Raw genomic sequence first — 138,415 nt, forward strand, 5'->3', positions numbered from 1 at the left:
GGCCTGCACACCAAGCCGGCGGAGGCGAGGGCGTTAGGCAGATCAGGCTGTGGACAAGCGGACCATCTGCCTTATGTTCCCTATAGGGCAGAATACCCGAACGGTTTCCTGGTCCCAGGCCTCTTCCGAGCCCCCTGCCCACCCGGGACGAACATCCGCTCACAGGTGTGCTGCCATCCATCCTTCCCGCTGCCTAGGCCACTGCGCACGGAAGCGGCAGGCAGGGAACTGAAAGCAGAGCGGACTCAGCCTCGGGTTCAGTAATCACCCCAGGGACCCCGCCCCCCACCTGGCCCTCCCGTAAGCCCAAGTGGCTATGGAAGGGGCTGCGGAGAACGGGATTGATTGGCTGGGAGAATTTCTGGCAGCCTCGGGCAGCGGCCGGTGATTCTCCCTTCCTCGCTGGCGTTCACGGTCACGGCCGGAGGTTGAACCAGCGTAATTTACGAGCCGGGAGGAGAATCCACCCTTAAAGGGGCTACCCGCCACTGAGGCCCCGCTCAGCCCCGGTTTCCCAGGCTGGTGACAATGAAGGAGGGGAGCGCTGCAGCCCCCCCCACCCCCTTCTCTCTTTTCCCCACCCCCACTTCACCCACTCCCCAGCGTAGCCCTTTGCCTCTGGCCCGGCAGTCTCCACCTCCCGACCTTCAGTCCCAAACACAAGGACCAGGGCAGAGTGTTGGGGCACATCCCCAGAAAGGGCTGGAGGCCAAAAAGTGGCTTCTTGGTGCAGGAAGACCTTTTATCCATAAGCTCTTTAAGGTCCAGTCCTAGCCCAGTAGATCCTAGGCTGGCTTTTCAGTGAAGGAGCCAGCAGTGGAGCCTGCCTCCACCTACTCCCTCTTCACCCCACTAGACCAGAGTCCCCCTGGGGTCCCATCTGTTGTCTTGCCCATGCCTGGAGCAAGAGGGGTGAAAAGTAGACTTGATGGGAGTTAAGTTCAGTCTACACAGTGTGAGGACTGCTAGCTTAGAGGTCTTTCCCCTGGGAAGATTGCTGGCAACCCACAGAGCTTCCCACTATCCCCCCAGCATACAGCTTCAAGTCCCTGTGCAGGATCATGCAAAGGCTCAGGCAAAAACATACACACACCTGAGTCCAGCACGCCCCTGGGCATACCCTGGTCTCGATCCTGCACTTGCAGGCAGGAAGCTTCATAGCCCAAGACAGCCCTGAAGAGTGGAGGTACAATCACACATCCCCACCGCCATTGGCACCTGGCACACTTCCCCACCCACATACATTTGCCCCACCCACGTACAAGTTCTCCCTAATCACCACCACTCCAGCTGCCCACACTCTCCCCTGTGGGCTGGCCCTGGGTATGAAGCAACCCCCTTGCCTGGTCATCCATTGTACCGCTTCATGTAACCTCCCCCCCATGACCCCGTGGATGCTGGGGTGTTGGATTTGAGCTCCACCACCCCAGTCCAACTCCCACAGCCTAATAAAGATGAGAGATGAGAGCACTCCAAAGGGGTGGGGGGGGACAAAGATATGCAATACCCTTTTTCTGTCGCTTTAAGCTTGACTTTTGTGAGCTTCGCTGTCAAACTGTGTCCTGTCGAACTGTGTCTGTCACTAGTACCTAGTGTAGTCCCTGTGGGTAGTCACCCTTCCCAGTTCTCTGTAGTGTGCCCTCCTATTCAGATGTCCGTCTGTAGTACGTTTTCCCTTGATATAGTCCTTGTACAGAGTTGTTTCATTGTATTAATATTAATAATAATAATTAAAACATGAATGTATGATGATGTGATTTTTTTAAGAACATTTTTTAAAATGAGCCTCCACACGTGGTCTCCTCTGCCCAGAGAGAATGAGATACCCAGCTTCCTGGCATCTCTCCCACTTTATTTTCTCCAGTCCGGGTGAATCATAAAAATAATAAATGTGTAATAATAAAGGAAGAGTGGCAACAGGGGCAACAGAAATATATGGGCAACCAAGGTCTGTTGATGAGCTGCCATCCTCCATTCCCAAGCAATGACTAGCAGAAAGAAAATTGGGGGGTGGTAGATTGGGGGATGAGAGGAAGTTCCAAGGAGTCTGGAGCTGTAAAAATAATGTAGACAGCCAGGAGGAGACCAGCTTCAGGGCCAGATAAAGGAGGTCTTTGAGGTGAAGCCTGGGTAGAGATGTGAACGGGTTGGAGCTGGGACTCAGAGCCATGAAAGTCCCCTTGGGGGGGCTGGGGTGGGGGGTTTGGCAGGTTCTCAGACCTAATCCATGGTCCTAATCCTGAGCTTCACTCTGAGAGAACATTTTGTGCGCTGCAAAACAACTGGGAAGGGGACTAAAGACCCGCTGGAGCTGGTTAATTAGGCTCCACCTCTGAAAGCCAGCTACCCCTGCCAGGCCACAGCCAGGGAGAGGTCCAGGTCCAGACCAGTTACCACGTCCTCCATGAGCTCTTGAGCCCCCAGGCACCTCCACCCCTCCACTGGCCTCTTCCTTCCCAGCTGGAAGCCCTCCCTGTGTCCCCACCCTCTGTTCCCTGTTTTCCTTTCTTGCTGCCTGGCTCCAGTCACCAAGTCTCCTCCAAATTCCTCCTCACCCTCAGGCCTGATCAGGAATACCAGGGGCCCCTGTGAGCCCAGCCTCTGAGCGACGCCTCCTGCCCTGAAACCTTTCTTTCTCTCTCCCTCTCCTTTCTTACCCCTGCAACTACAGCAACTAGCGAATTTAGACCAAATCTCATTCTCCCTTCATCCCTAACCCCAAACTGCCCTGTGCAACTGGGGTGGACAGAAAGGAGATCGGAAGCCTTGGAGGTACTCCTACAAAGCCCCACAGAGTGCAGGAGAGGCAGGGTCCAGGACAGCTTCAGGCAGCCATGAACTGGGGGAGGGGCTGGACCACTGCGGCCAGGTCTGAATAAAGGGGCGGTGGGGGGTGGGGGGTGGTCACAGCCCCAATGAATCCAGGCAAGAGGCTACCTGTTTCTTGAGGTGTGGCTACACAGGAAGCGGGAAGAATCAACAGTGGAGGCATTTCTGGCTAAAAAGAAGGGAGAATTTTTTTGGGGGGGAGCACAAATAGCTGGCCCTTTATTCCGGGAGACACTCTTGGCCTGAGGGAAGGCACCTTGTTGGATTGTGTCTATGCAGGCCCTTAGACTCTGACTGGAGAAGCTGTTAGAGAAGGAAAGACACTATATTCTCCTCCCTCTGGCTGAAAAACAAGTCCTTGGGTCTCATGGCCAAAGAAGAGGTCATGGTTGGAGCTGTTGCCCAAACATTCCAGGTGAGGCTGGATCTGGGAGAGGATTACATCTCTTCTGCAACGTTTTGTTTTATTTAAGCCCCCAAACTACAATTTATTCCACTAACTATATGACAAAGCACCCCCTGTGTCTCTAACTAGGTCTTGAAGAGCTAGGAAAAGGGGGGGATTGTCTAGATGATTTAGGTAGAAAATAATTCTGCGGTCGTGTGTGTAAGCTTGTATCATCCAAATGAGTTGTGTATTTGGCCCTGATTATTCACACAGTTGTTCTACTCGGCTGACTTGCCTAGAAGCAGCTAGGTTATTTAAAGCCACCATCTAGCTGGCGGGAGATAGGCCCGGCAGCCCGGGTTCTGAAGATGCTAGTGAAGCCGGAAACCTGGCCGGATAGATGGCTCAGACCCCAAGCGAAGCAGAGACACCCGGCCTCCGATCCAGGAACAAAACAAACCCTGCGGACCTTGGGTTCCGGCCAGACCTGAGCCCCCACTCACCCTCCCCGCTATGTCCAGGAAAGCAGGAGCCGCTTTTAGACCCCTGCAAAGCGGGAAACGCACCTCGGAGCCCCCAGCCCTGTCTGCGCTGCGGACACACGGGGGTGCCGGTGTGATTTAGCGCAGAGTTGGTCTGCAGGCCGGGTAAGCGGAGCCTTAGGCCGTAGCAGCCGCCCTTCTGTGTCTGCCTCTGTGGAGACCGCCTTGCAGGTTTTCCGCGAGCAGCGTGGGCCCCCGGCCGCAGCCCGGGCCGCTTGCGCTCCCCTCACCGCTGCGGCCCCGCGCTGCGCTAGCGGCGGCTGCTCCAGGGGAGGCCCCGAGACAAAGGCGCATCTGTGGCCGATGGATGACGTGAGCGCCTGGGTCGCCCCCCACCACACTCTGGAGCCCACAAAGTTCGAGCCGATGCAGAGAGTTCTAGGACCAGGGCCCGATTCCCTGCCAATCCCGGCTCGGGCCCGAGGAGATGAAAGCCGGCACCCTCACAGCCCTGGCAGAACCGTGTGGCTCCCTGCCCAACTGCGCCGGCCGCACTGGTTGCCGCTTGCGGGCCTCCGGGCCCGGCGAAGAAAGGGATGACCCCTGCTGGCGGGAGCAGTGGAGGCGGCCACCGCGAGACTCGGACCCGCCCAGCCGCTCTTCCCTGCGCAGCCCTGCCGGGTGCCGCAGCATAAGTTAGTGGGAGCCCTCGAAGAGCGGCTGGCGACTGAGGCACTGACCCGGCTGCGGGAACCTGGTTTTTCTCCGAAGTGCCCTCCCTCGGCCCGGCACGACGCGTCCTCTCTCCGGCGGCCCGCCCACCCGCTTCTCACCGCCGCTGCTCTGCCCCGAAGGTTCCTAAGGCCTGCGCTGCCGGATGGAGCCCGGGGCAGGAGCCGAAGACCTGGACTTCGAGGAGACCAAACAGGCGGACCTTTATCTAGTCTGACCCAGCCCGTTGCCGGTTGGTGATTTCTTCTCTGAGCCAGCCGGAGACAGCTTCCCGGGGTCTCAGAGACCAGCCTTCTCCTGTCAGTTTCCCTGATCGGGAATGGAGAACTTCCTTTAGGGACAGGTCCGCGCCGGTGGCACCCACCGGCAGTGCTAGCTTGGAAAGCTCCCTATGAAAGGTGCATAGTCCACGTAAGGAGAGGAAAAGATGTTCACTAAAATACACACTGAGTACTAGCCACCATAACAAGTATAACGAGTATAGTATATTGAAAAACACTCTAAATGGCACTGTTACCTATATGTCATGTAAATTCTGTGTGTGGGAAATACTTTTCTCTAAAAATATACATACAGAGGCACTTTTTAAGACTTCATGGGAAAGCAATCTACTGGGAAAAGATTACATAGAGCATGTGTATCTACCAGGTGCAAAAACTCATTTACCTGTACAAACAGTATACTTGCATGTATCACACACAAAGTATATACTTAGCTACTTAGCTAAAAACATGTGTTTAGCTACATTTGCTTATACACTCCATAGGGCATGTAAAGTCAGTGTGTGAAAAATGCATTCAGATATTAATATCTCCACATAAAATATTGCATGGAAAACACATCCTATCGTATGTACACAAAACGCCTATCTACCCAATGTACAGAAAATAGATTCTGTAAATTACGTCTACATACATGGTGTACATGTACCAAACACATAAATACATTGAAAGTACGTTCTTTGGGTTAACAGATCATTATATTTACAATACACATTTCTCAGGCGATCATAAAAACTGTAGCAGGAGAAAGCTCAGGCACTGGCCATGACAATCTCCATCAGCTGCGCCTCTTTCTCGTCCTTCTGTATATCTGTTTGTCTATTATTCCCATCTTTTAAAGCCCCCTTCTATGTCTACACATATGTTATTTATATAATCAGAGTCTCCTTTCTCTGCTTCCCCACTGTATCTCCTGTCTGAAGTCGGGGTCTATATTTAGATCAGTAAGCTACATCATGCCTGTATGGACACATTCTTCTAAATCTAATATAAATATATTATAGAGCTATTCTGCAGGCCATTTAGGAATGGGGTGGGGGAGGCAGCGGCCTGGCCAGGCGTTGTAAGAGGCAGATTGAATCCTGATTTTGTGATGAGTGCTCAGGAGCTCCTGGAGGCCCCACTAGCTAAGGTTTGTTTAAAATTTTTTTAATTTATTTTTCAGTTCTGAGTCTAGGGAACAGCATGAAGCAAAGACTGGACCTTGGCTTTTATGTCCCTCTTAAACCGGAGAGAAACCCCTATTTCCTCCAAAGACAGCCAGGGCAGCCAAGTATCCTGGCCTACTCACCTCCTGCTCCCATCCTTATCGGCCAGGTCTACACAAGCAGCAGGGAAAGGTGATTCAATAACCCAAGTTTTCCTCTTACAAGACCCACTCCCAATGCTTTCTGAAAGGCAATAATAACCTAAAGCATTTTGGGGTGCTGAATTAACTCTTTTGATCTCCTAAAAATTAGTCTCATTTGGGTCTTTCCTTAGCAGCTGAAAATCAGGACTCCCAGATTCATGCCTGTGGAAAAATACCTTCAAGGACTGTGCAGTCACAAAGAGCAGAGATACTGTTTATGAGTTGACGGGTTCCGTGTAGACACGGCCATATTTTACTGTCGAAAAAAGGAATCAATTAATTAACACCTTGCGATTCCCTGCCCCCACCCCCCCACCCCCGCCGGCCGGCGGCTGCTCAGCTGAGCCCAAGCGGCTGAGATAGATGTGCGTGGCCAGTTGGCTGGTCTTGTTAACAAGCCTCATCATAAAGATGGAGATGATAAGGAGCGCGAGGAAGCCCTGGCTGCCGAGAGGGGGGGCTCCGAGGACCCAGCCCAGCAGTCTGCGGGGCAGCGGCTGACCGACCAGAGCTGGGTGCTGGCCCTGGCACCCGCTCCTGTTTGTATTTATCCAGAGTTCTTTCCTTTTGCGGCGTTCATGCTGTGACCAAGGACCAAGTAATTGCCTCTCTCTCCCCCTTCCCTGAATTTTTCTTTTTTTTTTTTATGAGCCCCAGAACAAGATTAAAAAAAAAAATAAAAGTATATAAACCTCTGGCCGTGAGTGCCCGCGTTGCCCAAAGCCCGGTTTGTTCCGTGCCCCTCTCCCTGTATTTCTCTGCGGTTCCCTTTCATCTCCATCTGGCGCTCTCTTCCCTCCTTTGGCTTGCTCTGGGGCTTGGTGGCTGCTTTTTCTACCAGGTTGGCGCTGGCTCTGGCCCCAGCGAGCTTGTTTAAAAAAAGAGGGAGAAGAAAAATAAAGCAATAAATATCACCTGGTTATCTTGCTGCCGAGTGAACACCCCAGATAAGGCTGATCCATTGAAAATAAAATTAAAAAAAAACCTTGGGTGTAATTGCTGGTTTGGGTTGTAGAACTTAATTTTGTTTATTCTCACCAATGTTCATACTTAATGGAGAGATATTGATATTAAAGGGCAGGGGGAAATTTTTACTTTATAGTCATCTATTAAAAGCAGGAGATGATCTGGGTCTCCTTTAAAGGGACCTAAAAGGTGGAGGGGGGGTAAGAGGACAAGAAAGGGAGGGGGGAAGGGAGAAATATGACTGAAGGGGAACAAAGATCTTTGCCTGAAGAAACAATGTAACACTAGACAGAACTATAAAGTCTGGGAATGTAAGAACGCAGGATTCTCTCAGCTTCCCCCATTTGGAATCCTGTCCCCCGCACTTCCTGCTGAAATCCTGACCCTGATTACACAGCGGTATTCAAGGAAGAATTCATGCAATTATCCGGATAATTGTAGGGGGAGAGAGAGAAAGTATTTTCCTTTTATTGTCTGACCCTCTCTGGTGGCTGTGCAGAGGAGGAGGGCCAGAGGTATATAAGTTATAGAGGAAAAGGAGGTGGCAGGGTCTCCCAGTATTACCCTAGTTCCCCACAAAATAGCCCTAGGCAAAAGCTAACAGATTCTGGAACAGACGCAAGAAGGCACAAGAGATTTTGAAGGCCTTACAGTGCTCCAGTTTCATTTTCCAATATAATTACTTTGCTTTACTTTGTCTGCATAGACCTGCCTCTTCTAGTATTGTAATCATCACTAGTAAGTGGATAATAGATAATTACAGGGGTGTTGATAGTATTATTTTATAGCCACACAAGATATGATTAGAGTTAATGTTGGTGGCTCTGTCTGAGCCTGACAGGAAGCAAGAGGCCATGGAGTGCAAGATAGAGAGGCCCTGGTAGTTTTTTTCTTATTTTTACGTGTGTAAATCTCTAGAAATCCCTAATTTTGTAAATTTCCTCCTCAGCTGTCTTATGGAAAATCTCTAGGATTTTAGGGGCTAAGAGCTTAGAGAAATTCAAATAACAGTTCTGAATTTGAATATCCCCTTCAGTCTCTGGATCTGTGGGGCCTGCTCTCCCTCTACCCCTATCTATAGATGGCTTCACCCACAGCCCAAGGCCATCAGGCTCACTGGGACTTGGCAGGTGAGACCAACAAGGGGAAGATAGGATTTTATCAAAACCAAGTTCATTGTCAACTCCAAGTGGGCACTGGGCCCAGAGAAAAGCCTCCTTTGACCCCAAATTGGTTTTCTTTCATACAGCCGCCTCCCCAGGGACACCTGGGTGGAGGCAGAAGCCAGGCTGGGGTTGTGAAGATCAGTTGGGGAGGAGGTTTAAAAATATTTTTGTTGTTTTTTGAGATCCAAGAAACCAGAAGGCTCAGAGAGAAAGAAAGGCAGAGACAGAGAGATTGAGATAGAGGCAGTGCCAGAGAGCCAGGAGTTTGAAAAAATGGAAGTTTGAAGCCATGAAACTGGCAGGCAAGAGTATAAAGAATGAGTGAAAGGAAAAAGGCAGGAAGAAAAAAAGGCAGCAAAAAAAAAAAAAAAGAAAAAGAAAAGGGTCAAAAATGGAAGAAAAATAAGGATAAAAAGAGAGAAATAGATAAAAAAAAAAAAAAAGAAAGAAAGAAAGAAAAGAAAAAGACTGTGTGAGAAAGAGAGATGGAGGGTAGGAGGCAGAAACGAGGGTCCGCGGTTGGTTTCGCTCAGCTCGGCTGTCTGCAGCAGTCTGGGTGGGCGGGTGGCGCCATGACAAAGTGAAGGTCAAGTTAGCATCGTACCTTATAAGGAAAGCGTCGGTCCTCCATTTCAGCCTTTCTCTCTGCCAGGACGTGGCCGTAGCATTTCTGGACTTGTAAACACCGGTCTCTTTGGGGCCTTAAAAAAATAAAGACCCCCCCTTCCTTCTTTATTGGGGGTGAGCTCGGCCGGTTGGAGAGGCGGCAGACAGGGAAGTCAGCTAATGAAGACTCCGGGAAACTTTTCTCTCCTTTTCTCTCTGTCTAGCTCTGCTCCCCGCCAGCCGGTCCCCTCCCCGTCTCTCCCCGCCCCCCCGCCACCCTCCACTTTTCTCTCCGTATCTCTCGGTCTTCTCTATCTCCTCACTGCCCATAACTCTGGGCTCGGTCTCCCCCATCTCTCCCACTGCAGACTTCTAAATCGGTTCCACTCCACCGCCAAGCGGGGCAGGACGTAAGAATTCGAGAGAAAATTAAACGTCATAAAGAAAAGTTCATTTACAACTTACGTGTCTGAATATTACCTTTCCGTCCGAAAACAAGGCCGGTACACTCGGTAAGGAGGAGGAGACGAGAGGGAGCAGGGCCGGGAAGGCTGGGGCGGTCAAAGCCTTGGATTTATTTATTTCTCAGATCCAGAAGCTGAAATAAAGGGGAAGAAGCAGGGAAGCGAAAAAGAAGAGGGTCATATCTGCAACTAGCAAAGGCGGCTGCAGCCGGTGGGCCCGGGAGCACAACGCGCCCGCGCGAGAATCCCTTACTTCTGCGGCAGCGAAGTGCGTGTTCTGCGCGGGCTCAGCCCAGGCCTGGAGTGCGGAGGAACAAGGATATTAGATATTTGTTGGACTGAGGGAGGGGGGCAGGAATGGAGCGAGGCAGGGAGAGACCGAGGATGAGGTGGCGCCGCAGCTGGTCGGCGAGACAGAAAGTGAGCTCCGCGGTGGCGGCAGCAGCGGCCCTGGCGACAGGCAACGGGCAGTCGCCCGGAGAAAGGAGCCGGAACTGGGATCCATTCCCTCTCCAGGATAGCTCTGGGTGAGAGAAAGGCTGGTGTGGGGTATCTGCGGAGGACTCACCTCCTTTCTCCCGGACCTCACAGCTTGTTTTAGCCTCCTCTGAGCCGGGGGAGCCCTGTTTCGGCCTCGCCATCGCTTTTGTCATTGGAATTCTAACGATAAGGTAAGGAAGAGATGCTCAGAGAGCGATGATTGAGGCGCTGGGTTAAATCTGATGACCCACAAGTCCCTGATTGTTGTCCCCTGCAGCCTCTACAACTGGAACGCTGCCCTCTGGGATCAGCCCCCTCCCACTTTCCTACCTGTGTGAGGGCACCTAAGGGCTACTAGGGACCTGAAGTGGGGCCTGCTTCAAGTGTGGGAGCAGCCAGGAGCAGAGGGGGTGGTCGGTTGAGCTCCCAGGCCTCAATGGCTGGCTCCCCTCCCACCCCGAGTTCTGATAATGAAAAGCAAAAGGGGAGGATTTCATTATTTCTCTTGGTGTTAAAGGATTCTGGCTTTCCAAACAGCTTCTGACCCCAAGATGTAAGGCGATAAGCATCCCTCCTGCAGATATTTAATCTGGGCAAAGTGCCACTTAAATCCCACTCCTTAGGCTCAGGAGGTGAGAGGGTGGCCTGGGTGAGGAAATTTGCTGCCAGGTAGCCCCCTCCCCAAAGGACAGGGCAGGCCCTCTTTGACAGTACCTAGAGTTCCATGGAATGTGTTTTAAAGGTTGAAATGGACTGGGGAGACCCTTTCTGATGCCCCCTCCACCCTGGAAAGGGGAGCTCCAGGAAGCGAAGGGGTTTCTGAGTTGGGGAGCTTCCACCTAGTGTGGGAAAGACAGGATAGCCAGTCTTCACCCTGCAAAAATGTGCTTCATGCCTGTGACAGAAAATTAGCAACCAGTTGGGAAATTTAGGGATTTGCAGGGGGTGGAACAGGGCCAGATACCATGCGGAAGGCAAAGGTTGAAGTGTGATCCAGAGTGGAAGGGGGAATCTGAGGGGGTAAGGCTGGGAAGATACCATCCAAACCCATGTTCTCAGAGAAGCGAAACACACAATGGGCCCCAATATTGAAAAACACCAGAAGATCTGCTTCTTCGAAGGGACATAAACAGGCCAAGCGGATGCAGGTTAATAAAACCTGCAAAAACCCAGACAGGAACACTTAAAATGTCCCAGAAACAAAGCGCACCGTGACAAATTCTCACCCAACACATAAGTACACGCACCAGAATGTTCCCAGACACACAGGACTTCCCCACCTTAGCCCTCCATCCTTGGTCACTTAGGTGTACCTGCCTACCGCCAAAAGCACACACAAATTAGTGCACTTTCCCAAACCTACCCACAGAAATGCCTGGGGAACAAGGGGCAGGCGCCCTGCTGCACAATTCCTCACAGAGCCAGGCCCATGTCTCCTGAGCCTCACTAATGCACGATCCATACCCGGAGATAAAAGTCTAGACAATAGACGGCTGTTTATGGCAACGAGGCTCTCCAAGTTTGGGGCCAGGCGATAAATCTCTGGCGAATCTTCCTGTAACTCAACTTCTGGCTGTTGAGAACCGCCGAGACCGCAGAGAGGAAAGCAGCAAAATGGGGGAGACAGCTTCCCGACTTGGGCCAGCGCAGGCTGCCACATTTGCCCCACTCAAGCCAAACGGTGGGTTCACACTGTGGAAGATTTTGAATCAAGCTTCAGAACACAGGCGAGTCAGGGCTCCTGGCTACCAGCCCCGGCTTCCCGGCTCCTCCGGAAATCAGTGTGAAATGTGCAGGCTGATGGCAGCGCTTGGAGGCTGGGACAGGCCCACAAACCTTTCTTGCAAGAGGCAAAGGGTCTTTTTTGTTGATGACCGGATTCTTCTTGCTATGTGTCACCTGAATTTTTTCACCCCACACCTCCCTCCTCTCTCTCTCTTTCCCTCTCCTTTTGGATTGATAGGCTGTCCCCTTTTGCATTTTCAACCCAGGTGTCTGATTACAAGTAAAGAGTCACTGAAGTTGATCTCATAAAAATGCCGCGAGCTCACTTTGATCAGCGCGGACTGGGTCCGAGCCTATGTTGGCGCTAAAACTGGGGAATGGCGGCTCAGGGCCAACCCAGCCCCTGCTGGGCGCCCGCAGTGAGGCCGGAGATTCAGGTGGCCCAGTGTTGCAAGTCTGCCCAGAAAAGGCATTTTCTGTACTGCTACAACCAGGTTTAGGAACCAAGGCCTAGTAGTCTCAGCTTCATTTCCAGACTGTTTTAAAGACATTTCCTTCGTTTTAGAGCATTTGGTGAGGGGGGCAGTGAAACTGGCTCATAAAATGGAGTTTTTATGGGGAGAAATGGGGTCGCTTAGTTAGCATCCTGGGACAATCCCTCTGAGGAAGAAGCTGGGTGGGGCCTTGGGGCTGGAGGAGCTGCCCTTATTTCACCATCCTCCTTGGAGCAGGTCCACCGGCTTAGGTGGTCTGACTTGGGAGACCTTGGGCTTGGAGCAATGGCCAGAGCTGAGGAGAAGTGGGGACTGTGAACCGGCAGTTCCCACCTCCTTCCAGTTCTCTGGCTGGGGTTGAGGGGTGTCCTGGGTACAGGATAAACTGTTGGCCTGAAAATTCCAGAGCACACTAAAAGGATTATTAAATGCATGGATAATGCTCCAAGAGAGAAAAATGTACACAAAAAGTACAAGCTGATTTCTTTTTCCACCAGCCCAGCCTTGGTACTGCTGAGGGTGTCCTTGCATGGGACTCTCTCAGCTTATCTTTTCATTGATTCCATGCAGGGTTGAACGCACGCACAGTCTTAGCCTGCCAGGCTCTAACGACGGGCCCCTTTTTCCTCCCAGCTCATGGTCTGTGGGGTGAGCCCCTTTCCCTATCACAATTTGTTCTCTAGAACCCAGAACAGGGGAAGGAGGTAGACAAGTGACAATACCCAGAGGCTGTGCTGGAAGCTTTCCAGGTCAGATTTGGGAGACTACCTGTTTCTGAAGCCGCCCCTGGTGTGGGAGGGAAAGGCTCTGAGTCCATGGCCTTGGCTAGACTAGCACAGCAACAACCCAGACCACAATCGCCTGCAAGAGCCAGTGGAGTGGGCAGGATGACCCTGCTGCTGCGGATTTCAGGTAAAGGCAAGATCCCAGGCGGGTAGGAGGGCCTGAGGTGCCCACAAAGTGAGAGAGAGAGAGAGACAAAAAAAAAAAAAAAAAAAGCCTCCACTCTAAGAATGAGGTCTGCCTGGGCTGTTGGGTAGGAATTTTGGGGACCCAGATGGATGCCATGTCAAGGAAGGCACTGCTGCCTCAGCCCAGAAACATCTGTGAGAGGCTGCAGCCTGGGGCAGACAGCTCAGCCAATGGCTTCGGGGTGGTCTGGACCCAGGGCTGGGCAGGGAGGTCGGTACCACACACCATGGGCATTTTTGCCAATCATCACCTCACTGACCTTAACAGCCAGGGCCTTCTCTCCCTGACCCTAGCAGCAACTGCCGGTTGCTAAGATTTTTTAAGCTGCTGAAAAATTAAGTTAGACTCAAACTAGAAAAAAAATCTTAAACTTCGTGCCTTATTTTAAGGGGAAAAGTAGTGCTTCCTAGAAGCCTCTGTTGGGAGACCCCAGAGTTTCCTGGACATCAAATCCTTTGACATTCTTTCTTGCCTCCCTTTTTTGTTTCAAGGAAATAGGGCCTCCAGCAGCTCCTTGCAGCCACTGGGCTCACTTTTATGGTGGCCTAGGAATAAACTTTCGTGGTCAAATTCAAGTGCTCAGGCCCACAGCTGTCTCCTCACAGGAAGCCCCCCCCCATCATCAGCCCTGGTGGTGCTGAATTCGCCTTGGGGACTTGGGCTCCACTTTGCCTGGAGACCAGGATGGGGGAGGAAGCAGAGCCTTGGGGGAAAAGCGAGGGAAATCAGGAGCTAAGCCTCTGGACCCTCACCCACACCTCTGCAAGAGATGGGGGTACCTCTACCTCTTGCTTCCCTCTTGCCAGTTCCTATCACTGCTTGGGGAGCATTTTGCCTCCAATAAACTCGAATTTAATGAGGTCAGCTCGAACCCCATAAAAGCCACATCCATAGTTCCCCACCATTATAATTAAAACGCTGGCCCCAGCTCGCCCTATAAAATGGGCTAGACGAAAGAGGAAACGCCACAGTTTTTCTTCTTGAGGCCTGCTCCTCCTGACTGAGAAGTCCCGCACTTTAGCACCCCCCATCCCAGTCTAGCTCATCTTTGCCCTCAGTTCAGGTATGGCCAGGATCAAAGATAGGCTTGGAAAGCAGTGCCCAGCTCTGAGCAGGCAGAGGGGTGCTGGAGGTCTATCTCTGGGTATTTCAGAGCCACTCTGAGGTGTCCACCCCAAGGATGGAACCAATGTCTCAAGCGGACTCCACCCAACTTATTGTTCTAAAGGCAGAGCAAGTTTGGAAGGCAGAAATGTTAAGGAGAAGTGGGGGGGGGGTTATTTGGAGACAAGTTACCATTTTTTTGTGTCCTCATCTGGTTTTGGGGCCTCAGCACCCCCTCCCGCTTCAGTAAGGAAAATTAAACCCAAATAACTTTTTAAAAAGTGGAAACCAATTTTAACCAAGTTAGGGGTACAGAGAGTGTTGGGGCTATTTCTGAATTTCCCTGAGAGCACAGTGGGCTGAATTCTTGGGAGCTTCAGTCCCTCCCCTCCCCAAACAAATCCTGCCCTGATGGCGCCTCGAGAGAGCTAGTTGTTCTGGCCCCTTACACCCACTCTAGAACCTTTCAATAAAGTAATTTGCCTTCTGTCCAGCTGTGTCCTGTGGTGCCTAGAGGTATGAGAGGGGAGAGGGAGGGCAGAACCATCTGCCCCTTGGGCTATAGCCATCCAGGAGGTGGGCAGACATGGAGAAGGGCAGGGCAGGGCAGGTCTGAGAAACAAGAGGGAGGCACCAAAGCATGGCTGCAGCTCCAGGAAGCCAGGCTGGGGGCTTCCACTAGGGAGTGGCCCCTGCCATGCCCTGCCCTGCCCTGCCCTACCCTGCCCGCCCAGAATCCACAGGTCCCTTCCATTGCGTTGCTAGTCTGTCCTGGAGACCCAGCCTGGCCCCACCACCCACCACATAGCCCCCAAATCATACAACAGTAGGAGTCCCAGGCCCCCCATTATACCCTTCTCCGGCCAGACACAGGGCTGCTTTTCAGCCTCCTGGCTTCGGTTGAGCCCTCATCCCACAGAGCTGCGACAGAAAAGATACATGGCTCTCATTCTCAAACCCTTTTCTTTGGGATTTGGGATTTAAAAATCCACAGTGGATGTAGCTTTCTGCGCATTGATTGACAATAAAGGCAGGCATGAAATATTCACCCAGGGCCACTCTCTCATACTAAATATTTAACACAACATTAGAGAAGGTTTTTCCCAGACTTCGCCAGGCACCGGCTGGGCGGCTGGCGCACTGCTCACCACTCGTTTATGACTAATTCGGAGTCCCTAGTCGGCGGCAGAGTAGCAAGCCAGCAAAGTTGGGACAGTGGCTTCTAGCTGCGCTGGCTCACCTTTGGGAAACTTCAGATACTCTTCCCAGGGAGTCTCTACAAAGGTGAAGGGGATCTTTACACCCAGCCCCTGCCGGGAGAACTGAATTCTTCAAACTCTTGCAAACAGGCACTGACCCTCTGCTGGTTGAAGGGGTAAGAAAGAGTCCCCCAGACTTGGCGGGTGGGTGGGGGTATTCACTTCTGGAGTGGAATCAGGCAGAGGGAAACAAGTCCTAGGCCCACACCAGATCACTGAGAGGAGGCAAGGTCCCCCCATGTGTGAGAGCCCACCTCCTTCTCCCAACCCCGAAAAAAAAAAAAAAAAGAGCAGCAGCTAGGAAAAAATACAATTACCCCCTCCCAGCCGCCGCCCCCGCCCACCCCCCCGCCCACCCCACCCCAACCCTCTCTCTCCTCCTTTGCTCGCTCTGTGGAATGGAGAGAAGGGGAGTGACGAGAGGAAAACGAATACAAATCTGCAATTGATTTTCATAATGTTTCTGCGGTGTTTGCAAACCAATCGCCTGAACGTCCCCGATCTTACCTAAGAGAGAACCCCTCCTACGTCTGCGAAGTGCTGCGAACTGATATATGACAATATCTACTTTGGATCACGTGCTTGGGGAAAGAGACTAAGACGGATAACGCGTCATCTCGCCTTCCCAAATTTTCCCCCCTCGCTAGATCGGGTCCAAAACCTCCATCCGGAGCCGGGAGGAGAGGAGAACGATGTTTAACTCGGTTAACCTGGGCAACTTCTGCTCGCCGTCGCGCAAGGAGAGGGGAGCCGATTTCGGCGAGCGGGGGAGCTGCACCTCCAACCTCTATCTGCCCAGTTGCACTTACTACGTGCCCGAGTTCTCCACGGTCTCCTCTTTTCTGCCCCAGGCCCCTTCTCGTCAAATCTCCTATCCCTACTCGGCCCAAGTGCCCCCGGTCCGGGAGGTCTCCTACGGCCTGGAGCCACCCGGCAAGTGGCACCACCGAAACAGCTACCCCTCCTGCTATGCGGCGGCTGACGAGCTCATGCACCGGGAATGCCTGCCGCCTTCCACTGTCACAGAGATCCTCATGAAAAACGAAGGTTCCTACGGCGGCCACCACCACCCCAGCGCCCCGCACGCGACCCCAGCCGGCTTCTACTCCTCAGTCAACAAGAACAGCGTCCTGCCTCAAGCCTTTGACCGCTTCTTCGACAACGCCTACTGCGGCGGCGGCGACCCGCCAGCGGAGCCCCCCTGCCCGGGCAAGGGCGAGGCCAAAGGGGAGCCCGAAGCGCCCCCGGCCTCGGGACTGGCGTCTCGGGCTGAAGCAGGTGCGGAAGCCGAGGAGGAGAACACGAATCCCAGCTCGTCCGGTTCAGCCCACTCGGCCGCCAAGGAGCCGGCTAAGGGAGCCGCCCCCAGTAGGTAGCAGCGGCCGGGGACCAGGCGGGCAGAGAGGGAGGGAGAGTGAGAGTAGGGGGGAGGAGAGGGGAGCGGGTACTGCCTCATGTTTTGGGTCAGTCCGATTTTATGTGGACTTTTATAAGCATTCAAAGGATTTTATTATAACCTACAAAGCCCTCTTTCCCAACGACTCGACTTTTTACGATGGAGAAGGGGTGGGTTGGGAGGGAGAATGACTATTTGGAAAAGCCGGGTGAACCCCCCTTCGCGTTATCTCCCTCGGTCTGTGAAATTTTTTAAAGCGTCACCATCGCGAGTGATATTAACTTTGATCGTGAACTTAGAGGAGCATTTAAGGAAGGCTGCGGAGCCGGACTGCCGGGGTGGGAGGGAGGGGAGGGGTGGAGGGGGAGAAAGGGGAGGGCGAGGGAAAGACACCGGGAGAAACCCGGAGAGGGGGAGAGGAGGGGGACAGAGGCAATGGAGCAGAACCTGGGACTGGAGAGGCAAGCCAGGGCCGCTCGGCTCCTTTTCAAAACTATTTTTGAAAATGTTCAAACTATGCTTCCGCGGGTCCTCGAAAAGAAATCGGAGCAGCCGGTGGTCGGCGGCAGCAGGGGCACGGGATGAGGAGACTCAGGACTCTTCTCCGCTCCAGCCCCGGGTCTCAGCTTTTCTCCCAGGTCCCTGACCTCAGCGCGGGCCCAGCCCGGCAGCGTGGAAGGAGCGGCCAAGCGCGCGACCCGGGGAGCCAGGGCCCCAGAAGCGCCTTCTGGTGTCTTTGGTGTCTGCTCGGTTGCTTCCTCCTCGCCTCCCCACTATTCTCTCCCGATCTCCCTTCTTTGAGCCTGTCCTCTGCGGTTCCCCCACATTTCTAAGGGAAGAGAAGGGTGGGTGTTCAGAGCCACTAGGAGGGCCGTGCGGGAAGAGGCAGAGGGCCCAGGCGGCGCAGGCAGGGGGTCCACTGGGACGCACGTGGTCCTGGCTGGCTTTCCTTCTTCCTCAGATCCCAACTCGCCTGGAGGAGGGGGAGCGGGTCCCACAGTAGCACGGGATTGGGATGAGTAAGACCTGGCAGGGTGGTCGCAGCTTCCCCAGGCACTGTGGGCGGGTGCGAGGAGAGCCGGCCGGCCTGGCGGGAGGGCTGCCTGGTGGTGGGGCTGGGAGAAGCGCCGCTGAGCGCTCAGCGGGCTAAGGTCTCCCGGGTCTCACGTGTCTCTCTCCCCCTCTCCTCGCACTTGCCCCCTCCCCCCTCCAGACGCCCCCCGCACCCGCAAGAAGCGCTGCCCTTACTCGAAATTTCAGATCCGGGAACTGGAGCGAGAGTTTTTCTTCAACGTATATATCAACAAAGAGAAGCGGCTGCAGCTGTCCCGGATGCTGAATCTGACGGACCGACAAGTGAAAATTTGGTTTCAGAATAGAAGGATGAAAGAAAAAAAACTGAGCAGAGACCGGCTGCAGTATTTCTCGGGAAATCCTCTACTGTAACCCGCAGATCTGGCCCTTTTGGGGGAGGGGGAAAGGGGAAAATTATTTTATTTTATTTTTATTTTTAACCCGCCTGGTTTCCGCGGGTGGAAAACTGGACAGTGGCCAGGGCTGGCCCCCACTCCCGTTGCCGGCACTTCCTTCTAGAACTTCCTTCACCTTCGGTCTAACTCTCGCTGTGGGACAGGGACCAGGCTGGAAAGGGGTGAAGGGAAGCGTCTGACCCACGGCGAGTGGACAAGCTGGCGCTGAGGCCAAGACTCTTTATTTAAAAGGAAATACACCTCGCGACCATGTCTTGCTGCTCGGATTGGGGGGTGGGGGGAAGGGCGAGAGTAGTGGGCTCCTGAGGTGAACAATCCCTGAACTAAAGACCTTCCCTTGCCCAAGTGAAAAGATCTGCTAAGACTCCGTGTCTGTGAGGGGAGATCTCTTGAGCTCCCCGCCCCTACCCAACCTGCCCCACTGCTAGGGGCAGGTAATGTGATCCTGCCTTGCTGTGAAATTTCTGTACCTTCAACTTGGTGTTAGGTGTGCAAAGTCCGTGTCCTACCTCCGTCTGAGCCCAGGCCCCACCGGAGCCTAATTGTTCTCCCAGTAATGTGCGGAGTCCTCCTTTGAAATTTCTTAAGTGGTGCATTGAGGTTTCCTAACCTTTTTCCAAGCTGTGCCACTCTGTGGATTTATAGCTGTAGTCTATGCAGTTGTTACCTTTTTTTTTTTTTTTTTAAGAAAAAAAAAAAGATTGGGGTGGAGGAGGCAGTAGAGAGATGAGATTGGGCCCCTCTCCCGTGCTGGGGCCTGACTTTTTGTAAATACATTTCACAAGCTGTTCTTTCTACCCAGAGGGACTGGGGGGAGAAGGATGCGCCTGGAAAGTGATTCAAATCAGCCATCTTTCTTCATGTGTGTGAGTGTGTGTGTGCATGTGCAATCTCCACCCTGCTTCCATCCCAGAAGTATTGTTGTGATTTTTTTTTTGGTGGCAAATAAAGATATTTCTGTTCGATATTATTATTTTATTTGACCCTTTCGTTAGCCCCTCTCCTCTTAAAACCCTCCGTACTCTTGTACTCCAGGGGAGGAGGCAGCAGCAGGCAGGCAGGAACCTGAGGACAGGAGTGTGGAGGTGATGTAGGCCCCAGTTGCGGGCCTGCACCACCTCCCTGTTGGCAGGGGCAAAAGCCTGGCAGTAGTTTCCTCCTGCTCCTAAGCTGAGGACATTCCACAGCTACTCTTAAAGCTCTCCTTTCTCACATGCAGCTTGAGCTGTGTCCAAACGCCCAGCAAGGCTTTCCGTTTAAGTACACGTTTGTTGTGGAATTCATTGTAACCATCATCAAATTTAAATTTATAGGAATTTTCTTGGCTCCACCACCCTCCCACCAGATGTCTCCGTCTGTCACTGTTAAATGTGTAGGGTTGAGGGTAAGGCTTTCTTTTTTCTTTTTTTTTTTTTCTCCCTCTATGCGAAGACTGTACTGGAATTTTTATATACAGTTTTGAGAGAAGGAGGAGAGAGGAGGAGAAGCCAGCCTCCTCCTCCTTTTCCTCTCTGGGGCCCCTGGGTGTGGGAAGGTGGGCCCAGGCCCCTTCCCCTCAGGCACAAATGGCCAGGCTCCTCCAGACACAACAAGACATCTTAGGCTGGGGCCACCCTGATGTTTATACATTGGTCTCCCAGAGTAGAAAGCCACAGAGACTTGTTTTATAGGGGTTGGCATAGGGAGAGACGGAGGAAAGAAGGTGACCCTCCTGGGGGCAGTCACCACACCCATCTGTATTTGCTGCGTGTTTCTTCCATGTAAAGATGATCATGGCCCTTTTAGTGCTTTCAGTGAGGGGACTTGGTGGCCTGCATTCCCAGATTTATTATTCAGGGGCTCAGATTAGGGATCAATTCTCTCATCTTTGCCCTCTCTTTGGAATCGTTGTTGTGTCATTCACAGAAAATATTTTTGCTGATATAATTCTGTTGGATGAAAGAGAAGAAAAGCACCACAACTATCACATCTAGATTCGGTCACTGTTTTTAATGGCAGAGATTCTACTGTTGTATCTGAACCCCTAATTTGTAAATATGGGTCCTGAGACAAGATACTCAAACCAGAGTGTGTATGCAGCCCCACAGTTCCCCTATATACCCAAAACAAATATTTTATTGTAGTCAACGTGCCTAGGAGTGCATGTGTGAAGGAATATTATTTGTACACTTTTGCCTGTAATATGGAGTAAATCTGAACACACGCACATCTAGGCCCTGTATCCTGCGGTGTGTGTAACCACCTATAGTATTTATTGCAGGAATGCAACTGAGGATCCTGTGTGTGTGTGTGAGAGAGAGAGAGAGAGAGACTTCTCTGTGTATATTTATCCATATTGGGCAACATTGGCCTGCCAGCCAGGTTTCCTGTAAAATAGGATGGAGATAGCTCTATAGAATGAACTGCTTTATAAAGCAAAGTATTCATTTCTAAATGGATCTTAAATTTGGAGAAAAATACTTAAAACCTGCAGCTACCACTTTCCTTGCAATGCACAGCCCCAGAAGATTCCCAGCTCCAGAAGCGGTTTTTGAAGGATAGGGGATCATCATGAAAGAAAAACAAAGGCTTCTGTGACTCGGGCCTGGGAACTCACTAGTCCTCGGTGACCCTCTAAAAAGGAGGAAAAAAAAGGGATCTCTTCTCCCCCAAACAAACCCACCTTTGGGCCCCCAGAATGTCCAACCCCCCTTGCCATCAGGGGCGCTCTGAGCTCAGCCTCTTGGGGTAATCCCCTCCAGCCGTGGTGCTGCCCTGGAACAAAAGATCTTCGTCTAGACGCCGCCATAAAGCACCCCCCGCGCCTCTAAACCCAGTTTCATTTTGCCCTTAACGACCTAGTCTGGCCTGTGTTAGAAAACGCTTCCGCCCTAAATAGTAAACAAACCTGCAGTGGACGGTCCTGGCTCCCCCAGCACACCCCAGACCTCCCCACCTCATCACCCCATTGCCCACATTTTCCCTCTTCTCTTCCAGGCTTTCTCAGCTCCCAGCTCCCCAGCCCCCTTGCCCTCACTCCCCCCAGTAAATAAACGGAGGCCGAGTTCAAAGTTTCCCGGAGCTAAGGAGGAATGTTGGTTGTAAAAATCCAAGTTTATAGTGCACGTGGGAGTTTACAAGGGTATTAAGTGGTGTGGGCTGAGAGAGAGCATTCTGGACCCCTCCCCCTCCTTCTATGGGCTTTTGGGTGCAAGGAGAATCTAGGAGACTTGAAAAGAGAAGTGGGTTGGAGGCAGCTTTGAGTTTGGGGTCCCTTTGTCACTCAGACCCTTAGGTTGCTGGGGCAGGACCACAAGGACCCCTTGTAAGAAGGGTTATGACCCCCAGCAAGCATCTCTGAAAGCCCACAAGTTGGTTCTAGGTATACTAGATGGAGGGGTTGGTGATCCCCATGTTTGGGCGAAGTGAGAAAGGTGCAGACCAAGCGTTGGAAAGTAAGCAGAGTTGTGGACACCTGAAGCCAATCCTCAACCAGAGGGAAAGAACCTACTTTGGGCTAATTTCTCGAGTGGACTGAGGGCAGAGAGGGCTTTTCACACCAGGGCAAAGGAGAACTTTGAACTTCAAGGGAGTCAAGGGCACCACCCCTTCCCTCTCCCCGCCCCTCTCAGGAATCTGTAGGACAATCCATTTCTGGGCCAATATTCCCTGAAGGGGCAACCCCTGGAATTTCCTGGTGCCCTAGGGATGGGGTTGTTTGTTGCAGTCTCTCTACTCAGAGTCCGGCCAGAACTGTGTACACGCGACTACACTCTTTATTATTCGTATAAACCTTTGGAAGAGGCAACACCCCAGGAAGTTTTTATAACTTTGTTTGGCATAAAAGTTTTACAAGCTTTCCCTCCCCCCCCCCCTTTTTTTTTAACTTAAAGTTTTGGTCTTGCCTTGCAATGAAATATCAGGATCTTTGGGAGGGAGAGGAAAGAGGGGCTCTGGAGTCTTGGCAGTGGGGGGGGGGAGGGTTGGGGGCTGCTTCTGTTTGCCTAAGGCAAAACAAGATTTGAAGGCTGGGGTCAACCTTCAATCTGGCATTGGAGGCTGCAGGCCTCCAAGAGAGTTCTGTAGACTCTGCTCTAGAGATGCACCCTCCTCACAACCCCCCAAAGTTTGGACAAATACAGATATTGTCTTCTGGGGTTGCCTAACAATGAGATGGAACCTATATTAGCAGGACTAGACCTCTCTCTCTGTCACACACAAACACACACACACCCCTATACACACATCTCCACCTGCTGCACAAAGTGGAGACCAGTAACCTTGACTCAAACCACCGCTTTGGGAGGATCTCTGTACACACAGCCCTGTATTCCCACAGACTGCAAAGTAACAATGGGTTTGAAGACAGAAACAATTCAAAATGCCAGAAACTCCTGCCTAGAAGTTGTAGGATGGAAGATGGAGGACCTGCAGGGCTGCGTGGTCTGGAAGTGTGGAGAACAAAGGTGCCCTTGTGGGGACATGGCCCTTGGGCTGCCAAGCCCACAGTGACCCTTGGACCTGCCCCCACCTGAGACTGAAAGAACCCCACTCCCTCATTTCCCCTGATCCAGACTCAGGGGCACCAACTGGACTCAAATTGAGGCCATTTTAGTGCTAAGCTCTGGCGGCAGGACAGACTGGAAGATTTCCCTAATGGCAGCCCTGGCAGACAAGGCTCCTTTGGGGTGATGAAAATGAATTACCTGACCCCAGGAACGATTTGGGCAGTTATCTGTGTCAGTGGGGAAGTGCCCCAGAGCCCGCTTTTCCTTCCTTGTAATGGCGATTGCTGAGGCCAGGCGGCTGGCTGGCGGCAGGCAGCCCTACACTTCGCCTTGTGAGGGGCCGACCTAAGGCTGAAGGCGGGAGAAGGTCAACTCCAAGCCTCAGCAGTGGGGTAGAGGAGGGATGTGACGGAGCCTGGTGCTTTCCGCCTCACCCAACCCAGCACAACAAAGAAAACTAAGAAAGCCCAAGGAAGAAAGTTAAATGGAGGGGAAGAAATGAGGAAGCAAGAAAAGAGCAAAGATTAAATTGTCTGTTAAAAAAAAAAAAGAAGAAATATGGAAATCAAGAGGACAACGATTTAAGAAAGCAAAGGATTGGGGGAAATGGAGGAAAAAAAGAACCGCAGAAAAAAAGAAGAGAGGAAGGGAAGAAAATTAGAAAAAGAAAGAAGCAAAGAGAAAGGATGAGAAACATATAAGACAGAAAGGAGAAGGAAAGCAGGGCAGCACTGTGCTGAGGCTTCTGTACAGGGCTCTGGATCTTGGAAAAGGAATTTAACCGGTGAGGGAGGAGCAGGGTTTTCCTCCCGAGCAAGTCGGCCCAACCGCAGCCCCGACTTCGCCTGGAAACCAGACTTACTGGGTCAACTTGGAAGCAAACCATTAGAATGGGGAGCAGGAGCTTTCCCCCCAACACTTCCTCCTATGCATTTCCTCCTCCCAAAGCTTCTCTCCGAAGTGTTTGCTGTCTGGTTTCAATTCAGAAGACAAAAGTTAAATAACTGGCCGGCTTCGGCAGGACCAGGAAGCAAGCAGTCTGACTGAAGCGGTTTCTCAGCCTTCGGAGACGGTGATCGCTGGGAGCATTTTGGGTAAAGTGAATATTTGTGGCTGGGTACACACAATTAAGTGCAAATTAGACACGCATATAGACGCACAGCTCCAGAGTATCTGGGCACAAATGTGTACTAGGTCCAGATGTGAGAGCGGACTCCGCTGGCCGGGCTGCCCGGCGGCTTCGAATTCCGGAGTAGACCAGAGGCCACTCCAACCGTCTCGGCCTCTCTGCTTCCTCTTGTACCTGTTTTAAAATATACCGCCCCCCGCCCCGCGGTTCTCTGAACATTCTGCGTTTTGCCTGGGATTTCCCTGCTTCCAACTTAGTCGAGAGAAGCAAATCTTGCCTTTAAGTTTTGGGAAGAGAATGCTTCATCTGGGCCTCCAAAATGAGAGGAAAAAGAAGACAACGGCAATATCCACCACTGATTTTATTTTGTTTTCCATTTTGCTTGAAGAGAATTCAATACACACACTTTATTATTGTTTTATTTTATTATTTTACCTCAAAGGGAGAGACACTCTTCATTTTTCACTTCATGTTTGGAATTTCCCAGATGACTTCCTTAACCTCACAGAGAAGCTGTTAATTTTTGATGGAGAAATCAAGGTGCTTCTGGGGTATTTTGTGAGCTGGAAAAGAGCGGAGATTCCATTCTATTCTTTCCTTCAGTTTTCACACGGAGCCCTTAGCGCCCCAACCCTCGGCATGCCCCCTGCAAACAGCCGGATCCTCCTGGATCATGCAAGAAACGCCTGCATCTCCAGAACCTGTGCCTACTCCTCTCCCTTGCTCACAGCCCCACAGGCGGGAGGAGGCCCAGGCTCATTCTGCAGCCCCTCCTGGGTCTGGGTGCCGGGAGGATGGGCCCCAGGCTTTAGGGCTCAGGATGGGTGGGATTTGTGAAGACGTAGGTGCAGCCTGAGCTCTGCTCTAGCCTGCAGCCCCTGGATTTTCGCATCCCCCAACTAAGGCAAGAGGCGGAGAGCCCTGACCCAGGCAAGAGTCAGGGAGCCCTGAGCCAGGCGAGAGGTGCAGGGTCTCTCCACATCCAGGGGAAGTTGGGGAAATGGCTTAACAGGTCCAGAAGGGGGTGGTTCTACAATGCAGAGACTTCCCTTGGGCCCTAATCCAGGCACCCGGGTGGCTCAGACAGGAAGGTCTTGGCCGGTTAGGGCAGGGCCAGTGGGCGCCTGGCAGCACGGAGTGGCTGTGGCGGCCCTAGTGCCTTTGAACGCCAGGCCCAGACAATAGGATGGAAAGGGCCTTTGCCTGTGGCCTCGGGAAAGGCCGAGCCCAAATAGGGCAGGGCTGGGACCCAGGCCTGGATGCATTTTTTGGGACCCACACAAATGCTCCCCTCGCTGATCCTTACCCTCACTTCTTCCTTCTTTTTACCTCCACTGAGGCAGAATCCCAAAGTCTGCAAAATCCCAAGAAGTTATTCAAGTCTGTTGCCCTTCAGGCTCTTGTTTAACAGTGCCCGGTTTGCGTTTATCCTGCGTAATTAGAAGCAAACATTTGTCCCACCGGGGGTCCCACTTAGGCTGATGAATTTGATTTCTTTTTTCATTAATGGGCAATGTTTATCATACTTTTAATTATTTCAACTTTAAACACTATTCGTTCTTGTGAGGAAGTGGGAGTTGAGGCGGGAGGTTCCTTCTCCCGAGGTATTATTTCCGTTAATAATAGCACGAATTCTGAAGAGACACTATCCTCTCCTTCTTCCACGGCTAAAGTGAGGGGTAGACTTGAGCAGGAATTGGACTGGGAGGGGGAGACAGGACCTGAGGCTGAGTTACTCCGCTGCTCCCCTGCTGGTTCCCCAGGTTAAGCTTCTGGCTTCTTGTTTTTGAGGGTAACTTGGAATTTGTCTCCGTTGCCCTTCAGCCACCGCCTTCCCCACCCTCTCCCAGGCTGGGCTCAGACTGGTCCCCTGTGCCTATGGCAGACCTCTCCTCACCCCGGCCGAATCCCAGCCTGGCCTCTGCTGAGGCTCCGGTAGCGCTGCCTCAGCCTCAGCTACCAACATTCAGAGGAAAAATAAAATAAACAAGAAAAAGCCGAGGTGGCCAAGAGGCACCTGGGTGTGGGGGAAAGGGTCCACTAGACCCCCACACTGGGGGGGGGGGCAAGGACAGGGAACTGGGAGGTGGAATTCCGGGGACAGGCATGCCAGGCAGAAAAATAAAGAAGTGAAAGGGGGGGAGGGAACCCCCCCAAAGCCATATAATTCTCAATTGCTCTGGTCTTTAATTTCATCACCCCATAAATGAGAAAATATCCGTTCCCATACTAAATTTTTATCCCTGGCTGATAAATATGACTGGGAATTTTCGTTGGGTCCTCATAAAAGTGAACAGTTTCGATCAAACTGGTGGGGAAAGACTTATGCAGATAATACAAACAGAGTGGCCATAAAGTCTGGGCGGCTTCCCTTGGGGTGGGCTGTGGGACAAATGGCTCCCTGACTTGGCTGCTGGCCGAGCTGTCCCAAGTCTCCTCTGGGGCCTAAACAGCCTAACCTTGCCCCGACCAACCCCCGAGCTGAGTCCACCGCCGCCCCTAAAAATGAAATCACAAAACCATTTCAAATCTCCCCTGGCCGGCCCAGCCCGGTCACACACTCCACATTTCCTTCCAGTTTTCCCGGGGTTCAGGGGCCCCTGCACCTTCCCTCTCGCCCCCCGGATGGGGGAATTCGATGGATTCCTTCCTGTAGCCCCCTCCCTGCAGCCGCTGGCTTGGGCCTTTCTAACTGCGGTCCAGTCTCCACTCTCCTCCACGCCAGGGCGCCGGGAGCTCCAGTCCTTTCCCCGCCAGGCGCCAGCCCTTCGGAAAGTCAAATCCGGAGGCTCCGTTCAGAGAAAAATGCTGGGAGACCGGAAAGACAAGTTATTCCCCGGATTCCGTTTCCTGAGGAAGGGGTGGAGAGTTTAGTTCGCTTTAGGAGAAAGGCGATGGAAAAGCGGAAGGAACTATTTGAAACACAAGTTTCCCCTACTTCTCGCTTCCCTCTATTAAAAAACAACAAAAATAGACTGGGATCCCTTATCTTCTTTCAAAAATTTCTCTGGCCCATTCCCGCTATTTAGGACACTTCTCTGGGTCAGATTTTGTCCAGTGTGATGTTCTGGTTTCCCATGTGATACGTGACTCTCCCAAGGCAGCAGAGGTTCCGCAGGTTCCCTCTTTCTCTCCGGAAATATTCGCTGTTTTAGTGGGGGCAAGGTCAAGCCGAAAGCGAGTGCCGCCAGGGTCTGGAGCAAAGTAGCCGAACCGGCCCCAAGGCCAAAGCCTTCCCTCCCCTGAGCTGGTGGTGACCCAGGAGCTGCCCACTCCCCCAGGTCCGGGCCGCAGCTCTGGGTCGGGGAGCGGGCGCATCTGGTCGCCCGCTTCCTCGTCCCCTCGGCCCCTACATCCACTCGCGACCTCCTTTCCCGAGCAGCCCTGAAGTGACCCGTGACTCCCTCCCTGGCTCACCCCAGACACTGAAGCCCCAGCCAACTCCCGCAGAGAACCTACAACTCAACCAACCTCCGAGACCCGCGGTCCTCCGAGCGCCCAGCCCCCAGGGCTAAGCCCGAGGGACGAAGAGGCAGGGAAGCAGAAACTTTAGTCTTGTTTGGGGTTCTTCAACTTTTTCTCCCTTTCTCTGCCCTCCAGAGTATCCCCCAAAACCTCAACCCTACTCCCACCCCAAGGGAAGAAGCAAGGGGATTAGAGGAGAGGAAAAGAGGTGGTGAGGAAAGGGAAAGTACCTGGATCGTGCCTTGACCTTTTAATTTGAATTTGACTGTTTTGAGCCCCGAGTTGCCTCGCTCTCCCGCACTCCGGCATTTCCCCCCTCTCCGCCCCCCTCTCCCCAGGAGTTACAGGCTGGTTCCCGGGTAAACAAACCCCACTCGCCCCAGAACCCTCTCTCGGTCCCCCTCCACCCCCTCCCGCCCCTTCCGCCCCGGGGGCGCTTTCTTTGTTCGCAGGGAAGGGCTCCGGCGCCCCTACCCCGAGGCGGCTGCTAGGTGGCGCTGTTACTCCACGCTCCGCGCTCCGCCTGCCGACAACTTGACCCCGCTGACGTCACGGCTGTCTGAATCATCAAGGCCATTTTCAAATCCCATTGGTCTAGCCGTCACATGGTGAGGCCCGAATGCGCGGATAATTATGGAGCTGATATTTCCCCCCTCCCCTTCTTTTCCCTCCCGCCCCTCCAACCACCCCCCCTCCCGGATGGGGAAAAAAAAAGATGTCAGCTCCTCCGCTGTAGTATTGCTCCTTAAAAACCCCTCTCTCTGAAAATGACATGCCCTCGCAATGTAACTCCGAACTCGTACGCGGAGCCCTTGGCTGCGCCCGGCGGAGGAGAGCGCTATAGCCGGAGCGCAGGCATGTATATGCAATCTGGGAGTGACTTCAACTGCGGGGTGATGAGGGGCTGCGGGCTCGCGCCCTCGCTCTCCAAGAGGGATGAGGGCGGCAGCCCAAACCTCGCCCTCAACAACTACCCGTCCTACCTCTCGCAGCTGGACTCCTGGGGCGACCCCAAAGCCGCCTACCGCCTGGAACAACCTGTTGGCAGGCCGCTGTCCTCTTGCTCCTACCCACCTAGTGTCAAGGAGGAGAATGTCTGCTGCATGTACAGCGCAGAGAAGCGGGTGAAAAGTGCCCCCGAGGCAGCTCTCTACTCCCATCCCCTGCCGGAGTCCTGCCTCGGGGAGCACGAGGTGCCGGTGCCCAGCTACTACCGCGCCAGCCCGAGCTACTCCGCACTGGACAAGCCGCCGCACTGTGCTGGGGCCAACGACTTCGAAGCCCCTTTCGAGCAGCGGGCCAGTCTCAACCCACGCGCCGAACATCTGGAGTCGCCCCAGCTCGGGGGCAAAGTGAGTTTCCCTGAGACCCCTAAGTCCGACAGTCAGACCCCCAGCCCCAATGAGATTAAGACGGAGCAGAGCCTGGCGGGCCCCAAAGGCAGCCCCTCGGAGAGCGAGAAAGAGCGGGCCAAGACCGCCGGCTCCAGCCCAGACACCTCGGATAACGAAGCGAAAGGTAAGGCCGCCTGGGCCGCGGGCCCGGCTGGGACGTTAGGGTACTTGGTGTTCGTGTCTGGGCCGGGAGTGAGGTGGGGGCAAGGGTCGGGCCCAGGGGGCCCGGGACGGTCTCAGAAATGAGACCCGGGCTTGCGACTCTTGTCTGCTAAGCGCCCGGTAAGCGGCGACGTGGAGGTGCTGGGCCGGCTGCGGCCGTGGACGCTGAGGCGGGGTGATGCGCACCACGGACAGCCTGCGGGTGCCTTGTGCTGCCCAGGGCCTGTGACTACTCCCGGGTGCGTGAGGGCTTTGGTTTGCAAGCTCTAGGCTGGTGTCCTAGGGGACTGATTTCCCCCCACCCCCGCCTGCTCAGATCAGAGGCTTGCAAAAAGCTTAAAATGGCGATCTTGGGCCAGAGGCTAGGAAATGATTGGGAGAAGGCGGATTTCGCTTTATTGCGTTTGCCCAGTTGAAAATTGTTTCCTGCGAAACCGCGATTTGTTGTTTGTGGGTCTGATTTGTGCGTGCGGTTTGGGCTCCTGCGGTTTTTGGTTTGGCCCTGGCCTCTGGCAGTGGGGCTGGGGCCAGAAGAGGTGTAGGTGAAGGGGTGCCCCGCCACTTCCCTCCTGCCCCCAGACGCCCCGCTCGTGGATGATGTTGGAACAGGGCATTTGGAATGTTGTAGGTTGTTTTATCTCCCCTTCAAATTTTTTTCTTTTCCTTTTCCCTAGTTAAATTAAAAAAAAAAAATTCTCCTTTGGTTTCCAAAAAGCAGCTTACAAATGAGCGGTTGCAAAATCTCTCTGTGTGTGGCAAGCGGTTTTATCCTGAAAGGGAGAGTGGCTTTGGTTGGATTTCACTGTGATTTTTGGTTGAAGAGAGAAAGCCTAGCCAGAGTACAAGCTCAGGGTTCAAGATTCATTTCTGCTGCAGGAACTGGGAGCCTCCAGAACCTTTCTCTGGCATCTGGAGAAAGGATGTGGAAGAAACAGGGGCAGGGGAAAGAGGCTGAGGGAAACGACTTTCCCTGAAAAGTTGAAGCAAAAGGCATCTGAAAAGGCCCAACGGGGAAGAATAAACCTGCTCCCCAAGAAACTAGCTACTGGCTGCCGTGTATATAAGAGTAGCTCTTTTGGGTGAAATATTGAGAGCGGAGCAGGCTGGGGGTGGCCTGGATCTTGTGCTTTGTATATGGATGGGCACACACACATGCCTGGCAGCCAGCTGTGCCACACTCACACACACCTGTCTCGCATTCTCTGCGCACACTCACGCATACCCGCGCGCACACGCTCATACACACACGCACTCTTTTGGCGGGCAAGGGCAGAACCTCACCTGCTTGGGTCTACTATGCAAAGGTGGCCTTGCAAAATCAGCCCATAGAGACCCTGGCCTGAAGATGAACATGGGTATGTGTGTCAGGGTTAGGGGGCATGTATGCATTGTGAAGATTTAATTTTACACCTGCTCCCCAGACCCTCAGCTTGGTTGGGGTTCAGGTTTCGGGGAAGGAAAAGCTGTGTTTTAGCTCCACCAAAAGCAAAGTCAAGGTTAACAAACCTACCTCCTAACTCTCGCTGCCCCCATTCCGGTAGGCTCCCCTTTCCCACCTGCCCTCCCCATCACAGCTGAATCCTCCCCCCACCCCCACCTAAATCTCCCTCTGCAGGCATTTTGCCTGTGCCCTTCTTGCTCCTCACATTGGTGTCTTCACCAGGCCAGAGGCAAAAGGGCTTTCAGCCAAATTTCCCCATTTGTAAATTCTCCTTTCTCCTCAAGCCCCAATAAGAAGATAAACAGGACAAAGCTAGATGTGGAGAGCCCTTAAACAATTCAAAAGGAAGCTGCAGGTGCAGACATACAGGGAAGAATTAAGAAAATTCAAATTTTTTAGACTGCAGGCTCAAGTTTGCATTTTTCTGGTGTTTCCTGCCTCATCTGGAGTCCCCACACCATCCCCAATCAAGATACGATCCAGGTACTGGGCAGCTTCTTTGGGCATAGGGAGGAGATCAGAGCCCAGGGCAATCAGCAGAGCCCTTTCCTGGGTGCCCCTCTCAGGTCTCTGGACTCTGGGTTTTTCCCTAGAAAAGATATGCAGAGTCCTTTTACTGTTTGAGGAGCAGGACTGGCTCATTTCAGCAAGAACATGTGCCAGGAAGAGAAGCTGTCAATAAGATAATGAGAAATACACACAGTATTCTAATATCTCCTTGTATAAATGGACACTTGTATATATCTCTCTGTGTGTATATGTATGCAGGTGTGTGTGTGTGTATCTCTACAGGCATCTGCATCTGCATACAGGTTTACATAACCATATACACACAGACTGGGCAGGAGATTTCCAGGAGACTGCATTTCCTCAGGTTATCTGTCCCCCTTGACCTGAGCTCCCATGGCAAGGGCAGTTGTCTGAAGACCCTCAGCATGCCCAGAGCTGTTGTCCCTGACCTCTGCTACCCATACAAGCTCCCCTGTCCCAGCTACACATACCTGTGGAAAGGGCCAGAAGAGGAAGAGCTGGCAATGGGGAAATCAGATGGGATCAAGGGATGGGGACTTGGTGCAGGGGTAGCTGCAATGGCCTCTGGCCACAGAGTCTGGGGAGAAATCCCTCCACTGAATTTAAAAAGGTCTAAGTTCTCTGGGAATTGCTCTGGACAGTGGGTGGACTCTGTACTAGGGTCTTTCCTTCTGGTTGGATTTTTCCAGAGCTAGAGTGGAGCAGAGAGGAGGAAGGGCCTGGTGAGGTTTAGGGCACCCACCAGGGTCAGCGAGCTAGGGGAAAGCAAGAGTACTCAGCTCTCCTAGGTCAAGGTGGACTTGGGTAATTTAAATTTAATAAATGCTTTAGAGGAAAGAAACTCCTCCTTTTCGGCCCTGTCAGCCTAGCCTCCAAAGACATTCTAAGAGCCTTGCGCCAGAGAGGACCCCACCAGCCAGGCCTGTGGGGCAAGAGCATCTCCCCTGTGCTCCCTCCACTGCCCCCACAGCAGGCTGGCAAAGGCTGCAGAGCACTGAGAGGGTTTGCATCTTCAAGAGATACTTATGTAAATAATGTTATTTTTAACAGAGGAGATAAAGGCAGAAAACACCACAGGAAATTGGCTGACAGCAAAGAGCGGAAGGAAGAAGAGGTGCCCCTATACTAAACACCAGACGCTGGAATTGGAGAAAGAATTTCTGTTCAATATGTATTTGACGCGAGAGCGCCGCCTGGAGATTAGCAAGACCATTAACCTTACAGACAGACAAGTCAAAATCTGGTTTCAAAATCGCAGAATGAAACTCAAGAAAATGAACCGAGAGAATCGGATCCGGGAACTGACCTCCAATTTTAATTTCACCTGAGCTCTGGGTCTCCCCTCCCCCTCTCTTCTCCCCCTCCTTCCTTTCCCCGCCTCTCCTCCCTTTGTGCCTGGTGGTATATATATATTTTTTCCTCCCTGAGTATAAATGCAACATGCCTGCAAAAAGGCAAAGACCTCAGACTTTCCTTCCAAGGGACCTATGGTTTGTGCTGCGAGAAGATGCTTCCACCTAAAGCATGAGAAATGGGGCGCCAGGGGGTGAGGGGTGTGGTGTGTGTCTGCATAGAAGGGGTGGGAGTGTGGCTGGTGTGTGTGTCAAGCCCTCACTCACCCACACACTCACACACAGCATCCTGTTATCCATGCAAAGTTGAGGTGGAAACCACTGGGTTGTAGGGGGAAAAAGAGGGAAAAAAATCAACCAGAGAGGGTCTGTAATCTCACAGAGCACAGTCAGAATTGCTCCTTCCTTGCTGCATTTCCTCCTTAGAATAATAGACATTTTGGAAAGTTCGGCTAGTGTTTGTGTGTTTGTCGTAGCGCCCAGCGCCTCCACCGAAACCCTCTCAGTGTCTTTATCTCCCAGTCGCTCTGAGAATCTGCTTGAAGTCTCGTATTTGTACTGCTTTTCTCCCACCCCTTCCAACACCCCCGAATCCCCCATCCACTGACATCTCAGAAATTCCATCCAGAGGAACAACAACAACAAAAAAAAAATTAAAAAAAAAAATAACAGCAAAGCAAAGACCCCCCCCCCCCATATCACCCCTTCCCTGCCTGGGAGTTGTGTTATTTAAAGATATTCTGTATGTTGTACCTTTTGCATGTGGCTTCCTTAATGGAGAAAAAAAATCCTAATAAATTTTCAGAATCCTAATCCTCAAATGGGTGGTTTTTGTTTTTAGTGTTTTTAGCGACACCCCCACCCCCAAAGAGGCTGAGTGTGTGCATGTGTGTGTTTTGTATTTGACTCATCTCCTAGAGCCTTTCTAGAATGTCTCTTGGCGGGTTTAATGTAAGTGAGAGACCATAACGTTGATTTAAATATTATCCAGGTGACCACAATAAGTCAAGGTCATAAAACAGTAATGTCAGGACGGTCTTGGTGCGCGCGAGAGGTGGATTTTATGATCTGCAAATATAATGTGGTGCTGCAGTAAAAGATGCATTTAAAGGTGACTGGAGGAGGGAAAGAGGCAGAGAGCAAACTGCAATCTTGAGGAGCAGACGGATCTGATTGCCCAGGGTGCTGGGCTAGGCGTACCCCACTGCTGCTTGGGGGGGACCCCAAGAACCCCCCACCCATCCAAGGAGAGGAATAAACTTAACCGCCGGAGGGGGACAAGGAGCTCAGCCACCCTCCTCGACAGCAGCAGCAGAAGCGCCAGCAGAGGCAGGAGGCGGAGGCAGCGACAAGGTAAGAGAAGCGGTTTCTTTTTCTTCTCTTGGCGGCAGAGTAGGGACTGGCGGCATCCCCAGGTGCCCAGCGCACAGGGGGCAGAGCAGAGAGGAAGGTGTTTCTGAGGCACTGGGCTTGCTGAAAGCCCAGGCTCACCTGGCGGCCACAGGAGACAGAGGGCAGTGGCAGCGAGCTCCCTCTCCTCCCAGCCCCGGCCCGTTGCAGTAGGGTTTGCCGACGGTTAAAGGGGTGAATTGGTGATTTTTGGCTTCTTTCTCCTCTCAGGCACTTAGGGTCGCCTTGAGGTCGACACAGGGGTCTAGGTGTTGCTCTGTCTGGTTGTCTGCTGGGGGAAAAGGGGTGCGGGTGCCTGTGAGAGCTTTGGGGTTTGAAGCTTAGGTTTTCCTGCTTTTTGCTGATTTGGGTGTGAGCCTTGTGTAGACTTCCCATCCCCACGCTCCTTGGCTACAGGGCTTTGCCAGGCAAGTGGCCTGATTGGAAGTGGCTCTGGAGCACAGGCGCCTCCGTTCAGCCACTCGTAGATGCCAGAAGCAGGAGCTGAGCTGGGGGAGGCAAGGAGCTGGGAGAGGGAGCCTGGAAGGAGAAACAGATGAACAACACCCAGCTAGAGGGTGGAAGGAAGGTCCAGCTTCTCCCAGGGCCAGGGCCAGAGGCAGGGGACTATCTCCACTGTGGTTCTAGGAACGGGATGGGGATTTGTTGGCTAGCAGTCCCATTTCACCAGATTGTCCCTGAGCAATTTTCTTAGAACAGAACCTGATGAGGCAGTCAGACCCCCCTACCCACCTAGCCACCCAGAGTCTACTCTTTAGTCCTTAGGGAGGTTGTGGGGGCGGAAAGGGGGACGGGGCTGAATTTCTTCCTTCCCCAACCCCCTTCCCTTCTCCGGATAGATGCAAAGCCGAGTCTCCCGCCCTGCTTGCTCAGCTGATCTGTGGCTTAGGTAGTTTCATGTTGTTGGGATTAAGTTTTGAACTCGGCAACAAGAAACTGCCTGAGTTACATCAGTCGGTTTTCGTCGAGGGCCCCAATCCACCAGACCTGCTCCCTTTCTCTCCAGCGGGGCTGCCCCACAGCCCCCTCCCACATAGGGCAAAGCGGGTGTACACTAAGGAAGGCCAGCTATGAGTGGAGCTTTGGGACAAGTCTGAGGAACCGGCTTTACACTGTTCCCTCCTCAGCCTGTCCCAACCCCTGTGACTGAGGGAGAGTTTTTCCTTGCAGCTATTGTCTCCTGGGCCCAGCTGATGGAGACAAAGAAGGTGCAACCAATTCCTAGGAAATTCAGGAGTTTGAGTTAGAGATGGCCTGACGGACCAGCTCAGTTGAGCAGCAGGGTGGGGTGGGATCATCAGGAGAGAGAGGGGCACAGAAAGAAAAGGGAGTCTCTGGAGGGGTTAGTTTTTCTCATCTGCCATCTCCAAGAAAGAATCTGTCTCCAGTCAGCTGGGACTGGAGCTTCCCCTTCAAAAAGCGGGGTGCCTGAAGTCTCAAGAGTTGGGGAGCTCTGAGTGCACACAGCCACCTTCCATTCCCCTTCTATAATTCTGTCTCCAGGGGAAAGGGTATCTTCAGGATGTTGGGAGGTTAGAGGAAAGCCATCAAGTCCAAGTAGACCCCCCCCCGCCCCCGCCAAACAGACATACCCTACTGGGAAACATCAGGGCAAGAACCTGGCTCTGGTCTCTGTCTAGCTGGTTGTGGCCCCGTAGGCCTTGGTCTGTGTGTCTGTGGGTCTATGACTACCAGGCGGCTGCCTGCCTTTGCTCTGTGTGGGAATGTCTGGGTGAATGGAGGCGGCTGGCGCCCACCATTACCAAGTTGTTGGAAAGATTGGTTGATGCCAGGGGGAGGAGGGGAGGATAATGGGGTGGGGGTGATCTGACCAATGTGAAAACTTTGCAAAGCTTCCTCCCCTCCTTTTCACCTCTGGTTTCTCAGTTCTGGCCCTGGTTACTAGGGGGGAGGCCCTCAAAAGAGGTTTCTCTGCCTGCCAAAAAAAAAGTGGGGGAGTCAGAGAGAATGGGGAGATACACCCCTGTTCTGAGAGAGACTGGGAAAGAGAAAGCCAAAAGATGGAGGAAAGGTTCTTAGTTCTCTTATTTTGGAATTATGATTATTAAAACAGTATAAACTTTCAAACAGGGCAACAAAATCATGTCCCAGTATCAAAATATATACAGTGAGTTCTATATTCTTGCAGTGCTCTGCTGGGAGATAGATGTGACCTTGTACTAGTATAGGTCTCTGTTTTTATATCTCTGTCTCCTCCAGGCTCTCTCAAACCCGGTGTATGTGTTTACACACATACTACTTATTTCTCTGTCTCATACAAAGGGACCTCTTTCGACCCTAAGGAAGTAGGAGGAGAAAAATAGGAATCAAACCTTTTTTCTCCCCAGTTGAATTTGTCAGTTGTCTTTCTCTCTGTCCCCCAACCCCTTCTGGGGGGGAAAAAAAATCTCTGCTTCCCTTTCCATGGCTTCTGGGAAAACAGGGAGGCTTCCAGAGAGGCAGGCCAGCTGGTTTGAGGCAGGCAAGGGAGCTCCCAAATCAGGGGAGCCCCTAGCAGCCTCTGTATCTTCAGACTGCCCAGGTTCGGAGCCAGCTGGGGTGAAGGGAGTCCCAGGCAGGGGCGGAGCGCTCAGGAGTGCCTGGCTTGAAACAGTGTCCCCGATGGGCCGAAATTCGCCAATGAACGACTTCTGAGTTTTGGGTCCCTCTGCCCCCATTTCCACTTTAGAGCCAGTGGGCTATGGAGGGGGGGGAGGCAGCAGAGTCTGAGGCTGGGGTGTCCCCCTCCCCAAATTCCAGGGAATAGGGCAAGGTCTTATAGGGCCAAGGTGAGGGCCAGTCGGATGGCCAGAGTTCACTCCTGGGCCTTGGGGCTGTGGATCATGGCTAAGGCAATGGTGATTATTTATTCGCTTCGCTGCAAGGGAGTCTTCCGAAGGAACAGCGTGAAGAGGAGAGAAAAAATTATCTCTCTCGTCTGAGGATATTAAGATGGATTTTATTTCTTAAAGGACCCTCCCCGCCGAGAGCGCATAAGCGTAAACTTAATATATGCTCCGCAGCCCAACTCCAGAAATCGCAATAAAAGTTAAAACCTCCCCTACTGGTTTTTTTTAATTATGATATGGGAAAGAGGAGCAGGATTTATAGAGCTGAACTCTCGGCGTGTGAGTGTTTCAGACTTGCGGGAGAAGTAGAAAAAGGCAAGAGCTCGCCAAGGAGAATCTTGTTCTCTGAGATATCTCTCTGGCTGCGGGAACTCCTGCTCTGCCCAGGCCGATCCGCTGTGGCTTCCCTGGGACCTCAGCTCCCCAGCATCCTCTGCTCCGGCCCATGGCCTTGCTTCGGTTCGGAGACACAGCCCTTCTTGAGAACAGGTGAAGGGCGGCGGCTGCCTGGGACCGGGAGCTGCGGGTGGGAACGCCAGGGCACGGGGCTTTGTGTGTGTCCTGTGCAGGGGAGGAGGTTTGAAGTCCAGGCAGGGCAGCAGCCCGACTGTGGCCCGGCGGGCGGCTTGGCTAGGAGGGGCATCCCGGCAGGGCGCGAGAGCACGGACAAGGTGGATTGTATGTGGACTTTGGCCGCAGACGGAGCGGAGAGGGCTCTCGGGCGGAGGCCCGCGGCAAGGCGGGCAACCGGATGTTGAGTCTGTTGGAAGGACCTTGAGGTTTGTTTGGTGTTTTGGCTGCCGGGGGGCGGCGGCCAAGAGTGTGGAGCACTCAGTGCGCCGGGCCGGCCGGTCAGCGTGGGCGAGGCTGCAGGCCCCGCACACCTCTGCTTCTGGAGACGGTGGCCAGGACGTTGGAATTGAGATCGATCAATGGTCACAGCGTGAAAAATAAATGCAGCCAAGGATCTTTCTTTTTTTCTTTTCCACGTAAGAGGTCCTTTCTTTTTTCTCTCTTTCGGAGATACCTGGATTTGGTCCAGAGCAGGTTGCCCGCGGGAGGGCCCTGAGAGCGGCGGCGCGCGAGGGAGGGAGAGAGGGAGGGAGGGCGAGAAAGAGGGAGGGAGGGAAGGAGGGCGGGCGGCGGTGGCTGCGGTGGCCGAGGCTTCCCTCCCCCGGCGGGAGGCGGCAGCCCAGCATCTGTGGCCGTGGGGAGCCAAGAAGCAGGTAACGAAGGCGCTTCCCGAGGCAGGATTGGACCAAGCCAGAGGAACCGAGTCTTCCGGGTCTCAGTCAGAGGCCCTGGAGGGACTGAAGGTAGGGAGATCGGCTCCCTCCGGGCCTGGCCGACGGGCCTCGGGGAATGTTGAACCTGTATTTGATTTTAGGCTCACACTCATGTTGTGAGTCCGTCTGTCTCGGTAGATGCGGTTTGCCTGTCAGTCTGCCTGTCTGTCTGTCTGAGAGATCCCAAACCCTGGGCTCTCATTCAAAACGCTGAAAAAAATTGAGAAAATTCGTCGGAATGTGTACTTTCATTCATTGGATTCTCTGCAACTCAGCGGTGCGGTTGCTGAGCCCCTAAGGTGGAAGGGAGCTTTCCTCCCGCTTTCTGGGTGCGGGGTCCTCTGGCCCCCTCCGCCACGGGCAGTGCTTCTGGCTCCCGATTCTCGGGTCGCCCTGAGGTTTGAGTCCAGACAGCTCCCGGTCAGGCAGGCAGGCGGGTGAGAGACTAGCGGATCTGGCTCCTTGATTGTACTTCGGCCTAGTATTGTCTCTCCTTTCGCCACCTCCGCTTTCTCTGTCTAGGCTCCAAAGTCACTGCAAATTTCCTTGCGACACGCACGTTACACAAAAGATCAGGTAACAACCGCTCAGGGCCATGGAGGCACTGAGCAGAGAGCACCCTTAGCACTGGGGCTACTCGCCCTCCAGTCACTCCCTGCGCTGGGAAACTAGAACCAGTTGGGGGAGCCGGAAATAGCCCCTTTTGCTGCGGGGCAGCGGGGCGGGGGCGCCGGCGGGCGGGAAGGCAAGCCCTGCAGGCCGTGGCGTTGAGAGGGCCACGTTCACAGTCCCTGAGGGTTTCACTCCTGCTGGGCTCGAGAGCCTAACTCCTGGTGTGAAGGGATCCCAGATACCCACCTGGGGTGGGGCAGGACGCGGGTCTCCTCGCGGCAGGCCAGGAGAACTCAGTTTCTTCTTCCAGCGCAGGCCTGAGCTAGGAGGAGTTGTGTGTGGGTGTGTTTTTTCCCAACAAAGAGGGATCAGGAGAGAGAAGGGGGGAAAGTAGAGGGGAACCGGGGAGGGGGCGGGGAGGGGAAGAGGGCAGCGGAGAGGAGGTGAAATGAGCCCATTTCAGGGGGAGAAGGAAAATGAAAGCAAACGGAGCACGGCCTCCTCCGCACAGGGCGGGTGCTGACGAGCTGGAGAGAGGGCTCCCTGCCTGCGGCGGCTGGGGATGGCCCGCTGGGGGCCCCGGGAAAAGCCTGTTTTAAATTTAATCCGAACTTGACAGTGCGGATTGAACCGGAGGGAATTTAAATCACTAAAAGGGAGGCGAGGGGCAGGAGGAGGAACGACTCTAGCCTGTCTTACTGTCTGTCCTTCCCGCGATGCTGGCTCTGGCTTGAGGTGATGGAGTAAGGATGCCCCACCCCCTTAGGGGACTCTCTTGTGCCCAGTGAGACATCTTTTGGGGTGGGAAGGGAGCTCTTAAAACCAGAGTGAATGCAGAGCTCCAAGCTAAAGCTGGGGTTTCCCCCCTCCCCAACAGGGACTCCCAGCGGCCTCCAGTCCCTCCGGGTTTGCCTCAGCGGTGCTGAGGAAATTGAAGAGAGTAGTGGTGGTAAGAGGGAGCTGTGGAATCTGGCAGGAAATTTAGAGGGAGTAACTGAATCCAGGAAGATGAGCCCCTCTTTCCGGGTGCCCCCCACATCCTTTGTGCCTACACACCCACAAGCCTGGATTTGGGGGGACCGTGGAGGCCTGTTTAAGATCTCTGACCTGCCACCCCCACCTCCAAATGAGGAGAATGGGAACTACAACCTACATGCAATTGTGGAAGCTTCAGGCCTGGTGGGCAGGGGACTCCCAGGCTCTTCCACCCCCCTCCCCAAGGCTGCCTCTCTTGACAAGGCATAGGCGGAATGGGGCATTGGCAGGAGGAGGGTGTGGGCGAGGCCTGCTTCCTGATCCACAGCTGTGCCTGCGCCTGAGTGGGGAGGGTCCGAGTTCAGGCTCTGAAAGGAAGGCGACAATCTCCCCTCGGTTTCACGGAGGATTTGAAGGCAGCAGGGAGCGCAGGCCGGGGATCAGGCTGCCTCACTGCTGCCGCCTCCACCGGGTGGGCAGGCAGGGTGTGCAGGCAGCTTAAGAGTTGAAAAGCAGGCGGTGGCCAAAGGGGGTAGGAGAGAAAAGGGCGTCTGTTTAGGAAGACTATGTCTATTTGAGGGGCTTCTCCAAATAGCCGAACCCCATAGAAGAGGGTGACTAGGGGCGTCTTCCCCCCAGGAAAGCTGAGGCTCGGGGCAGAGGGGCCCTGCCTCCTGGAGAAGACGCTAAAGAGGAGCGGAACGTGAAACCTTCTTCAGCTCCTTGACTAGAATGCGGCTCAGCCCCCAGCCGCCTAAGCGACTGCCTGCCCAGAAATGGGGTTCTATATCCCGGAGGCCTAGTGTGCCCACCCAAGCAGGTCGTCGGGAGGGGCAGGAGAGGAGGCCTCTTCCTCCTTTGTGTCCGGACAGAAGTGGCCGCCGCGCCCGGAGCCGGTCCAGCGGCAAAGGCCCGGCAAGCGGACTGCACAATGCCATGGCTGCTCCGCCAGCTCGCGCCCTGCCCGGTCCTGCCTGCCTCTTGCCTGCTAACGCCGCCTTTCCCCAGCCTCTCTCTCTGCATGCCTTCCCTTCCCCGCTCGCTCTTTTCTCTTGCCTTTCTTCTTTCCCTTAATTCGTCTGTCTCTCTTTCTTTCCTAACCCCTCCGTTTCCTTGTTTCCTTCCTCCCTTCCTCTCTGCGGGCCTGGCGCCGCGTTTCAGTTGGTCTGTCTCCGGCTCAGTCTTTCCCAGCCTCTGTCCCCTGACGTCCTCTTGGTCGCAGTCTGGCCCCGGGCCCCGCCAAAGACTAAATGTCCCTGCTCATTGCTTCCAGCAGCCGCCCAAGAGCCGGGCAGGGTCCCCAGCTGCCGAGGGCTGGGGGAGGTGCTGTGGGTCCTGGAGATTTGGAGAAAGCCTCGGCAGGGGGACAGGAACCTCCAGTCTTTTCCTTGAACTAGTGAGGGTTATTTTTTGATTGACAGCTAACCCTACCCCATCAAGGCCAAAGAGATACTCTGTATCTTGCTGCAATTTGGATTTCCTAGTCCTGTCAAGCCTGGTGCGGGGGGGGGGGGGGGGGGGGGGGAGACAGTCAAGCTGAGGACTACCAGGCTGAGGCCCCAGGTTGCCTCTCCCCAGCCAGGTGCTTCCCTCATCCTCCCCATGCCTGGAAATCCCAGCCCGGATAGACCGAAAAGGAAAGAACCAAGAGGGGGAGGAGCAGAGAGTGGGGTGGGGGCCTGGTGGGCTGGGGTTGATGCTGCAGGCTACAGCTCTACCAACCCCCCCAAATCCCCCCCCCAACACACACAGGTACTCTGGGACACCTATCTCTACCCCAGGAGACACAGGTCGACAGAGAAGCAGGAGACTACCAGCCCCCGCCCCCACCCCTGGTGTTTGGTCCCCTCCTGGGGACAAGAGAGGAAAAGAAGGGCAGGCGCCTGGGGTCTGGGAAGCCTCCTCCTTCCCTGCCGCCTCAGAGCCTGTGTCTCTGCCTCAGCTCCAGCCCATTTCCCTGAGCACAGACTGGGTCTCCTCCCCTCTGACCCTGAAATTGCACCCCTCCTTCAAACTTGCTCTGCTCTGCCTAGGGTGCACTGTGTCTCTGGGGATCAATTCTCCATCTCACCTGTCCCTCTCCTCCAGCCAACCTCCCTGCCCCCTCTCCTGCTCCACACTGAGAGTTTCCTGCATATCTAAAGCCTCCTTTTCCTCAGCCATCCCTGGACAACCTGATGAAAAGCAGGAGGCTAGGCAATGAACCCCAATTCAAGGAGGAGGGTAGCAACCAACTTACTGGGGGTAGGACTCCAAGTTGCTTGCTCTTCCCCTTTTAATCATACTGCCCCCTCCGGAATTCCTGCATCCGACCCCAAAGAAATTGCTTTCTACCAGCCTTCCATTGCCTTTTTCTCCGTTCCAAAAACAGCCTACAATTTTATTTAATGAAAGACACATTTATGAACAATCAAATGATCCTCATAAAATTTTTATTGAAGGACGTAAAAACAAGCTACTTGCCCACGACCGAGGTCTCCCTTTCGCCTTCCCCGCGCTCACCCTGGCTCTCTGCAGACAGAGCCTGGGAGCTGACTTCTTTTTTGGGGAGGGGAGGGTGTCTCAGCGATGGAGTTGGGGGCAAAAGAGGGTAAGCAGGAAGACTGGATGGCGATGCCCCACTTAAGTTGTGTAAGTCTCTCCTCTACTTCTTCAAGCTGGCAAAGAAAGATTAGACAATAAATTTAAAATAAAGGTTCTTGCACATCTGTGCCAAGGCGAAGAGAGGACTTCTGAGGCTGATGATAAAGGTGTTTGGGGTCCCAAACCCCCACCCCTCCTACCGCGGACCACTTTCCCCAAGCTTCCCCTACCCCAGATTTGGGGGGCTGAGTTGGCCAGTGGCAGAAGGACGCTCCCCTTTCTCTCCTTCCCTCCCTCCACCCCAGCTTCCCCAGTCCCCTCCCACACTCCCTCCCTCCCTCGCTGCTGCTGCTCCTGGAAGAAATACATACATACACACTATTTAAAAACGCATTTAAAAAAGCCACGTTAGGAATTGACAATCGCTGATCTGGGCTCGCGCAGAGACTGCGGGAGCGTCGGGCCCGACAGAGACAGATTACGTCAAGAAATAGTTCCTCCACCTACCTCGGCCGGCCTCCCCGCCCCTGTGGGGCTCCCGCGTCTGCTCGGCCCTGGGGGTCCGGGGACCGTGGCTTCGGGGACTGGCATTTTCACCCCATTAGAAAATCCTCATGGGGGGGCGGGGAGGCCATCTACTTGTGGGTGGGCATGGGCAAGGGGTTTTCTGATGCTATAGGAGCCTTCCCGAGGGGGTGGCCGGCGCCTTGGGCCCAGAGTTCCGGACCCCAGGAAAACGCAGGTCGCGGGGATCAGCAGAGAGAAGGGGGTGGGAGAAGGAAAAAAAAAAAAAAGCAAGGAAAAAAAAAAGCCCCTGCGCATTGATCCGCGCCGTATTTTTGGGTAAATACGATCACGTGGGGGCCGGGGAGCCAATGAGCTGCGGGGAAAAGGCTGGAAAAATAATTACCTGCCTTGATTGTTCTGTGAGCAGATAAAAAGTACATATACAGTTCATACAATAATCTTATGTATGTAAAACCCTGTTACGATGTCGGCGACGGGGCCCATCAGTAACTATTACGTGGACTCGCTCATCTCTCACGACAATGAAGACCTCCTAGCGTCCAGGTTTCCGGCCACGGGGGCTCACCCCGCTGCCGCCAGACCCAGCGGTTTGGTGCCGGACTGTAGCGATTTTCCGTCCTGTAGCTTCGCGCCCAAGCCGGCAGTGTTCAGCACGTCGTGGGCGCCCGTGCCCTCGCAGTCGTCCGTGGTATACCACCCGTACGGCCCCCAGCCCCACCTCGGCGCCGACACGCGCTACATGCGGACTTGGCTCGAGCCGCTGTCCGGCGCCGTCTCCTTCCCCAGCTTCCCGGCCGGGGGCCGTCACTACGCCCTCAAGCCCGACGCCTACCCCGGACGCCGCGCCGACTGCGGCCCGGGCGATGGCCGCAGCTACCCGGACTACATGTACGGCTCGCCCGGGGAGCTGCGCGACCGCGCCCCGCAGACACTGCCCTCGCCCGAGGCGGACGCCCTCGCCGGCAGCAAGCACAAAGAGGAGAAGGCCGACCTGGACCCCAGTAAGTTGGGAGCAATTTTCCTTTACAACCGGCGCGGGAGGGGAGGGGAGGACGGGCGGGGGGAGCTGGATTACAGCCCCTCGGAGCCGCTCAGGGAGCGCGGGAGAGGGGCGAGGGCGAGGGGACGAGAGGACTCAATAAAAGAGAATTACCTTGAGGAGCTTTCAGGGACAGGAAGGTCTGAGAAGGGGGCCCAGGGAGCCAGGTTGGGAGAGGGCCGAGGGGGGCTCCTTTCCCAGGAACTGACTTTGATGAGAGACCTCTGCCCCCCAACCCCTACCCCAAGCTTTTTGGCTCAGTGACCACTTTCGAAGAAATGCAGACAGGGCCAGGGAGTAGGGCAGAGGCGAGGTTCATTTTATAGTTTGAGATGGGACGGGGGGGAGAGGTGGAGAGGACACTGGGGACAGAGAGGATATACCCTAGGGAGAAAAATCACTCCAACCTCCCAGCCAGCCTGGGGGTCCTCACCACCCCACTAGAGACTCATAAAACAGGAGGTCCATGGACTTTTCCTGCCCCAGGAGCACTGGGGTGAGGGGTCTGGGGGATTTTGCAGTCTGGGAACTTGAAGAGATGAGGACTTCCAGAGTTGGGGGAGAGCAGTGGGATCCCGAGTCTCCTTAAACTTGAGAACCTCTTCTGACGATCTGCAGAAGGGATGGTTGAGAATAGGGGTTAGGGATGAGGAGCAGGGAGGCACCTCCCCAGATTAGAGAATTCTGCGCACACACACACACACACACACACACACACACACACACTCCAGTCAGGGAGACAGGGGCCTTCTGAATATTGCAAAAGAAGGGCTGGGGGAGGTGGAGGGCATGTGGGAGCTGCAGGGCTAGAACAGCGGAAAGAAGGGGAAAGAACAGGGGAGGGATGCAGCCCCCTGGGTGTGAGGAAGTGTCTGGGGGTGTCCCAGGAGGAGGCTGCAGGAAATCTTCCCTCCAGCCCCATAAGGGGCCAGGGCCTAATTATATCCCTCTGAAGGCTTCCCTCCCTGCCCTCAGCTACTCCCATAAACCTGAAATTGGAGGCTTGGCTCCTGAGGAGCCTGTCCTGGGGCTGATAGAAGAGGGACACTGGAAGCCACGCAGGGAAGCTAAGATATAGGGGAGCTTGTCCCCAAAGCCAGCAGCTCTCTGGGGAGGGGAGCAAGGCTTTGCTTGTCCCAGCGTCACCCTGAGAATTCGCCTCAGCAGGGTAGAGCTCTGAGCAGAAACAAGCACTGCAGAGGGTGACGATGGGCTTGGGGACTCTCAGGGTCAGGAAACAGAACTGCTGAAATTTCAGGACTTGGTCGTGGGCTGGGAAGATGGGAGGGGGCAGAGGAGGAGGGAGGTGGGGAGGAGAGAGACCTCGCTATAAAAATAAAAAACAAGAGAGAGAAGCGTTTATGGGCCTATGAAACGGTTGGGAATTTGGACTTTTTATGAGGATATTCTCGAATTACTACTCTTGAAGCTGAGGACCAGATCGTAGGGGCTTTGATAGCTTCAGATTTCCTACAGTTTTAGGTGCTGGAAACTGAAAAGGGGGGGGGAGATAGGGAGGGGGCAGAACGCAAAAGGAGGAAGGGAGAAAATTCCTAAACCAAAACGTGTCCAAATTCAGGTTCAATTATTGGGTTTGGGGAGCCTGGCTAAGCCTGGGGGAAGGGTGACAGGGATCCTGGGCTGCACGGGGGCTCCACTGACCCCTGCCTGTGTTTGGCCCTCCAGGCAACCCCGTGGCCAACTGGATCCACGCCCGCTCCACGAGGAAGAAGCGCTGCCCCTACACCAAGTACCAGACGCTGGAACTGGAGAAAGAGTTTCTCTTCAATATGTATTTAACCAGGGACCGTCGGTACGAGGTGGCCCGGGTTCTCAACCTCACCGAGCGGCAGGTCAAAATCTGGTTTCAGAACCGGAGGATGAAGATGAAAAAGATGAATAAGGAGAAAACCGACAAGGAGCAATCCTAAACCCTGCCCGGGCCTGCTGCCTCGGCACAGCCAAGGGAAAAACAAAACCCCCCAAAAAATACCCCAACCCAAGCGGGAGAGAGCACGAAAAAGAAAAGGAAAGAGCAAGATAGAGAAAAGCTAATCAGCTTAAAAAAAAAAAAAAAGGAAAACTCTTGCGATTTGGGAGGGTTCAGTATTGAGAAATTGGTGTTTTAGAGTTAGTTCTACCCAGCGAGGAGGAGGCAGGGAGAGAAACCACATTCTCTTCCCCCAGCGCAACTGAAATAAATGACACACACAAATGTGTTTTTTTTTTCTCCTTTTTTCAGAGAAGCCAGTACTTGAATCGCTATATTTCTTTTTTTTTTTTTTTTCTTTCCTGTATCGTATTTGGTCCGGGTCATCCTTCTCCAGGCCTGGGGCGCTCTGTGTGCAGACTTTGTACAAAAAAAAAAAAAGACACACACATACACAACAATGGTTGCCAGCCCAGGAGCTAAGGGGCGAGGGCAGGGGACCGCGCCCGCCGCGGGCTGGGTCAGGCGGCGCAGGCCAGTGCCTCGAGCATGTACATAGCAGTGTTTGCTCTCATCCTCAGCGTCGGTCCCCAGCATCGGTTCTGTAACGTGCTTCTGTTTGTTATGGTATAACAGCTCTGTGTTAATATATCGAAGTCACTTAAAAAACCAGAAACCCAACTGCATCCAGTTCTCGTTATTTCTCCTCCCTGTGGCTTCCAGGCTGCTGTTGTGGAGGAAGCAAGTGCTGAGATCCTCTGGGGGCGGCTGGAGCCAGAGAAGGGGCTCCTTCTACCTCGGAAGGGCAAGTGCCTGACACTTCTCTCCAAGCAGGGCAGGGGGCTTGGCGGGGTGGGGTGGAGTCTGTGGAGGCCCGGGCCCAGCTTGTGCCTGCCCCGGCTGGCTGCCTGCGAGCTTCCTGGTGGCTAGATGGAGCCAAGGGGGGGGGGGGCATGGCAAGAATGGTTTTCCCTGAGTGTAATTAATTGTAATAATTTATGAGTACACGAGATCGGAGGGAAGAGATAGGTGAAGATGAAAGTTGGGTGCTGGGTGAGGGCCCAGGCTGGATTCTTGCCTGGCTGCATTGAAGGATGGCTAGGAAAGAAGGCTGGGGTGGGGGTGCGGTGAGGAGAAAGGCCTGGCAGGCCACAGGGAGCAGGACAGGAGCTGGGGAACTGCTGTGAGAGAAAAAGAAAGGAAAATGCAGTGAGAAAGAGAGGCCACTCTCGAGATAGACAGAAGGAAGGCAAGGAAGGAAGGAAGTAATGGAGAAAGATGGCAAAGTCAATACAATAAGAATTAGATTCAGTTTCTACTTCTCAGTGCATTCTCGGCTCCGCTCTCTGCATGTCCTACTTCTTTTTCTCTCAATCTCTCTCCTTTGGTATTATGTTGAATGTTGGTCTGGGGGTGACCAGGGTCTTGCTGAGCCAACTGCAGCATTTCTAGGGGAATGGTACAGCCAGGACCCAAGGAAGCATGGTCAGGGATTAACCAGGGTTGAGGTGCTCCCTGGTGGCTGCGGGACCCCAGGCGTGAGGGTGTGGGGAGATGTGTGTAACTGTCCGGTGGGGATGATCGGCGGCACTGCACCCCAGAGCACCTTCCCCAGAGCCGGCAGTTTTCATCTGCTAATAAGAAGCAGACATAAACTGCAGCGTATGCCTAGGCCGGTGCCCCCTTTCTCGGAAATCCCCCAATCTGGAAACTATTAAACTCAAACTGCTTGAAATATAGCCCTTTAATATCTCAGGCTGCCCATTCTGGCAAGGGTGCAGGGTGTCGCTCTGAATACTTGGGGAATACCACCGTAAAAGAAAATAATTGGGGGGCCCCAGTCCATTTGCAGCTTCCCCCACAGAATCAGTTTACAGGATGGGTGAGGCACTTGTGGGGACCAGGCCCTTCCCTGTCCTTTGAACCTCCTAACTCCTCCTTCCATTAAACGGTCCAATTCTGGGGCTGGAGGAAGGTGAGAATGGGCAAAAATATTGTTTTGGTAATATTTTGAGGGGGCAATCAGACGTCGCAAAGAACGTACTTCGCAGATGAGAGGCACTCACTGGCCTTCCCGGCTTAGTCGTCCTCTTCCCCAGTTGCAGAAGCGATTGTTTTCTTGGACCTTTTGAGAAGTGTGTTGCCTGTAGCCTTCTGTCTTTTCTGTGTCCTCACTCTTCCTCTTGGCCATTTTCCTGTTCTGGGACCCTGGCCTCAGTTGTGCACCCGGCGGAGGCCAAGGCAAACTACTCCCTGCGTCCGGGTCAGCGGGACCCGGGGCTTCTCTCCCGCCAGAGCTCGGCCTTGTTTCCAGGCTTCCACCCGGCCCTGCTCCAGGCCCTGTCGCCTCTGTCCTTCAGCGCGGCCTGCTTCCTCCAGCCCGCCGGAGCTGGCCTTTCTACCGGCAGGAAGGAGGGACGCAGGGCTCGGAGGGCCCTGGCCAGAGTATGGATCCCAGAACAGCCCGCCCAGCCCACTATTCAATCCCAACTCAGCCTTCAGCCTGCAGGTCGCGATTGGATTCAATTTTTATTCATTATCATTTATGAATTAAAATACCATCACTACCACCACAACAATACACATATGGGGAAAGAAATGAAAGCTGGGAACGAGAGGGGCTAGCAAACACCCTCCTCCCCTAATCTTCCCCTCCCACCTCTCCTCTGCTCCTTTGTCAGAATCACAAAACCCTAAAGATTGTTCCACTTGGGAAGGCAGCGGATAGGTACATTTCCGCAGCTCCGAAATGCCATTTTTATGGTGCTGTTTGTCTCCCTGCGCTAGATTCTGAATGGGGCCGAACAAAACAGCAGCGCGGAGCTGGCTAGACGTCTGGGCTTAATTGTTTTATGGTTTAAATAAGGTGGACACTCTTTCCTTTGAAATCGGATTATAGGAATGTTTTGTCTATGGCCCACGGAGAACAGGACCTCTCTGGCTGGGAGGGAGAGGTGGGAGAGCGCGCGCGAGAGAGGGATGGGCTACAAACCAGGGAGCAAACAGCCGGTAGAAGTCAGAGTCCCACCCCAAAGTCCGGCAGGCGGCGGCGGAATAGGCGATGCGGGGCCAGCGTCAGGGTAAGAGGAGCGAGGAGCTTAGAGCGCGTGCCGTGGGCCTGAGGTCGTGGACGCTCCGGAGAGTGCATTTGTTTGCGCGGAGGTGTACGAAGTCAGAAATGCACCGGAATGGGGGCGGGGGGGCAGATCGCGGGTAGGTCCTTTGCGCAGTGTCTTAACGCGGCAAGGAAGGGTAACAAAAAAGAAAGCAGAGTGGAACCTTTGACAAGGCTTATTTGGAAAACTTAGAAAACAAAAGAACAGAGGTCTCGGGGAACCTCCTTCCGGGGAATCCCTCTCTCCGCACCCATTTGGAGGCTTCTTCCTCCCACTTCCCACCTTTGGGCCAGGCCTCAGACCTGCTCTGTTGGCTTTTTTGAAGACGGGTTGCATTGGAGCAAGTAGACGCGAGGTGGCGCTGTTGCTCAATGTTAGAGGCGCCGGTGTCCCCGGCCGGCCCGGCAGCACTGACGTTTGAGGCCCGGCCCGGAGAGATGGCAGAAGGATCAGCGCCCCGGCCCGGCCCGGCCCCACTGACTCTGAGCAAATCAATCCTCTCACCTGCGAGGTGTAAATAAATCGAGAGTGGCGGCAGGAGATGGGCCTTCGCTCGCTCTGGCAGAGGGCTCTGGAGAGGCAGGAGGACGGGCTTCGAAAATAATCGCTTTGCGGAGGAGATAAACGCGAAGCAGCCAGCGCGTAATTAACACAAAAAGGCAGAATGACCCGGACAAACGAACATAAATCCGTGGTACCTAGGAGGGCAGTGCGTGCCTCGGGACGAGGGGCAGAGTTGGCCCCGGCGGGGATGGCTGCTTGTGGTTCCTTTACTTCCAGGCTGGGGGGAGCGAAATAAATCAGATAAGTCTAAAAGGAAAAAAAATTAAAATTCAAGTGAGAGAAGGAGAAGACGTGGCACCCCACCCCCAAGAGGGAAAACCAAGTCCAGCCACGGGTTGAGGGACTGGTGGTCTCTCTGGGCGAGTAGTGGTGGCGGCATACTCGGGACAGTTGCATTCCAAGACACAAAGGCCCGGAAGAATAGCTCTGTGGCAGGGTTTTCGCTGGACCGTAAAATGTTGAGCTATTCCCCCCATCCTCTAAAAGATAAGGTGCAAGCTGGGAGCGGATCCGGTCCGCTGGGTCTCCTCTTTCCAGGCGGGGAAGGGAAAGTATTTATGACAGTCCCCCGGTGGGCCAGATGCTGGGAGCCCAGAGTCCACCCTGTTCAGCGGCGCACATGTAGGTAGGCCTGGAACCAAGGCAGGAGTGTGCTCTTGCAGTAGACAAGATCCCCTGTTGTGCGCCCCTCCCGCTGTCCTGAATCCTGGGAAGGCATGAGCCTTGGCATAACCCTTCTCTGACCCTCCCCTCGTTGGGCTCTAGGGCTGGGGTTCTGGGTATCACAGAGTTTGGACAGTCCCTAACTCCATGGGGCTGATTTCCCCTAAATGCAAGGGATACTGGAAGGGTCTCTTGCTGGGGTACTAGGGCATCTCCTTCGGGAATTTGGCTGAGAGGAGCTGTTTCTCCAGGAATTTAGATAATAGGGTGACTCTAGGGGCCTCGCTCTTTCTACACCATCCCACTCTGCACTGCCACACATTCCCCCACCTCCAGAGCTGGTTTTCTAACCACCTCCTTCCACATCCAACCTTGAAACCCCAGGATGTGGAAAGGAGAACAATTAGCAAATTTCTTCGTGGTGCAAAGACCTAAAAATGACTCTGTTCTGTTGGGCATTATGTACCTGTGTGTGAATGCAGCCTGTGTGTGCACGTATGTGTGTACAGTGTCCGCGAGGTAGCGGGTGCTTCCAGGATGCATGCCGGTTTACTGTGAGCGTGCATTTGAAGAGTCTTGGGGTGAGAAGGTAGCACATACAGTGCGTGTGTATCTGGAGTGTACCCGTGCTGCAGTGTGTGTAACCACCTAGCACACTGAGGAGGGGGAGGACCGGAAAAGTCATTCTTATTCTTCTTGTTCATTCGTATGCATACAGCACACACATACATGGCTCTCTTGCTGTCTCCTTTTTTCTCTCTGCTTATGTTCAGCCCACATAACTGTACATACATATGGCCCAGGAAGGATGCTGATGGACTAAGGTTCTTTCATCCACTAGCATTAACTTGAATTTGTCCAGTCCTGGGGCTGGGGGCAATTCCCCAGAGAGAATGTGGGTAAATATTTAAAGAATATCTGTTGGTAGTTCTCATCCACATCTTGGCCTGGGCAGCCTGCCTGGGGAAGAGCGGGTGCAAGGAGGCCAGGGAGCCCCTCCAGGCCAAGTTGGCATTTCCTATGGGATGAGGGTATGTGGGGACAAGTAAGAGGTCTGTTCCACTCCCCTTCAGCCCAGATACAAGGAAGACACACCCTGAACCAGCTCAGCCAGAAGCCCAGGGACCCACATGCTGCTCCCCTCCTTTCTAGAGCCCACAAGCAACTTTGCTGTGAGAGCCCCCTGCCAAGCTTGTGACTATCTGCTGAGCCTCCTGCCCTAGGCAGGTGCTAGCATCTGAAGTAGCAGTGCAGCCCTGACTGGGGATATAGACAGCTCCCCACCCTCTGGGCTTTTTCTCTACCCATATCAGACAGGCAAGAGAGGAAAGATGTGGCAGCTTCCCATGCCTGAGAAGGGACAGGAGATGTGAAGAGTTTGATGCCTGAAGTATGTGGAGGAAATGGTGTGTTTGTTCCTCCCCAAAGTCCTCTGACTTAAGGACCCCCTTGGGAGTCCATCTTTTGGGTTAGAGGACTTGCTCTCACTTGCTGGCATCCAGCCCCCTCAGGAGCCTTATACCTGTTGAGGTAACCTGAGTTGACCTGCTGGCTCAGGTACCTCTCTCTCTCTCTCTCTTCCAGAGAGGAAGGAAAAGAGAAGGGGGGTGCGGGGAAGATCCTTCAAATGTGAATGCGCACCTTGGAAAAGCCGCCCCAGCCATTAGCTAGGGCTGGCTCGCCACCCCTCCACACACACCACCCCCATCTCTGCCCCCTCCTCCCTCCCGGTCCCCCTCAGCCCCGAACCCCTCAACCCCCCGTCATCTCTCTCTCTCTCTCCCCTCTCCCTCTCTCTCTCTCTCTCTCCCTCTCTCTCTCTCTCTCTCTCGCCTGTCTTCATGTCGTGGATTGATGAACGCGAATCGCGTGTAAGCGCCGCCACCGCCGGGAGTCTGAGGAATTCGCCTGGGCTGTTAAAGGAAAGAGCTAAGTGAGAGAGCGCGAGCTCTACCTACCGACAGTGAAGAGAGCCGCCGCCGCCGCCGCCGCCGTCGCCCGCTCGCCGCCCGCCGCCGCCGCCCGCGCCCCAGCCCCGGGAGCCGGGCCGAGCCCACCGAGCTCAGCACCGAGGCGCCCCCCACCCGCCCAGCCCCAGCCCACCAGCCCAGCCCAGTCCAGGGGAGCCAGCCGGCCTGGGGTTCGGTCCCGGGGGGAGGGGAGTTTCGGGGTACCGGGCGGGGGAGCCGTGAGCCAGAGGGGAGGGGGCCGCGGGTTTTCATGTGCCCAGCATGAGCTCCTACTTCGTCAACCCCCTGTTCTCCAAATACAAAGGCGGCGAGTCCCTGGAACCGGCCTATTACGACTGCCGGTTCCCTCAGAGCGTGGGCAGGAGCCATGCGCTGGTGTACGGGCCCGGCGGCTCGGCGCCCGGCTTCCAGCACGCCTCGCACCACGTCCAAGACTTCTTCCACCACGGCACCTCGGGCATCTCCAACTCGGGCTACCAGCAGAACCCGTGCTCGCTGAGCTGCCACGGAGACGCCTCCAAATTCTATGGCTACGAGGCGCTCCCCAGACAGTCCCTTTATGGGGCTCAGCAAGAGGCGAGCGTGGTGCAATATCCCGACTGTAAATCCTCCGCCAACACTAACAGTAGCGAAGGACAAGGCCACTTAAATCAAAACTCGTCTCCCAGCCTCATGTTTCCATGGATGAGACCCCACGGTGAGAAGCCTTTTCTCTTTCCCCCTTGGTCTCCCGCGCTCCGGGATCTTCCCCCCCTCCCTCCACTCCTTTTTGTCTGCCTTCGGTTTCCCTCCTGGCTTTGGGGTCTCTCCCGCCTCCCCCCACTCCCGTGCCTCGGTGGGTTTCTGCAGGTTGGGGATGGAGTGCCGGGCTCCTGGGACATTTGGGGGACTGGGGTGAAGGTAGGGAAAAGGTGGTGTCTGGGGGCAAAGGGTTAAAAACCGTTTTCTCTATCTCTCTCTCTCTCCCTTTCCCCATCTCTAAAGTCAAAGTCGGGAGGTGGCTGGCAAGGGGCCCCAGTACCCTGAGGTTATCAACCTTCGGAGAAAATCAGTTCCCCACAAGGCAGAGAGCCTGAGTCCAGGGCAGTGGCCAGGCTGTCTTGGGGTGAAGAGAGACCCCTGTTTCCCTCCCCTAGCTGAGTTAGAGAGTGACAAGACCCCAAGGACAGCCTCTCTAGCTCTCTGGGGTACCCACTGCCCCCTCTCAGAGACTAGCCTGAGGGCCACTACCCCGACTTTGCTCTACTTCCCCCAGCTGGAGAGAAGACATGGAACAGGAGAGGAAGAAAAGAGAGTGCTTGGAAGGAGAGAGGCCATACAGATTAGAGGGCTCTGAGGTTCAGAGGACCCTGGCAAGGCTTCCTCCAATCAAGGGGTTGTAGGGTCTCCCTGAGACCCTCGAAGGGGGCTCAGGTCATGAGCCCTTCCAAGGGCAGCCCTTCATGGCCCAATTTTGAAGTAAAAGGGAAACGAGAAAGTGACAAGTTCCAGCAGGGATGGCCCGTGATTTATTTGCTGGTCTCCAGTTAGCAATCAGGCGAGCAGTGATACATTCCAGGAGATCAATTATTTTTCTTATTGGAAAAGCATTAGGCAGAGAGAGGTGAGAAGGGGGCAGTCAGCAGTGCCCCCTCTTCTTTATCCTCAGCCTCAGCCTTTTTTTCTTTCTTTTGGAAGCAGACTCTGTTCCCAGCCCTTCTCTCCAAATGCCACCCTGCACTTGTAAACAAAGCTGCAAGGGCCAGTTTCCTGGGACTGCAGGCCTGGAGGATTCTTTGGGTTCCTCTGGTCTCTGCTAGCCCCCCAGTTTCCAGACAGACCCCAGCCTCTGCCTCCACCCTCATTGCACCTCCCCAGGTGAAGTCAAACCAAAACCGTCCCCCAAACTTTCCTGCACTTGCCTGCTTTTGGCCCTTGTCTTTTCCACAGAAGGGAGGGAAACTGGGGGGCTCAGAGGGAGAACTTTAGAGGAAGAAGTGTGGTAGGGGAGAACCAAGCCCGCCACCCAAGCGTAACCAGACTGGGGTTCTGTTCTGTCCAGCTCCCGGGCGGCGCAGCGGACGGCAAACTTACAGCCGGTATCAGACCTTGGAACTAGAAAAGGAGTTTCTCTTTAATCCTTATTTGACACGGAAGCGCCGGATTGAGGTCTCTCACGCCCTGGGACTGACTGAGAGACAAGTGAAGATCTGGTTTCAGAATCGAAGGATGAAGTGGAAAAAGGAGAACAACAAGGATAAACTTCCCGGAGCCCGAGATGAGGAGAAAGCAGAGGAAGAAGGGAATGAGGAAGAGGAGAAAGAAGAGGAGGAAAAGGAAGAAAACAAGGACTAAGCAAAAAAAAGAGAGATTCCCCCCCCCCCCTTTTAGCAACTCCCTTGAAGTTTGGTTTTATGGTAGCAGATAAATTGAGAAGTTTACGACTGTCATTTGCTTTTATAGAGAATAGAATGACACTCACAACTCTAACTACCTGTCAGATACTTGCAGCTCTGGTTTTATTACCTTTGGACTTCCCCCTGCTCTTTATTTGTCTGGGGGCTGGCGGGGGGAGACAGAGACACAGCAAAAAGGAAAAGTTTGGACTCTGTCTCAGTCCTTGCCCCCAACACACACTTGCCCCTACCCCCACCCTTGCTCGTCCTTTCTGGATTTTAAGGTCTGAGATCTGGCCTTCTCTCCCCCTCTCTCATCCCCTTCTTGCCACACTCCCACCTCCCTCTTTCTCTGGTATTTGTTTTAGAGGGGAACCCCCTCAAAATGCGGAAGAGCACTCGTGGCTTTGTATCTATGCTGAGCCCGAGTATCCATGCTAGGAGTAGCTTATTAAATTTACTTTTTTGAAAAGGAAAGAAAAAGAAAGAAGAAAGGAAATACTACAGAGAAATTAAATGATAGCAAGAAATACACCCACCTCCACGGGGCTCCCCACTTAGAATGACCTCTTTGGCTTTTTCTAGGAACCTGGTGGAAACCTGAAGATGTGGGTCTCCCCTTCCCCCTTTCTAAGGGGGTAGATAAGAGCCCGCCTGCAGTCGCCTATCAAAATCTACCTAGCCATCCCTTGGTCACTGGGGCCCAAGCCTTCCTCTTTTTCGCTGTCTGATTTCTGTTCTGTTGGGCCCGGCTTCCTCTGAGCTGCATTAGTGCTAGTGCTCAGAAATCGCCATAATCATGAAAATAGTAATGGTAATAATAATAATGATAATAAATCTTTAACGTACTACCTAAAGGGAACCTGCAATAATCTTGAAAAGAAAAAAAAATGAGAGAGAAAAAAAATCCTGATACAGGAGGAAAAAAAAAAAGAGAAAAAATAAAAATTAAAAAAAAAGAAAGAAACCTGCAACGTATTTTATCAGTACCTATAGAAAAAATCCTGCTTTGAAAGTATTCGTAATGCAGTTTTGTTGTCGTTTGTTGCTGCTTATTTCACTAAGAAAAACCCAACAACTGAGACTGCCTAGCCCGCCGATCCTGTGCGATTTTATTGTGCTTCTAACCCCAGTAGAGTAGAACTAAATTGCACTGAATGTATAGTTAACTCTGTCTTGAATTCTCTGTTTATGCAATGTGCTCGAAAGAAAAAAAACGTTAAAAATATATCTATAATAATAATTTCTGGTCATTTGTCTCTATGTCCAGCTATGAATGTAGATTTTGTGTCCCAACAGCTCTGTTCCTGGTCCAAGTACTTTGTATTGTATATGTGAGTCATAATAAAAAAAAAAAAGAGAGTGAGAAAAAATATTTGAAGCTGAAATGACTTGCCTTCTCTCCATCACCCACCTGTCTCTACCCCTTGCCCTTGCTCTGTATCCCCCTTTTCCAATCTGGAAAAGGCCCCCTCCACTGGTCTGACATTGAGGTGGGGGGAACTCACATGGAGAGGGGCTTGAGGGTTGGGATGGCAGGTTGGACTGGGAGGGCAGGTGAAAAGGAGGGGGAGGGGGAGGAAGAGGAGGAAAAGGAGATTTCCTCCAGTGCTGGGGAGAGGAGGGGTATTTCAATATATTCTTGGGGGAACCTCAGCTCCAAACAAACTGGGTTTCCCAATGGCAGGACCCCAATGAGAAGACACACATTTACTCCCCTCCTCCTCAACCTTGGGCTGGGCCCAGACAAAGAATCTGCCCCATGCCCTCCCAAAAGCTAGGCCTTTTTCTTCCAGGGGCTGAGGGTGAGGCCTTTATGATCTCCAAGGCCCCCATGGTCAGCCCCTTGGCACGCAGCACCTAGCACTAGAACAGTGAGCAGTGTGGGGGGAAGTGTGAGGCTTGAGGCAGCTGCCCCAACTGAAGGGTTTGGCGGGAAGATGCCTAAAGGTGGGGTGGGAGATCTTAAGGGTGGGAATGAGGAGACCTTATGACTGGGGGAGAAGAGAGAATGGGAAAGTGAATGAGTTGGTGAACTAGCTAGCCTGGGTTCACATCCTGAAACTTGACTGGCATGGAGCCATCACTGTCACCTAGCCAGAATGTCCACTCCGGCCCCTATTCCTGCTGTTTCAAGCCTGCTCCTGGCTTTGCCTTGGCAATTGAGTAGCCTGCCCTGCCCCCATAGTTCTGGCCATTGGCCTGGGGGGGGGATGGGCCTGCTGAGTGGACAATCCCCCAACCACAGCAGAGTAGGGGGAGTCTCCATTCGACTCCTCATTCCCCAAAATAAATGGTTGAAGGCTCAGGAACCCAGGGGCAAAGAGGTCTCTCACTTCTCTCTGGAGAGTCCCAGACAGAGAACTCTGTTTATGCCAGTAAGATTCTGGTCAAATAATCCCAAATTCCAGAGATACAAGTCGTGTGACTCAGCCAAGGGTAAGAAGAGCGTAGGCGATCTTCTGGTCTTAAAAACCAGACTCCCAAAGACTGAAATATTTTTGAGGCCAGATTTTTTTCTTTCCCTCTTTCTCTCCCCTGGTCGGTGATTTTCCCAGACCAAGGCCCAGACGGACTCTTGTTTTGTGTAATTTCACCCGGGACCGGTTGCAGGCTCCCACGCATAAGTGGTCCTGAGCACGATTGGGTCAGGCGCCGTTGATAGGGGGACTCCTGCCATCCCCGGGAGGCTGCGGATTGGAAGCACAGTCTGCGGGCAGCCAGGGACAGCTTTGAGCAGGAGCTCCCGGGCAATCTTTCCGAACCTGGGGTCCCTGTTGCGAGCGCGTCACCAGTCAGGTAACCCCCCACCCCCCGCCCCACCGCTTGCTATGGGAGACACCCGCTTGCTGTGGGAGACACCAGCTATCCGCCGGAGAGGCCCGGATAGAGAGCATTTTGCTCTGGTCCCAGGCCTTTCCACGGGCGTCGCCTCCAGACTCCGGGGGCCCGCTGAGGGTTGTTTCATTTTTAAAATGTGGAATTATGATTGCTGTTAATAAAAATCTCTGCTCTAGTAGCCTAGAGGAGTGAACCCTGCATTAAGTGGCTCCAATGGGCCTCGCCGCTTTTTTCTCACACCGACTGTCCCATTCATCCCTGCCCCTGCTTAGCAGTGCCCGTGGCCCCAAGCTCGGCGCGTCAGAAGGCGGGGTGCGTCTGGTGCCCGGCATCGCTCCAGATGCGGGCATCAGGGGGGCCAGGCCAAGCCAGCCCCAGCCGCCCCCTCTTGAAGCACCCGCTCCCCCGCCCCTCCTGCTCACCGCCCCTCTTTTCTCGTTTGGAAAGAAAAGGAGGTAAAAAAACGGTTTTATGAGGGAACGTAATTGCGAGCGGGGATGCGCTCTCTTTAGAAACGCGTCCTTCCAAATGCTCCCGCCGTCCTATTACCGGAATGGGACCATTCGGCTGCAGCAGATAGGACTTTCTCCCATTCTTTACTTTTTTATTAGCCAATCGAAGTGGCTTCCGAAAGCTATTTGTGATTTGTGAAAAATAGTATCTTTCAAAATGCTGAGTTGAACCATCTCGACCATTTCGCCTAGAATTTATTATTCTAATCTCACCAGTAGAGACGGGATAATGCAGCTATTAAGTTGGGGGGTAAATTCGTTTCTCTGGGTTGTTGTTTTTTTTTTTTAATCCTTGGCATTTTCACTCCCTCCCTGCTCCTTCACTGCAGAGGCCACGGGAGGCGCAGGCCTGCGAGGATCTGTGGGGCCCAGTGAGATAGCATCCTGAAGGGTTCCTAGGAGGGACTTTTGGGTGGGAGAGTGGGTTGGCCTCCCCAGCCTCACCTTCCCTAAATGAGGTGCCCCCAGTGACTGCCCATGGGCTGGGGAAAGGTACTGCGGCCCCATTTAGAGCTGTGCCAATTAGGTTGTGCCACAGACTAGAAGTAAAATTTCCGGTGAGCTGCCCTCAGAGCTGTCCCATTCTCCCGGCTGCCCATTGTGAAAAGCCGGGCCAGCGCTTCCTCCTCGTAATTTTTAACTACCTGTTATAAAATTTATGGGTGGGTTTGTAAAAGGAACGAGGTCCCTGCATCCGGCGGCTGAGGGAACAGCTTCGATAACTCTGGAGGAAGTTTGGCGAGGGGGTGAGGGACTGACCCCCTGTTGGTTGGGGTGGGAGCACCTAGCCATGGAAGTCCAGTACCCAGATGATGGGGAACCAAGGGGAGAGCGGCTGGCCATCAAATCTCCAGCTGGTGGGCTGAGTGGCCAGGCTTGACCCCTTAGCAAAGAGTCCCTATGAGGAATTTATTCTGGGCTCCCTAACTTTGGACCCATCGCCAAAATTACGGGTCTGGAGGAGCAGGGTGCTGGGAACTTTAGCATGGAAGGTGCAGTTCAAGGCAGGAAAAGGTTCTTTTTTCAGGGCCTGGGAGAGGCTGGTCCCAGCTCTTTCTTTCTGAAAAAGGCAGGCGGTTGTGGGCAACCTGGTAACACTGAAAAGGTTTCAAACTACCTGTGAACCCCAAAGGAAAAGGAAATGGGGACCAAGGTCTTAGGCCTTTATTTTTAATTCTAAAGTGATTGGGAATAAGCTGCCAACCAAACTTAGGAAATGAGGAGACCTAACACTAGGGATGGTCTTGGGGGAAAATTCCATGCTGTCTGAGAAAAGGACCTGGGTATGAGGGGTGTCTTGGGGGCACTGGAGGCTGTCCCCAATTCTCACCCCTCCGCTGCCTCTGCAGGACTACCCAGGGTCACTCCAGCCTTCTCTGCTCTTCAGACTACGGTCAGGTCAGGCTTGGTTGAGAGGTTGCAAGTGGCCTGAACCTACCCTTACTGTCTGGGGTGGGGTGGGGGTCTCAGGGGCACCCTGGTCCTAAGGGTGTTGCTCTCTTCCTAGCAAAAAGATAGGCGTAGAGAGGGCATTCCTTCTTCACCCCGGCAGCTATCACACTGCCCCAATGCCATAAACCTTTGCAAAGCTTAGGTTACCCCAGATCCAACCTAAATCCCCTATTTATTAACGAAAATATTTCAAATTCAGCACAACGAGGGGTAGCAGCCCACCCCCAGAGGCAGAATTCTTCCTTTCCTCCTCCCGCGCCCCTCCCCGCGCCCTTTGCGCCCTCGTTTGGAGCAGCACCGCCCGTGGGGAGTGGGCTGTGCGTGGGGGGGGGGGGTGGGGGCCGGGGATGCTCCCTCTCGGAGAGAATTGGGTAAACATGGCGACCGCGGCGCCCATTTGCACACGCTACACAAATGCATCGCATTCCCGGTTGTTTGCAGAAAATTTACAGCTGAGTAATAAAAGTTTACGATCGACTCACAAGTTGGATTGGCCACAAGAAGTCATGTGGATTCCATCCATGAACGTGAACTTTTTATTGTGGTTTGTCCGTTCGGAGCGCTCCGCAGAACAGTCCTCCCTGTAAGAGCCTAACCATTGCCAGGGAAACCTGCGCTGGGCGCTCCTTTCATTACCAGTATTTTTTTTTAATTAATCGGATTAATAATTATTTTCTTCCCCCATTTAATTTTTTTCCACTCAGGTGGAGTTGCCAGAAGCTGGGGGCACCTGGGGAGGGTCGGGGTGGAGGGAGAGGCAGGAGTTGAGGGCATCTCTCTCCCTTCCCGACCCTCTAGCCCCCCAAGGGGCAGGAGGAACGCGGGAGCAGGAGCTGAGACAGGGAGCTGCAATGCCTCCGCCCCTCCCCTCTCCCAGGCTCTCCCTCCTGCTCCCTTTTTTCAACTCTTCCTAATTTTATTTGGTTTTTTGATGATTGGGACTATTCTTGTTTATTTTTAAATTTATATAAAGTGTATGTGTGTGTGGAGCTGAGACAGGCTCGGCAGCGGCACAGAATGAGGGAAGACGAGGAGAAAGAGAGAGTGGGAGAGAGAGAGGCAGAGAGAGGGAGAGGGAAAATGACAGCAGCGCCGGGTAAGTGTTTCCTTATTGGCTCAAATATGTAACTAATGGTGCGTAGCTTGGGTGGCGGTTTCAAGATAAGGACAGCAGCGGCTTGTCTTGGTTAGGGAGGAGAGGGGGCTGGAGAGAGGGTGGGCGCGTGGGCAATTGCGGGGGGGGAGGGGAGAGGGAAAAGAAATGCGGTTAAACTGGAATACCGGGCGGGGGGAATGCGTTGTCCTGGTGTCACTGTGCGCCGAAGTTAGGGGTCGGAGACAGGACGATTGCGCCTCTGGGGCGCAAGGCCTGAGTCTAGGGCGCCGGCCCTCTGCCTGATGCCCACGGTGTCCTTCGTACCTGTTTATTATAGATCTGCGACCTCTTGGCTAATGGGATTGGGTCGGAGAGGGCCCAGCAGCTTAAACTCCAGGGCAGGAGAGAGAACCTGTAGTCTGTGTCCATTGCTCCTTGAGCAAATTCAGCCCCCCAATGCGCAAACAAACTTTCCAATGCCCCCTCCCAGCCCTGCAGCCCCCTCCCTCCCCGAGAGCGCGACTATGAGAGCTCACACATGCGCAGTGTGGGCTCAGGGCCGGGCCGACTAGCAGGAAGCGAGCGCAGCTAGGCGGGCGGCAGGGCCTGTTAATTGGCAATTAGGGGGGAGGCTGGTGGCTGGTGCGCGTCAGCGGAGAGGAGAGCGTCTGCCCAACCCCTGCGCCCGCCCCTACCCCGGCGGATGGAAAGGGGGGAGGTGCCCTGCACTGCGGGTTGAGGAGTGGGGGTGGGGGATGCGGTACTCAAAAGCGGTCTTGTGCTTGGAGAAAAGGGACATATCGGCTTCCCACCCCCGACCCGGCGCCCCCCATCTCTAACCGCGGCCACCCCGCCCAGATGGCCACCGGACTGCCTCACCCGCCTCGCCGGGCTGCTCTGGGCTAGGGCCTGCCCTGTCTGGCGCGGAGGTGGGAGTTGGGGAGGCCCCAAGCTGGGCGGGGACAGGCCCAGGCCTCGATGGTGGGGCCTCCTGGGTGTGTGGTGGCCGTGAGGATTCAAGGGGCGCCTGGCTCAAGGAGTAGGGGCACCAGAATTGGGCGGTTTGGAAGGTCCTGGGCGCTCAGGATCCTCTTAATAATTGGTGCTAATGGCGTGTTGTATAGCCTTAACCTGACACATATGGTTTCATAACACAGTGCCTTAATTTCTTCCAAATGTACGTGGCCCTGAATGTGTTGCGGTTTGATATATGACCCCGCCCTGCTCCCGGCCTGGGTTCGAGGCGGTCCCTGTATGTGTGAGCTTCTGTTTATAAAGGACGATGCACAAGCAAACGCTTACACACCCAGGCAGGCATACCCCGGAGCTGGGGAGGCGGGGGCGGGCGCATATCCCAAGGAGGTCGGAGACTCTGGGGGTCGGACTCACCTCAATCCAATCCAACCCCCCCCCCCCACCATCCTTTCCCAGAGGAGCGACTGGGGCTTCTGCACCAAGCCCTAATGGGGGAGGAGATCACTTCTTGGTTTCCTGTTTAAACCTCGACCTGTCGCCTAGAAGGGGGCTGGGGGCAGAAAACCCATTTTTATCAAATTCTTAAAAACACAGTTCGACTTCATTCAAATCAAACCCCTTGGGCCCAAGCTGACGGTGAATCTTCCCTCCCTTCCCCCCACAATCCTCTTCCCTTCCCCTCTTGCCCCCCCAAAATTCCCCTTTTGCAGCCGACATAAAGGCCTCTGAGGTATTCTCCCGGGGGAAAAAATGGCATTTTCGCTCCCCCTTCCCACCCCCACCCCCAATAGGACTTGTGTGTCGGCAGAGGCGTCTGCCGAGGGGCTAATTTCGCTTTCCTTGTTTACGATCGAGAAAAGAGCTTGGCTCTCCCCAAATGGGCCCAGTACGCCGTCTGCTCCGGCTGCCGCGAGCTCTCTCGCCGTTCCTGCGCGGCCCAGGGGCTGATGCTGGAGGAGCCAGGCCGCGGCCGGCCAGGACCCCGAGTCTGTGGGACCTAAGAAGGGCGAGGGGAGTACGGTGGGACAGTGGATGGGCCCCGAGAGGCCCGAAAATGGGAGCGTTTCTCCTGGAGTAATGTGGGAACCGCTGACCGGTGAGGCCTCTATTTCTCTCTTTTGCCTGTATTTTGTCCGCCCCCACCCCCGCGGATGGCCACGCTGAAGGAGGGGGGGAACAAATCTCCTTTGTTCGCCCCGGTTGGAAAACAGTTTCCGGAGGAGAGGGCCACTCAGGCTAGTGGGGATTCACCTGGGATATTAGAGAGCCCCCCTCCCTTTGGAGGGGCGGGCCTGGGCGAGGCTGGGGTATTTCTTCGTGTGCAGGGATCAAACTGAATGTGCTGACGGCGAGATTTCGGGGTGCTAGGGTTCGAGGTTAACGGGTTAACAGCATCCTATCGAGGCGTCATAAAATATTTTTCATTGATTGATTCTCTGTCCTTTCCTGGCTAAGGTCTGCAGGCCCCCACCTTACCCTGCACCCTCACCCCTAGATTCAATAATGATTGGTCCTGGTTTTCCAGGTTTCCAGTCTGGCAAAAGGATACACTGGGCCCAAAGACCAGCCCTCTGCTTTCCCTTACTTTCGCTTTTCTTTAGAACCCAAGAGGAGCTGCCAGTGGCAACCCCCAGCCTCCTCCCAGGCCCCCTCCCCTATAGACATAGTCCTTAGTGCAGAAAAGGCTGCTGTGGTTACCTAATAATAGCCAGGGTGGCTGAAAATAGAATCTGGCTCAAAGACTCTGCACAAGTGGGGCTGTGGCTGGGCAGGAACATCCAGTTTGCTGGTCAGGGCCTGGCAAAGCTTCTGGAGCCCAGAGCCCCAGTATCCCCCTGTGAGCCCTCTCTTTGGGCACCTCACGCCTGCCTGGGGCCTGCTTCTTAGGGGCTTTGTCAGCCCTGCTATCGCTATATTTCATGTGCTGGTGGTTCCTAACTAAGAAGTGTGCAGAACAAACCCTTTCGCTCCCTGGTCTGACAGTTGTGATCCCCACAGAGAACGCCACCGTGTTTGGAGAAGGCGAACTTGTTAGGTTGGCTGTTGTGTTCAGAAACCATGCTCTGTAGCTTTTTATATTTTTTATATACAGGCTCAAATGTAGACTCGAACTTACGAACGAACCTATGCAGACTCATATTTCCTCTGGCGGTTAATTGTATATTACCATGCCTATATTCATTCAAACACCGTTTTATGTGTGTGCAAAATTTTGTTTAGCCCTTGATAGATGGGAGTGGGCTTCTGGTGGCCCTGGGCCCACCAAGGAGGCCCTTCTGTGGCTTTGCTGGAAATATGTGTGTGTGCTGGGATCGAACGATGCGGGTTCCATAACCAACGGATGCCACAAAGGCTTTCTCGGACCTTATTGCCTTTGCTGTCCAAGCAGCTGGGTGGGGGAAATATTAAGTCCCTTCTGCTTTCTCTTCACACCTCCGCACAAACTCGCCATCTCAGAAACGGTTTTTACCAGGGAAACAGTAGTGTTGAATGGGAATTCTGCGGGAAACTAACTCATGGGAGCGGTGGACCAGCGAGCAGCTCGGAGCAGTCAGGCTGGTCCCTGGTGCTGGAAGCCTCACTGGGACGGTGAAGGGGACTACAGTGGTTCTTAAGATGGCCTCTGGGCAGCGGTTTGGGGAGAATGCTGACCAGGGGGCCTTAGGAAGGCTGTTGGAGAAGGTGAGCCAGAAGAAGTAGGAGTGCATCCCTGTCCCTGCTCTCTCTGGCTGCTCGCTGGGCCCCAGATTTGCCAACATTGGTGGGGCAGGTTAGAGACTGGCTAAGGTTCCCTAGATGCCCAGATCTGGCTACTGATGGGACTGCATTTTAATCCTCTCCACTACCTGAGCCAGGGCCAGGCAGGGTGGAGAAGGCTGGCCATAACAGTGTCTGAGACTAAGCTAGGCCTGGCCGCTGCAGGCCTGGAGAGCTATGTAGGGACGAAGGTCGGGAATGAACCGGCCTCCTTTTCCAACCTTTCTCCCTTCCGGAGTTAAGAAAAGACAAAGCAGAGGGGAAATATAAATGTCAGTGGAAACCCCCATAAAAGAAAGTAAGGACAGGAGCGGGGCTGGAGGGGTTTTCCGCAGCTCCCGGGGAGATCACGTTCCTCCTGGGACTGCTTGTTCAGGCACGCAGCCGCGCCGAGGCGCGCAGCTTCCTTCCACCTTCCCTCTCCCGGCAGCCCGGCACCGGGAGCAGCCTCGGCTTTCGGGCCTCCGCCAACCGGGAAGTTGGGGCAACGTTACCCCAGAACAGTGCCCCTCACCCTAGCCCACGTCCTCTGCCACGCGCCCCAGCCGTCCCTGTTTATTGTGTCTGTGAATTGTTTACTTGTTTTGTCTGCTGCCACCCTGCGTCAGAAACCCGCCAAACCAGCAAACTCGCCAGGGAGAACAAAGTAAGGCTCGATCCCGAATTCCCTGTCCTTTCAGGGCACCCCCTTCCCGCCTTTGCCCCTCCCTCATTTTCCCTTTCCGAGGGGAGGAAGCAGAAATTGTCCTAAAATAGGGCAGCTGTTTATAGGGTCAGGGGAATCATGGGGACACCATAAACCTCCGGGGCGGGTAGTGGAAAGACTTGAAGCAGCCCTCCCCTTCCCCTGGCTTTTCTTCCTTCCCTCACAGTCATTGAGAAAGTTGAGCCCCCCTCGCCCCACTCCCCAACTCCTTTCTGCAGTTTCCCTGATTCACAGGTTGTTGCATTTTAAATCAGGATAATGTTGGCGGAATCATAAACCTAGATAAAGCATGTCCCTCTCCCCCCCACACACACTTCCCTTTCTTCAGCTCCCCAAAATAGCAGTGAATTTAAGCAAATCCTAGGACATTAAATTGCCCCTTCGCTAAAGATCCTATAAATCTCCAACCCTACCAGGTGTAGAGTCAGAGAGGCCACTGTTCACCTTTAATTTTGTTTCTGGCTATCAAATCTAAAAGGGTATCATCGAAGTAAGTAATATTCTGGTTTCCGAAATGAATTCCCCCTCCCCATCTCTCTCCCTCTTTTTCCCAGAACAGATTAAATGGTTCTTTCATATCTGCAAACAATAAAGGATAAAATTATTTATAGGGAAATGAAGAGGATGTTTCATTGTTGGCTTATTGTCCCAGAGCATAATAACATTTTATTTTCAAGCGGTAGAAGTTAGACCAGGGGAAGAAGGGGGGTGAGGAGGAAAACAAAAGTGAGGAAGTGCAGGGCACCCGCACACGAAACTCCTGCTGTATGTAACTTCTGTGACACAATTTCCTCATGACAACGCACTATGACATCACAAAGGCCTGCTGCCTTCGGAGAATTTTACAGTTCTCAAAAACCTCCAAAATGGGCTCAGGCAATTCTTGGTGTAGAAGGGTCTAACAGAAGTCAGGAAGGCTGGCGATCCTTTGGCCCAGTGCAGAGTAGCTCACCCCCATTGCCCCTCCTTTCTCATCTAACACTGTCTTGAGGCCCCATTCGGGGGGCCAAGAAAATACTCTGGATTTTTCTTTTTCCCCCTTGGCCAAGTAGGGCTACTTACTTGCCTTGACCCCCTGAAATGTCCCTCCACATTCCCAGTGGGGATGAAAAGCTGTATCCTTAGGTTCTCCATGCACTCCTTCTTCATCTGATATTCAGCTGCTCCAGATAGAGGTGGAAAACTTGGGGGCCAGGCCCCAAAAAACTAGAAATGATTTCTTCCAGATGGAGCCGGAAGGGGGCTCAGTGCTGAGTGCAACGAGACAGAGATGCCTGGGACCTATTTTACTTTTTAACCTTAAGCCAGAGAAGTGAATTGAGAAGCCAAACAAATGCCAGTGTGGAGTTTGTGTCTGCTGATGGTAGCAGCAGTAAGTGGAGTGGCTGTAAGGGAAGGTCAGGCAGAAATCAGGAAAGAGGGAGGGAGGAGAGAAAATATGACATAAATTAGCAGAGCCGCTCCATATATATTTCTTCTCTGCTTAATTGCAAATAAAGCAAAAGCAGCTCAGGGAGTCTCTGGACCTCTTCTTAGCTCAAAAAAGAAGTTGCCAGTGCAGGCCTCCGAGGTGTTTGGTGTAGTTCTCAGCAGCTTGACATGCCCCATCCGGCCTCTTCTCCTTCCCCCTCTGTGCTGACCCCCAACTCCATTCAGGTGGCCAGCCTGGGCCCTGTTCCCAGAATATTAGCACCCAGGATGGGATCCATTTCCAGGCTGGGTGTGTCAAATTTCACTTTTCTCCAAGTGTCTCCTTGTCTGAACTTTGAAAGGAGAAGGAGCGTTTTTTTTGGAATGTAGTGCGTATATGGAGGGTGGGGGTGTGCTCAGATAACTTCCTCCACCATATTTATGAGAAACTGGGGTCCCCTTGGGTGAGCTATGTTTTAGTGTCCCCAGGCAGACTCAGTTCCCTGCATTCAGATTCTCTGGTGGACTGGGAGATCCTTTGCAATCTTTTTACTCCCTGTTCCACAGAGATCAAAGGAACTAGTATACAAAACACAGAGAATTTGGAGTTGGATTTTTGTTTTTAATTTTTAAATGAAAAAATATATATCTGATCATAATCCAGCAGGGCCAACTGGGCAGTCACCCTAGAACAGCAAAGCCTTAATCAAATAGTGTGATTGTGAGGCGAGCTGAACAATTATTGAAACTCAGCTTTCTTTGCAAGAGGGATTCCAGCCCTCACCCAATGGCACAAAAGGGGTTGGTGTGGCAGCTCCTCTCCAGCTCTCCAAAGCAAGAATGGGGTGGGGGGGGAGAGGCAGCTGCAGTGGCTTCCAGGCAGCCAAATGCCCAGGCCCGGTGCTGGGTCCTGCTGCTCCAGTGTTTGGGTCCCTGGGCAGATTCGGGAGGCACCAGCTATAGTCAGCAGCTCCTAATGGCGGCTAGGAGGGGAGTGCATTTGTGTCAAGGGTGGGTGAGTTGCAAACATCCATGCAGATTTAGGGAGACAGAAGAGACCACCAGAACAGAAACTGGGGACGACCTCTGGAAAAGATGGTCCCCAAATAAAAATGCCAGATCTCATCCCCCTCTCTTTGGATACCTCTCTGGTAAGAAATGAATACATGACTCAGAATGCTGTGGGAAGCAAAGGCAGGCAAGGTGAGGCCTGCCCAGGAATCTCTTTAGGGTTGGAGTTCAGTCCCACCCACCCTCTACCAGTGCAGCCATAGGCATCCCCAGCCTTTCCCTGGCCTGGCAAACCTGGAATAGGGGCACTTGACTCCCCGCCTGGGGGAACCCCCAATTGCTCAGCCTCCAATGCAGCTCTTAGCCTTTGGGACTCCAGGCCAGTGACTACCCCCCACTCGGGGGCCAAGGTGCCTGTAGTAAGTTCCATTGCTATAATTAGCGCTCATGGAAAGCATGTGTTTTGGATTCGGTGGGTGGGGGCGGAAGCGGCAAGCGGCAAACTTGGCAACTTTTCCCCTTTATTCCTTTTTGTGGGGGGGTGCTTTGAACTCTGTTTTCGAATCCACTAATTACAACTCTGATCGGAAAACCCGCTCTTGCCTGCAAAGTCCCTCGGAATGCCTGAGTCCCGAGGCCGGCGGAGGGGGCAGAGCAGCCGAGACCTGCGGGCCTGATGGGGGGTGTTCGCTGATTTCGCCAGGCTTGTTTTATAGAAACAAAGACCAAGTTCTTCCCCCCTCCCAGGACTTGTGCATATTTACCGAGTTCAACTGCAGTTTTAATAAAACATCTGTTCTTGCTTCTGCTGATGAGTTTCCATAATTGTTTTCAGACAAATTTAACAGGCAAATATAAGTATGTTTAGAAAAATCCAAGTCCCAGGCTTTCGCCTTACAGACAGGCATTCTTTCATCAAAAAATAATATTAATGTGAAATGGGGAAAGGAAAATATAATCCAAAGGAGAGAAGCTCGGGGATTATCTGGCCAGTTCTCCCCGCCTTGGAGCGAATCTTCCCAGCAAATTTCAGCTGCATAAGGCACAGATCTAACTGAAAGGGGGAGGCTTCTTTCCCCGGGAATGGAAGATGATGGGGAGAGTGGGTTGGAAATTAATTTTGCTGAACATCTTTACTAGTGGGGGACTTTATTTGTATTTCTGCTTCCCCTTCTCTCTCCTACCAGCATTTCTGCCTTTTTTCCCCAGCAGCTGGTTTCTGTTCATTATAAATCGGCGAGACCTTTCAGTCTCTGCCCTCTGTTTAGGGACGTAATAAAACACTTAACTTTCCGGGGCTGAGACTTACATTCTGCTCTTCAGGTCGCCCACCCTCGCGCCCACAGCCTTTAGGCCCCAAAAGAGACTCTCCCTAACTTTGGGGCCCCTGCCCCCTTCAGGCTTGGTTGAGGAGGGGCTGGAGGAAACCCAGGCTTCTTTGCTGGGCACTGTAACACACCCTCCCCAGAAGGGGACCACTTTCCCAGGTCTGAGAATTCCCTCTTTCCTCTCCTCGTGCATGAAAGACATTTTAAAATACAGAGAAAATCAACACTCATTGAAAATGAAACCTCATTAAGACATCCTATCTTCCATCATTCAATTTGTTGTACATTGCAACAATTTAATATCTTGAAGGAAATATCACTGACATGATTTACCCCTCTAGCAATCTCTCTCTGAAATGGGGTGGGGGGTTACTCTCTCTTCCGGCCACTTCTACTTGTTATACTTCTACCCTCCAGCTTCAGAAAGGCTGGGGACTCTGAAAGCAGCTGCTTGCATCCAGGGGTGCACTGGCTTGTCCCCCAGATCAGCCCCCAGGGTCCTCCCTTCCTTGTTGTCTCTCTCCCTCCCTACCTCTTGCCTCTGGGGGAGCCTGGAGCCCCAGCCAGCTGTTGGAAACCTCTGCCCAGGCATGCCATGAATTCAAGGACAGCTGGATTCTAGAGTGAAAAGCAACTCATACTGGTGTGTGTGTGTGTGTGTGTGTGTGTGTGTGTGTGTGTGTACCTGCCATGTCACCCCAAAATGAGATAACTCATCTCCAAATTTCTTCATTTAAGAATGCTCCGGTACTCTTTCACCTTTATCTCCATGGGGAGAAGAAAGCCTGGTTCAAGGAGGGAACTTTTATCATTATAGGGATCTTTCCCCTACCCTTCTAAATACCAACAAATGTCCCTCCTTCCTGAAGGACTAGGGCTGTATTTTAAAAAGCCAATGCAAATTTTCTGGCAGAAAGACTCTTCAACCTCATAACGAGGTTCATGTATTAACTAACATGTTGTCTTCTTCAGCTCCTGCACACTGTCTGCTTTTGGGTTCAAAACTTTATTTTTCCCCCCTAGCGACACTCCAGGGAAACCTTAACGTTACAGAAGATGAATAAACGAGTTTTTTCCCAGCGTAGTCCCGTTTATGGCTTTATTGCTACCCATTGATTACTCCGCTTTGTTACACAGAAGGAAAAGATCATAAAATCCGGCGACATCCGGGTTCTTGTAATAGCCAGTCCCCCAAAAAATGGCAAGGGGAAAATATGATCTTTCACTGCTCCCTGCGCACCCCCACCACCCCTTCTTTGTCAACTGAAAACATTTCCAGCTTATGTCCCGAAATCAAATTAAGTTTGGATTAATCAGGAGAAAAACCCCATCTGCACACCTTTCGCTGTTTCAGTTCGCCCACTGCCGCTCCCTCAGAAGCCTTGGACTCAGCTGCCTTTTGCTGGCCTTGTCTTCCTTTTCCTCAGGTGGAAATAAAATGAGGGTAGGGACTGCTAAGAGGCCTGGTCCCACCGAGGGCGGTTGGCACTTGGGCGAGATCTCCCCAGGAGCCCTTTGCTGTCGTTTCCAAGCTCCAGAGCTCAGGTCGAGGGTGGCTCCCTTGGCAGGGCAGTGAGACCGGAGGGGTCAGGGGGCTTCCAACGTGAGCGGGGCCTTGAGCCTGCAAGACCTAACTGTCCATCAGAGCCCCACCAACCTTCTCTTTCTGGCAGGATTCTATGTGAATTACCCTACCAGCCCTCGCTGGCTCCAAATCATAAATTCTCACCAACATAAACAGGAGCTGATGTGTCTAGAAAGCCTCTCAGAGTTTTCTTCCTTCCTTCCTTTCTCTCTCTCCCACCTTTTACTTCTTCCTCTCCCTTTTCTATTGTATTTTATGCATTTTACCTTTTAGGCAAAATTGCTGCAAGGGTTTCTCCCAAAGGGGTCTGGAGGAGGAGGCAGAGGAGGGCTAGGAGTCAGAGGCAAGCAGATGCCTGGCCCCTTTGCCCACAGCTCTACCACTGTACCTCTGAAGTCTCGCCTTCACCTCTTTAAACCTATTTGCACCTCTCAGACGCCTATACACCCAAGGCTCTCAGCCACACTCTCTTACCTCTGGGCACCCTGCTTTATTTAATTTCTTTCCACTTGGATTTTTTTAATTATTAGGAAAAAATATTGCTTTAGTGATGGGGACTCATTCCATGAGTGTCATTCCTGTAGAATTCCTGGGGATCCCCTAAGCTGAGGGAGGTTCTCCCATGGGGAAATCAGGATGTAATTTTAGAAGGGGGCAGATATAAAGGATAAAATCAGATCGAAATCACAGGGATTTCTCTGGCCCTGTCCACAACACAGCAAAGTTAGCAGTGGCTGAGAGATTTCCTGGGAGTGCGGCTCTCCTTCCCTGAGCCCCAAGGCCCTACGCTGGGACATTTACCCCCCCTTCACCCCCAAATCAGTTCCCGTACATATATATTTTTTAAAGAAATTCAAGTCTTACTTTCAAAGCACACACTTAGTCTCAACTAGGGAATCAACAGAAGCAGAAGCGATTTTTTTCCCCCTTCTTGACATCTGGTTCGCGATTGGCTGGAAGGGGGTCAGCTGACTTTGTCATTTTGTCTGTCCTGGATTGGAGCCGTCCCTATAACCATCTAGTTCCGAGTACAAACTGGAGACAGAAATAAATATTAAAGAAATCATAGCCCGACCAGGTAAAGGCAAAGGGATGAATTCCTACTTCACTAACCCTTCCTTATCCTGCCACCTCGCCGGGGGCCAGGACGTCCTCCCCAACGTCGCCCTCAATTCCACCGCCTATGATCCAGTGAGGCATTTCTCGACCTATGGAGCGGCCGTTGCCCAGAACCGGATCTACTCGACTCCCTTTTATTCGCCACAGGAGAATGTCGTGTTCAGTTCCAGCCGGGGGCCGTATGACTATGGATCTAATTCCTTTTACCAGGAGAAAGACATGCTTTCAAACTGCAGACAAAACACCTTAGGACATAACACACAGACCTCAATCGCTCAGGATTTTAGTTCTGAGCAGGGCAGGACTGCGCCCCAGGACCAGAAAGCCAGTATCCAGATTTACCCCTGGATGCAGCGAATGAATTCGCACAGTGGTGAGTTTTACAGCTCCGAGATATAAATTAAATAAACTGAACTGGCTTTATGACCGGCTTCCCTAGAAGAACGGGCGGAGAGAGTTTTTTATGGCCTCATAAAAACAATCACGCTCGTCTCCTCGCTGACGCCGAGACAGGGCCCCCTCTTCTGCCCCCTCTACTCGCCTCCCCGCTTGCTCGCTCCCTCGCAGGGGCCTGGCCCCCTCGGCCCCTGACAGATTGGAGGGCACGAAGGCGAGTGAGGGGGGCAGGAACAGGGCAGGGGAGGAGGCAGAGAATGGGGGAGCCCCCAAAAGTCGAGTCAGGTTGAGGAGAAGGGAGGGGGAGAGGAGATGGGAGAGAAGTGGAGAGAAGTTTCCAAGGAGCTAGGGTGCTTGGAGAGGTGGTGAAGCCCACCTCTTGAGAAATAAGGCCCTCCTCTCCAGTACTGGGAATTTTTCTAAATCCAGCTTTGAGATTTGCAGTTTTTTGCCTAGTTCTTGCCTCCCCCCCACACACACCTTTCTTTGGGACCCAGGCCTCCCAACCTATGGGGGAACTGAATGAAGTTGGGGTCCTGGCTGTACCCCCAGTGGGGGGTGGGGCAGGGCAAAGGGGAGAAGGCTTGAGCCCGAGGGGGCCCGTCAGCTGCTGGCCAAGTTGGGAGGGTCAGGACTTTGCTAAGCAAAAGCGTCTGCAGAGGATGCCTTGCTGATTGTTTTTAGTGTGTTTTGTGCCCGGATCTCTAGGGGTCGGCTACGGAGCGGACCGGAGGCGCGGCCGCCAGATCTACTCGAGGTACCAGACCCTGGAACTGGAGAAGGAATTTCACTTCAACCGCTACCTAACGCGGCGCCGGCGCATCGAGATCGCTAATGCGCTCTGCCTGACCGAGCGACAGATCAAAATCTGGTTCCAAAACCGCCGGATGAAGTGGAAAAAGGAATCTAATCTCACGTCCACGCTCTCTGGGGGCGGTGGAGGGACCGCGGCCGACAGCCTGGGCGGAAAAGAGGAAAAGCGGGAAGAGACAGAAGAGGAGAAGCAGAAAGAGTGACCAGGACTGTCCCTGCCACCCCTCTCTGTCTTCTTCCCTCGCTCCCCCCAACTCCCTCCTTATCACACACTCTGTATTTATCACTGGCACAATTGATGTGTTTTGACTCCCTAAAACAAAATTAAGGAGTTAAACGTGGACCTGAAAATCAGCTCTGGACCCCCTCCCTTACCGCACAAACTCCCTTTTGCCACCCGCCTCCTCCCCACTCCCTCGCTCGCTCGTTCTCGGCTTGTCTGCAGGACCCGTACCCCGCCCAGGTCTTGGGGGCTTGGTCCCTGAACCTCGCTTCAGACTCCACACATCTCCCTCCAAAAGAGGACTTGTCCCCCACCCTCTTGGCGCCCCCCAGCCCTCGCCCCCGCCCCCGCGCAGAGAGCCGGCTCCGGGACCGGGGCCTTTGCTCCGCGGCCTCAGGGCCTGGTCTGGCAGCTCCGGAGGGCAGGAGGCGCAAGGAGGGTGCGCCTGGGCCCCACAGCAACCCCCAGGGCCTCCCCACAGCCCTCGCCCAGCCCCTCTGCCCCAGCAAATGCCCAGCCCAGGCGAATTGTATTTAAAGAATCCTGGGGGTCATTATGGCATATTACAAACTGTGACCGTTTCTGTGTGAATATTTTTAGCTGTATTTGTGGTCTCTGTATTTATATTTATGTTTAGCACCGTCAGTGTTCCAATCTCATCTTAAAAAGAAAAAAAAAAGGAAAACTACAAAAAGAGAGAAAAAGGTGAATGACGTTTGTTTAGCCAGTAGGAGAAAATAAATAAATAAATAAATAATCCCCTCGTGTTACCCTCCTGTATAAATCCGATCTGTGGATCCGTTCTCGAATATTTAATAAAACTGATATTATTTTTAAAAGCTTATATCTGGATTTCTGTTAATTCGCTCGCCCGCCGGACTCAGGGTGAAAGTTGGAGCAGGCTCCGAGCGCTCACTCGTCTGCTCGCCGCCTGCAAGCTCCCAGCCCCCTACGCTCGCCTTCCCTGGGAGCCCAGCGCCGAGCCCCGGCTTCCCCAGTCTCCTTGTGACCGCGTTGAGGGGGCTGGGAGGCCTCTCTGGGCTCCCTACGCGGAGCAACAGACTCACCCCGCTGAAAAAAAAAAAAAAAGGTCGCACAGGCTTTCCTCGTAGGGGGAAAAAAAGCCCGGGTTAGTCAGGCTGGGCTCTAGCCCTACACAGGCCTTTCTTCCTGCCTGCGGTAGCCCGGGGGCTTAGGCTTCTGAACTCCGAGCCCCAAAAAGGCCAGAGAAGATGATCCAGGCAGTAGGGTCGCCCCCGCTCACGCCCCGGAGGGGAGCGCCGCGTGAGCAGCCCCCCGGCCGGCTCCAGCCTGCTGTTGCGAAACGTGGCGGAGGCGGAGAGCCGAGGGGAAAGAAGACCATGCGATTGGAGCCTTTGGGAAGGGACTGAGCGATTCAAGGACATCTTGAAAAAGAAAGCCTGGAAACTGAGCTTTCGCCTGCTCTGGGACTCCTGACGTGGCCGGGACAAAATTCCTCCTTCCTTACCGCCTAGTCCCAGCCCGGTTCCTCACTCTTTCTTCTTCCCTTAAACCAGGCGGAAGAGGAACGCAGCCGGCCCCTAAACCTTTCCCAGCTCCGGCCTTCTCTCCCCAAGCCCGGCCAGGGAAACCTGAGTGGGCCTAGGGAGAGAGGTAGTGATGAGTGTCTCCTGGAGGGAAAAAATGCGCCAGAGTTTTCTGGACCCTCCAGATCCCCGCCAGCGCCCCCTCCAGCGCCACCGCCAGCGAGGCGGGAGGGGGGAGGGGGGCTTCTCCTAGCAGGGGCGGAGATTTCCTGGGGAGAGGCAGGCAGGAAAGATTAAGACTTGGGGCTTGGGAAGAGGAGGAAGGGGCACAGTGGCCTAGGAGACCCTGGACACTAACTGAGAAGGGCGTCCACGCTCCTGCCCTGCCCACCCCCATCTTAGTCCTCTTCAGGCCTCCAAGTAGCTCAGAAATTACTCTCCTGCGGACCTTCTGAGTCCAGGTGCCTGGAAAACCTGGGCCAGAGGCCTTTCTCTCAAACGGCCCACAGCAGGCCTTTTCCTCTGCCCTGCTCATATGCTAGTTGTAGAGCCTTGACTCTTGCTTCTCCATGCCCTCATATATCTATTTTCTATCCGAAATATCTGATATAGGTATCACATGAAGGTCAGACACAGGGACGCAGAGCAGTCCTCCAGCCCATTGTGTCTGGCTGTTTATACACACAGAGACACTGAAAATTGCCCTGTTCCCATTCCTCCGGGGTCCCTGGTGTGATGACGTCTACTGACTCCACCTGGCTTCTCACTTCACCTCCAGGCTCATCCCAGAGAGTCCCCAGCACTCCCAGCCTCGTGACGCCCCCCTGCCCCCACTGTCTAGTTCTGCCCACTCAGGACCCTTTCTCCTGGTCATCCCATTTACTTCCTCAGAGGCTAGGTTTACTTTCCCATGCTGACCGCACCTTCTCAGCTGTAGCCAAGTCTTAGGGCCTCAAAGGTAGTGAGGGACCTCAACCCTTGATTTTGGGAACATGAGATAAGCTCCCTCAGATCTGCAGCCTGGGTAGGGGCCACCCTACCTAAATCCTCTTCCCTCAGCCATTTTTGAGTACGGGAAGACCCTGGAAGTGGAGGGGTCGGGGGGAACTATCCATTACAAAAGTCGCTTTGCGCACCGTAAATGAAACCCCATCTTTTCTTAAAATTAAATACAATCTAAAAGGCCAGCTGGGAGGGGTGGGAGGGTTTACAGCAACAGCTAGTGTCTCCACATGGTAGAAAATTCAGCCGCCAGCTCTCCAGGCTGCAATTCCTCCATGTCGGCACCAGGTGTCGCTGTGGGCTCGTTGTCCCGGCTACCCCCCAATTCCAAGAACCATTTTTTTTTTTCTCCCCCTTCACTCTTTTCTCTGACTCCCTCTCCCCCTTGGTTGGGCTTTGCCAACATATCAAGATGCGTTTCGCCGGCTTCCATCACTAACCTCCCGGAGGTCATCAAGCCAAATTTATGAGTGGCCGCTCCAGTCACGTGACTCTATTTAAGGCTCCCTTATTTGGGAAGAGCGCACAGGATAAAGAAAGAGATATCTCCACCTATAAATTGTGCACTTTGGAGAACAAAAAACCCCCTCAACTTCAAAGAGTCACAAATCACCCTTAATCTAAAAGGGTGCAGAAATTTTTTTTGGGCCCTCCCCGCCATGAGCTCCTACGTAGCCAATTCATTCTATAAGCAGAGCCCCAATATCCCTGCCTATAACATGCAAACTTGTGGGAACTATGGATCGGCCTCAGAGGTGCAGGCATCCAGGTACTGCTACGGCGGATTGGACTTAAGCATCACTTTCCCACCGCCTGCGCCTTCCAACTCTCTCCACGGGGTAGACATGGCTGCCAACCCCCGGGCTCACCCCGACCGCCCCGCCTGCAGCGCCGCGGCCGCTCCGGGACACGCTCTGGGCAGAGATGAAGCGGCTCCTCTGAACCCCGGGATGTACAGTCAGAAGGCGGCTCGCCCGGCGCTGGAGGACCGAGCTAAGAGCAGTGGGGAAATCAAAGAGGAGCAGGCGCAGACAGGGCAGCCCGCCGGACTGAGCCAGCCACCGGCCCCGCCACAGATTTACCCGTGGATGACCAAACTGCACATGAGCCACGGTAAACTTTAGGACTTCATTTTGCGCGCTCGGGTCCGCCTGGGTTTTATAGGCCATGCGGGGCAAATAAAGAAAAAAAACCTGCGGCCATAAATTTTACGATCCAGGCATCAATGGCTCGTAAAACTGTCCACTAAAAGGCTTAGAGGCTGTGTGCGCCCAAATTTACGACGACATAATTGGATCATAGGAACAAAACGTGTATAAAAGGCAATATTCAATTTTGGGGGGAGAGGGAGGGAGTTAAAAAAATAGAGGGATCTGAAGGGTGAGGAATGCGGGGCTCCAGAGCGGGGATCCCCCCGCGGCTCCCTCCCTCCCTCCCCTGCGGAGCCGGCTCGGCGGGCGCTAGCGGATCCGGAGGATTCCTGCGACTCGGGAGGGGCGGGAGGGGGGTCCCCGGTGCTCGGATCTCGAGGGTGCTTATTGTTCGGTCCGAGCCTGGGTCTCCCTCTCCCCCCACCCCTTCTGCCCCTCCGGCTGCTGAGTGAAGGCTGCGGCGCAAAGTTTCCTGCCAGGGCGGAGGCGTATCTCCCGCGGCTATACTGGACTAGGCTGGGCCGGGCCGGGCCCGCCTGCGGCCCGCCGGGCCTGGCTTGCCGGCTCGCCTCTTCTCCCTCCGGCCGCGGGTGGGAGGCCTGGAGCTGGGGTGGGGGCGCTGGGACGGTGCACGCTATTCACCCCTTCCTGGCTTGGGGGGCTTATGTTCCAGAGACGGACGGCAAGCGGTCCCGAACCAGTTACACGCGCTACCAGACTCTGGAACTCGAGAAAGAATTCCACTTTAACCGCTACCTAACTCGCCGCAGGCGCATAGAGATCGCCAACAACTTGTGTCTCAACGAGAGACAGATCAAGATCTGGTTCCAGAACCGCAGGATGAAGTGGAAGAAAGATTCCAAAATGAAAAGCAAAGAGGCTCTTTAGAAGCTGTGCGGAGGCCCGCAGAGCGCGCCCGCTCCAGCTCCCGCTCCTTTCCTTTTCTGTTTTCCTCTCTCTAGATTTCGGGGCTGGGGCTAGGGCTGGAGCACCGGCTCCCCCGCCTCACAGACAAAGCGCTTTCCCTTGGCAATCCGCATCTCCCTCGCCCCCGGGTTCCCACGGAGCTGTTCTATCTCTCCCCAGCTCTGCTCAGCACCCGGGTCCCAGGGCGAACTCCGCAGGGGCTCCAGACGGCTGCGGCGTGCTGCCTGGCTCCCAGCCCCGGCGCGGCCTGCCCGAGTAAAGGTGGGCCCCGCGCCGAAGGCCCTTTGCCCCGACCCTCCGGCCTCGCCCTGTCCTTTGTTCCTGGCCGGACTGGCCAGGCAGCCGCCGGCTGGCGAGAGAGTGGTTGTGCCTGAACCCGGCGCCAGACTCGGGGTGCTTTCTTGTCGCGTCTAAACTCGAACTTCATTTTTAATGATTTGCATATGAAAGGGGGGAGATGTCTGAACGTCAGCCTAGGCCCCCCTCTGTTGCCCTATGCTCTTCAAACCTTCTTTCCTCCGGGAGAACCTAGGAACCTCCCCAGCCCTCGCCAAGCTGCATGCCCGCTCAGGCCCGCAGCCCCAGCCCGCTAGCTCCACTGTTGGGGTCACCTGCCACTGGACCTCAGTAAGCAGTCCCAGAGGCTTTTGGTTGCCCTATAGTCCCTGCCACGACTTTTCTGTGCCCTCCTGCCCCATTGCTGTTGGCCAACTATTTATTGATTCCGGGTCCTTCCTGAAACTATATTTTGTCATATCAAATAAAGATGAATAGAGAACAGGAGTAAAGATGCAGTGGCTCCTCTCTTTGGGGCATGTATTGGGTAAAAGTGTCTAAATCACTTTAGTGAGTGTAGGGGGGGGAGCCCCACAGCCTTTAATCTTCTTTAAAAAACAAAAAAAATCTAGGCACTTCTAGGGGCAGCAAGAAGAGGAGGTGAAAGTGAGCTCCTGTTCCAATCCTTGTCTTCAAGAAGGGCCTCCTGTGCTAGCTTTGCCCATGCTGTAACTGTCCAAGTCACTGAGGCCTCTGCACCCCATTCCCAACTTGGCTGGATGTATCTGAAGCCTCTAGACTGGCAGCAGCCCCCACCCCATGCCAGAGCTAATATGCAGGGATCAGTGGCTTCAGCCGTGCTCAGACATTGACACTCCTGGGCCTCTAAAGATCTCTTCAGGCTGGGTGGTCCTGAAGGGGCCTTGCTGGACACAGAGGGATGGCTGATTCCTCAGCCTAGGGGTCCATTTGGTCCCAGAAGGACCCCAGAGGGAGCTGGTAATGCTTGGTTAAGGGATGCTGGAGGGGAGCTGGATGAGATGTGTCTCGGCTTTCTATGGTGCTGGGGAAGGGGAGAGCACAAGGCAGACCGCAGGGTGTACTTGTCTGGCAGGAATGTTCCCACTGTCTCCCCACCTTCTAGGGCCCAAGGCTATATAGGACAATTAACTGGAGTAGAGACTGCATAGACCTGTGCTCAAGTCACATCAGTTTGCCATCATTTATCTCAGTCCATCTCTGGGATTTTGTGTGGAGGAGGAGGGTAGGCTCAAAGGAGGGGAAAATGGCAGATAATATGGGTGGTGAGGCTGGCCTCAGCCCTGGGCCTTTGCTCTGTTCTGCTCTAGGCTCCTGGGATAGGGTAGGGGAGGAAGCACTTTACAGGAGAAACAAATGTGGGAAGGGCCCATAAAACTTTACTGCATTTCCTCTCGTGCCTCCCACAACAGGGTGATTTCCTGGAGTGGAGCCTAGGACCCCCACACAGATGGGGGAGCATTCAGGAGTTAGGCTAGGAGGCTTCCCCAGAAGCTAAGAGGGCAAGGGAGCGGAGAAGACCAGGGAGAATATTTATGATTATTAAGGCTGATGCTCCTTGGGTTTATTATAAAGACTGATTTCTCTGGGTCTCACTCCCTAAGCTACCAGTCTGTCACTTTTTAAAAGACTCAAGAGCCTTTCTCCACCCCATTCCTGGCATGTAGGGAGTCTCCACAAGTGTTTATTGAGCTGTACCCACTGCTACCACCCTTCTCCTACACGTTGCACTCAGGCCAGGTTAGGCCCTGGTAATCTCTCCTCAACTTGCACACAGTAGCCAGCCCAGCCCAGCACCAACTCCTTCTCTCTCTCTCTGAAATAAAATGTGTAATTTTCTTCAGGGAGTTATTTTAATTTTTTCTCCATGCTGAGTAAAACTATTGGGCGAGCGATGAAGCGTGGAGAAGCACTGACATCTCCAATGGGTAACAGTTAACTAAGAAAGAGGCTGAGGCGCCCATGCTCACCCTCCCAGCCTCTCAGCCTGCAGAGGCCCTCCGTTCCTCCCCAAGGGAGGGACGCACTGCCCCATCAGGGGAATCAATGGCTTTGCCAGGGGTAGGGGTGATGGTGGTCAGACCCGACCAGACGGGCAGGGTGCACTGGCCCCACCATGCACTTACTGCCTCTTCCCAGCAGGGCTTAGGCCTCTCCTCCCTGGAGGAGCCAGCCAAGGACTGCTGCCTCAACTTTGGGCAGGCTTCAGTAGGTGCAGCTGTGCCTGTCTGCTATCCTCCACCCACCCTCACACTCTGCAGGCCTGCACTCAGGCCCCAGCTTCTGCTTCAGCAGCGTCAACATCGGCAAGGAAGCCAGAGGCCTCGGACCTACTCCCCCGCACTGCACTGGGAGTGGGTACTTCCCAGACCCTTGCTTCTTTCCTGAGCAGAGGCTTCTGCTTCAGGGTTTGGGGCGGTGCCCCCCCACTAGCAAGCCTCCTGGCACAATCTCCAAGTACCAGGGCTTGGCATCGCTCTGGGGGAATTTGTGGAGGGGCATTTGGGTCCCAAACCCAGACCATGGAGACTGCCCCTCCACTTCACCCTGGAACCCACCCCCTCTGGCAGCGAGAAAGAGGGGAAGAAGCATGACTTACCTTCCCGGGGGAGTGGGAAGAGAGGGACACGGCCCACTCTGAGCAATTAGAGGAGAGAGGAGGAAAAAAATAGGAAGAAAAAAATTTCAACACGACCTCGATGGCGACAGGTCCTTATGGAAATAAGTAAGTAAATAAATAAGGATCTACCCTCTCCCCCCTCCCCACCCTGCAAGAAGGGTGCAGGGAGGGGGGCAAAGGAGCAGCACCCGGGCTTTTTAGTGTAACTGAGCATTAGAGAAATACTAAAGGCTTCTATGTGAATTTAGGAGTTTGAAACTTTTGGAGGTTATTTATGTGAATGGCCTGAAGGCAAGCCCGTGAGTGGCTCTTGGGGGACCACGTGATATCATTAAACCAAGTTTTATGGTGTAGGGAGAGCTGACAAACCCACAATATATTTACATCATATATAATCTTAACTGTCCAGCCACGCAGCTGCTGGTGAGGTTTAATGCTAGGACGGAGGGCCTGGCAGTTAGAGGGGATTACGGCGCTGGGGATGGTGGCGAGAGAGGTTACATCTTCGCGAATGAATCCCAGGCGAATGCTGTAAGTTAATTTTTCTCTCTCTCTCTGACCCTCTCTCTCGTTTACCAAAGTGCTCCCCCCTTCCATAATCCAAGGTAGTTCCCACTCATTAAAGGGAGGGAAAGAAGGCCTCCCCAGGCATCCTCAACTGGGGTGCAGGTTGAGGGTAAAGGAGGAAAGGAATAAAGGCTAGGGTGTGGGAAGAAGAGAAGACTCGGCTGGGTGATAAAAGGGGAATGAGGGTTTGTGTCCCCAGACCAGTCCTCCTCCCACACGCCTTATTTCCTCCTGGTACGGGTCAACTGGCTTTGGTTCTTTAAGGTTCGCCAGGGCTTCCTGGCCCCCTCCCCCTTCCCAGTTGGGACAAAATCAGATGGCCGAGGCCGGTGGGTGTTTGGTGTTTGTAGGAGTGTGTAAACGCTAGGTGAAAGTGAAAAGTGCCTCTGGGCCCCTCTGGTCTGGGGAGGGGCGAGTTCAGGCCTTGGCCAGTGCCCCAGAGTCCAGGCATGGTGGGTAGCTGGGGAGAGAGGCAGAGAAGAAGGGCTCTGGGGCCTCTGAGTCCAAAGCCTGGACTGGTAAAAACATCTTGGAGGTGGCTGATTGAGCCCAGGGATCCTAAAGCAGCCCCTCCCCCCCCCCCACCAGCCCTGGGTGGGCAGCTGTCCCAGCTTCCTTAGTAGCCTGTGGTCTTGGTTTGTCTAGGGTCAGTGCGGTTTGTTCCCCGTCTCCGCCCCCCCCCCCCCACCTCCGCCAGCTGAGGGAGTCTTTCCTGGCTTCCTTGCCTGGGTAAGTCTAGGTCCCTGAGGCCTAGAGGTTCGTGCTGTGAGTGATGTGCAAATGTGCGTTGGATGGGGGACATCTTTGCTAAGCTGGCCTGAGAAACCCGGGCCCAGAGGGCAGAGTGGCCCTGAGGAAGGTAGGGTGGAGCCGACAGGACTCAACTCAATCTGGGCATCGTGTCTTGGGGTCAGTCCTCAGGCTGGGGCTCTCTTCGGGTTTCTGGGCAGAAGGAGCAGAGGCGTCGGGTATGGGAGGCACGTGTCCTCCACACCTGCGAGTGCGCACCCCTCCCCGTGAGTCAGCGAGAGCTACGCCAGGAAAGCGGCCACAGGTGAACTCAGGTTACTGGACACCCAGTGAATGGCTTTCCGCAGCAGTGCAGAAGGCAGGCGGGCCAGTGGAGGGAGATTCGGCTAGGCTACCAGAAGGGCAAGGGAAGCAGATCAGGCGAGCCAGGTCTGCGGCCTTCCCGGAGGGACAGGGGCCACCTGGGGCGCGAAGGGGTCTGGGCATCGGCTTTTTGGAGAGGTGCGGCTGAGGGGTGGGAGAGGACGTTGTTGGCACCGCCCCTGCTGCCCAAGGGATGGAGGAAAAATCCAGCAATTACAGAGTGGAGGCAGAGACTCTGGGAGAGAGAAAAACGGACAGAGGCGCAAAGACATGAGGTGTCTGGGGGAGCCCCATTCCTAGCTCTAGCGGTCGCTTTACCTGTGAGAGGAGCGCAGGTGCCCAGCGCCTCCCTCAGGGCCTCAGTCCTGCACCACTACTTGGGATCCCTCCTCCCACTCCCTGGCACCTCTATTTCCCCGGAAAGCGTTAGGACTCCAGATGATCCCTCCCAGTAGCTCATTAGAAAAGTTAACTCAGGCCCTCCCTTCTTCATTACCTGCCTTCCTCGACTCCCTCTCCCCCAGCCTGTGATTTTTAAAGATTTCTAGAAACTTTCTGATCTGAGCGGCAGGGTGAAGGGAGTTTCCGTTGGGGCTATAACTTGACCCTTCCCCTCCCTCCGGCCCCTTCAGGGCCCTAGGGAGCAAGCGCAGTTGTCTTTAAGAATTTGGCCAGCGCCAAAGTCCCACACCCAGGCGAGAGTCTGCCACTGTCCCAGGCTCCTAGTCAAATCTCGGTACCAGTCCCTTCCTCTCTGTGTAGAGAAGTGTATGAGTTTGTGTATGATTTATAGATTTACAGAGTTTGTTGGAGGTTCAATGACTCCCTTACCCCCTTTTTGTTCCTTAGGCTCAAACGTTCCATTTAAATACCCCCCTCACCGCTCGGTAATAGATCCTCCTTCCCCTAAAACAATTTGCAACGGTCAGTTTTTTACTGTTTTGTCAGTTCCACCTGGAAGCAGAACAAATGCAAACGGAGCCTGAGGTCCTTGGTTTTCTCACTCCCCCCCCTCTTCCCTGCATTAGATTTTGAAATCTCTCTGGAGCGGGGGATGGGGTGTCAACCAGGTGCCGAGGTGCCCCAGCAAACCCGGAAAGCGTTCAATTTTGTTCCTAGTTCTTTAACCCGAGAAAAGGTCAAGCAACCAATCAGGCATGCGCTAAGCATGGTCACAGGGCCCCCACCAACCAATCAGCAAACAAGTACTTGGGTGTCTGTCTCGCTCTTCCCTTCCATTCTTGTCCTTTCTTCCCTCCCTCCCCACCACCGGGCTAGCTCCCTATCTCAGGTGCAGAAGGTAGGAGTGATGCTGAGAATACCCTGGCACCCCTCCCTCTGTCCCTGAACTAGTTCTGAGGAGTCTTCCACGTGTGCCCTCTGGTTCTGACAAAGTTGTGTCTTTAGGTGAATCTCAATTGTACAGAGATATGAAGTTGTAGGGGTGTCCTCTGGATTATTCCCATGTTGGACAGCGTGATCCTATCCAATTCTCTGGGATTTACAGGTTTGAACTCAGGTGTGGATATGCATTCCAGTCCTGAATTCAAATTCTGACTGTGATTACTCCCTATACACTTACCTTTTACAAGTTTTCATTCTCTTCTGATCCTCATGGGAGCAGGTGGGACGATTAGAAGAAACCCCTTTTGGTTTATCTTTCTGGAAATGCCCCAGGAAACAGTAGCTTTATCAAACTGCCTCAGGCATGATTGAGAAAGGAAATAAAGCTGTGGAGACTTTTAGAAAGTTGAGTTTTGCACCTCTAGTTTATTCGATAACTTTCAGCCAGTTAAGAGATGAGTTCTGGGAAAGGGAGTGAGCACAAAGAACCATGATCCCCTCCCCTATTAAACAGTCGATGGATCTGTTTAATAAGATGATGATAATAATAGACGAAATGATGATCCGGTATCATGGTCAATAGCTATCAAAGGACATAGCCATTGAAAGTGTAGCTCTTGGTGTTTGTGTTTCTGTGGGTCAGGTCAGAAAGATGAGAACCTATTTCTGGGTGAGAATATCTGATGGCACAGAGTATGTGTGTATTGCAGAAGCGCCATTTTTCTGAAACACCTGGGCCGGGCCCTAAGCAAACCCTCTCTGGGTGCATATCCAAGCATTTATTCCCCTCCCCCAGTCTCCAGATCTTTGTTCTGGGGTTAATTTTCTGGTTGGGTTCCCCTCCCCTCCCCCTCTCCTCCTGGTCTTCCGCCCTTTGTGAGATGACTGAAGGGTGGGAGTTCTGATGGGCTGTGCCATCCAGATCTCCAAGCCTTTCTCTAGTGGCAGAGGGCTACAGGGGTAGGGGGGACTTCAGGTCTGAGCTGGGCCTGTCAGCACCCCTCTGCTTGTTTATCTTCTGGGTGGGGCTCCTTTTGGGACAATGCTGGAGTTCAGGTGGGAAGGATTAGCATGAGCACCTGGGAGGGAAGGTTTTCTCAGAAACCATCAAGCCCCCACTTTCAAAGCCACCTTTAACCACACTGCTCTACTTTGCCTCTTTATGAGTTAGAATTAAAGCACACACACACTTACTTTTTTCCCTGGTGGATGGTGTGGTAGTGTTGTCCGAGACCAACCCTCTCCTCCAATGGGGACCTCTTTTCATGGGGTCACCAGGTCCCGTGAAGGGCAGGGAAAGAAAGGAGGGGGGAGGTTGGTTCTGTTGATGAGGCACTGGAATTTTATTGGAGTGCCTCAACCCATCCTAATATCCAAGTAGATTTTCTTGGTCTTTTGGACTCTTCTGTCTGTAGTTGCTTTGGGCTGACTTTTTGGGAGGAAGAATGCTGAAACATTGTCATTCAGAGCTTTAATTCTGTGTTCTCTTCTGTTAGGGAAATAAGCACCCACTCTGAGCCTCCTCCTTGGTGGGACTGGCGCCCCTGGAGCCCTTTGAGCCAGAGAGGGGGACAATCTGGACTCAGGTTCCCAAGCTAGGGCTTTCTGGGTTAGGGATTTCAATTTAAGGAGGAGACTAGGCTGCTAGAGGGCCAAGAAAGTCACACCCTTCCTCACCCCTCTCCCTTTATATTAGGTCCATGTAACCAGGAGTGGGGGAAGCCCTGGTGGTGTAGTGGTTAAGTGCTACGGCTGGCTAACCAAGAGGTCGGCAGTTCACATCCGCCAGGTGCTCTTTGGAAACTCTATGGGGCAGTTCTACTCTGTCCTATAGGGTTGCTATGAGTCGGAATCAACTCGATGGCAGTGGGTTTTTGGTTTAACCAGGAGTGGTTCTGTCTGTTCTGTAATAACTCTCTTGGCTTCTTTGACGGGATCCCAGGACCCCAAGGAGTCACCAAGCAAGACCTGGGCTAAGGAACCAGGGATGATAGAGATCTCCTTGGCCTTGAGCCCTACTCTGGAATCCATCTCCCTCTTCCATCCTTACGGGTCACTGAGGGGCAAAAGGGGAACAGAGATACCCAGAAAGATACCAAGCCTAGCACTGTGAGGGGGAAGCAGGGGAAATGTAATTTGGGACTTGGGAAAGTTGGGCTAGGTTATCCAGGACCTTGTTCAATCTCTGATAACCAGGCCTTAGCATCTACAATGGGAGGTGGAATAGGAGGCTCTGGGCATGCTGGAGAGCTGGTGCAGGGCAGAAGCTACTTCTCTGCCACCTGGACACATGCACAGAGAAAGTTCTACCATGATCTGCAGCCCCACATAGGCAGGGAGAGTGTGTGGGCACACTTACCTGGGATCCCTTTGGTGCTGCAAGTGTCTCAGGTCTCAGAGAGGTAGGATAGGCTGGGTTCTGCCCTCTAGAAATCCCTAGCCCCTGGCCACCATTGTACATGTAGAATCATATGTCTGTGCCCAACTATGGTATGAAAGAGGCTAGAGTCCCAGTATAAAGATAACCTGCCTCAAACTTTTGCTGCACCATCATCCCACTTTTTCCCTCCCACCCCTGTCCTTTCCATTAGTCTAGCCTGGAGACTGTCCTCTTCACCCCATCCCTACCCCTCCAGCCCTAGGCAACTGTCCAGTTTCCTCCCTTCCGCCTCCCTGGGAAACCCAAACCATGAAATAGCCCCCACGGGTGGTGACTACCCAGATCTCAGTGACCTTTAGTGTCCTGTTGGCCTGAATTGGGTTATGGGTATGGGAGGGCAGTTTGGGGCCAGACTCTTATCTGATTGAATCCCCCTTTGCTGGATGTTCTGAGCTGAAACTCCAAACCCCTCAGGGCTTCTTCTTTGCTTAGACAGTGGAGAAAGATCTTGTCTAGTAAATACTTCTTTAAATAGCCAACTTTCTGGCTGGAAAACACAGTGGGCACATGTGTGCATATGTGTGTGTGTTTGTGTGTGTGTGTGGAGGAAGTAAGGGTCATTCCCCTCATTTTAGATTGTGTCTTCCCCTCCCCCTGTAGAGGATGAGGGTGTGGGCTGAGGTTTTATTGAGGGTGCTTTTCCTGTTGGGAGTAGAGACGGTCATAAACGCCCAGAGGAGGCTGTTTTGATCTGGTGACTTCTCAGGAAGTAGCATCTAAGGTTTTGCTTTGTAAATCACTCTCCCCCAAGCCTCCAAGCAGGCCAGCTAGGTTGGATTGCATTTCCGGGAGCCCACCTGGGGCCCCTTCTTGCCTGCCTTCCCCAGTAAACCAAAGAAGAAAAATAAAAGGGAGTTCAGAGCCCCAATATCCTGCTCTGCCTCCAAAACCAGAGATCTGTTGGTCTGAAAGTCTGCACTCGCTGACAGGAGATAGCTGAGGCATTCTGTAGCAATTAGGGTCATACTCTCACCCTTCTAGGTAGTGTAAGAAAAGGACTTCTTGGTGATTTTCCCCCTCAAGGTCCCAGATGAAAAAGCCATACAACCTTTCATTTCCTTTTGTTGGCTCAGACCCTGGTCTCCCAACCGCTTCTATGCTTAGAACTAACATGGAAGGCTGACTGAGTTCCTCAGCCTGGGGGTAGATGCCTTGACTCCTGGGGCTCTCCTGTGACCCCTTTCTCCAACTCAAAGTCCCTTCTTGCAGAGGTGGGACTCCAGGTATGTAAGGGAGAGCTCACAGGAGCCATGGGAGAGAGGGGATGGAGCAAGGCACAGAGAAAACACCGTCTAGAGCCCTGTGAGTGGAGGAAGCTCTCTGATATCTGTAACTGGATTTTATTTTAAGCTAGGTGCAGGGGTGTGTGTGAAAGCCTGCAGCCTTTTCACATCTTTCTACGCAGCTCTCTCCAAATAAAATCATATTTTATCTAAATGGTTCCATTTTATAATGTTAATAAGCCCTCCCCTCTAGAAGATACCCCAGCCCCTCAAGGGCCTTCCCCCAACCCCAGCCTTGGGCTGGGGAGTAGAAGGAAAAAGAAGTGAAGAGGCTTCCACCCCCACCTCATTTTGGGCTTCATCAGGCCAGGATGCTTTTGGGGCCCAGACTTCAGGTCTCATATCCATCTCCAGAGAAAAGGTCCCATGTGCTGGAAATGAGGCCATAGATTATAAGAGTTCCTGGACCCTTTTAGTTTGCCCTCATCAATTTCCCAGAGAAGTGTGGGCTGGAACGCCCCATACCCACAAGAGTCAGAGAACTCCCCATTTCTAGAACTCTGTACGAATATACACGTGTCTTTATAGAGAGATGAGCACTCCTCTGAGCAGTATATGTGAAAATATATTTATAGGTCATTCTATGTCTATATAACAGAATGTATGTTTTACACTCCTCTCTACTCCACATTTAAATGCAGATTTATAGGTCTTTAGATTTATAGATCCATAGTGAATAAAACAGTTCTCTGTCAGAATTCCTGTGTGCACGTTACTAATCTTTCTATAGTGGTTGGATGTATATGCTGGGATATATTGGTACAGCTCTCTCTAAACATCTAAATGAATATTTAGATTTTTTCTCTGTTGCAAAGAACTATGCCTGGGTTGCTCAATCTCTATTTCAAAAATTTTATCTAGATTTATTTTAGGGTACTAACCGATAAAATAGCTACATATTGAAGCTACATATTTGGAGATCTTTATAGTCTTTGCAGTTTTGCTGCAAACTTAGATATTTGAACATATGTTTAGAGATGGTTCCATAATGCATGTATCTGTGTGTAGGAGCATAGATCTCCTCTAGAAGGACTTAAACACTGCATCTCTCTGTCTCCCTCTCCATCTCTGTCTCAATGATCTATAAAGATATCAGGTGAATGGGGATGGGGAACAAATATCTTTTAGACGTTTTGCTTATTAAAGCAAATGGTTCCATTGCTATCTCCAAGGCTATTTCCAAGTGTAGTCCAACTGAGTTATCCGCCCCCCCCCCAACAACCCACTCTAGGGACCACAGCCTCCCTCCAGGCTGTCACTGTAACCTGAAGCCCCAGGCCAGGCTCCCCAAACAGTGGCATTTTCCAAGCTAGCCACCTATTTCAAAAAGAAAACGGAGCAAAGAAAGGCGAGAGTCCTCCAGCCAGCTCCTCTTGGCTCCCAGGGTGGAGGGGCATGTAGGCCTCCCTCTGCCAAAATTGGGCCTTTGAAATTTAGGGAAAGGGGCACTGAAGTCCCCAACTGTCTTTTGTAGGGTGCCCAAATTGAGCCAGGGTCATTACATGACCCGAAGGTGCCCCTGCTCCAATTGGCCATGGTGCCCAGGGCCCAGTTAAGCTGGCCGCCTCACTCCCGAGCTCTTATCAGCCGGGATTGATGCCTCCGTGGCTCCTGTATATCATTTCCAAGATTTTTTCTGTCCAACTCCTCGGCTCCTTTGGCTTCCACAGCTTTGACTAATGATTGTTACAGATGCCAACGTCTTCAGAATCGTAATAGCCAGCCAGGCAAGCGGACTCTTATTTACCCCACAACATTGCTGTCTGGGGAAGGGGGGGTGACAGGAGTTGGGGTGTTGTAGGTCGGGGGACAGGAAGGTTTAACCAACTCAAGTTTTGCCGAACTTCTTTCCCAGTGGGAAAGACATTCCCCAAGCCCCTCCACTCCGTGAGGAAAACAATATAATCATAAAATACTACTAATAGCAACTCATCGCTGCCTTGTTGGAAAGCATCAAAGAACGGAACAGGACGTGGGAGAAAGAGCAGAGAAGTGTTTATTAGTTGTAAGTAGATGAGAGATTCAGTGGAAAACCAGCGGCTTGGGGATGAAAAAGAGTTTCTTCTTCAGGAAGAGATATAAGGGAAAGAGGTCAGCTAAGGTGGGAGAAAGGGCTTCTTTTCTTTATTTCATGTTATCCCCTTCCTCTCCCCACCCCAAATCAACTCCTCTCATAAAATAAAATTCCTCCCCTCTTTCCTTTCCTTCACCTCACCTTCAGTCCCTCCGATGTAGGGGCTAAACAGCGTGTTCCTGGACGTAGGTGTCCGCAGCTGCCCCAGGAAACTCTCCCCGTGCCGGCTGGGGCCGTCAGGGAGCCTCTGTCTGCAGCTGTCGACAGAAAATCAGATCCGACTGTCCACTGCGGATTGGGGGCCTCGGTCAGGACCGCTACCTCTGCGGTCCCATCCGCGCTTAGCCGGGAAAATTGTGACCGAATCTGCTCTTCCAGGCGTTTCTCACCCGCCTGCACGGAGCCCGTGTCTTTTGGGGGAAGGGACTTGAGTTTCCCGCCGAGCCAGGGGCCAGGCGTCTTGCTTCCGGGTCTCAATCCAGACCTTCTTACGCACACCTCATTCGGGGAAGAGAAAAATGCAAAAACGCAGAGAGCCCACCTCCAAGCCCAGGCAAGGAGTGATAACCCAAACACGGAGCATTTTTCTATCAGAGAATAATGGAGCACGACTTAATTTAGAAAGGCGAATGGGCAGGACCACAGTATCCTAGCCCCGCGTGGTGAGGCGGCTGCAGACCTGGCCGCGCAGAATACCGTGGAAGGACCATTTTGTTGGAGTGTAGGGTGAGGCAGCAGCCCGAGACCCCAGACCGAAGCCGCACAATGCGCTCTGGCCGCCCAAAGGGCGGCCTCTAAGTTGCAGCCCGTCAGGAGGACTCGGAAATGCAAAAAGGGAGCCGAAAGATTTAAACCGTCGGAGACAGAGGTGTCCAGACGCGGCCAAAATGAAAATCAATCACGTAATTAAAACGAGGAGGGGGTGAGGCCCAAGACTCGGGGTCCCAGGTTCAGAGCTGGCGGCCAAGGTGCGGGGCGAAGCGGGCGAGCGGCCCGGGCATGGGGCTCGCTCACCGCGGCCGGGAGCGCGAGTAAGGGCTGCGGGGAAGTTTATAACAGATCGCTACTGATTCCCGCTTGGCTGGGAAGAGCAGGCTATGTGCCCTCTCCCAGGCCTGGTCCTCAAGCCTCTGATAGCCCCTTTTGGGGCTCTTCCCTTTTTATGGGGTTGTGGCGCGCAATTGAGTACTGCTCCCCAGATCCTAATGGTGCCACGGATTTGCCAGGCAAGTTTGTTTGATAGTCCAGGTGGCTCCAAGATGCTGCCTCCCCAGGTTTCAGGGGATGAAGGGAAATGGCACCCCAATTTCAGACATTTACATATTTCCGTTGGTCTTGATTTCTCCAACCCCGGATTTAAGGCATGTCTTTGGAATGGCTGTGATGGGTGGGCCCGAGGCTTTTGGGAGGTTATTAAAGGGGGATCTTGGGCAGAGCGATCTGGACCTCTTTGGGCAGGGAAGGGAATGAACAGTTCCTGGAAGAAGAGAAAGTAAGGCACACAAGGAGCTCTGTTTTGCAAGGGGAAGTTGTTCTTGTTATTATTGAGGTTAATAATGGCAATGATCTGGTATGGCTGGGTCAGCTCAGAGAGAGACCAAGAGGCACTCTGTATACTCCTTGCTTACTATGGTTTCTCTGGAGAAGCCAGCTGCTCCCCAGCTTGGCTGTGGTTGGGAAGAATAAACTAAAGAACTCCCTCCCTTTCCAGGCCCTTTCTTCTCCCACTCCTTGAGAACTCCAGAAAAAGGACAACCTTATAAAATCTCCATCACCCCCATCATTTTCCTCTGCTTTCTCCAGTTCACTAAAATACACTTTTCTGGGGGCATTCGGCTTTCCCAGAGAGCACTTCTTATAAAGGAGCAAAGTTCCACAAGCCGTCACCCTTCAAATCCCTATGAAGTCTATCTCAGACCCTGGAAGGGACTCAGGACTTCCTTACCTGCTCTGTGGAATTCTCCATCTATCCTCTGCCTTTCCCCTCTGCCTTCCTTGGTCCTGGACACCCAGAGGCTGGGAAGAGGTTAGGGCACTTTGAGATGCCCTCATCAAACTGGAAAGGGTTGCCAGCTTCCTATCACCTCATCCGTCTCCTTAACTCTGGGGCACCAGCCCACGGAGCCCTCCATAAACTGCCCTAAGGTCAGCCTAATTCCTAGATCTTCCAAAACCATTTAGTCTCCCTTAAAAGTAAAAGTCCTTTGCCCTCTAACAGGAAAGATCATTTTGCAAACCTCCAGTGACGCAAGCTCCTACATCCAAAAGTCACATTTTTCAACAACAATATTCCTAATAAGAATTAAAGCTTGCATCAAAGGGAGAAAGGGACAACCCAGCCCAAGTTTTAAAGGGGGTATAATCCAGCAGCCTTGGATAGGGGTGGGGTTAAGTGAGGCCGGGATGAGCAAGAAAGGGGATGGAGGAACCCAACCTCTAACTAACAATTTCTCCAGCATAAAAATGAAACATCAAATTCGTTAGCCCAGGGCCTTCATTTTTCCCCTTCCACATTATAACTAGTTATTGAACTCTCTGGAAGATCTAAAGGCCATTTGCGAAGAGACAAATTTCAATGGAGTTTCCCCATCAATAACCCCATGGCAGTGACCTATTGGAACAAGTCAAACACCCGAGGTGAAATGCAGGTCACTCTGTCTAACCAATATTAAAATGTGGCCACTTTTTTAAAAGCCACTTTAAACGAGATTTGAGAAAAATTGAATTCCAAAGAAGGCAAGGCAAGGCGGGGGAAATTCACGAGAGGACCTTGCCTATGGTCTCTGAACAAACAAGAGAAATTCATCTTTAATATTTTAAGGGGGGCAAATTAACATTCTATGATTGCTTTTTTTGAGACTATAAGCAATTCCAGGAGAAAAAAAGGTTGAGTATTTTCTGGTGACAGTCTGGGTTATTAAAATCATTTTAGACCAATTCATTACTTTTACTGACAAGAGATTTAAGAAAAAATCAATTAAGCATTTGCATATTCTTTTGCATACATTAGCCCTGCCTGCTGGCATTAGAAAGGGACAAATAACACACACACACACATGCACAGAAAAAAAATGGTTAAAAGTCTTGTTTTAGTTGAGATTTTCAAGTTGGTAACAGAAAAAGATAAAAATGAAATTAATTGCTTGGTAGCATACCATGTAAAAGTGAATTACTTGAGGGAGAGGGAAGAGAAATGTTGCAATTTTTAATTCCTAAAAAAGCAAACAAAACAAAAAAACCAACAACAACAACTATAAAAACCCCTGCGCTTCCGAGACAGGGAAAAGAATGACCCTCATTTTCCTTCTCCTTGCCCTACGAGTCCTAAATTGGTTCTCCCATTCCTTTTTCTCCCTAGGAAAATCCAGGGAGTCTAAGAGGTGAGGTTTTAGCAGGGCTCAGAATCTGTGGAGTTGCTGAGATCTCTCAGCCGGCAGCTTGTTACTGGGGAGGGGAGGAATATGGGTTATCCAACGGTCAGTATGGTAATCCGGGCACAATAAGGCCTTGCACACAATGGACACATATTTTTCTTCAGCGGTGTCAGAAGGGAAGCGCTTTGTACTGAAACATGTTTCCGAAAGAGAAACCAGATAGAGATTCAGAAAGGAGATTGAGTGGGGCAGTGGGGGCTGGGGAGGGGGAGGCCAGTGTGGAGAATGTTTGGATGCTGGCAAAAGGTGGTCAGAAAAAATAAAAATAAAATTGGGGCAGAGCTAGGTAGAGGCAGAGCAGAGGTGGTGGAGGTCCATGGGCTGGCAAGGCGGGAGGCAAGAGAGCAAAGCACAAAAGAAGACAGGACCAGATATGAGGATTCGTCACAGGCAAGGGTTGCTTTGGAAACCCCCATCCCAGTTAAGCTAACATGAAGTGCAGATGCCCTCTGAAAAGGTTTTGTTTCTGTGCTTGTAATAATGTTCAGGTAAAAATGTTTACATATATGTGCATGGCAGGGTATTGCTTGCTATTTTATCTTTGTGATGGGTGACCTCTTTGCTATTAAGCTGTATAGGATCCCCAAAGAGTCTTTTGTAATGTTGTAAATAAATCAGGGCACATTTGGGGTAATCTCCTAGATCTCACTTTCTAGATATGCGTGTTGAATCAGCTGTGCAAACCTGGAATGAGAACTCCACATGTTTATGGCTGCATAAGGAGGCATTTAATATATTAATAAATATTAATAGTATATATGCATATATATGTGTGTTAACCATAATAACCAGAGACAGACTTGACGTTCAGTTGGAGTCTCCCTCTGTGTCTGCTCACATATACTGGTAAGAAGTAGGTTTTCTGCTCCGGAGCCTTCAACCCACCTGCAGGAGCTCAGAAACCTAGGGGAGGGAGTATACAATGGGCAATGCCTTGGGATAGACTCCCTAACAAGCCGGAGAGGGTGAGGAAATTGAAGAAAATGGGGTTGAGGCAGTGGCAGGGCCGGCAGAGGTAGGCATGAGGGCTGGGAGGAGGGAAGTCGGGCTGAAAGCTCACCTGTCCAGATGGGAAAAAGAATGTTCCCAGCTGGGATCGGGCGGGGCAGCCAGCATCCGGGTGCAGGCCCCAGAAGGGAGATTGAGGGTGGGGTGGGGTGGGGTGGGGAGGCTTCTCCCCCTTCCTCAACCCTCCCCCTACCCTACCTGAGCTCTACTGGAGTTTCGGCCCTCTCCATGGAGCTGCTAATCAGACTTTCTATGTAGTTCAGTTCAGGACTCAGCATTGGTTTTCCTTTGCCCTCTTCCAGAAAGCTATAATTAACCCACCCCCCGACCAACATTTACTAAAAAATATAAAACAAACAGAAACAATCCTCACACAACTCCAGCCCACTACCAAACCAGCAGCCTCCCCCTATTCACTCACAGTCTCAATTTCCTCTTCCATCCAAAACCCAGCCGGTCCTCACACGCAGAGGGGCCTGACAGGAGCGGACGGGGGTCTCAACTAACTTGGGAAATTTACGAGTCTCCCCTAAAAGAGGTCTCCAGTGAACTCCACTTCCCTCACCCAGCCTGTGGCAGTGGGGGCAGGGCGCTGTCCTCTCGGGAAGAGGGTATCCAGTGACCCCCCAAGCACCGACTCCTCCCAAACTGAGCACCCGCCGGTGAGCCTGCAGTGGTGGTGGGGGTCTGAAGCTTAGGAGGCGGGAAGGCGGCGAGGGGCCCACGCGAAGAATCGACCCCTTTCGGCGTTGCCTGTGGCCCAGCTTCCAGCTTCCCTCCCATTCAGTCCACAGGGCGAACCCTAATTTGGAAGTGGGGACCCTTTCCCACATGCCAAAGCTGGTGAGAGAAGGGCTGGGAGTCTCTCGCCTTCAGTCTTTTCCGCTCACAAGGGCTTTATTATTATTTTTTCCCTTTCCCCTCCTCATTCCCTTAATTGCAGATGTTCTAATTAAACCCTCAAATAGTTGTTATGCTGTTTTAAAAGGTACTTATTCAAGTGTCAACCAGGCTAGGCTGGGAGGAGGCAGCGTAGGGCGGCGAATTAAAGGTAGATTGACTAATCACGGCTGCGATCATAATAATAAAATCAGAGGGGAAAAAAATCACATTACGACTTTTCGTGGAAAGGAGGGAGCAGGCAGCCAGCGGCCGCCAGTCCTGCGCCGCCGCCGACACAAAGAGTGCCGGCGATTCCGCGAGACTGATTTATGACGTTTTACAGCCCTATAAAAGCTGTAGCGACGAGGCAAGCGCTCCTACCACCGCTGGCAGATTTAGTCTAATAAATAAAACATAAACAGTTAACTTTATGTGTCACTTTTATTGTTATCAAGTAAAATATAGCTGAGCCCCGGCAAGCTATGATTTTAAACTATAATTGTTATCAAGTACAACAAGGGGACTCGGCTCCCTCCCTGGGCTCTCCCCTCCTCTCCCCCCCCAACTCTGAGTTATGGACGACCAGTTAATTGGAATTGGCGGCGTGACTGGCCACCCCTAGCCAGAGAGAGTTTGGGGAGCAGCCCTTCCTTTGCCCCCACCCACCTCCACCGCCCTGCCACCCCCACCGCCCTGCCACCCCCACCCCCAATCAGGTATTCCTGTGGATGTAGGGGGGGGGTGGGTGAGAATGAACTGGACACCCACAAGTCCTGCTGTCCTCCCCATCTTGCTCAGCTCACCCCTCAGCTTTTGGAAGGCAGCCTGGAGCTGGCCCTTGGGGATGCCTGTTTACATGTAAACACACGTGTTACATGGATACACTTCCTGGCTGGAAGCAGCCTCTGCACACTCAGGCCTCCCTCCTAGCCAGATCTGCACTCTGTAGGGATGGAAAGAGAAGAGCTCTCAGGGCCTTGGCTGGACACTATCAAAGGGCACTGACTCCTGGCAGGGAACTCTCCTCCTCTCAGCTCCTAAGGAGCCAGCCTTGGAGGTAGTTGTCAGAAAGCAGCAGGAGGGTGGGATTGGAGAGAGGAGACCTGAGCCAGGTCAGAAGAGATCCTCTGCTCTGGGCTGGGGCAGGGAGGGTCAGTGGGTAATACGGGAGGGCAAGGCTTCTGAGCTCTGCTTTTGCCAACCACTTCCTGTCTCTCTTCAGCGGGGGCTCAAGCCCCAGACCTCCAGACATGACGTCAGAATCATTTGCATCGGCTGCCTCTACCTGTTCGGTCCAGCTGGGACCCTGCCTCACCATCCCCAAGGCCAGAGGGTTGGGTGAGTGTGTATGGGAGAGGAGGGCTGGACTCTGGTATCCTTGGATGGGTGGCACCCCAGGCTCTCCAGCCTCTTGGCTCAGCCTGGGCCCCTCCCCATCCAACCTCCACTCCAGTCCTCACACAACTTCCTCTTCCTGCAAAAGAGGGGCGCTGCCCGGTGACCTACACAGACTGAGACAAGATCGCCATGAATGGAGACCTCTGGAAAAGCTCAGAAGCCGAGGCCCACGGGGCCCACTGGAGCCCCGAAGGGAGACCCTGGGCGGGGGCTGAATCACGGCCTCCCGACAGCCTCCCAGTGCCTAGGCTTTGAAGGGGATCTGGGGGCTTCCCACCCCGTCTGCAGGGAAGGGTTGTCAGTCTGGCAAGGTGTGTACTGGGGACACCCCAGCCCCTGCCAGCTAACCCCACATCACCCCCCACCCAACACCACCACCACCACACACACAAAAAAATTGGATACATTTTGAATAAAGCGATTCGGTTCCTTATCCGGGGACTGGGTTGCTCCGTGTGATTGGCCGGCGGAGTCACATGGTGAAAGTAACTTTACAGGGTCGCTAGCTAGTAGGAGGGCTTTATGGAGCAGAAAAACGACAAAGCGAGAAAAATTATTTTCCACTCCAGAAATTAATGATCATGAGCTCGTATTTGATGGACTCTAACTACATCGATCCGAAATTTCCTCCATGCGAAGAATATTCGCAAAATAGCTACATCCCTGAACACAGTCCGGAATATTACGGCCGGACCAGGGAATCGGGATTCCAGCATCACCACCAGGAGCTGTACCCACCACCGCCTCCGCGCCCTAGCTACCCTGAGCGCCAGTATAGCTGCACCAGTCTCCAGGGGCCAGGCAATTCGCGAGGCCACGGGCCGGCCCAAGCGGGCCACCACCACCCCGAGAAATCGCAGCCGCTCTGCGAGCCGGCGCCTCTCTCAGGCGCCTCCGCCTCCCCGTCCCCAGCCCCGCCAGCCTGCAGCCAGCCAGCCCCCGACCATCCCTCCAGCGCCGCCAGCAAGCAACCCATAGTCTACCCATGGATGAAAAAAATCCACGTTAGCACGGGTAGGCAACTTTGCTTTTTGCTCTCCCCCTCCCTTTCCTGTTCCCCAGCGCTCCCCACCCTTCCCGGCCCCCTCTGGCCCCTGTCCTCCTTTCTCTCCTTCCCCCTCTCTATCCAGGAGCGACTCTGGGTTAGCACAATTGAACTGGATTTACGAGCGAGAATGGGTAATTACATCCCCCATAAATTTTATGGCTTAGCTACTCTGGGCAGTCCAAGCCATGTGCTACGATCTGTTATGTATGTGTGAAAACTATGCTCGCTTTCTAAGGGCGCATAAATAATTCAGTGTCGTTACAATGAGGATTCCCCTCTTATTACACTACAAAGTCTCTAGCTTCCTTCAACTTCTTTATAACCCATTTAGCTTGATGACTTTATTTCCACCACCCCCTCCTCCTGCTCCTCAGAGCTGAGGACGGGGGGCTGCTGCCTCTGAACCCCACTATTTGCTTTTCCCCTCCCCCTCCTCCCCAGTGAACCCCAATTATAACGGAGGGGAACCCAAGCGTTCGAGGACAGCCTACACTCGCCAGCAAGTCCTGGAATTAGAGAAAGAGTTTCATTACAACCGCTACCTGACCCGGAGGAGAAGGATCGAGATCGCCCACTCGCTGTGCCTCTCTGAGAGGCAGATCAAAATCTGGTTCCAAAACCGTCGCATGAAATGGAAGAAGGACCACCGACTCCCCAACACCAAAGTCAGGTCAGCGCCCCCGGCCGGCGCTGCGCCCAGCACCCTCTCGGCAGCCACCGCGGGCACTTCTGAAGACCACTCCCAGAGCGCCACGCCGCCGGAGCAGCACCGGGCAGAGGACATTACCAGGTTATAAAACATAACTCACACCCCCTGCCCCCACCCCGCGCCCCAACCCTTCCCTCGCACACAAATTGACTCTTATTTATAGAATTTAATATATATATATATATTTTGGTTCTTTTCTCTCTTCCTCCCACCTTGTCCCTTGTCAATTCCAAACAGATAAACAAACAAGCCCCCTGCCCTTCTCTCCCTTCCACTGTTAAGGGCCCTTTTAAGCATGTGATGTTGTCTTAGCATGGTACTTACTGGTTTGTTTTTTTTTTCAAGGCTGTTTGGGGGGTTATTTATTTTTTAAGAAAAACTGCAAAAATTATATATTGCAAGGTGCGATGGTCTGGTTTGGGTGAATTTCAGGGGAAGAGAGGAAAAGAAAAAAGGAAAGAGAGAGATTTTTAAGCCAATTCTCATCCTTCTTCTCCTCCTCCTCCTCCTCCTTTCGCCCTCTTTCCTTAGGCCTTTTGCATTGAAAATGCACCAGAGGAGGTTAGTGAGGGGGAAGTCATTTTAAGGAGAACAAAGCTATGAAGTTCTTTTGTATCATTGTTGGGGGGGGTGGGAGGAGAGGGGGGAAAGACAACAGACAAAGCTAAATGCATCTGGAGAGCCTCTCAGAGCTGTTCAGTTTGAGGAGCCAAAAGAAAATCAAAATGAACTTTCAGTTCAGAGAGGCAGTCTATAGGTAGAGTTCCCCTGCCCCCCACCCCACCATCGTGGTTATTGTGTTTTTGGACTGAATTTACTTGATTATTGTAAAACTTGCAATAAAGAATTTTAGTGTCAATGTGAAATGCCCCGTGATCAATAATAAACCAGTGGATGTGAATTAGTTTTACGTCAATGTCTGATGGTTTCTTTTTATCCCCCTCCTCCTTCTGGCCTGGCTTAACATCCCACCTTCTCTCTAGTTGCCTAAGTTTACTCCAAGCAAACACACAAATCTTAGCTCGCAACTCCGGTTTGCCAATGTCTTTAGAAGAACCAGCAAGGGGGTTGGCGTAGGGGACCCTCAGAAGAGGGACATGGAAGATTAGGACTGATTTCTCCTGTCCTCTTCCTTCTGGGTCTGCAAAGACCCTCCTGGGGTACTTATAGTAAAGCTGGGGTGAGGGGGTGTCATATTTTCTGTAGTTAGGCACAATCCCTTCTTTTTGTCTATTTCCCTCCCCTTCCATCTCCCTTCCTTCTGCTGAGCAGGCCTGCCTAATTTCCAGACAAGAAGGCAAGTTTAGAGAGTGGGAGGGAGAAAAGCTTTCACCTTTTGGGGGGTCTTTGGGGGTGAAGAATGAAGGGAGATGGCCCCTCAACATGCAAGTTCTCCTTAAAAGAAGAAAAAGGTTTTGAGCTGGTGATTCTGAGGCAGCAAAGTGACCTGTCAGGATGGCTTCTCTGTTTGTTTAGACTTGGAGAGAAGGGTGAAGTGGAGGCCAGAGGCCTGGGAGGCCCCCTTGCATGGGAAGGCCTCAAAGCCTGGTGCTGGGAGATAATGTAGCACTTTTATTTTCACCCCTAACTTTTATCGTAATCTGCCAGGTGTTGAGAAGAAACTAGAGGAGAGCCTGGGACTATCCCTTCGTCCCCTGACCTCACAGGTCCCAACGGGGTTTGCAGATAGCCTGAACAAGGCCCTTTGGCTGTAAAAATATATATATATATTGTTTCCTTGGGGCTAAAAAAAACTGACCTGGAGTACCTAAATAATTAATTCAAGCCAAATACTCCCAAATCATTCTGGTCCTGAAGACCAGGCCCTAAGGAAGGCCTGCCCAAAATTTTGCTTGTGGGGAAAAGGGAGGGAAGTCCAGTGAACTTCCTTTCAGGCAATTTATCAAATTTCAGGATAGAGGAATATCAGAAATAGAAGAGAGAGGGAGAGGAGATCTGAGATGTGTAGGGGAGCCAGGAATACCCCTTTGCTCATCCCCAAATTCTGGAAGCTAAGGCAACAAAGAGCAAGACCAAGTTGTGAAAATCTCTTTAGTGTGCTTTGTGTTTGTTTCCTCTTGAAATCACTTGCTGGCTGATACTTGGAGTGGAGAGAGAGAGAGAGAGAGTGTGTGTGTGTGTGTGTGTGTGTTAGGGGAATTTGCTTGGTCCTCTAGGTCTACTTTCTTCTCCCTCAATGGTGCCCTGGAGACAGCAAAACATGCTGCCTACAGTGCGAGGAAGCAGGGCCAACAATTATCTGGAGTTATTTCATGTAATCAAGTGAATTAGGGGCCAAAGCTGATTGTAGCCCCTATCATTTTGAGGCAATTGACTTTGGGGCAGGAAAGGGGAGGTGGGGCTATCCAGCTATGTTTGAGGAAAGGAAGGGAAGGTCTGAGGGGTGAATGGGGATGTCTTTTCAAGTCTGTAAGGAAGCTGAAATGGAAAGGAGAAAAAAAAAAAAAAAAGGAAGCTAGGATCGATAGTCCTTTCCTAAGTTTGTTCCTTTGGCTTTGGGGAGTTTATCTCCCTTTTCCCTCAAAGTGGAAGAGACAAGAGCAAAGAAGGGGAAATCATTTCACTTTATTTCTTCAGTTTTTGCCTGAACTTGCTGAAGGGACACTCTTTAGCTCAGAAAAAGCAGCATAAAAGCACGGAGACATTTTATTTCCCCTTCTTTATGAGTCTCTATTTCTTGGTCTTCTTCTCTCTCTCACAACACAGTCATTCTCTATGTCTCCTTTCCCTCTTCATCTAAAAAGGGGAAATATCAGAAATCTATGAAGTTTTGACAAATGAAACAAAACTAAAACCCCTTACATTTAAGTTTTAAATATCTTGGCCTCTGGCCTTCTCTCCAGTAAGTTCCATTCTCTCCTTTATCTCCAAAGCTCTCCTTTGCCTTGGACCTGACCACCCAGAATAGGAGTGATCTGCCAGGGGAGGGGTGGGTGTAGGGGGCCCCTAGCTCTGGCCTCCTTGTCCCCCCTGCTCCGCCTGATGCTGCTACAGCCTCGCCGGGAAGCGGAGGACTGGGGTTTTTATTGAAGTTGGGTTGAGCAGTGGGGAAAGGCTGGGGGGAGGATGCAACCCAGGTTCACAGGGAGGACACAGCATTTTCTCTCCCATCGCCTTTATATTCGGCAGCGCCTCTGACCTCTCCCCCACCCCCATCCCCAACCCTCCCAAGCCAGCCCCTAGTTTCCAGATAGGATGCCACTGCTTTTGTAGAGCTGGGGGTTTCTTGTCTAGAGTAATGGGAGAGGCAAGGGGCAGTGAATGCCTGCTAGTGCATTGTATCTCTCTCTCTCTCCAATGGCTAAATAAAAAGAAGACAGGGTGAATCGGCGACCAATATTCCAAGGTCCTTCTTTCCAAGCACCAGGAGATCCCTGCAGGTCAAAAATCCCCTTGACGTGTAAGTAGTTAGCACTCCATCTGCTCTGGGGGTGAGGAGGCATAAAAGTTTAAACTCTATTGCTGTTTGCCACTCAATTTTTATCTTGTCTCTGGGGGGCTCAGGGAGGGAAGGTGAGAAATATAATTGCGAACAGCGGGGTTCTGCTTGGAACTTGAGGAAAATGAAGTCCGTGTACCTGGGTAGTGAAGAAACCTGACTCATGAAAGGAGAGAGAGGGAGCCCGGAAGGTGTGACTGGGGGAAGAGATCTGGGGAACTTTGTTTTTCTGAGGCCCTCTCGCTGCTGTTTGTATGAAGTTCCTACAAACTTTTCTCGGAGAGCTGTGCGTTTGCCTTTTCCGTGTGTGGAGTTGGCAGAATGGGTTCCAGGGACATCTGCCTGCTGTTAGATGTGTGTGTGTATTTAGCGTGGGGGATCATAGGGAAGGTAAGACAAGGGGTTTGCAGGAGCTTGGGGCCAGGGTGCCATCTGCTAGGCACGGTTTGGATCCTTTTCCTGGGATTATGGGGGTCTGGCTCTGAAAGGAGCTCTTGAGATCGAGGGTGCTATAACCGGGAGGAGCCCGTGCTGGGAGGAGCCCGCTACCCTTCTCTCTGCTTTTTGCCCAGCCCTGGAGGTGCATGGCTTTCCCCTCACAAAGCTACTTCTTGGGGTTTCCCACAGCTTCTTCCAGGCACCCCACCTTTGGAGAGTTAATTCTAACTTAAAGGCTCCCCTTCCAAGAGACCTCTCCAGGCTGGGAAAAAGAGAGGGAGGATCCCCCACCCCAGTGGCCACCAGAGCAGAGAGAATATTTATTACCTCCCTGGATGTCATTACCTAAGAATACAATTTTATGAACTTCCTAATCTGTTAGCTTGATTTATCTGGATGGGCAGGGGCCCAAAATAAACATTTGGGGGATTTGGCAGAAAAAAAAGTCTTTGCCTCTGACCAGTCTTTCTGATAGAACTGACCACTCCCCCTTGGCCTACTTTTTCTGCACCCCGAATGGCAATTCCCATTTCGATTTTTTTCTGGCAATGCTTGACTCGCTCCGGATGTCCGAGTTTTAGCTGCTTCCTGAGGATTAAAAATGATGGGGTGTGCTGTTTGAACCAGAGACCTGAAGGGGTCCCTCAGCCACCTTCAAAGCCTGTGCAGCTCAAGGATCTGGGGTCCCTTTTGGATTTGGGGGGCAGAGAGAAGATAAAGCCAATCCTGAGGTTTTCTCATCTGGCCTCCAGGGCCAGAAGTCCCTTCTAAGATCTGGCTCTCCCTCTATGCTTCAGGGTTTCTCTTTTCTTCTCTCTGGTGTCAGTTCTGTAGGTTCTTCCAACACAGGAGTGTATCCGACTAAGCCCAAATCCATGCAAGCAGGGATAAGGGCTTCTGCAGCTCCATCTTTCTGCTTCCTGACCCTGGCCAGGCTCAGCTATTAAATCAGGAGGAAGAGGGAACAGGAATGGGTCCGACCTGTCTAGGGGGTCTCAGAGTATGTATGAGGGGAACAGGGTTACAGAGTCTAATAAAAGGCAAAGCATTATTTTAAATGTCCAGTCCCCAACAACAATCCCCAGATTCCCTAATAGGTAGGGTTCTCTAGGGTCTGCTTTGCCGGCCTGTGATGGGGTACGCATCAAGCCGAAAGAAGCTCATCTCTCTCCTCCCTTCTGACTCCCTCTCTTTCCAGCATCAGTGTTTGAGAGAGGGGAGTACATTTGAATTTCCTGGAGGAGAAACCCTAAAACAGAATGTGAACAAGGCATTGCCAAAGGGCCCAATCCTACTTCCCCTTTCCCCCGCCTCTGGCTTCCCGGTAAACTACGCGCAAGAGAATGGGACACAATAAGACTGCCTTTATCTGGAGGGTCTCAGCTCCCTTTCTCAGAGCGGTCGGGGTCTTGGGGATCGCAAAGTGGGGCCAGAGGGGCAAAGGCGAGGCGCAAGAGGCCGCCGGCGGCTGGGCTTCTTTGGGCTCCACGCCGCCGCGTCAGCTCCAGGCGCGGTGTCCTCTTCGGCTGGGTCACGACCCCAGGCTCCGACAGCGGACAATAGGGCGCTGGTGGGGGCCGCGGGGTGCGTGGGCGGCCAGCGGGTTCACTGCGCAGTGAACTCGGCTCAGCCTTGGGGGTCTCGCTCTTTAAAGCCCAACCTCTCCTTTCTTTCCCCTAGTCCACCTTCCATTATTTCTCGGACAATTGAGAGGAGTCTAGGACTCTCCTTGACCAATACCCCAGGGCCTCCACCACTAAAAAAGATGCTGTGTTTTTAGAATGATCGTTTTCTCGGAGTTCCAAGAGCAGAAAATGCAACCCTTTCGAGATCTTTCTGGGGATAGTTATCAGTAGCCAACCAACAATCCCCTTCATCAGAAGAATTTTGGGCCAAGAGTGGGTTTCTCCCGAATCATAGGGGAGAATGACCTCCCTCTGTCCTCTGGCCTTTGTCCCTGGATGCCAGGCTATTATTAAGGCTCTTACAAAAGGGGAAATCCTTCTCAAATCCAGTGGGCAGGGAGAGGACTGGGCTATCGATGGAGGGCAGGGTGGGGAGAGGAGTCACTCAGAAGACATTTCCCAAGCTAGTTCCTTCTTGTTGGGACATTCTCTTGCTTACTCCTTCCCCCACCCCAATGATGGCCCAGATCCTTTTGTGAGTCTGCCCCTTTGGGTGGGTGCACCGTGTTTGTAACTGTACATGTGTAGCCTTCGTGCTCACCTGGACCAGACTTTGGGAAATAAGGCTGCAGAATGGGTGTTGAGTTCTATCCAGAGGAACAAGGCACTCAGGGAATTTGGTTTCTCCTCTCTAGAAAGGAGAAAATGGGGGAGGTAAGGAATATTCCAAAAGTATGCTGGCTTCCATGGTTTTTAGTAGACTTTTCCCTCTCCCTGCTATGCCGTAGTGAGATGGCAGGCCTTCCCCTGAGCCACTCTCAGGTACGAGGAAGAAGGTGTGGGCCTCCCAACCGGAAACCTCTCCAAGGATAACAAACCGTTTCAGAGTGTGGTCACCCCCCTTCAACTCTGAATCGGCTGTCTGCCTTTGCTTGGATGTTTCGGGGTCTCTGCCTAGCATTTCTGTTGTTCACTGTGGTCCATATTTCCTTGCATTCTTGCTCTCCTTCCTCTCTCATCCTTCAGTAATTTCCTAGGACAATCCCTGGGCCCCAGCACCCCTCCTGGGCCCTCCAACTGTGAAAGCAGAGGAAGGGGAACCAAAGGGTGGGGGTGGGGGCCATCAGGAGGGACAGCTGAGGTTCAAAGGTTGCTGGCTTAGCCTCCAGTCCAGGCCACTGCAGGGTCCCATCTGACCACTCCAGAGTGGCCCCTGGGCCAGCAGCAAAGAGAACAGGGTTTTATAGCACGGGACAGATGTTGGCTCAGCCACCTCACCCAGATTCCCCTTTATCTCTCCTGCACCAAAGAGGCTCCAATCTCCGTTGTACCTTTGTTCTCTTCCCCTTTTCCCCCCTCCTCCTCCTCTTCCTCTGTTTGATCCTGCCTTTCGCCCCAAATTGTCTCTTTAGATCTGGAAGCATCTGTTCCTGCCTGCCCCTCCCCCCAGGCCCTTCTTCCCTCCCTTTTCTAACTCCCATCAGCTTAGGCAGTCAAAGAAGCCCCCAAATGTAAGGCCTCTGGCCTGTCCAGCTACCCCAGGGCCCAGAGGCTTTTGAGGCCAATACTTGAGGTGCCTCCTCAACCCCCAATCACTTTTATTTCATTGTTCCAGCTAGAGAGGGTCCTGGAATTGAATGATTTGAGTCTTGTCCCCCAGGGACCAGCATCTTCCCCCACTGGAAAAACTTTCTATTAAATTCAGGTAAAAGCAAGGAATCTGAGGTTGGAGGATGTGGGCTGGATTATTTAGATAATTGTCTCAATTCTGTGCTGGGATTTTGGGCCCTGGATTTTGAACATATCCTCATAATTGTCCCATAAACTGGGAGAGGGCCTTTCTAACCTCTTTTCCTGGCTATTTCTTTTGTCATCCTCATGCCCCTTCCCTTGGTTGCAAAGTGATTTTCTGGGCAATTTGAAAGTCCCCAATAGCCTACCCAGCAGTCCCTTATCTAAACTAAAGAGAGCAAGGTAGGGTCTCTTTTCTCTGCCTTAAAAAAAAAAAAAAAAGACTCCGTTACATCCTCCTTCCTTCATTCATACTCAGGGGTTATATGGTCTTCAAAGCATGGAGGAGAGGGTGGTAAACCCAGTCAGGGTAGACCATAGCCTGTCTTCTCATATCTTAGTCAGTCTAGTTATGTCTATATCCAGATAATTCAGGCCCAAGGCTCTTGAACTCTGCCAGGTAAACCTGTCTTTAGCAAGAGCCCACTTTATATCTCCAGGGCAGCAGACTGATATAATACCAAGGTCCTTGCCCTAATGCCCATAGTTGAAAACTGGTGGAAAAGAGAAAACTCTCCTTGTTCCCTTCCTTCCAGCTCCCTTCTAGGTTCCAGCCTCTCCCAGCCTGGGATCTTGTCCCCAACTCTGTCATGGCTGTTGGCCATGAGCCCCAGATTCAAGCTGGCAGTTGCTTTGCTACTCAGTCTCCATGACAATGAGAAGCCACGGAACCATCTCCCCTCCACCCTGCATATACACACCCACTGGTTGGGCTGAACAGACCAGTTAGGATGTTCTCTGGGGGAACCTGACTTAAGAAAGATACAGGAAATGGGAACCTATATTTTGTTATTGTATATTTTCTAATTCGGCATGATGGAAGAGGGCTGACTAGCGAGACAGTCCTTCGCTAGAGTCTATAATTTCACTCAGTCCTTTCTCTCTGCACATGTGTTTACCTAGAGGCACAAACTCAAAACACATATAAATACATGGGTGTAAGGACCCCAACACACTAATTTCTTCTGTCCATATTTGCACTGGTAGATGACGTTGCTGAAGACTAGGGGTGTGGGGGTGGGTGGGTGTGTGTGTGTGTGTAGAGGCAATGCGCGACAGAGAATAACATTCCAACCAAAGCACCTATGCAGTGGGTCCTTGGGCTTCTCACTGCTGTCACTGGTAACAGGCCCTTGCTGTCCCTTCTCCCCCTTAGATGCTCTAAAAGACCTGTCCCTTTGTTGAAGACTCTGTGGCCTGATGACTCACCCTTGATTCCATGACTTGGTTCCTTAGACTAGGAGGAGTGGTTACAGAGGATGGAGGCGGGAGTCAGAAGAGTCTCTGGAAGATCATATTCCTCACTTAAGTGTTATAGTTAAATCAAAGCCACAAACATTTATCTAACCCTCCAGTCTACACTGTTCTGCCCATAGGAAGGACCTATAAAACAACCACCATCACAACAATAGCAATAGCAAAATAGCTATCTCCTATGGTTGCTAACTGCCTTACAGTGGTATTGGGAGGATTGAATGGATGAATACAAGAAAATCACTTTGATTAGTGCTTAGTATACAGTAAGCTTTCAGTCAGTGCTATCTATTATTATTATTAACGATAATGGGCATTTTTATAAGTGCTTACTACATATCAGGCACTGTGCTTAATCCATTATTTCATTCAAGCCTTAAAATAACCCTGTAAAGAAACTGTAGCCCCATTTTACACAAGAGGAAATTGAGTGAGGTTTGAGGGGCTAAGCATGCATCCTACTGGCAGAGCTAGGACTCCAATCAGATTTGCCTGACCCCAGAGTGGGTGCTCTGAGCTACTCGGATTCTTCACTCATGATGGACACAGGCTGGGCATTGGCTGTTAGAACGGGACTGAGTCTGGCAGGAAGATACTGGCGAGAAAGCAAGGGTAGCGCCAGCCCAAGGCCAAGTAGGACTTAGAGTAATCTGAGTTCTGCTACTTGAGTTGGTTTAACCTTGGCAGGTTCTTGTCCTCATCAACACCATGGTCTTACCCAGTGGTCCTCAAACGTTTTGGTCTCAGGACCCCTTTACACAAAAAAATTATTAGAATTCCAAAGAGGTTTTATTTATATGGGTTGTACCTATCAATACTTACCTTATTAGAAATGAAAAATTTACACCTTTTTATTATTATAGTAAAATACACCCAGTGCCGTTATAGTAAAATACACATCACAAAATTTATCATCTTAACCATTTAATAAAGTGTACAATTCAGTGGCATTAAGCAAATTCACAATGTTGTACAACTATAACCATTATCTAGTTCCAGAACTTTTTATTACTCCGAAAGGAAACCCCATTCTCAGTAAGCAGTCATTCCCCATTCTTCCCTCCTCCCAGTCTGTCAACCACTAATCTGCTTTCTGTCTCTGTGTATTTGCCTATTCTGGGTATAACTGAAACCTTTTAAAATATTTAATTTAAAAATAACAATAATATACCTATTACATGTTAAACATAACCAACTTTTTAAATGAAAAATAACTATATTTTCAAAAGAATGAGAACAATGTCATTGTTTTATATTTTTCCAGATCTCTTTAATGTCTAGCTTAGTAGAAGGCAGTGGGATTCTTGTACCTGTTTCTGCATTCAAGCTGTTTTAATATGTTCTTTTGGTTTACATGTATGAAGTACATAGCCTCATGTAGATCTGTAGTTTGAAAAGGGAGGACATCGAAGACTGCCTGGAAGGGTCTCCAGGACCCCTGGGTGTTCTTGGACAAAACTTTGAGAACCACTGATGGAACAAACTGAGATAGCCTGCAGAACCCATTCTATAGTAATTAAATTGGACATTTTAGCTCTTTAGTGGTGCTCCTGACTCCAAAACCCATCATCTTTTCACAATAGGTTATGTTATCTTAGACAAATTACTTAATCTCTATATCCCATAGATAGATAGAGAGAGAGAGACATGTGTGTCACAGGTGCAGTAGACATTATTTTCAGCATGAATATATAGAGTAAAACAGTTAAGTGCTCAACTACTAGCTGAAAGGTTGGCAGTTCGAACCTATGCACAGCTGCCTTGGAAGATGGGCCTGCTTCCAAAAGGTCACAGCCTTGAAAACCCTATGGAACAGTTTTACTCTGCACGCATGGGGTCGCCATGAATCAGAATTGACTCAAAGGCAACTAACAACAATAACAACATAGATATAATAGCTTTGATATGTTTAACATTGTTTGAGGTGGGCGACTCAGGTATTATTATCAATCTTGTTTTTCAGAAGTGGAAACTGAGCTAAAGAGGGATGATGTGACTTGCTAAAGGTGACATAATCAGCAAGTGGTAGACAGTAGACTAGAACTGCTGTCTTCCTAGACCAGTGATCAACTTCTCAGTCTCTGTCTTTAGAGACATGGTTTATACTGTGCATATGAAAAGTGGATGTGTACCATGCACAAGCTGTTTATGGAAGTACATATGAAAAGTTATTTGCATTTATCTGAATATAGCTATACATGGTAGGAAAAAAAAACTTGCACCCCTGCATGCAAAGTTGTAGCTTTGTTGAGAGGTACAAGATACCATCTGTAAATGTTTTTCCTTTTTCACCAAATTCTCCATGTGTCTGTGGTCCTGGGCTTGATGTACCCATTGGCAAGAAGACTCTTTCCATTGAGATGCCCTGTTGGTATATTCTCACTGAGGATACGTAGATAGTCCAACCCCTTACATAAGCACACAGAATACGTGGGAGTAGCAGTCGGATCCCCTCCTTTTTTCCCCTTATACAACACACATAACATACCTTTCCAAAATAAGTGATCTGCAAGTGTACAACCCAGGAAACATAGCTGTGTGAGCTGTGGTATGTATTTGCAGATGCAAATGTACAACCCCTGGGTATTCATGTATCTATCTACATAAGCCCCATGCAAATGTATAGGCAACGGGAGTCTCAGTTCTTTCATTAATCTGATAGGTATTTATTCACAAATTCTATATTTTATGGCTGTGTGAGGCTCATGTTTATGCAGAATCCAATGAGAAGAACCCTCAGTGGGGAGTCAGGCTGCCTGAATTCTAGCTGGAGCCTTAAGCAAATCATTTACCCAGTGAGAACCTCCACTTCCTCATCCACAGAATGGGGGGGAATAATTGCAGTTTCAGCTACCTCTCAGGATAGAGGGTGGGTTGGAAAAATAGTTGGAGATGCCTGAGTGAATGTGCTTCTTCTATATTATGTAAAAGTCCAAACAAAATAGTACAGAGAATAAGATAATCAAACACCTATATATCCATCACCTTACTTGAACAGTGATCCACTCACAGCCATTCTAGTTTCATCTATTCCCCCTCCCAACACTATCTCATATATTTTGAAGCAAATACATCATATTATTTCTTCTATAAGCATCTCAATGAGTAGCTCTAAAAGATAAAGACTTTTTTTTAACAACATAACCACAAGATGATTATGACCCCTAAATTTTTTTAGCTTTTAAAGAGTAAAAAAGGCCTAAGTAGTGCAGAGCAGCTGACTTCCCTGCGCCTTATGCTCAGCCTTGATGGATGTCAATAAGGGAAAACGGGGAAAAGAATGAACTTTCCATTTTTTCATTTCCATCTCTAAAATCTCAGGCCACCTCCAGCTCCTCCTCTCTACTCATTAGATTCCTTAGAAATGGGCTAAGAGAGGACCCTGGAGATCTAGATGTGGTAGAAGCAGTCAGAGGGAACCCTTAGAAGATATTGCAGACCTCATCTTGGAAGGAAATAGGAACTGAGCTAGAGGAAATCTGAGCAGAGGTCCTTTCCATTCTCCAGCATCAGATTTCATCCCTGGTTTTCCAGGCATTTGAGATATGTCTGAAATTCCTTTGGAGTTTCACTAATCTCCAAAGACGTGTAGATCCACATAACAGCATCCTCATACAGAAAACCAAAAGGAAATACGCACATAGGCACTCATACGCAGGCTATGTACAAACACATGCAAACACTCAAAGGCAGATGCGAATGTGTAAGTACACATCAGGGAACTCAGGCATGTAGGAGAACACAGAGATACAAACCGGAACACTTAGATATATAGGCAGGGATACAAACACATAAGTCTTAGAACCAAATTCAAAGACCCAGAGGCACACAAGCACACACTGGGCCATTTTTAATTATTGCCAGTAAACGTGGTCAATCCCAAGTATGTCAGAATCCTTCCCTCTCATCCTATCAAATGGGCCAAATACTGATCAAAGGTACAATCTAAGTCATTCCAAGACCTTTGCACTGCCGCTGCTAGCACCAGCTCTTCATCCCCAAGTCCCCTCTCTCCCCAAAAGGCAGAAATAAAAGCAGTGTGGTGTGGTGTGTATGTGTCCATATGAACACACATTTCTTCGTCCTAGTAAGTAAGGCAGCTTGGCGAGGAGGGGGGAAGACGCTGGCCATGTACAGACTTGAAGTCACCGCAGGCTGACAAGAGAACATTGCTTTGTCTACACTGATTTTTCACTAAACTGATTGACTCAAGTGGGTGTTTTGGCATCTTATAGACACAGCCAGAGGATGCTTTCTCTGGGCCTAAGTGAGCCTGTGTCAGTCGTCTGGGGTTGGTTCTTTTGAGTGAACTTACCAGTCAATTCAAAGAATAAAGGCGATGGGGCTGGCTAGATAAGGCATTGATTGGACCTTGCATGGCCATAGAGTGATTTGGAGTAAAAAAGAATGAAAAGAGCCTGATAGTTTAAAAACAAGATCAGTCAATTAAGTAGTGATGAAACCATGGGACTATTTAGCACAGTGTTCACCAAACAACCGGTCAACTGACTAAAATGTCATTTCAACCAATTTTTGTGAGATGAAGCAACAGCATCTGAGAGTCAGGAAAGGCAAATGTGCTTGCCCCGCAAGCTGGATCTACACTGGCATTTAGGGCAGTGCCTGTGCACTTGGAAGTAGTGAGACAAGACTGCATACGTGATTACATGAGTACATGTGTCTGGAACTGTGTCTACTAAAAACTGACATCATTGGTAAGAAAGAAAAAAGTTGTGTGGTATAAACTAGAGCTTTCCCTTTATATGAAATCACAGAATGTTACATTTTGAAGGGACCTTAGAGCTCATGGGTAAACTGAGGCTAGGAGAGGTTTTTTTTTTTTGGTTAATTTTTTTTTCTTTCCAAATTTTATTTATTTTGTTGTTGAGAATATACACAGCAAAACATACACCAGTTCAACAGTTTCTACACATATAATTTAGGGGTATTGGTTACATTCTTCAAGTTGTACAACCATTCTCAACCTCCTTTCCTGAGTTGTTCCTCCCTCAATAACATAAACTCAGTACCCCCTAAGGTTCCTATCTAATCTGCTGTCAGTTTGATGCCATGTAGATAGTTCTTAAGAGAGCATGATGCTCAAAGCAGACCTTTTTTTTACTAGTTAAACTATTGTTCAGTTTTAAAATGACTTCAGGGGCTATTTTTGGTTTAAGGTTTAAAAGTTATCTCAGGGCCATTGTTTCATGGGTTCATTCACTTCCCATGGCTCCAGAAAGTCCAGAGTCCATGACAATTTGAAATTCTGTTCTACATTTTCCGCCTTTTGATCAGGATTTTTAAATGGAATCTTTGATCAAAATGTTAAGTAATAGTAGATAGGCACCATCTAGTTCTTCTGGTCTCATGGCAAAGGAAGCAGTTTTTCATAGAGACAAATTAACCATGCATTGCATATCCTCCTATTCCTGACCCTCATTCTTCATCTCTTGCTCTGTTCCTCTGCTGTGCCTTGGATGGCCACTTGCAGAGCCTTGGAAAGTTTTAAATGACTTGTCCAAGGTCACACAAGAAGTGAGGGGCCAAGACATATCTAGAGATCCAGTCCAGTGCTGTTCTGTCCAAGCTATACTGATAAGTGATCTGAAGGATTTTGTTCCTGAATTGGTTCAATTTTGTTTTGTTTCTTAGGGATGGAGTGTTGTTGTCTAAGGCCAACATGAGATTGAAAAATGTTTCCTGGAGCCAAGGCCCAGTAGGAAACTGAGTGAGCACCAGCTAAGGAATTTGGGCCTAGACAGACCGCCAGCCACTGGGAAAGGAAGTTTATGATCAGAATCTTTAGGCTGGGGAAACCTTGTGAGCTTAACCTGGCCATCTCAGAAGGATGAGAACTTATATGGCATATTCAGAGAACACAGGTGTCTGATAGCTCTCATGACTGGCAAGTTCTTCCTTATGTATAATCAGCAAAGTTCAACTGCTTTCCCTTGCCCCCAGTTCTCAGGGAAATTGGACAGTAAGATAAGCCCCATATATTAAGATAGTTTTTTCCCTTGAGATCTGAAGAAAGCTTGACACCTTAAGGAACATTTTCTAATAAAAACAACTTCTTTCTGTCCTCATCTGAGGCTATGGATGAGGAAGTCAGAGGCAAAAGATCTGCCCTTACCCCATTGCCCTTTGCCCTCAGATGTTCAACTCCCACACCAGGACTTGGCCAACTCTAGGAAAAGGATTGAGGTGACTTGACATGTAATGAAGTGCAGTCAGGGGGAAGGGAGAGGCCCTTCTCTAATTTCACAGAAAGCATGAATGGGCTGTAGTGAGATTATGGAGTGTGGGGTGGGTGACAGGGAGTGACGAAAAAGTGGCCACAGCATCTCTCGCAACTAGGCACATGGGGAGGGGATATTACTGTGATAGTGGTGCCTGTGCTCTCTGCCATGGAAAGCAAGCTTGGATCCCAGGGTTCGGAGCGAGGGATTCCAAAAGTACCCAGTTGAAATGCAGAGAAGGAAAATCATATGCAACATGGTGTTGGGAAGTATACTGGTTTGGGGATCAGAACACCTAGGTCCTAGCCTCTTTCTGGGCCTGTTTCCCTTCCTTCACAGTGAAGAGGTTTGCCTAGGTTATCACTAAGATCCTTCTAGCTCTGAGACTCTAAGCAAAGACTAGAGGATGCTGGGGGGAGGGAGAAAGAATATTCTTTGTAGCAAATCAAATGATGGACTATGTGTCTCTGTGAACCAAACCAGGCACAGAAAACTCTCCATCTTCATTCCAGAGTTGGTGGGGGGAACAGGGGTGTTAGCTGTGGTGTCTCCTCATTTGACAACTCAACCTTTTCCTCAGGGTCCCCGCAGATATGCCATGGGGAGCTGTTTCCGTTGAGGACCCTGCCCTTGAGGGGAGAGACGCAGAGACAGGTTGGGGCAGGAGGATGGGGAGAATGTCTGCATGGTGCCAGTAGCCAGGTAAAAACAGAGAAATCAGCGCAGTCTCTGCTTAGTTTCAAATACCAGAATAAAGGGATCCAGTTTTATAGCTTCCATTTGAAGTTAATGGATAATGAGATTCAGAACCAGCCTTATGCAGTGATGAAGTTTAAGCCCCTGGGAAGGCTCTCTTCCCCCTCCCCAATTCTCCTGCCACTGAGATGCCTTAAGTCCCACCATTAGAGCACATGGTGTTAAGTACAGTCCTCTGCAGATCACATCCTTTAAAATATAAAAAGCACCACTGGGATACTTTATCAAACAAGGATAGAACCAGAAAAGTAGTGCTTGAGGGAGGGGGGATGCTCAGGGAGATGAGGGGCTCTGAAGATTAATCTCTAGAAACTTCTCAGTTTCACATTGCCTGACCCTTATGGAAAAGCTAGACTCTGCCTGGGGAAGTAGGGACTCAAGGACTCCCCTAGAAATCAAATGCCTGCAACTATGGGTATATTTCTAGTCTTTAGAAAGGGGTAGACTCTAAGTGGTGAGGGCAAGCATCATGTTGAAAAATCACAGGGGCTACCAGTAAAACTTAATTCAGGGAGATGAACATTCTGTTAGTGTACATGCACTTGGATCAGCTGCTGTAGAAGCCAGTATGGAAGTGCCTCGTGGAGTCCAGAGGACGTAAAACTATTTCAGGACAAAAAAAAAAAAAAATCAGTTTCATTTCCAGAGTGCTGGTGTTTATCTAGCCCAGGAGGCATGATTTTGAAGTGTTGAAGCCTAGCAGATGGGGACGCACACATGGTTTGAACCCCGGCTCTGTTACTTACTGGCTATGTGACCTTGGCAGGTGACTTAACCTTTCTGAGATTATATTTCCTCATCAAATTCCATAGAAACCACCTGGCATGTAGTACTCCTCCATAAATGGAAATTATTATAGTGATGAGTATTAGGGGGCTTCAGGACACCATCCATGAATTCAAACTAAGTCATAGGATGAATGACCACCATGGTCGGAAAAATTCAGAGCTGAGACCCCGATAATTCATATACAATTTTCTCCTTGACTGAATGAATCCAGCCTCTTCCCAACTCTGTTTTACCTCCCAAGATAAAAGGAATCAGAGAGAGTTCTGGACTCCTCTGGGCAACCTGGAAACCTTAGGTTTGGGGCAAGAATGGGTGGCTGCTTCCATGATATGATTTAAGAAAAATCATAAACCACCCTCACCCAAGTTCATATCATGCCACTGCTATGGGTCTGAAATTCCATCATAACTATTTCCTTTTATCTGGGCAATGGCTCCTGAACACCCCTACCAAAAAGCACACAGTTGCCTGGGAGAATATGCGTGTCAACACATTGTTGAGAGTTTCCTAATCTGGCATTCTATCTGTTACTCAGTAGAGAAAAATGGCTGGGACCTGGGACAAGTAAGTTTTGATAGGACTGGGAATATTAAAGGAGCAGGGCTCAGGCCTCTTCCTTCCAGGAGGCAGGCCTCACTTGATGAGCAGAGGAGTAGAAACTATGGGCAGCAGAAAGAGGAAAAGACACCAAATGAGCCATAGGAACCACCAAGAATGTTAGATATCCTACCCATGGTTTGGGGAGCTAAGAAGTGAATTCAGTTCTAATTTTTCTGTTCCCCTTAATATTGATTCTATCTGGCTCTTGTACCCTCCAATCCAGACCTGCTTCTTCCCAGGAGCAATCATGTACTTGGGTAGAGAGTTGGAGCCTTAACCCCAGTGTCCAGGTAGTCTAAGCAACAATGCCTAGGATCTCAATAACTGAGGCTAAGCAGCTCTGTCTCTGACCAAGAGCATTGTGACATTGGCTACAGCTCTCCACCCCCTGGGTTACAGCCAAGGAAATGAGTAACTAAGAGTGTGCTCTGCAGATCACTGGGGCTCCAGGGGCCTTTTAAGTGGTCCAAGAGTCCACCCAGAATTCATCATCCAAAATCTTGTGTCTGGTTTCTGTTTTAATTGTAATCTCTGAGAAGATATAAACTTATGTTTAAAAGTGCAAATAAATAAATATTTTGAAACACATAGCCATTGTCATGGTTACACACTGAGGAAAAAATATGCGTGACTATGTATGTATGGAGCTCCGGTGGCGCAGCGGTTAAGTGCTACGGTGAGCTACAGCTGCTGACCAAAATATTGACAGTTCAAATCCACCAGCCACTTCCTTGGAAACCCTAAGGGGCAGTTCTACCCTGTCCTATGGGATAGCTATGAGTCAGAATCAACTGGATGACAGTGTTTTTTGGTTTTTTTTATGTGTGTATATGAATACAAATATGTATATATGTATACCTATATTCCTCCCTCCCTCCATACCTTCCTTCCTCCCTCCCTCCCTTCCTTCCTCCCTCCCTTCCTTTTTTTCTATTGCCAAAAGAAACCAGTGTGGTATGTAGGGCCAGGCATCTCTGAAGGCCACCAGTGTGGATGTTACATCTGCAGGACTCATCACACTCCTACACAGGTTACCCAGCATGCATTATGGCAGTATGCTTCCTCTCTCTAACCTGGTCTGCCTCTAAACCTTGCACAGGTAGTTTCTGCCCCAAAAGGAACAGCCAGAGAAATAAGAATTTGGTTCCTCCCACACTGTCCTAAATATTGCTGTGATATCAGGAAAACAATATTAATACCCCCAACAACATAGGTCTCTGTGGGCCTCAGCTGCTCCCTCCTCCAAATTATGGAAAAAACTTCCTTAACAGGGATGGAAAAAAATGAGAATGAAAGAGGAGACTTGGGCATGGGGGGATGTGTTAAGCAGGTGTAAAACACAGGAAGGGGCTCTGTAAATGCTCCATCATCTCTGGGAGGGTGACTTTGTGGAGGCGAGGAGGAGAAGGAGGGAAGGGTGGTAATTAGCTTATTATTGTTTCCCCTGGGTGTTGTGAGAATTCCTTAGGAGACACTTGTAAGAAAGCAGAGGGAAGACAGTAAATACACATCTAATGATATGCTAAATAAATTATTATTGTTATTATTATTATTATAGCAATTGCAACTTGCTCCTTGCATCCACGTTTCCACTAGAGATGGAAATTGGTCCCCTTACAGCTAGGTCTCCACTGCTGCCAACATGCCCCCAGGCTTCTCCTACTCTCTGAAATTAGTTGAGTAACCCGGCAATGTAGCTCAGGCTTCAGTTAGCAGCCATCTCCTGGTTTCTGCAGAAGCTCGATCTGGAGCTCGGAAGAAGTGGGCATGGCCTCTGCCTGGTGCCTGCTCCAGTAAAGGAGACTCAGGAAGGGGCTTTGCCAACAACGGCATGGGGTATATACCTAGGAAAGAACTTCTAGACTCCCAAGCAAGGGGGCTCAGGGAGGGCAAAAGCAAAGGCAGACATAAAGAAAGGGAACGTTTACAAATGAGGGATACTCAGGCTGGAGATCATGGGCTTCCCGGACTCCGTGCAACCCCCGAAACTGTGAGGATATTGTGTGGGGGGGTGTGTGTGTATACATTTTGCTGGGGAAAGAGCTGATTGTTCTTGTCAGCTTCTCAAAGGGATCTGGGTCTCAAAAACAGCCAAGAGCCATTCCAGCCCAGGCGGAGGAACACAGAACTCTTCGGGCTCAATAATGTGTGGCCAGTGTCGCTTGGTTTCCAGCCTTTTGGCCAGGACAATCGTTATCAGAACCCTGCAGGTTCTAATGTTTACAGTGACTACATCTCCTCCCCCCGCGCCCCCCCCCCCCCCCGCCCACTCCAATCTTGGCTGGAGCCCAGACACCTGCCCTGAATCATTCTTAGGCAAAGATATGTAAATACTGGACCCTTAGTTTTCACTCCCTGCATTTCCTTAGGGATACCATTAACCATCCCTGTGGACATGGGGGGGTTGGGTGTCTGAGGAAGAAACTGTCAAAGGCTGGGGAACTAGGAAATGGGATTCCAGGTTTAACTCAGCAGCTGAGCACCCTTGGGCAAATCTCAGTCTCCAGGTCTCAGTCCCTTGCCCAGACAGAGAACAGATTGCTCCTAAGGATCTTTAGGGAAAAAAGGAACCAAGTTTGGGAAGGTCTTCCCCGCTCCACCCCGTGATGGGAGAGGGTAGGCAGACCCTTCCTGCAGACCCTAGATCTTCACTACGGAGAGTAAAAAAAAAAAAAAAAACTAACCCATTGACTTCCTACAAAGTAGAACTGCCCCATAGAGTTTCCAAAAAGCGACTGGTGGATTCAAACTGCACCACCAGGGCCCCAAAGTGAGGGACCCCAAATCTGCCCATCTTACCCCATTCACTGACAGTGACCTGCCCATCCCAGACTTCCTGGAAGGAAATATTCTTCAGGGGCGGAAAAAATAAAAAGTCATATATGTATGTATAACAATCTAACTGGGTGCCTTACTGGATTGGAAAATATATGAGACTTTTAAAGTTAAAAAATTTTTTGGACATTAAACCTCATCAGTTTGGTAGTATCCCCCAAGCAGAGCTTTCCTTGGCTGGCTGGCTGTCTCATGCTGATTTATTTTTGTTTTATTTGTGTATACTTTAAAGAACCAAGTGGTGGTTTTTCTGCGGGCTCCTCAGGACGACAGGCAGCTCTTTCCCAGCCCAGGTCTCATCTCAGCTTTGGCTTAGGTTTCATGTATTTGGGGGTCTGGGGAGCCAGGAGAGACTGGGGACTGAGGGCCTACTTTCCATGCTCAGGCTTGTACCTCCTCTGCCTTATCCTCACCCTCCCCAACCTCCACCTCACCCCTCATCACTGACTCAGGCTGCTGTCCTGCCCCAGCACTAACCACTGGCCCAGGCAGAGCCAGCTCTGCTGTCAGCTGCCCAGTGATCGCTGGGCTGGTGGCTCCCTGCTGGGATGCCCCCAGCCACACTCTTCGCTAAGCTCCTGCAGGCTGGGTACCGGTTGCCTTCTGGTCGTCGGCGTTCAGGGCGTGGGTGAGAATTACTCAGCCAAAGCTTTTGGATTGTCATTCAGTTTACCTCAACAAGTACGTACTGGGCAACAGCTCTGTGCCAGGCAGCAGACAGTCCCTGCCCTGGAGGAATTCCCAGTCTTGTGGGCAAAAGTGGGGAGGGTGGTGCTTGGCATTTAAGCCCAGCATGGGGGGCGTCTCCATTCCCTCCCGGCATCCTAGAGAGCTTGGAGGCCCGGCCGCTGAGACTGAGTGCAGAGAAACTCCTCTCCACACAAAACATTCAGCAAAGATGTGATTCCCTGGTAAAAAAAAAAAAAAGGAACTGAGGAGGGGGGTAGGTGATATTTTCCCCTGGGGAGGAAAAGGGATGGTGGTGGCAGGGGAAGAATCACGGAGTCTTGACCCAGTGGCACCTGGACAGGGCGGTGGTGGAGGTGCCCTGTGGCTGTGAGTGGGAGAAGGGAGGTCTTAGAGCCTCAGGTCCTTGTTCGGCTCCTTAAAGTCAAATTCTCTTAGCTAAGCCTCTGAGCATGGCTGTTAGGGAGCTGGAGGGGCCCCTCTGTACCCAGAGAAGAGGGAATCCCAATTTGGGGAGCAACAAAGAAGAAGCAGCCCAGTGGAGCAGAATTCTAGTCTTTAAGGCCCATGCTTTGGAGAAGCGCGGCTAAGGAAGGCCTTCCCAAGCCCCCATCAGAATACGCCCTATACTCACACATTCACCCCTCAATCCACCCGCCTCCTTGCCCCAACCCTGATACAGCCCTCCAGGGGTAAAGAAGGCCACTCTGAAAGCAAGCTTTATTTGCCCACATCGATTGCTTTCCGAATCTCCTTACCAGCGGCGCCGAGGCGGCTAGAGTGCACCACGCTCCCTGCCCTGTTCCTCTCCAAACCACTTCATATCTGAAGCCCACTCTTTGAGACCCAAATATTAGGGCCCAGAGAAACTTGCACTAGAAAGATGGGAGGGTAAGGCAGTCGTTGACTTTTAGTGTACTAAAAACCGAGCTGAAGGCCGGCTCTCTGGTCTAGTGTCTCCGGGTTGTAGGACTATTCGCTGCCTCCCCTTCTTTAATCCCTTCATTCTTCTGTGCCAGCCCCTCAGAAAACGGGTTCACTTGGCTCTGGTGCCCTGTTTACCCCTTTCCTTTCTATCTGTGTGTATCAGTGCCCCCCAATCACTCTGGGTTTGTTTCTAGAACCTGAGGCTTCCTATGCTTTGTTTACCCTTTTGTAACCCTATCCCTCCATAAGTAAAGAACTTTGCTAGCTGGTTACCTAGACGGCCAGCTAGAGCTTTTCAGTTGGCCCTCTGGAAATATCTCCATGAACAAGTCTCTCCCAGCCCCTACTTACAAATGTGTCTATACAGAGATAGACAGGCCTAAGCCCCAACACACACACATCACAGGATAATTATACCCTTATATACATACAGATATCTCTATAGAGTTATATTCTAGAGTGTCTATAACTCCGGAGAGAGGTAGCAGCACGTACATAAAAAACACCTACTGCTGTTAGCACCTACATATAGGACTATAATTACTTATGTCTATTTTTATAACTATGTAGTTATAAACAGATATGCCTATATATAAAAAAAAACTTTTATATAGTGATGATAATATAGAAATACCTCCATAGCCATATATGGTTCTCAGTGTATGCTCTAACTACTCTGTCATAATCAATAAGAGTATGTCTCCTGATACATAATTCTAACAGCATACATTTATCTATCTAGGTGCTCAGAGACATAAATCTGTCAGAGTATCAAATGTCCATAAAGCTGGATGACTATACAAGAGTCATATATTTTCCCATATATAAATCTGTTCCTATAACTATTGTATATGCACAAATACAATGGAAATAATTATATTTTCCCCAATCATAAATCTGTAAATACAACCACAGCACATTTAGGTACAGTTAGAGATAGGGCAATATTTTCTAGATATCAGTCTGTCAGTAGAGCCACCAGTGCAGAGTTATAGAGGGAGTTATAAATAAACTCTCCAGCTGTAAAGGAATCAGTAGAATTAGATGTAAACACGGCTCTACGCCATCCTTTCTTCCTGTTCTCCTTTGTAAAATATTGCTGGAGTGAGGACGGTCACATCTGACAGGGCGCAGAGATGTCCTGGGACTGGTATTTTCTCCTTAAGGAGGTTTGGAGGAAGCTGGACATTTCAGAGTGGGTGGAGGGCAGTGTCAGCTCCCAAAGCAGCCCAGAAGCCCCTTCGGTCAGTCTCCTGGTCAATCTCCCTGTGCCTGAGGGCTCAGGCAAGTGCCTGAGGGCTCAGGCAAGTGCCAGAGGCCTAGGGGAGAAAAATTAGGCAGAGTTTTGCTTGAGCCACTGTGGCCCCTCTCAGGCCCAAAACCCTCGCAGTAGAGAAGCCCGGATGGGGTATCCCAGCCGAGAGGGCTTGAGGAGCGCGGAGGCTGGGGAAAAGGTTTGCAGGCGGGGCTAGAGAGACCCAGGCAGAGCGCGGTCGCAGGCCGGTCCCAGGCCCACCCGGCCCCCCTCCGCCCGGCGCCTGGTCGCCTGGGGCAGCTGCCTCGCCCACCCGCTGTCTGGAACCCAAGACTAGGGCCCTCTCCCCGCGCCCTGTGCTCAGCGCTTCAACCTGTTCTATTTTATTTTATTATTACTGCTTTCGATTGGTTATCGTAGCATACACCATCCTATGTTGTGTTCAAATGCGGGGACTTTTTCTGTGTGTTTATTTTTAAAGTGACTCAGTGGAAAATGCATTTCTCCGTCTCTTTTCAGACCAAATGGGTCACGGGCTGTTGAAAAAGAATCCAAACCTCTGAAAAGGTTTGTGACTTAATTTTTAAAAAAAGTTCTCATACTCATTTGTTATGGTCTTTTTTTTTCTTCTTTCCTTTAAAAAGTTGACGAATTTGTGTTTTTACACTTTCCTCTTTGATTTTTTTTTTTTTTGTACAATTGTTTTTAAAGGAGGGATTTCGTTAGACCCGAAACTGTAGGGCGATTTCCCCTCTGGATTATTCTGCCGTATCCCTACACCTCCTACCTCCTCTTCGCCCGAAAGAAAGAAATTAACAAAATTATCAGAAAATTGTACCTGGAGAGAATAAGGACGCTGCAGGATCCGTGGTCTCCTCTTCCTTACTGAAATCGGCTCGGTCCCCAGCCCCGAGAGGAAAATTCAACGCGCCTTATCTCCACCAACACTCCCTACCCCCCCCCTTTTTTTTTTTCTTCCTGAAAAAGACTCTTGGAAGGGAACTTTCCCAGGCCTCCCCGAGCCCGGGGCTCGCCCTCCGTACTCCCGGGCGGCCATAAATGTTTTCTTGCTTCCGTCCGGGCTCCGCAGCTCGTCATCCCCGGCACCTCTACGCCCCGGATCGGATCGATCTTCCCTCTGCCTGACCCTGCACTCGTGGCCTCCTCTTTAAAACGGGGGTTCTCAGAGAGTACCCAAAGTCACTAACCAGCCCCATATGTGGAGACCCCTCCCTTGATCGCACAAATCAAAAAACCGAAGAAAAAAGAAGCGAGGAAGAGCCGGCTCCTGGCTCTGCCTCCCTTCCGCTGGCCGGAGGACCTGGTCTGGGGAAGCGGGCTTCCAACCCCAGCCGCCCAAGGCCGTAAGAAGCAGCTTTCTTCCTTTCTTTCCTGCCTTCCCCTCAGATGCTGGATTATGTCTTCCTCCCCTCCTCAAAACATCTCTTCTTGCATTTTATTGTTATCCTGCTAGGGAGGGACTGTTAGCTACTGTTCTATTATTTATTATTTATTGTTATTATGATTGTTGTTAGAGATTTGTTCACCGGGTTTAGGGGACAACGGCCAGGCCTAGAGGGGGGTCTGGCTCAAGCGCGCCCACGCGCCCGCACACACACACACATACACACACACCCCTTGCACAGTGCACACACGTCTATACCCACAAATGCCTGCTATGTTCAGGCCCCGCCACAGCAATTCACAGGAGGCAGGCGACCTCCCACCCCAGCACACAAGCAACACGCTCCCCACGCACGGCAACGTTCGGGTGTAAACACCCGCCCCCAGACCGATGCCAAAACCCACACGCACCGAGTTTGCAAGGAGAGGAAAATACATAAGAACCCACTCGCAGAGATCCCTTCTCTCCCACAACCTGGAGGGGCGAGTCAGGCCTCTGTCTCTCTCCCCCAGTCTCTCCCGCTTTCTTTCTCTCTCTCTCTCTTTTTTTTTTTCTCCTTGTTTACAGCTTCAGAGAGCTCCAGGCCCATAAATCTTGAGGGGCCTACAGAGCGCAGAGCACATTTGTATGCATCGTTAGGACTCGCTAATACCTAAGCCCATTAACGAGCGTGTATGCGCGTGGTTTCCGGTGTGTATTAACTTATAGTTAAATTCTGGAGGAAAGGGCATTGTGAATTAACATATACCAAATCCATCACGGGCTTTTGTCATATCAGATTAGTCAGCCATGGGTTTAGGGGAGCGGGGGCGCCTGGGATCCGGGTGTACCCTTCAAACTTTCTGGAGCAAGCCGAGGGGCCCGAGGGAAGACGAGGGCACTGCTGCCCCAGCCCAGGTCATCCTGATCCCCTAGGCCAAGACGGCCGCACACCTGCGGGATGGCGGAGGGGCCAGGACACTGGCGGGGAGGCCACGCAGTCTTCGGCGGAGGGAGGCGAGCGAAGGGAGGCCCCACCGGCTGCAAGCCGGAGTTGTGATGGAGCCGCTGGGCCCGCGGCCGCTTGGCCGTCTGGTTTCTGCTTTTCTAGAGAATCCAGAGGAGAAGCAAGTTGTCTCTGAACTTTAATTAAACCAAGAGAAGACAGTGGGGGTAGGAAAAAGGATCGGAGGAGGAGGAGGCCGAGAGGCCGAGGAAGGAAGCCAGTCCCGGGCTCTGGCGCCGAGAGCCTAGGCAATCTCTCTGAGGAGCTGAAAACCGGGTCATTGGAGGAAGGTTTTCCCGTCCCCTACCCTTACTCCGCCCCAGTCGAGGGGCCTAATTCCAGCCCTCTTTAGAAAGAAAGAAGAGAGAAGAAAATTATTTCTTTTTAATTATCTGGCGTGTTTCAACCAGGTGCGCTGGTTCCAGTGACTCAGACCCTGTTGGAGCTCCAAGGATCTGGATAATTGGACCTATATAGACAGACAGACAGACAAAAGGGTGCCAGTTCTAGACGGAGGAAGGGGAGAGGAAGTCCCATCTCTTGGGGATCCTGTAGAAAATGTCAAAAACAAAACAGGCTAAATTATTGTGTCCCTGTTGGTGGGTAGATCTATTTGCCTATCTAAATACAGCAAACCCCTGGAGGGGGTAGCCAGGAATAAGCCCCTGGGACAGAGAGGGTTGGCAGGAAAGAAAATGCACCCCCCGCTTTGGAACAGCTCCTGGGCCTGCCTCGGCGCGGCTCCGGCTGCAGGGCGGGCGGGCGAGCGGGCGGTTCGGGTTGGGCCCGGGCGGGGGCCCGGCTGGGCCCGGGCGGGGGCCCGGCTGGGGGAGGGGAGGCGGGGGCGGGTCTTCCCGGGCGCTGTGAACTTTAGCTGGGCCGCCGCCTGTCAGCCCCAGAAAGCGTTAAAGGTGCAGCAGCCCGCGCCAGCCTCCGCAGCCGCCTTTGTACGCGTGATTTATGACTTCAATCTTGGTTCACCGAGAGTTCACACGGCTTTCGCTGCTGTTGAAGGTTAAAAGATGGTCTTCGCTTGACAAGTGGGACTATTGAAAATTCCTTCTTCTTCTTCTTTTTTTTTTGAAGAAGCGAAGAGCGAAGGCTCAGGAGAGAGAGAGAAATTTGGGGGGGAGGGGGCAAGGGGTGCAGGTGGGGCAAAATGGCAGGGCAGAACGGTTTACCTCCCTACATTTGGGATTTTTTTTTTGTAGCTAGTATTTGGGAGTGTATGTTGGGGAAGAGGACAGAGAATAGGAGGAAGCGAGGGAAGCGATTTAAATCCCTCATATTTGGAGAACATAGGAGTGGCATTTTTAAAAAACATCTGTCCTTCCACAGTTGATTACCTGGATAACTTGTGTCATGCCCCCAACTGATCCTCCTCTTGAGACCAAAAGTGGGTCCAGGGGAAGGAGAGAGTTTGGGGTGAGGGATGGAATGCATGTTGTTTCCGTGGCAGTAGGTGCCTACGGGTGTGCTTGGCTGACTCTCCTTACTCTGTAGCCTCTTTTCAAGTGCGCTCTTATACCCCAGATTTGAGCAGGGATATTTTTAGTTCCAGTGTTCTAGTTCCCTTCCTCCTGTAGACCTAGGCTGACATGCAAATTTGATGCAAATTAAAAGGCTAATTGGATGGTTGTTGAGTTGGGATTGGAAATCAATCCTTTCTAATCCCAGATCCCCTTGGCCCATGATCAGTCCCTCTTCCTTTTGGAGAAGGTGATGCCACAGCAGAGATGGTGGTCCAGAGGTCTCCTAATGGTCAGATGATAAGGCCCCTTTGTAGTAGTTCGAGACTTTGAATACTTGGAAAAACAAGAATTTACCCCTTTTCTCAGATTCCCAATGGATGAGAGGTATTGGGTAGACATAATTTTGGGGGCCCTCTGGGGTGTCCTGCCTTTGAGTCAAAGAAGGGAGAGAAACCTCAGCAACTAGAGGGTGAGGAGGAGAAAGAGAAGGGGGGTGACAGAAATGAGGATAGGAGATAGAGAGAAGGAGATACCCTGGAGTTGTGAAGGTCTGAGTGACTCTTTGAGACATCTTTTAAATGTTTTCATATCCCAGGGAGTGAGAATCTGAGATGATGGGTGAAGGCGAGGGGAGCAGCAGAGAGCTGAGCCTGGTGTTGGGCGTGCCTCCCTGACTTCAACTATTGGACTCTCCCATCTCCATTACTGATGCCAGTACACTTCCTCTTAAGGAGTCAGAGCCAGTTCCTCAAACCCAGACCCCTAGAGGGGGCACTCCCTATTTCTCTTGCTGTGTAGACTTGGAGAGGCCTTCTAAAGAAATAGGATGGCTCCTAGGCAATCACCATAAGACAGGAGGAGGGAGAGAGAAAAGATCCATGAAGATGGCTGAACCCACCCATACACGCACAGCCAGCACCAACCCCTCCTGCAGGGCACTCCACACATACACAGCAGAATGGGGAACAGGCAACAGAGAGAAATCCATAGTCTGGGTTCTGAGGTCATTTTGACAGGGAGAAGGATAGCCTTCCTCTGGCCTCAGAAAGAACAGAGAGGCAGTGTGGCACTGTGTTTAAAAGCTTAAGGGGGTGGGGTGGGGTGAGGTGGGATGGGTAGCTGTTAGGAAGTGTGGGCCAAGGAAGCTAACGAATCTCTTCCAGGTTCTGGTTGGGAAGCAGAGGAGTAAACCTAATAGCTTCTGGAAGTAATGGCTGCACTCAAATCCCCTTCCCTCCCCTTCTGACTGTGTTCCTCATTGGGAAATAATTTCAGTAGGCTTGTGCTTATCTGGAAGTCTGGAATAATTATGAATTAATAACTCATAATTAAAACTGTTGATTGTGACCATTGCTCTCCAGTGGACCTGTTTATTTCCTTCTCCTCCTTGAGGCAGAGGGCAGCCTCTGTTAGGCCCGGCCCCCTGTAACAAGCAAACTGAGGCCTTCTCCCTATGTGGGATGGTCAGCTCATTACCAGTCAAGTCATGATGCTCCTCACAGAGTATCTGTGCTCAATACAACCACCTCCCATTAACTTCAGATTTCAAAGTGCTTTGTAGACTTGTCTTCTAGAGAGAGAGTGGGGACTGGGAGCGAGACCCCAACAGAAGCAGCAGCTTGGCCAAGCTCTGTGTGAAGACAGCAATTAAGCAAAGTTTACAGGCTCAATACCCAAGCAATCTGGGGTCAATAATGGGCATTCTGCCTCCTCTACCCTAAGGAGCTGCTGATCTCAGCCACCCTGGGGGCCCCTGAGTATATACCTGGCTCCTTCTCCAGACTTCCCTTTTCCCTCACCCCGCCCCCTTGTAGAAGGCACAGGCTTCAGGACACACTATACCCTTGGCTGGGTGGGGGTTGGGAAGTGGGATCTGCCAGTTTCACATCTGTAAAGGCCTAGAGGGAGAAAATTGCTTCTATCCCATAAGATAATTTCCATCTAAATCCCCGCCAGCAGCTCACTTCCTCCAGCACTGAAACATTTCTTTTCACCATCCTTGTCCCCTTCTCTTGTCCTCTGGAGATACAGGTGGGGAGGGCAAGGGCGGGGAAGACAATTCCAGGTAGCTGCAGCTAGAGAAAGAGACAGAAGTAGAAATGAGAGAGAAAATCAAACCAGGGCTGTCTGCTACTTCCTACAGGTTTTACCTCCATTCCTCAAACCCAGCTCAACACCGTGAAACCAGGACCATTGGAAACCTTCCCTGCTTGTTCCCCCAACTCTCTCTCTGACGAAAAAGAAGACCTTCTCCCCTCCCGGAGGCAGGGGCTGGTGTGAGAACTTAGCTCTAAAAATTCCACCACCTTCCAGAGGACATTCAGGGACCCAAACCCCATGCATCTTTCATTGCCTGTCTGGTCCAAAGGGAAGCCAGTAGCCCAGCCATCACATTACCAATTCCCACCTTGCCCATGGGGTGATCCATGGAGTTACCTCAACTTCCATCCCAAACCTTTCTTGTGTTCCTCGGTCTCCCTTCTCCCATGCTCCACCCAAGCCAGGAGGTAGGTAGGAAGCCAGTCTGGAGTGTCCCCTGGAGCTGGGGAGTATATTTTAATTTACTGTTTGATGGTAAATAAAGAGACCTTGGGAAAAAAAAGAAGGAGCAACTTTACCAGGCATCCTTCCCACCCGCCCCTCCTCTGGACATTGGCTTTCTCGATGAAACAGTGCTCTGTTGTTCTTGGACAACCATTCCCCACCATCTCTGTTGCAAGGATTTGAGTTTCACCCTCAGTTCACCCCCATTAATCACCCCAGCAGCTAAACATCACCCAGCCTCCTCTGGCCCTTTCTCTTCTTCTTGCCCTTAGTATTCATGGCTGGGCATTCCTCACTGCTGCGTGTCTCACAAAGACCCCTCCTCCAACACAAGTCCTCTCCCCTCCCCAGGTGTGCAACCCATGTGGGCACAACTCGCTGTTCCTGATATTCTGGCCACCAGCTTGCATTTCTGAACCCCATTCCCCAGCTTTGTCCACAGGTACTACCCCAACCCCACTCCCATACACATCCCTGCTGGACATACCCTCCTCTGTGTACCACATTTCATCCCGACACACCCTCTTCAGTCTCTGCCACTCACCACCATTCCTTGCTCCATGCCCCTCATCTACTTGTAGCTCCTATCTGCCTTTCTACACTGTTCCTTGCTTCTCTTCTCCTTTCCCTCCTCCCAAGATGCTTCCTAGGTCCTTTAGATAGTCGCTTTGAAACATTTCCCTTCCAGTCTTGAGAAACTGAGAGCCAGTATGGTTAAAAGTGTGAGTTTTGGATTCAAATCTCAGATCTGTCACTTGGTCATTGTGCAGCCTTAGGTGACTTACTTAACCTCTCTGAGCCATCCATAAAATGGACACAAACCACTGACCTTATAGAGCTGTTGTGTAGATCAGGATTAAGTAATATTTACATAGATCCAAGCATTCAGCAGGGGCTTGATTAATGGTAGTTATTAATACTAGACACTTTTTGTGAGGAGGGAAAGGGATGCTCTTCAGATTCCAATAAAAGTGAAGGAATTGCCTTCTCCTGCCCCTGAGAGGGAGGGATAAAAGTCACATATCTTGCCGATAAGCAGGGCCCGTTTACCAGGCAGCCATATTCTTCTACTAATCCTAGAACTAAGATTCCCAACGTTGGTGGCACATTGGAACCTCCTGAGGAGCTTTGAAAATACTGATGTCTGGGTCCCACCCCCAGAGGTTTCTAATTGGGTTGGTCTGGGGTAGGGCTCAGGCATTCTGGATATTTTCAAACTCCTCAGGTGATGCTAATGTACAGCCAGAGAATAAGAATGTGTGCCCTAGAAGGTACCACCTCTGCTCCTCTCCTGTGTATGAGTGAAGAGCAGGGACAGGAAGGAGACTCAGAGCAGAGAGCTTCTTCTTAACATGGGGCACCCTTCACCAGCCACATTGCTTCAGTGGGCTGTTAGAGAAAAGTCTTTTTTTTTTTTTTTTTTGAGAACTTAGAATTTCAGAGCCTCTCAACCTTTTTATTTCCTATAGCTATTAGGAGCCTAGTGGCACAGTGTTTAAGAGCTCAGCTGCTAACCAAAATGTCGGCAATTCAAATCCACCAGCGGCTCCTTGGAAATCCTATGGAGCAGTTCTACTCTGTCTTGTAGGGTCACTATGAGTCAGAACCAACTCAATGGCACCTAACAACAATTAGGATTTACACAGGGGCTACTCCAAGAGTAAACAGGGGAATGGACAAACTGACCCCTTAAAGGCTCCTCGCTCATCAGAAAAGCATAGGGTCCCTAGACCACCAGCTACCCCCAGCAGGGGGAAAATTTGTAGTTACGTAGTAAATGGAGTTTCTACCTAGTTGCTACAGTAGGCCAAGCAATTAGGATACAATTTTCCAGGATCTTTTCCTATATTTCCAAAAGAGATGAATCATCCCCAGAAACAGAATCTGCATATTGTAATTAACTGATAAATATTTCATGCCTGGTTCAAACTTTCTCCTCTACTATTTAATGGCCACAAACTTGAGCAAAGAGGAAACAGGGGAGTGAAGGAAGTGGGGGAGCTGATGGGGGCGGGGGTGGGGAGGGGAGCCTCTGCTTTGGCTTTGGAGGAGGGAGAAATTTAGTTGCTTCTTTATTTACTTTCCTCCGGTTCCTTTAAGAAAACATTGCTCACCTGGAGAAAACCAGGTCACAAGTGGGAGAGGGTGTTACTTGGCCTCAGGCCTGACCTCCCCTAGGAGAGGCCAGTCTCTGGTAACCCAAGGGTGCTGGGAGCAGCAGGTTTTGGAGTTCAAGGGCCCAATGTTTGAATACATGGTTGTGCCTAGTAGGCTGTCAATACATGATAATAACTATTGTTATCAGCAGTGACAATTCATAATTAATACCCACTGCATTGCATTGTACACCTTCCCTTGCCCAACTCCACCCCAATGTTTAGGGCACCTATATGGATGATGATAAACCAGCAACCAACAATTGAAAGCTTACTGTGAGTACTGTGAATGCCTTATTTCGTTTAATCAGCATAATCACCCTGTGGAAGGAGTATATTATTACTACCTCCATTTGTTACCTGTGTTTTGTTTAGTAGTAGTATCTTTAGTAGTATCTTATCCAGGCTCACCCAGCTAATAAGTAGTTAAGAGCACAATCTTGGTAGTCCGACTGTGTAGGTTCAATTTTGGATTCTGCCATTTAATTAATAGCTGTAGGACTTAACCTCTCTAAGCCTGTTTCTTTATCTGTGAATTGGAAATATTTATGGTACCTACCTGGAAGATAGTTGTGAAATTAAGTGAGAAGTACATGTACAATGCCTGGCTTAGTCCTGGCACATGGTAAGCACCCAATAAGTGTTAGTTGTTATCTTCATTATCCTCATCACCATCATGCCACTAGTGGCACTCAGCGACTCAGTCATGGTGTCTCCTTCTCTATGGTGTTGTGGAGTAAGTTGTGTGAGGCTCTCCAGAGGCCACCGAGCGGCTCTCTCATTAGCCCCCCCCCCCCCCCCACACACTTCAGTACCCAGGACTTGGGAAAAAGGACACTAAGCAGATTATGACTCCATTTCGGGAATTAAATCAAAACTCAAGGCTAACTCAATTTGGCTTCTGACGAGAGGGAAAGGTTAAAAGGGAGTGAGGAGGCATCTGGGTGTGCTCTGAGAACTGTAATTGGTTCTGGATCCTTGCCCCCAACCCTTCCATAGGGCCTGTGCCCAGGGGGAATCCTGGGTGGGGGTGTGGAGGAACAGGGGTGGCGGGGGGAGTCTTAGAACTCTGTCTCCTGGAAGTGGGTGAGGGGTTGGGAAATTGTCCAGGAACACTTCTCTAAGCAGTATCTTTCTTCAGACCAGACCCCTTAGTCAGCCTGTCCCTGGATTGAAGGGGACTCTGGATGGGGATGGGGGCTTAGACTAGTGGTGCACCTTAGGAGACTAGAGAAAGTCCTGCTTGAGGCAGCCACTTCCCTGGAGATATGTCTGTACTGACAGTGTGAGCAGTGCTGATATTGCGTCCCTTGTGTTTAAATGTATTTACTAGACTATGAAGTGCGTATAAGTGTATATTTTGTGTGCATATACCCACTCAGCTCTTACTCAGCTTCATACATTTAGCCCTGATTATTCTGAGCACTATAACCTAAAAGTAAGTATTTTTACTTAAAGGAGAGTGGTAACTTTTCTCAGTATTTTCTCCTTTGCTCCCAACACTCTCCTTCCAGGCTTAGAAAGACCATTTCCCATTTTACAGAAGGGTAAACTAGGCTCAAAAACATAAGTAACTTGTTCAGAATCACGGAAGCAGTGTGGGAGCCAAGAAGGAGGGTTCCAAAACAAAAATCAGTGCCTTGAGGGAGACAGCAGGGAAAGTTCCCACCTGGGCCCTCACCGGAGGTCTCAAGCCTCCCCAAAGTCGAACGGGATGGGAGAGTGCCCAGGAGACCGACGCTGCAAAGGGGGGGACTCTGGGGCTCGCCAAGCAGCAGCAGAGCCTCGGGTGAAAGCGTCGCCAGCGCGTCCTCATTCTGTGATTACTGTCAGGGGACCATCCATCAGCGCTGCCTGGGACGCTAAGCCCAGACTGCCCGCCGCCCGCCGGGGTCTCTCCAGATCGCATTAGCGTGGGGCTAGGGCGCAGTGCGGCTCCCGCTGCTGCCAGAGGGGCGGGCTGGCCACGCTCCCGGGGGTTGGAGGGGGGGCCAGAGCAGGGAGGAGGAAGGGGTAGGCGTTGGGGCTTTAGGACATGGCGGGGCAGGAGGAGAGGGTGCTTCAGGATCCCTCCTTTTCTCCCAATCTCCCCCCTTCTGGCGTCCAAGGTCGATGGGGGGGGCGCGCTAGAACGGCGGGGTGGGGGGAACGAGGACAAGAGCACCCAGAACACAGAAGGCAAAGGAGAGGGACCCAGGAAGAGGAGAAACACCTGTTAAGGGGAAAACAAACAAACAAAAAAAAGTGGGCTGGGAGGGAAGAGACTGAGAAGGGGAGTGAGGAGAATATGGGTTGAGTAGGAGAGAAGGATTTAAAGAGGTAGAAAAAGAGAGGATGTAGAGGGAGAGAGACTTGGAAAGGAAAGATGAGAGAGCAGGGAAATAGAAAATCATAGATTGTCAGGGGTGGAAAAACCTTAGAGATAATCTAGTGCAACCCCCTCATTTTACAGATGAAGAAACTGAGGCCCGGAGAGGGGACTCCCTGATCCAAAGACCCACTCCAGCTGCTAGCTGAGTCAGCTCTTGGCCCCCAGGCTTCTGGATTCATTCCGCCTACCTTTGTTTGAGCATCTGTTCTGTGTTGGGCACTGGGGCTGCCAAGATGGCTTAGGATGAGTTCCAGTCCTCCAGAAGCTGAAGTCTTTCTTGTGAGAGGGAATGGGGTAGGGTAGGGGTTTCTAGCATCTAGAAGCACTTCCTTACCCCCAGCTAGGAGTGGTTCCCTGACCCCACCTCTCCTAGCCTTGAACACCCCCCTTGTAGTCTGCTGTTCTACTTGCATCCTCATGGAGTGTAGCAGCTCCATGGAAGAGCCCCCTTCCCCTGTGTCCATGTGACTCCCTTGGAGCTGAATCAGGTGCTTGACAGTTTGGCCAACTTGTTCTACCTCTCATGGCCAACAGTTTAAGCTGAAAGCAAGGCCCTTATTCTCTGCCCCATTTGTTCTCCAGGGATGAGCAAGCCCCACAGGCTGGAGTGAGATCACATGGAGCTGTAGTGAGCAGAGTTGAGGTTGGATGCTCAAGAAATACTTTTAGGTCCCATAGTCTGGAACCAGCTTCGGCTGTGCCAAAGCAGCTGTGCTTTCCCAAGTGTGGAGTTGGTACCACTTCCAGGGAAAGACAAATCCTCTTCAATCAGATTCTCCTTTCTGGCTTGTGTGCTGTGCATATTGGGGACTCAAGATAACCTGGGCCCTGTCCACAGGATTTGTGCTCTAGACATGGATGATCTGACAACTCCCTGTCAGTGCCAGCCTATAACATCATGGAGTCCCCAAATCCTTTGCAACTCCCAAATCATCTCATCCATTCTCCTGCCTCTGGGAGGACTGTATCTGAGCGGTTCCATCTAACCCTCCATGACCTCTCTTTAAACACATTCCCTGACAATCAGTAAGTGCCTTCCTATGTCTAAACTTGATTCTTCCTTATTGTACATGGTCTATCATCATCACCTTGACTTAGGATTTTGTCATGGCCAGGGCTGAAACAGCACATTTTTAAACAGACACACCTCCTCAGTGGCCAGGCAGGAAGTGAAGACATCTTCCCTCTGAGAGCTGTGGAAAATTCTCTTTCCTCTTTTTTTTTTTTTAACTTTTATTGAGCTTCAAGTGAACGTTTACAAATCAAGTCAGACTGTCACATATAAGTTTATATACACCTTACTCCGTTCTCCCACTTGCTCTCCCCCTAATGAGTCAGCCCTTCCAGTCTCTCCTTTTGTGACAATTTTGCCAGCTTCCAACTCTCTCTATCCTCCCATCCCCCCTCCAGACAGGAGATGCCAACATAGTCTCAAGTGTCCACCTGATACAATTAGCTCACTCTTCATCAGCATCTCTCTCCTACCCACTGTCCAGTCCCTTTCATGTCTGATGAGTTGTCTTCGGGAATGGTTCCTGTCCTGTGCCAACAGAAGGTTTGGGGACCATGACCACTGGGATTCCTCTAGTCTCAGTTAGACCGTTAAGTATGGTCTTTTTGTGAGAATTTGGGGTCTGCATCCCACTGATCTCATGCTCCCTCAGGGGTTCTCTGTTGTGCTCCCTGTCAGGGCAGTCATTGATTGTGGCCGGGCACCAACTAGTTCTTCTGGTCTCAGGATGATGTAGGTCTCTGGTTCATGTGGCCCTTTCTGTCTCTTGGGCTCTTAGTTATCGTGTGACCTTGGTGTTCTTCATTCTCCTTTGCTCCAGGTGGGTTGAGACCAATTGATGCATCTTCGATGGCCGCTTGTTAGCATTTAAGACCCCAGACACCACATTTCAAAGTGGGATGCAGAATGTTTTCGTAAGAGAATTATTTTGCCAATTGATCTTTCCTCTATCTTAAACAAGGTCTTATATACTCTGAGGTGGTTATTGTTTTACAGGAAGGGCCATTTTTCCTCCACAACCCAAGTTACATTTGGAGGAAGGCAAATGTGAGAATTTTAAGTCCCAGAATCTTAGCTTCTGTGCCAGCCCCAAAAGAGGCATAACCAAAACCAAACTCACTGTCATTGAGTCGATTCCTTACAGGACAGAGTAGAACTGCCCCATAAGGTTTCTAAGACTGTAAATCTTTACTGAAGCAGACTGCCATGTCTTTCTCCTTTGGAGGGGCTGATGGGTTCAAACAACTGACCTTTTGGTTAGCAGCCAAGCGTTTAACCACTGCACCACCAGGGCTCCCCAAAGAGACATGGGGATCAGGAAAGGAGAGAGCAGAGGCCTGAACAGAGCTGGGACTACCCCTAAGCCCCAGGGATGGAGCTTCCAGGGGGTAAGAGAGGTAGACACCCTTAGACACTCTTGAAGTCCTACACTAAATACCCACAGACAAATATCAGCATTAATCCTCCTTGCAGGCAAAGTGGTTCCCTTGGGATCTAACCACTGGAAAGGCCTGGGGAAAAGGCTATTGCTGCAGCCCCGACACTTTGTCCTAAGCAGATGTCAACTTCACCCCAAGAGCAGTGCTAGAAGTTAAAGTTAAGAGGTTGGGAGTAGACTGTGAAACAATTCCTCCAAGGGCGTGCCAGATGAGTGGGCTGGAGTACCCAGCCCAGAAAGCCTTTCCAATAATTCTCTGTGTATCTCTACTAACTTCACATACATCATCTCGTGTGATCCTCAGTGCTGGGTTCAGCACCTGGCACAGAATACATGCTCGTTGTACAAACAGATGAATGAAGAGCCATGGGAGGAAGGTCATGATCCTCAATTATATATGCAGAAATAGAGGTATAGAAAGGTTAAATAGAGGCATAGCTCAAGGTCACATGTCTCGTCAGGGGCAGGGTCAAGTTTCTGTGGAGAGCCACACTGGTGATAGAGGGTGGAGAGGAGGGAGGCAGGGTAGGGGAGGGTAAACTATCAGACACCACACCAGGGCACAGGAGAGCTCTGTAAAGAGATGATTCCCTGGGAAAGATGGCATTTGAGATGGTGCAGCTTTTAAATTTTCTCATTAAAGTCTGGTTTATAGCATATACAGTCCTACAAATAACATAAGAGGCCAAGGGGAGACTGGGCCATTGAAGACCAGGAGAGAAAGCTGACACTGAGAGACTAGATACTTGACTGCCAGACTTTTGCTAACCCTTAAATGCTGTTCATTATCAGACCAGCCATACCCCCATCTCTGAGCCTCTAGAGAATGAGGATACCAGATGAGGAGGAGGATACATGTGAGCAAGAAGGCTCAGGCCAGCTTCCTCAGGATAGGAGCTGTAGGCATCAAGTTCCCACTTCCCTGGATCTATTCGTTGTTGTTATTGCTGTTGTCTGATTTTAATTTTTTTTTCCAAATAGGAAATACATGTGCATGGATCAAAACTCAAAAGACTCCAAAAGTTACACAATGACAAATAAGTCTCCCTTCCATCCTCAGGACACCCAGACCACCTGGGTCTTCTCTTCAGAGTAACCACAGTAACCAACATCTTGTATAAACCTCCAAAGGTAATTTATACCTACCCTAGCTCATCTCCTGAAGGCATCACAAGATTAGTTGAGCACTGATGTTTTAAGGTGGTAAAGGAACATACCTGGACTGATGGGTGGGACTTTGGAATACCAAATAGTCTCCATTTCCTCTTCCCCCTCTAGTAAGATGCAGAAATACTTGGATGGGAGAGAGGACAAATGGCTGCACACTTTGGGAGCTCAGAAGCCTTGCAGGTAAGAAGATAGGATTGGGGGCCAAGCTGAGGCAGGAACATTCTTCAGGGTTCTACACTCACACACTCCCATCCTGGGGCCTAGAAGACTCCTAGGGCCCTCAGCATTAGCCTGGCTGAGACAAGCAACCAGTTGGGTCCTGCTCAAGCTTTCCAGAGAACAAGACCCCACGCCTTCCCTCTACCATCTGTTGCACAGTGGAGAAGTCTGACACTCCAATTCTTCTATTTTAGATGCAGCCTGTGGCTTTTTATTCTGCCCTGGCTGGAGATGGAATGTCCTCTTTGAGATGATAACTTCTGGTGACTCCTTCCCCTCCCCCGACTTACATAAAAAAAAAAAAGAATTTTTTTTTTTTTAGTCTTTTTCCAGGCACCTTGCTCTTTTTTGTTCCGGACTTAGGAGACACCTCACTGCTTTGCTGTCTCAGCTGCCTTCCATCTATCTCAAAGGCCTCTGAATTCCTCTTCTGTTACCTCACTTCCAACCCTCACTCTTACCTGTCACATTCCTTTGGTATTGTTACCCCAACAGCACACATCCATCATGGAGTATGACAGCTTCATGGAAGAGCCCTTCCACCACCTTCCACAAGACTCCAGAGAATGGTAGACGTGGTGAGAAGAATCTGGGTTCTGGTTGTATTTTGAAAGTAGAGCCAACAGGATTTGGTGACGGTTTTCTCTTCCTTGGCTTCCATTCCTTAGCTCTCTTCGCTTTCTCTCATATTCTCTAGGTTGTGTGTTGTTTTTTCTTTCCTTGAGGTCCTAACCTAAAACCAAGTCTACCATCAAAACAGGGAGTAGATCCAGGCTGACCACTTTGCTGACTGAATTTCTCCAGTTTTGGTGGTGCCCTAGCCCAATGCCTGCACTTGTGCCCATCTCCCTGGCCCTCAGATCCTCACACATGGCCTTCTCTGAGATAAGGCATGAGTTAACCCCAAGCCTGGGATGACCTCCCCTTGTCCTCCCCTCCAAACCCTGCCCTCATTAACCTCATCCTTTATATTTAATCATTGAGCAATTATTATTGAACACTATTTCCAGTTCTTAGGGTATACTGGTGAACAAAACAAACAAAACACCCCTGTCCTTGTAAAGTTTATGTTCTAGCAGGAAGAGACAAAAGATAAATAATTTACTTACTAAATCAGTAAATTATATAGTATATTAGAAGCAAATGTTGTTGTTAGTTGCTGTTGAGTCATTTCCAACTCACGGTGAGCACATGTGTGCGGAGTAGAATTGCTCCATAGCGTTTTCAAGGCTGTGACCTTTTGCAAGCAGATCACCAGGCCTCTGGGTGAGTTTGAACCACCAAACTTTTGGCTAGTTGTTGAGTGCTTAACTGTTTCCACCACATAGAAAAAAAAAATCAGGGAAAGGGGGATAAGAATGCAAGAGAAGTCTATAATTTAAAATATCGTAGTAAGGGAGTTTCTTGAGAAGATGGTATTTAAGCAAAGACAGAGGTGAGAGAGAAGCAAGTCTCACAGATATCTTGAAGAAGACTATTCCAAGCAAAGGAATAGCTGATGCAAAGGCCCTGAGGCAGGAGCACACCTAGAGAGTTTGTAGAACCTGGAGGCCAGTGTGGCTGGAATGGAGTGAACAAAGAGGAGAGCAGAAGGGGATGACATCAGAGAGGTAATGCATTACCAGATCATGTAGGGCCTCATAGGCTATTTTAAGGACTTTGATTTTTATTCTGAGTGAAACAGAGAAGAAAGACATGATTGGACTTAAGTTGTTAAATGGTCTTTCTATCTTATTTATTGAGAATAAGCAGCAAGGACCAAAGGAAAATGCAGGGAGAATTCTCAGAGATTGTTGCACTAATCCAAGTGAGAGCTGAGTGGCTTGGACCAGGATGGCAACAGTGGATCTGGTGAGAAAGGCCCGGATTCTGGATGTATTTTGAAAGTAGAGCTGACAGAATTTGGTGATAGCTTTCCCTTCATTGGCTTCCCTGCCTTTGCTGTCTTCATTTTCTCTCTTCTAGTTGTGTGTTTTCCTTTTCCTTGAAGGCCAAGAGCTCTGTGAGGTGGAGGATCACTTCCTGTCCCTGGGACCTGCCCTAGCACCCAGGGCAGGGCCTGCACAAAGGGCAGACAGGCCCTGGTGCTGCCTGGGAGCAGGCTGATAAACAGGGCAGGAGTCACAGGCTCCCTGAACCAAAGGGAGAAGTCTGCTCTGTCTAAAGAGGACGTGATGGGCAGTTATTAAAGGAGCTCAGCTGGGGGCTGTACTCTAGTCTTAATCTGAGACTCCCTAAAGGAAATCATAGCCAGCTCTTAAAAACATGTTAAGACCAGAGTTGGTGTGTGTGTTTGAGCAGAGCTTCAGACAGCTACTTAACACTGGGGGCCTCTGGGCCTTTGATTCCTCTACTCCTCGCCTTGCCCTCTCCTCCGATCTGGCTGGTGTTTATCGGCCAAGACGTTGTTTAAATCACACTCGTTTCCTATAAACAGTTCACTTGAAATGCCAACCACTGCTCCAGAAAAATTCATCTATCACCAGGTCGGGGGTGTACTTGAGGATGCTCGGAGGCGGGGGGGATGGCTCCCCATCTCTCTCCTCTGTCCCACATCCCTCCCCCTCCCCTGACCCATATTCTCAGGTTTCATGCTATAAGAACTACTTCCCCTCAGTGTAACAGGGCACTTAGTGCCAGGGTTATTTATAACAGTTGAGATGGCAACAGGCTATGGGGAACAGCCAAGCCCATGGACACTTTTTCTCTTTCAAAGTTCAATAAATGGATCTAGATCACTGTTTACCACCTGGTGTCTCAGCCTCCTCTTGTTTCCTGATTGCTTCAGGGGGACTTGGGAAGATGAAGGGACAGGGGTCTGGACCAGGTCAATGCTGTCCTCAGAGTTTAAGGGGCCTATAAGCCAGGCTTCAAATAAATTTATTCCCTCACTCTGCCTCTATTCCATCTTTCCCATTTCTGGCTAAGTACACCTCTGCCTTGGGTGAGCTCCCTTCTGTAAAATTGAGCTGCTCTTGAGGCTTGCTCTCCAGAGCAGGGAGCCCTCTTCCTTCCCCAGGAAACCCAGATCATGCTGGAAGTCAAGGAAGGCCATTTTCTCTAGACTGGAATAGGAATGTGAGAGGTTCTGAGTGGTTCTTCCGAGGTAAGTTTTGACTTGGCTCAATTCAGGCTAGAGCGGAGGCAGAAGGATGGATGAATTTGTCTCCTGGGGACTGAAAACTTTCTTATCATCCTCCTCCTCCCCAGCTGTAGCCATTTTACTAGTTATTCTACTCTAGAGACTCTGCTGGTGTTTGGGACTGGAGGATCTTAACCCATTTAATGACTTCTCCCCCAGTCTCATTCCTTTGGCCAGTTCCACATGAGAAAAGGCATCATCAGACCTCCCAGTCCTTCTCAAAGGCCAGATCCCACCCCTCTCCGACACAAGGGAACATGTACCTCCTTCCTTCCACACGTGTGCCCACTCATTGCACTGGGGAGGCTCCCAGGTAAGTCCCAGGGAGAGCCCAGGTGAGACTACAAGAAGGTAGGGAAGGATCAGGATTGAACTGAAATTGAGACAGGCAGAGGAGGCAGCCCTGGTCTTTGGGCATCAAGTAATGCCCCCTTTACACACCAAATGAAGAAAAAAGTTCTAAGGGGAGCATGTGACTCCATAAAATAAAGGGACATAATTGGGAGCGATATCTAATTTATCTATTGAATGCCTCCTACGTACTCTTTTATCACTTAGATGGACAGAATATAATTGGTGTGCTGAACACCATCAATCTCAGGGCCTGGGCTTCCTGTGCTGGCTACACCTATTACTGTCAGATTATGACACTGTAATACCAAGATCAATGACATTTTAAATGTGCTCCAGTTATGGGCAATTGCTGACAATAAAAACAGTGACAAATTGATGAAACTTGGGCAGCGATGATC

At 51.4% G+C, this 138,415-nt stretch overlaps 7 protein-coding genes and 2 long non-coding RNA genes across 15 annotated transcripts; 7 read left to right on the forward strand and 2 right to left on the reverse strand.

The window, feature by feature from the left end:
- Positions 1–6,780: 6,780 nt before the first annotated feature.
- Positions 6,781–9,393, reverse strand: LOC126075511 (uncharacterized). Its single transcript, XR_007517216.1, has 3 exons — positions 9,282–9,393; positions 8,800–8,896; positions 6,781–6,931 (listed from the first exon to the last, which is right to left on the reverse strand). It is a non-coding gene; the product is annotated as an uncharacterized LOC126075511 (long non-coding RNA).
- A 6,598-nt stretch (positions 9,394–15,991) lies between these two features.
- HOXC11 (homeobox C11) lies at positions 15,992–18,141 on the forward strand. The gene is made up of 2 exons (XM_049883314.1): positions 15,992–16,667; positions 17,909–18,141. Exons 1-2 carry the CDS (start codon positions 15,992–15,994, stop codon positions 18,139–18,141), a joined length of 909 nt encoding a protein of 302 aa, XP_049739271.1.
- Positions 18,142–23,511: 5,370 nt separating this feature from the next.
- Positions 23,512–27,577, reverse strand: LOC126075509 (uncharacterized). The gene is made up of 3 exons (XR_007517214.1): positions 27,497–27,577; positions 25,108–26,651; positions 23,512–24,364 (listed from the first exon to the last, which is right to left on the reverse strand). It is a non-coding gene; the product is annotated as an uncharacterized LOC126075509 (long non-coding RNA).
- A 403-nt stretch (positions 27,578–27,980) lies between these two features.
- Positions 27,981–32,950, forward strand: HOXC10 (homeobox C10). Its single transcript, XM_049883312.1, has 2 exons — positions 27,981–28,784; positions 31,845–32,950. Exons 1-2 carry the CDS (start codon positions 28,034–28,036, stop codon positions 32,120–32,122), a joined length of 1,029 nt encoding a protein of 342 aa, XP_049739269.1. The 5' UTR covers positions 27,981–28,033; the 3' UTR covers positions 32,123–32,950.
- A 4,587-nt stretch (positions 32,951–37,537) lies between these two features.
- On the forward strand, positions 37,538–98,439 carry HOXC4 (homeobox C4). 7 transcript variants are annotated; one of them, XM_049883323.1, is made up of 4 exons: positions 56,066–59,947; positions 95,161–95,276; positions 95,422–96,350; positions 96,826–98,439. In XM_049883323.1, the coding sequence occupies exons 3-4, from the start codon at positions 95,912–95,914 to the stop codon at positions 97,179–97,181; spliced, it is 795 nt and encodes a 264-aa protein (XP_049739280.1). In that variant the 5' UTR covers positions 56,066–59,947; positions 95,161–95,276; positions 95,422–95,911; the 3' UTR covers positions 97,182–98,439. The 7 variants fall into 7 exon arrangements, with proteins under 7 accessions (XP_049739282.1, XP_049739280.1, XP_049739281.1 ...); XM_049883324.1 differs by having other exon boundaries at positions 95,906–96,350; XM_049883322.1 differs by having other exon boundaries at positions 56,469–56,485; positions 56,605–59,947; positions 95,161–96,350.
- Positions 42,768–46,032, forward strand: HOXC9 (homeobox C9). Its single transcript, XM_049883329.1, has 2 exons — positions 42,768–43,390; positions 45,115–46,032. Exons 1-2 carry the CDS (start codon positions 42,853–42,855, stop codon positions 45,357–45,359), a joined length of 783 nt encoding a protein of 260 aa, XP_049739286.1. The 5' UTR covers positions 42,768–42,852; the 3' UTR covers positions 45,360–46,032.
- HOXC8 (homeobox C8) lies at positions 51,923–55,508 on the forward strand. The gene is made up of 2 exons (XM_049883331.1): positions 51,923–52,368; positions 53,713–55,508. Exons 1-2 carry the CDS (start codon positions 51,933–51,935, stop codon positions 54,003–54,005), a joined length of 729 nt encoding a protein of 242 aa, XP_049739288.1. The 5' UTR covers positions 51,923–51,932; the 3' UTR covers positions 54,006–55,508.
- HOXC6 (homeobox C6) lies at positions 62,008–74,833 on the forward strand. Its single transcript, XM_049883332.1, has 2 exons — positions 62,008–71,211; positions 71,943–74,833. The coding sequence occupies exons 1-2, from the start codon at positions 70,812–70,814 to the stop codon at positions 72,248–72,250; spliced, it is 708 nt and encodes a 235-aa protein (XP_049739289.1). The 5' UTR covers positions 62,008–70,811; the 3' UTR covers positions 72,251–74,833.
- Positions 75,014–79,072, forward strand: HOXC5 (homeobox C5). Its single transcript, XM_049883333.1, has 2 exons — positions 75,014–75,893; positions 76,605–79,072. The coding sequence occupies exons 1-2, from the start codon at positions 75,440–75,442 to the stop codon at positions 76,817–76,819; spliced, it is 669 nt and encodes a 222-aa protein (XP_049739290.1). The 5' UTR covers positions 75,014–75,439; the 3' UTR covers positions 76,820–79,072.
- Positions 98,440–138,415: the final 39,976 nt, after the last annotated feature.

The sequence above is a fragment of the Elephas maximus genome, chromosome 4 (assembly GCF_024166365.1).
Source record: "Elephas maximus indicus isolate mEleMax1 chromosome 4, mEleMax1 primary haplotype, whole genome shotgun sequence".
NCBI lineage: Eukaryota > Metazoa > Chordata > Mammalia > Proboscidea > Elephantidae > Elephas > Elephas maximus.

What these genes read in the sequence shown, in the direction of transcription:
- HOXC11 (XM_049883314.1), top strand. Translation starts at nt 15,992, where the DNA reads ATGTTTAACTCGGTTAACCTGGGCAACTTCTGCTCGCCGTCGCGCAAG. An exon ending in GGCTAAGGGAGCCGCCCCCA is followed by an intron (nt 16,668 to 17,908) that starts GTAGGTAGCAGC and finishes TCCCCCCTCCAG; the next exon opens with ACGCCCCCCGCACCCGCAAG.
- HOXC10 (XM_049883312.1), top strand. Translation starts at nt 28,034, where the DNA reads ATGACATGCCCTCGCAATGTAACTCCGAACTCGTACGCGGAGCCCTTG. An exon ending in CTCGGATAACGAAGCGAAAG is followed by an intron (nt 28,785 to 31,844) that starts GTAAGGCCGCCT and finishes TATTTTTAACAG; the next exon opens with AGGAGATAAAGGCAGAAAAC.
- HOXC9 (XM_049883329.1), top strand. Translation starts at nt 42,853, where the DNA reads ATGTCGGCGACGGGGCCCATCAGTAACTATTACGTGGACTCGCTCATC. An exon ending in GAAGGCCGACCTGGACCCCA is followed by an intron (nt 43,391 to 45,114) that starts GTAAGTTGGGAG and finishes TTGGCCCTCCAG; the next exon opens with GCAACCCCGTGGCCAACTGG.
- HOXC8 (XM_049883331.1), top strand. Translation starts at nt 51,933, where the DNA reads ATGAGCTCCTACTTCGTCAACCCCCTGTTCTCCAAATACAAAGGCGGC. An exon ending in TCCATGGATGAGACCCCACG is followed by an intron (nt 52,369 to 53,712) that starts GTGAGAAGCCTT and finishes TGTTCTGTCCAG; the next exon opens with CTCCCGGGCGGCGCAGCGGA.
- HOXC6 (XM_049883332.1), top strand. Translation starts at nt 70,812, where the DNA reads ATGAATTCCTACTTCACTAACCCTTCCTTATCCTGCCACCTCGCCGGG. An exon ending in GCGAATGAATTCGCACAGTG is followed by an intron (nt 71,212 to 71,942) that starts GTGAGTTTTACA and finishes CCGGATCTCTAG; the next exon opens with GGGTCGGCTACGGAGCGGAC.
- HOXC5 (XM_049883333.1), top strand. Translation starts at nt 75,440, where the DNA reads ATGAGCTCCTACGTAGCCAATTCATTCTATAAGCAGAGCCCCAATATC. An exon ending in CAAACTGCACATGAGCCACG is followed by an intron (nt 75,894 to 76,604) that starts GTAAACTTTAGG and finishes CTTATGTTCCAG; the next exon opens with AGACGGACGGCAAGCGGTCC.
- HOXC4 (XM_049883325.1), top strand. Translation starts at nt 95,912, where the DNA reads ATGATCATGAGCTCGTATTTGATGGACTCTAACTACATCGATCCGAAA. An exon ending in AAAAATCCACGTTAGCACGG is followed by an intron (nt 96,351 to 96,825) that starts GTAGGCAACTTT and finishes CCTCCTCCCCAG; the next exon opens with TGAACCCCAATTATAACGGA.